The sequence below is a fragment of the Sciurus vulgaris genome (genome assembly GCF_902686455.1).
Source record: "Sciurus vulgaris genome assembly, chromosome: 14".
NCBI lineage: Eukaryota > Metazoa > Chordata > Mammalia > Rodentia > Sciuridae > Sciurus > Sciurus vulgaris.
The window spans coordinates 91,913,307-92,044,834 of NC_136475.1; the positions used below are offsets into that span (position 1 = coordinate 91,913,307).

Below are 131,528 nucleotides of genomic sequence, written 5' to 3' on the forward strand. Positions count from 1 at the left end.
GCACTACACTTTCTGAGAGCCATGTATTCCTAACGTGCAGAAACGCCGGAGAAAGGCAAGAGGAACCAAAAACCCACGCCCACTCGGAATCCGCCCGGTGGGCGTCGTCGCTGACCCCACCCGCCCCTGCCCCGGAACGCGACACCTAGGCCTGGGCAGCGGCAGCGACCAGAAGACCACTGCCTGCCGCCCCCGGAGTTGAGAGGAGGAAGAACAGGGTCCGCCATGCCAGCCCCTACCTCCCCCCAGGCCTCGCCCGTTCTACCAGCCGCACCCCCAAGGAGATTCACACCACCCTCTTCCGGGAAGTGTGCGGCCCGGCCCCCGGAAGTGCGTCATCACCCGGCGCCAGCCGCCGCATGTCCTGCTCCGCGCCGCGCGGTGCCCGGGATTCCCTTGCTGTGTGTCTCAGGTGCCACAGGAACGGGGGCTGCAGCTGGCGGCGCCGCTTCTCGGTGCCAGCATGCAGGTTTCCAGCCTCAACGAGGTGAAGATTTACAGTCTCAGCTGCGGCAAGTCCCTTCCTGAGGTGAGTCCGCCCACGCCCCCTCACTGGCACTCTCGGGAGCGAGCGCTCCTCGCCCGGCAGCCGCCGCTCTCCTTAGTTCTGGGCCTGGCCTTGGCCTGATTTAGTCGGGCCTTTACGGTCCCGGATTCGTGGAGGCCCAGAGGTGGGTGGCTGTGAGCTGGGGGTCTGGTCGATCCTGGTAAAGAAGGACGCTACTGTCACCGCGCCAGAAACTGGACCGAGAGGTGATCAGGGTCGATGAACTTTGCTGGAATTTTTGTGAAGTTCTCCAAACAGACGACGCGTCCCTTTGGGCTTCTGTGCGTGTCCACAGTCATGGCCACGCCGAGCAGGAAAACGTGGATAGATCGGTTGACAGACATCTCTTCCCTCATTTTAACGTCCTCCCGGTTTTCATACCCGTTCATCAGCTGTTTGTTGAGCTCCTATTAAATGCGAGGTCCTAGGGTCACAGCACTGGACAAAGGGGATCCAGACTTTACACTCTCAGCATTTATGGTGTAGAGGACAGTGTCTTCGAATCTTGCTGAACTTGATTCCATAGTGTTATTAGAACATCAGAGACAGAAGGGGCTTGGACAAATGGGTAATACTCCTCCAGTCATTTCATGTTTGAAGTGTGCAGCTGAGATCTAGCCAGGGGAAAGATGACTTATCCATGGTCACACACTAGACTTTGAAGCTTGGTTTTTAGTTCTTTTAAGTGATGGTCAAGCCTCTGTTCAAGCACTTCCAAAGGGAAACTTTTTGTGGAAGCTCATTTCCATTTGCAGGTCTCCAGCCTCAGGGAGTTGAAAATTTATAATCTCATCTCAAAATTCTCAAGCCTCTGCACTTGTCAGAAAGTGGTTTCCAAATGTACTGCTTGATAGCATGCCACTGTAATGCTAGTAATTCCTCATCTTCCAGTTGTTCTTCACACAGGTGATCTTTCTCATTTTGTATTTTCATCGTGCTTATTTATTGAGAGTTAGTATGTGCAGAGAATTCCATTTTTGTTTTTTTTGCTATCCTGGGGATTGAACTTAGGACCCTATGCATGCTGGGCAAGTGGCAAGCCCTCTACCATTGGGCCATTTCTCCAGCCAAGGCAGCTCTACGTGTTACGGTACATGGTGAATGTGTTAGATAAAGATCCCTGTTGGGGAAAAGGATAATAAATGAATGAGCAAATGAGAAGACAATTTCAGATGATACAAAGTGCTTTCAGTGATGAATGGTTGGGAGTGGGAAAGGAATGAGCAAAAACAAAAAAAGTTTTATTTTTGATACTGAAAGTTTAAAGCTCTAATAAACCTTGAAAACCTTGAGTAGTAAATAGTTGTATATATTTTAGCATTACCTCCTTCAAATGTAAAGGCAAATCGGGTCTTTTTTTTTCTTTTCAGCAAGAGAGAGGTCCCTATGCAGTGAGAGACAAGGTCACCAGCATCCCCAGAATTTGCTTGCTTTTGCTTTCGTGTGTGTGTGGGGGTGCTAGGTTTCTGATTAAATTATTTGGTAAGGTATGGTTATTTTCTGTTTTATACTGAGGATGCTTTACCAGCCTCTCATTTTTTATTTTGAGACAGGGTCTTTCTAAGTCACCCACACTGCCCTGGAACTTGTAATCCTCTTTCCTGAGTCTCCTGAGTACTTGGGATGACAGCATGCACCACCACATGTAGTGTGATTCTTTATTAGCTAAATTTTATAGAATATTGAGAGGATGACTTAATTTAGTGAAAATTTTTGGTTCTTTAATGAACTTTAAAAACACTTTTGGCCTTTTTTTCCCTTGTCCCATGCTGACTTCTTTTCCTGTGTGCTGTCAGTGTTTATAGAAACTCCTGTATGAACTTTCCTTTCTTCTCATCTTCACTGCGTTAAAGAATTCCTGACCTTCCAGGTCCCAGGCCCCCAGATAGAAGGAATCCCCCTTTGCCCCACACTCATTAGCTCAGGAAGGATGAGATCTATGATTGTATGAAATTTCTCCTTTGTGATCAAAACTTCTAAGAATTGTGAGCAAACTTCTAAGAATTGTATTCTGGTATTTGGTGGGGGGCATCTTGGTAATGTACCTTTGGTAATGTTCTGCTTGTGTTAAATTGATGTGAAAGAACACATTGAATGCCCCAAAATATATTCAACATAACATTTAATTAAAATGTTACTGCCTAAAGTAAAATCAGAGCAATACAATCACTGGCATAAATCTGCTTCAGTCCACTAAACACAAAGGCAGGAGGAAGCTCTGGTTCAAACCCAGGTTCTTCAAAGTATTATTCTGTTCTGCATGTAGACACTGCCTCAGATGTCCCATTTAGGGGCCTGAGTGGTGAGTCTGCATAACCAGAGAGGCCTAAAGATTATGCTGTCATGTCTAATAAGGGGTATACATTGACTTGTGCTTTTAGAGGAGACACATGGTCATTTTTCTTTTGCTTTTCTTTTACTCCTTTAGGGCAGAGTTTCTTCACCATTATTGACATATTGACATTTTGAACGGGTCAGTTCTTTGTTGCTGGGGCCTGTCTTATGCATTTATCATAGGATGTTTGGCATTGTTCCTGGCCTCTACCTGCTACATGTCAGGAGGATAACCCCCCACCCCCCGCCAGTTGTGACAACTGTATTTTCAGGAATTGCCAAATGCCCTTTGGGGAGCAAAATTGCCCTGGTTAGGAACCATTGGTGTAGGATAATCATAATTTGACAAGTGCTTCCTTATTGTCACTTGATCAGGCAGCAGAATTGTGCTGCTTGCTAGGTTGGGGTATAGAACAAAACCTGATATCAGTGAGTATGACTGTAAAGCATAACATTTATTTATTAGCCAGCGTCAACTATTTAGCCAGTTATTTATCAGTTTTATTCTTTATGAAAAAGAGGTATTTCAGATTTTCTTTTTTTATGTAATATTCTCACTTACTAGATGTAGTTATTACATATATGAGTTATAACACATATTTGAGGCTTACTACTTTTCCTTAGGTTGGTTAGATGAGTTAGTTTTCTTTCATGTGAAACATAGAAGTTTGAAAAACTCATTGTCTAATATATGTAAGCATATACAAGAAAAAATCCAGAATATCTCTTTAACAGTAGTAGTATTAGGATCACAGAATATTTCCATCTTCTGTGTTGCATATTCCTGTCAGGCTTGAATTTTCTAGTATGAGTAAGTATTACTTTTGTAAGCAGAAAACAATTTAGGTAAATGTGTCTTAAAATATAATCTCTTCATTCTCTTTAAGTGGCTGTCTGACAGGAAAAAGAGAGCACTGCAGAAGAAAGATGTTGGTGAGTATTGTCTCTTCCTGCTTCAGTGACATTAGTGATCCGGTATATATTACAGGGCCCTCACTCGTCCACTGTTGTCATATAGAAGTGAGGAGTTACAAAATGCAAAGGGATTAATATAGTGGAAAATGAACACTTTTGCCTTTTTCTTTTTAAGAAACTTTTTTGTTGCAGTTGATGTGGTCCTGGGAGGTTTGGGATTTGATTTTATTCTACTTCAAAACTTATAAATTAGCCTCTTACTTCCTGGGTCAGAGGTAGGGAGTTTATTACTCACAGCACAACAAATGTAATGAGTGTCAGCATACTTGTGCCAATTTCCACTTGAGTCCCATGGGGATATTCAGCACCATGCAGATGGATGCTCCCTACATGGTGGATTTGGGTTGCAACAGACAACCTGAGCTGGGATTGCTACTGCTTTTATAGCAGGCAGTAAGGAAGTCTGCTCTGTCCAGAGGGGCATATGACTGCATCTGTTAGGTAACCCTGAGAAATGTCTAGATAAAATAGTGGCAGTGCCAAGTAGTCTTGCCACAAGCAGCAAGATGTGTTAGAACACAGGCCCAAGGAGGACCAGCTCTCCCAGTGTTCCAACAGTTGAATAATTTCTTTGTTCTCCAGTGCATCAAGATCTTTTTCTGTTAAATCCATTTGTCTGTTTTTGAGATAACAAGCATTTTTCTTTCTGAACAAAAGAGAATTGTACACAGAGAATGGACGAACATAAATAGCAAAAGATCATTGCAGAAGATTTTTATTCTTTTGTAATATAATTTTTTCCCCACGTTTTTTATTGGTGCATTATAGTTGTAATGCACTGATGGGAAGATTTTGAATCTTTAACTTAATGGCAGCAGGGAAAATCAGAATGTAAGATTAATTCAATATTCATTTTGGTGGACAAATTTTCTTTAAATTTTCTCTATTACAACTTATCATAGATGAAGGATTTATCTTTTTTTTTTTTTTTTTTTTTTTTTTTGGTACCAGGGATTGAACCCAGAGGTGCTTAACCACTGAGACACATCCACAGCCCGTTTTATTTTTTATTTTGAGACAGGGTCTCTCTAAGTTGCTAGGGCCTTGCTAAGTTGCTGAGGCTGGCTTTGAACTTGTGATAACTCCTACCTCAGCCTCCTTAGCCTCTGGGATTACAGGTGTGTGCTACTATGCCTGACTTTCCCTTATATTTTATTTAAAACTAAGTGTATAAAAATCAAAGATTGAAGGGTTTCTGGATGTAGAGTAAAGATCACAAGGTAAGGATAGATTTTATATAGTACTAAGGTTAGAAAATTAGATTTTTAAGTCAAAAGAAAACAAAAATTACTGCTTTAATACTTACAGATTTTGATTTTATCTGATTAGTCCATGCCCTCGTTCTCATGTGTAACAAAATGGATTCATGGGGCTGGGGTTGTGGCTCAGTGGTAGAGCACTTGCCTAGCACATGTGAAGCACTGGGTTTGATTCTCAGCACTATATAACAAAATAAATAAATAAATAAAATAAAATTATTTTAAAAAATCCTTTAAAAAGCAAACAAATAGAAAACTGGATTTACATTATTTAGGGGAGAATTTTTTAAAAATTATTTTAAATGGACACAATACCTTTATTTTATTTATTTATTTATTTTTATGTGGTGCTGAGGATCAAACCCAGTGCCTCACACATTTGAGATAAGCGCTCTACCACTGAGCCACATCCCCAGCCCGAGAAAATTATTAATGGACTATTTCTTCCAACCCATTGCAGAACTAATATGTAGTTTTGTTTTGTTTTGTTTTTCGTGTAAGGAATTGAACCCAGGACCTTATGCTGCTAAGTTAGCATGGACTCTACATTGAGTTATACCCCAAAATCCTCCTTGTCTCTCTCCTTTTTTTTTAAGGTACCAGGGATGGAACTCAGGGGTACTTGACCATTAAGCCACATCCCCAGCCCTATTTTGTATTTTATTTAGACACAGGGTCTCACTGAGTTGCGTAGGGCCTCGCTGTTGCTGGGGCTGTCTTTGAAACTTGAAAACCTTCTGCCTCAACCTCCCAAGCTGCTGGGATTACAGGTGTGTGCCTCTGCACTGGCCCTCCTTGACTCTTATGTTTGAGTGTAATAAGACAGCAGTGTGTTGTAGAGTGATAAATAGTGTTTGCAGCAGGCATACTGTTAGCATAGCAACCAGCCAGAATCCATACTTTTTTGTGAGAAGAAATGGGTTTTTGTGAGAGTTGGTGTTGTTTTAATGCAGAAGGTCACACTCAGTCTTTCTCTAATGCAGCTCCTCCTGGCCACAGAGTGGTGCCGGCAGAGCCACAAGCTAACTTGATTCTCTTTCTTATCAAGAAAGATTTTGGGGGCTAAACCTATTATTTAGGAAAAAACAATTTAAGTTGTTTTACACCTATGTTTGAGTAATGACTGTGGTTTAATGTTTATTCTCTTCCCCTTAATTCAGGTCTTAGAACTGAGTGCTTGATACATTATTATGATTTTTTTTTTTCCAGTTAATGATGACACTCTTCCTTTTTGAAAAGTAAAAATAAGTTACATAGTATGTGAGTCAGCTTCTTGTTACAAAACAAACTTTACAAAGGAAAGGTTTATTTGGAGGAGGTTTCAATCCCTGTTTGATTGGCCCAGCTGCTTTTGGACCTGTGGCAAGGCAGCCATCATTGCAGTGAGTAGGAGGCAGAAGAAGCTGCTTACCTCATAGGAAGGAGATGAGAAGGGGAGAGGAAGAGTGTCCCACAGTCCCCTGTGGTCATACCTCCAGTGACCTAAGAGGTCCCACGAGGCCCCACCTCCCTGTAGCGCCATGGGCTGAGATCCAGGCCTTTAACAGGTGGGCCTTTGGGAGATGTTCAAGATCCAAACAGTAGCATGTAGCTTAGAAAGCCTAATGTCTGAGCTAAGAAGAACTTGCATCTTAATGGGTGGGCTGTGCTAGTGTCCTTTCCCAAGGCCTGGAAATGTGTGGGATGTAAATTGCCTGTTTGTAGTTGCTGTGACTGTTGAGCATGCTTTGTTCTCCTGTGATAGATATTAGTTAAACCGGTTACTTTTTCTCTCTCTGTAGATGTTCGTAGGAGAATTGAACTTATTCAGGATTTTGAAATGCCTACTGTGTGTACCACTATTAAGGTGTCAAAAGATGGACAGTATATTTTAGCAACTGGTAAGCATCCTTTTGGTTCTGATTCACATACATTTCATAGCGTGAAATGCTGTGGTGGGAAAGGTCACATTTTTTTACCCTAACATTTTATTGTAAAAAATTTCAAACAAAGAAATATTGAAAAAATTGTATGTTGAGCACCCATTTACCTAATACCAAGATTCTGCAATAAATAGCTTATTCTTTATAATAATAAATAAATAAGTAGTTTACTGTTTGCTTTCTCACATATCTATTTCTCTTTCTGTCCATCCATCAATCTGTCTTGGTTTTTTGTTGTTGTTGTATTGGGGATTTACCTAGGGGTTCTGTACTCTGCCCCTCTTGCCCTTTTTTTGAGATAAGGTCTTGCTAAGTTACCCAGGTGGACCTTGAACTTGTGATCCTCCTGTCAGCCTCCCAAATAACAGGTTACAGGTATGTGCCACTGTCCCTTCTTCCATCTTATTTTTTGTCGCATTTTAGAACAAGTTGTATGTATCAGCTTACTTCACCTGTAAGTACCTTAGTATGTGTGTCATTAACTAGAAATGAGTTTGTGTGTATGTGTGTGTGTGTGTGTGTGTGTGTGTGTGTGTTATAGTGCAGGAAATTGGGCTCAAGACCTTGTGCTTGGCAGGTGCTCTAACGCCAAGCTACATCTCCAGCCTCACATAGGTCTTAGGATTACAATTTGTTGAGTTTTGACAAATGCACACACCTGTGTAACCTAAACCCCTGTCACAATGCAGAACATTCCTTCCACCTAGAATATTCCTTCATGCCTCTTGCAGTCAGTTCCTGTGCCCAGCCAGGCCAAGGTACCCACTGCCCTTATTTTTTTTTCATTGCAAACAAGTTTAGCCTGTTTTAGAACTATATAGATGCAATCATGCATTGTGTATTTTGTTTTAAGATTTATTTTACTTAGGATCTTGTATTTGAGATTCAGATATGTTGTTACATGTATCAATAGCTCGTTCTTTTAAAATCAATTACCAGATAGTTTTTCATTATAATGCAAATACTCTATCCATTTTCCATTTGATGGATACCTAGACTATTTTTCATTTTTAGCTACTGTTAATAAAGAACTGTGAACAATTTTAAATACATCTCTATTGGGATACATGCTCTTATTTGTCTTTGGTAAACCTAGGAGTGGACTTGCTGGTTACTTTTTTTAGAAAACCTTCAGACTATTTCTCAAAATGGTCATATCATTTAGACTTAACACCAGCAAGGAAGAAGGACTCCAGGAAGGGTCACATGACTTTGTATCATGCAGTAAAAAAAATTATATAAGATTTTACATTAACATTTTTTATGCTAAAAAACATGAAATATAGGGGACTTTTAATGCGTTATAATGTAGAACAGTATTGTGAATGGTTTTTTGGTTGTGATTTTGGTGCAAATGTGTGTGTTGTCCACACCTTTTCTTAGTTTAATACTATCTATATCCCTTTTCCAACCATTTTCTGTGTGTGTGTGTGTGTGTGTGTGTGTGTGTGTTTGGTACTGGGGATTGAGCCAGGGGTTCTTTACCATTGAGCTACATCCTCAGTCCTATTTTTTATTTTTAGTTTTGAGAGAGGAGTCTTGATAAGTTGCTTAGTGCCTTGCTAAGTTACAGAGGCTGACCTCCAATGTATGAACCTCCTGCCTGCGCCTCCTGAATCTTTGGGATTGCAGGTGTGCACTACTGCACCTGGTTCCAATCACTTTGTTTTCACATCTTTGTGCACACCTAGGCTAATCTTTTTTGTTCTTTGTTAATGGTTGTCTCAGTATTATCACAGTCCACATCTCTTGCCTCCAGGTTTATTTTCAGAAACTGGTAAGGAGGATTTAGGAAACGCATGCTATGTGGACATAGTGGTTGAGAATTAGAAGGAACTTAGAAACTTAATTCATTTTGTTCATCTTCTATAGCCAGAGATATTAAGTTCCTGTCTAGGTTCACAGTTTTATTATCTAAGAGGGCTAGGATATAGATTAAGAAGTTAAATATGTTAAACTATACTTTTTAAAATTTCAGTTTTAATTAATTAATTAATCAACTGTAGTAATTTTTTTACCCCAGGCAAAAATTAGTAGCATTTTTCCTTATTTAGAATGCTTTAAAAATTTTGTTTTGATTTTTTAAATTTTTTATGGATTGAATTCAGATTGAGCTATGTTCCCAACCCTTTTTATTTTTTATTTGGAGACAGGGTCTTCCTAAGTTGTCCAGTTCAGTCTCGAACTTGGGATTATCTTGCCTCAGCCTCCAGATACCTTTTTATTTCATTTTTATCTTAATATTTCATCAAGAATGTGTAAAACATGGCTGGTTGGTCTGAGGAACTGAATTTGCATTTTCATTTGATTTAATTAATTATTTTTTACCCTGCTGGGGATTGCATTCAGGGCCTCTTGAAGGCTAGACAAATGCTCTACCTTTTGAGCTACATCCCAGTCCAGTTTTAATTAATTTAAATAGCCACCCGTGGCTATACAGTTGTTTCTGTGGTCCAGAGTCCCTCTGGTTTGCCTTTCTCGAGGTCTTTCTCTGGTATTGGTAGAGGGTGTGTACTTGGCATCACCATTTTATTCAACAAAGTCTTGATTTCTTTTTTCTTTTTTCAGTACTGGGGATTGAATCCGGGGGTGCTCTATCATGGAGTTACATACCCAGCCCTTTTTATTTTTATTATTTTTTCAATTTTGAGACAGGATCTTGCTAAGTTGCCAGGCTAGTCTTGAACTTGTGATCCTCCCGCCTTAGCCTCCTGAGGCACTGGGATTACAGGTGCAGGCCACCATGCCCTGCCCATCTTGATTTTGATCTTGATCTCTGTCTCTGCCTCTTTCTTGGATTGCCTTTAGTGTTGTAGGACTGTGGCTAAAACAAGTTGAATAAGATTGTTCCCTGGGGTATTTCAGTTTAGTTGAAGAAATAGACTCTTCCAGGGAATGAACCCAGGGGATATACTAAATATTGATCTGCTACAAAACTAATCATCCTTTTGTTTCCTTTTGAAAGCATTTGGGTTATGATCATGACAGATTTGAATCTATTCTTAGTTGCATTATTAGCCTTGGGAATGAGAAAAATAAAACAGGAAACAGAAGGACTCCTTTTATTTATATTTATCTTTTTTGTCCCTTTTTTTTTGTGATGGCCAGAGTAAAACATGTAAACCTTGTAAATGATATGAAGATAAAAGGCAAAAACAAAACCCAAAACAAACAAAGTGGAAGGAAGGCCCTGCATATATTCAGCCTCACATACGGCCTTTCAGACACTCATATGTACAAATGGTCATCATACAACAGTGGGCTCCAAGTATATTCACTGTTTTAAAAAAAAAAAAATTTAATTTATTCTTATTGGTTATACCTGACAGTAGAATGCATTTGACGCATCGAACACAAATGGAGCATAACTCCTCATTCCTCTGGCTGTACACCAGTAGTGTAATCGTATATGTACAGAGGGTAATAATGGCTGTCTCATTCTAACGTCCTTCCCATCCCTGCTGCCCCCAGCCTCCCCTCACTCCCTCTGCATAACCAAAGTTCCTTCATTCTTCCCTAACCACCCCTCACTATGGACCAGCTTATCAGAGAACACATTTGACCTTTGATTTTTTGGGGGATTGTCTTATTTCACTTAGCATCATATTCTCTAGTTCTATCTGTTTACCTGCAACTGCCATAATTTCATTCTTCTTTAAGGCTGAGTAATGTTCCATTGTGGTCTATGGACTGCATTTTCTTTATCCATTCATCTGTTGAAGGGCATCTAGGTTGGTTCCATAGTTTAGCTATTGTGAATTGAGCTGCTATACATTTTACTGGTTTTTTTTTTTTTTTTTTTTTTTTTTTTTTTGCGGTGCTGGGGATTGAACCCAGGGCCTTTTGCTTGCAAGGCAGTCACTCTACCAACTGAGCTATCTCCCCAGCCCCATTTACTGGTTTTTAAACTTCTGTTTACTTACTGTTTTGATGGTGCTGAGGATGGAACCTAGGTCCTTGCACATGCTAGGCAAGTGCTTTGCCAGCTGAGCAACATCCTCAGCCCTGAACTTTTCACTTTTAGAGAAAATCTTAGGCTTTGATCCATGCCAAAACCAGAAATTATCTCACTTTCTTTTTTAAAAAATTTTTTTGTTTTAAAAAACAATCTTTTTCCCGCATTACAAATGTGAAAAACTTATACAGAATGCACATTTACAGAAATAACATAAAACGTTTTGTAGTATAAAATGCGGAAGTCTTCAGAATTGCCCTTCCCAGAGCTAGGCAGTTGCTGTGAAGTCGGTACTTGTTCCTCCACCTTTTCTACACAGAGTGCTGACATCAGCAGTGTTTGGTTCTACAGACTTGAGACCAGAGTGCACCCTCTTCTGTGGCTCTTGCTTCTGTTTTCTTCCTCTGCAGTACATCTCGCATCTCTCCGCACCAGGAGTCACAGGTCTGCTCCTCCTCTTTATGAGGTGCATAATGTTCCCTTGAATAGATTTACCACAGTTTATTTAAGCATTTTCCTGTCAGGGGACATTTTATTTGCTTTCGGTTTCTGGCCATTGTAAACAATGCAGCAGCAAACATTCTTCCTGTCTTTGGTACGCTTGTGGGGATGTTTCTTTAGATTCAGTTTGTGTAAGTTGAAATGTAGTTTCAAGGTGTATAAACAAGACATATCCTACAGGTGTTGCTGGATTGTCCTCTGAAGAGATTGTATCCATCACACTAATCAGCAGCAGTATGTGAGAACACTGTTCGGCCCTCCTAGCGGCACAGATCTTCATCTTTGCCATTCTGATGGACAAAATGCCTTCATTGTTCAGTCTACTTTCATTAGAGTCTTCGTGAGGCTTATTATTTGTATTTCATTTTCCATGACTTGCTTGTTTGTCCTTTGCTCATTTCCCTCTTGGACTGCTTTTAAGTTCCTTTTGTTTGATTTGCCTACAACAGATCCTGCCTACCTCTGAACAAAAAGTGTCCTCAACAGTTCTACAGGATATTGACTATGAAGAGTCTATCTTTAGGTTTTACATTGCTTTAATTTTTTTATAGGAACATATAAACCCCGGGTTCGATGTTATGACACCTATCAGTTATCCTTGAAGTTTGAAAGGTGTTTAGATTCTGAAGGTAAGACACTAACTTTGAGTTTGTAAAAATAGCTTTTGATATTTGTCTACTTTTCTGCTTTTCAAAATGGGAATGGGGTGTTGTGCTAGTCAGATTTGTCACCGTGACCAAAATACTTGAGAACAACAGCTTAGAGGAGGGAAAGTTTATTTTGGTTCCTGCTTCAGTGGTTGGCCATTGTTCTGGGCCCAAGCATGGTGGAGAAGTGCTGCCCGCCTCATGGTGGCCAGAAAGCAGAGAGAAAGTGAGGAGGGGCCTCAGGGAAGATGCACCCTTCCAGGTCATGCCCTCAGTGACTTACCTCCTCCAGCCAACCCCCACCTGCCTCTGTGGCCACCCAGTCAGTCCACTAGAACTAGGACGGGCTGATCAGCTTACCATTCATAATCCAATCATGTCGCCTCTGAAATAGCTCTGCATTACTGCAGGAACTTTTGGGTGACACCTCATATCTACACCATAACAGTTGTGTATGAGTTTTTTATTGTTATGTAGCAGATTATTACAAACATGGTGGCTTAAAGCATACATTTAACATTTTACTCTTCTGTAAGCCCTTAAGTCCTTCCAGGCTCTGCTGAGTTCTGTGCTCAGGACTGAATCAGGGTGTCAGCAGGTGTGCTCTTATCTGTAGGACTGAGCATAAGACTGTGCTTCCAAACTCGCTCAGGTTGTTGGCAGAATTCAGTTAGTTGTGGTTGTGGGACTGGGGATCCCATTTCTTGTGTCAGCTGGCCGTGCTTGGCTTGTTGAGGCTGCCTGCATGCCTTGTCACATGGTCACTTCCACATTCAAGCAACAGCTCATTAGATCCTTCTAGTCCTTTCACATCTTTCTGACTTTCCCTTCACTGCCAGCAAAAGGAAACTACTTTTACAGTGCTTATGTGATTATAAATCTGCTGTTTGATATATAATGTAACGTATCACAGTAGTGGTATCTCAGCAAGTCACAAGTTTCACATTGGCAGAGGAGGGAGGATTGTATTCAAGTGAAGGTCACGGAGGGTAATTCTCATTTTTTGCCTTGCATAGAAGTCACATTAAAATGGAGAAGTTCAACTTTTATTAGTTGGCCCAGTGTTGGGGATCGAGGGAAAAAGAAGTTAATGGGAGGTTGCTAAGGGCCTCACTAAGTTGCTGAAGCTGACCTTGAACATGTGATTCTCCTACCTCAGCCTCCCCAGTCACTGGGACTACAGGTGTGTGCCACCACGCCCAGGGGGAGTGTTCCTTAGAATTATAAGCACATTCTAACTTGTCTCACCCTTTGCCTTTTAAAACTAGGAATTCTGTGTGCCACGGGTAACTGGTTTCATTCTTTATTTTAATTTAGCAGGTAAACTATGAATAGGTAAAGAGTTACACCATTACCCTTTTTTAATCAACATTTTAAAATGTTTTTTAATATGTATTTGAAAGTCTTAAAAATTATTTTGAACATCTTGGTAAAATAGTGACAAAATTTAGAAGTCATATTTGTGCATTTATTTCAGTTCTATAAAAAAATCTAGATGGTGTATCTTTAAAAACTATAAACCTTTGAATTTTCCATTTGTCATTTTGGGGGCAATATGACAATTTCATTCTTGTATGGGTTAAATAGTATTTCTGCGTAATTTTCGTGTTGGATTAGAATCTTTGCCTCAGGTTTGTATTTTTATTTTAGGAATGTTGGTTGATAATTGCATTTTTTTCCCCATTTCTTGTTTTCCAGTTGTCACCTTTGAAATTTTATCTGATGACTATTCAAAGGTATGTTTGATAGCATTTGTTTGTGCTGGCTATATTAAAGGATTGAGCAAGTGGAATTTATTTTTATAAATATAAAGATTTTCAATTTTCAGTTGTTAGAAATGGTTGTGTATTAGATAACCTCTTTTTTCTCTTAATATACTTGCAGTTTGGCACATGTATGATGTGTAGTATTTTTTAGGATAATTGTGGTAGGGATGACCTTTGGCCTATCCTATTTAGCTTTCTGTATCATGGATGAGACCTAATCTCCATTTTTAAGAATTGGTAGCAGTCATCTTTTTAAGACTATCTTATGTTCTAGATTTGCAGTTCTGATTTTTGAACTTAACTCAAGTTTGTTGCCAGGTTGGCTTTGCTCTCTTATTTGTAAGTGAAGAGTAAACTTACATTCTTATACATTTCATTTTCTTGACCCAACAAGTGGTTGTGGTGTCTTCTCATACAGTTCAGAACACAGCTAAATAGATTTATTTCTTTGCTTTTCTTGGTGCCATTGGTCCATCCTTCAGTTCTTATGGTCATTTTCAACAATTAGAAAATCATCAATGAAGTCTTTATTCAATTTAAAATGAAAACTTTTTATGAAACATCTTGGTATTCCATTAATATGTACAATTTTTATGTACCAGCTAGAATAAATTTAATAAAATAAAAACATTATTTGGTGATGTTGAATGTCATTGTGAGGGCTGGCAGTGTAGCTCAGTGGTAGAGTGCTTTCCTTCCTCTTGCAAGGCCCTGAGTACAATCCCCAGCACCACCAAAAAAAGTCATCTTGAAGGAAAATTGAACTTTCTTAGCTGACATGCTTCATGTATTGTCTTCAGTTCTGGAAACTGTAAGTTCAGTTTATCCTTTTAACTGTGGTAGCATTTATCATGTATTTTTGGGACATAATTTTATAACATTTTCTCTAATATTGATAAATTTGCATTTAAATACCATCTGTAGATTTTTCAAACACTTTTGTAGTATATTAAAAATAAATAAGGAGTTTCTCAAACCCTGTGTGATAGCTGTGGGGTTATTAGAATGTGTTCTTTGGTGAAACAGGAAGTTGCTCATTGTGGCTAGAACATGCTGGAGCCACGTCAGTGGAAGGTGTTTGTTTTAGCTCTGTCAGTTAGCAGGAGAGGCTTGCAGAGATGCTGTCAGGTGCAGGAAGGCATCAGGCACCAGAGAAGAGTTGTGATTCTTAATCGCGCTGGAGTGTATGGGAAGGCCTGGGTGTTCAGAGAAAGCAAGTGTGAGCAATCAGTTTGTTTTGCTTTGCTTGTTTTAGTGATGATGAAATAAAAACTTTGTGTAGAAACTGAAGTAAACTGATTTTCTTTTATTTTCAGATTGTCTTCTTACATAATGATAGATATATTGAATTTCATTCACAATCAGGTTTTTACTACAAAACCAGAATACCAAAGTTCGGGAGAGATTTCTCTTATCACTATCCATCCTGTGACTTGTACTTTGTTGGTGCAAGGTATTGGATCCACTCACTCTTTGCTTTCTCCTTCTCACTTCATGAACAATCAACTTCTTATTAAATCTCCTGTATATTTTGTCTATTTAAATAGCCTTAATAGATAAGTGATGCCTGGTTATTATTTTTTAAAAAAATCTTGGTGGGATGTGGTGGGCACATGCACTAGCTGCTTAGGAGGTTGAGGCAGGAGGATCACAAGTTCAAAGTCAGCCTTAGCAGATTAATGAGACCCTAAGCACCTTAGTAAGACATTGTCTCAGAATAAAAAAGATGGGGATGTGGCTCAGTGGTTAAGAGCCCTGGGTTCAATCCGCAGTACAAAAAAAATTGGAAACCAAGGAATAAGCTAAAAATAAGTCCAATAGTCTACATACTGGTGCATTTTATGGATAAGAGGTATCATAATGTTTTAATACCTGTTATTCTGCTTAATAAAACATTCTAACAGTAAAAGTATTTATGATAGTTTTTATGTCACAGTGGGTCAAGCTGGAAATGTTGGTAGGAAACATAAGCCTGTTCAGTATAGCCCAGTTGCCACAATGTATAAGATACAATATTGTTTATTTTACTCTGTTTCCCATATTTCTCTTTATTTCCCCAAACTTGTAGTCCTGCTTTAAATTTATTCAGTATCAGTAATGAATTTCTCTCTGGACCTTTTGTAATTAAGGTCATATGTGGTTATGGACTCTAGTAAAAAAACGTTGGGGAGCAACTTTAAACAAAAATAATATATGATCCCTGCTTTTAAGTTGCTTTAATTCCAAGGTGACTAAATCATTTAGGATGCCACCCTTGACTTCTATTGCCTAGTGCTCTAAATCCAGAGCTACGTGTGCATCCTACTAGGATAATTTTGTTGGTGAGAGCCGTTTCTTAGCCCTGTTGTGCAGTATTCTAAGACTTTTTATCCTTTTGTGTCACCTTTTCTATGAATATAAAAGAATTCGTATCCTTTTTTGAAAATGTAGAAAAGTACAAAAAAGTTCATAATTATGCCACCCAGAGGAAACTATTGTTTCTATTGTATTTCCTTCTAATTTTTTATTTTTATATTAGATGCATTATATTTCTTTTGGATCCTGCATTCTCCATGTTATTTGTAAATAGTCTAATTCATAATATTTCCTCAGCAAGTAGTTTAACTCACCTTTATACATGACAGGTTTATAAATAAGGTGAATATATTTTAGATCTGAAATAAGTCTTTATCAGTTTTACAAAGGGTAGTGATGAATTATGAGTGGTATATATGTATATAGGTCTGAAATTTATATTTATTTAAAGAAAAGTTTATTGTAGTTTTCCAGATTTTTAGCTTTCTTTATTACTTTGCAGCTCTGAAGTTTATAGATTAAACTTAGAACAAGGACGATACCTGAATCCTCTACAAACTAATGCCGCGTGAGTACTGTTTGAGGTGATGCTGTATTTATTTTGACCAGGAGATGGTGCTAGGTGCTCAAGTCGTTATCAGATAATCTGTATTGTGTTTAAGTAGAATCTAGGACTACTTAGTTTAAAATTTTTTTCTTAAAAAAAATTCACCCCGAGACCTGTTGATTTCTTTAAAAAATTTCAATTCTCACTTTAAAACTTCTAAAAATTCCTTTGAAAGGACTCAGCTTAGGTCTGGGATGTGGCTCAGTGCTTCATACTTGCCTCACATGCATGAGTCCCTGAATTGATTCCCAGAGCTGCAGCAACAACAAAACAAACACTCACCTTAATATTTTTATTTGCAGTGTTGTTTTCTTTTATGATTTTGCTTTATTTGTTCCAGATTTTCTCATTTGGAAAATTTTGAGTTCGTGTGTGATTTAAAAAAAATTTATTTTTATGTTATTAGCATACATTTAAGGTTTAAAAATTTTCCTTTTATCATACACTACAAACTGCATTTATATTTTATTCAAAGAGAAATTCTTTAGGAATGAATTTATCATTATCATCTTATAGAATAATAAATAGCCATGAGAATGAAAACACCACATGCCAGGCATTATTCTATTTTACTTACATCAGCTTATTCTAAACTGAAGTCAGATTTTGTGGTAGTTTCCACATCTCCAGTTCAGAGAGAGAGCAGCCTAGTGTCAGGGGTTAGTGGTTTGCCCAAGGCCAGACAGTGAGTCCAGGGTGGGAGCTGGATTGTTTCTCATCTGTCTGCAGGAAGAGCTTGTTGAATTTGTCTTATTGCTTTGAGAGTATTTTTAAAGGTTAGAAGAACATAGTGATTTATAAAACAAGTAAACTTGTTTCACATTGATCTGAAGTGCTTTGCTTTTCTTTCTTTCTTTTTTTTTTTTTTTTTGTTGGTTTATAGGATTGAGCCCAGGGGCTCTCTTGAGCTACATATCCAGCCCTTTTTGTTTTTTATTTTGAGACAGTCTTGCTACATTGCCCAGGCTGTCCTTGAACCAGCTATCCTGCTGCTTCAACCTCCCAAGTTGCTGGGATTACAGGCCTGCGCCACCATGCCTGTAATGCTTTTCTTTCTTTTTTTTAAAAAGCTCGTAGCTTCACGGTACATTATTGCATAACAAAAGTTACCCACTCTTTAGCTTCACGATTTCCTGCTTATAATAAAAGCTGCTATTTATTATGAACCTTTTTTTTTTGTGGTGCTGGGGATTGAACCCAGGGCCTTGTGCTTGCGAGGCCAAGCACTCTACCAACTGAGCTATATCCCCAACCCTTATTATGTATCTTCATACTGTGCATACTGCTCTACACTTTGCAGTCACTTTCATTTAATCCTCACAACAACCCAATGAAAGAGGTGAAATATCTACTTGATAGAGAAAGAAAACGAGGCTCAGATCAGTGTACTCGGGTCTCAAGATTACCATAGTGATAGCCTGTGTTCCTGAGACTGCAACCTTGTCTTGGAAGAAAGTAGAATGACCCTCTCGTCTCTAGATGGTGGAATAGTGTTTCAGAAGGAAAGCCTGTCTTGTCTGTCTCCTGGCAGGCAAGGTGTTACCTGTTACCTTGGGGATTAGAAGCTCTTGTGGCTGCGAGCCCAGACTTAACTCCTTCATGCCTTGCTGTTTTTCACTTGCAGGTAACGAGAGAATATGCACATTCTGTCTCCTTGGAATTTGGATTGACTGTTTATTTAGAAAGTTAATTGAATACCTCTTCTCTCAAAAGTAGATGCTAACTAGTATTTCCTTCCTGTTGCTTTACTGTTTTAGGGAGAATAATGTTTGTGACATAAATTCAGTGCATGGCTTGTTTGCCACAGGAACAATTGAGGTATGCATATGCTGACTTTATTCCTTTAAATATTTGTTTCATGTTTGATTGTGAATGGGTTTTTTAATTTAAATACCATTGCTTGATTACTCAGAGCAGAATGGTAATGAGGTGATTGATGACCTTGGTTTTCTGTTTGCATGTAACATTGACCTTTGTACACAGACATGTACTCCACAACTGCTGGCTGACTGGGCAGGCACAGAGGTTGAGCTGGGGTACTTGTAGATAGCTAAGGACAGCCTGCCACCGCCCTTGGATTGTTGACCCACGAGGAGCACTGCACACAGCCACCCTGGTTCTTATGGGCGGCAATATTTCTTGGAGTTTCGACTCTCATTTATTAGATGGCTTCACATCTGTGAATTAGTAATTTTTCCTAAGTCTGAGTTTCTTCATTGCTGAGACAGTAATACAATCACAAGCTGCTTAATGACATTTCTGTCAGTGATGAGCCATATGGGCTATGGCCCAGCAATGCTGTAGCCATCTTTGTGTTAGTACACACTGTAATGTTTATACAAGGATAAAATTGCCCAGTGCTGTGGTCATATCCCCATCATTAAGCAACATGTAACTGTACTTACCTTATCAACTCTTCAGAAGTGTGGGTGACATTTACATGAAATAACCTGTGTAAAAACAGCATAAACTAGAAAGGTATATAGGATAGTGTCTTGTACATGTCATATAGTAGCATTCAGTAAAAATCAAACACACACAGTGCTTTTCTTTTAAACTACAGTAACTTTGAACCAGTGTGCTTCATGTTTGTCAGGAGTTTTTCTAGATAGTTGGGCATGGTTGGTACACACCTGTAATTCCAGGGAGACTGAGGCAGGAGGATTGCAAGTTTGAGGCAGCCTGGGCAACTTAGCAATAAATAGGACTTAGATGTAATTCAGTGGCAGAGTGCTCCTAGTTTCAGTCCCCTGTTCTGCAAAAAAATATTTATTTTTTTCCCTGAGATTTGCATTTTTCCTTTGGGATAATGATAAATATTCAGTTTTAAAAGATGCACATATGCCAGAAGTATATAATAAAAAATGTATTGCCCTATACCTTCCAGATACTAAATCCTATAACCCACAGATAACTCATGACCAGTTTTTTTCCTTAATTATAAAAGGAAATCAGCTCCTGGAACAATATGTAAATAGTATTAAAAAGGGCATAAGGTAAAAAGTTAAATTTTTACTTCCCATGAGATATTCAATATTAGTAAATCTTATTTTCAAATGTGTTTTAAATTTTTCTGCTAGTAACTTTCATTTAAAATCGATTTTCATTTGTTTAGGGTCGAGTGGAGTGCTGGGACCCAAGAACTCGAAACAGAGTTGGCCTGTTAGACTGTGCGTTAAATAGTGTCACAGCAGATTCGGAGTAAGTGGGAGTTAATTTGTAGTATGTTATCAACTTTCTGATTGAAGCAAATGTATCAATATGAAATTATAATAAATTGCTATAGGATTAAACGCTTTAGGGAAAAGTTGTACTGTCTGTGACTATTTTACATAAAAATGCTCTCATGTAAAAGCTGACTAGGTGGGTGAGCCAGACAGAATTGCTTTCTTCCTCTTTTCCTTTTTTTTTTTTTTGCAGTGTTAGGCATTGAACCCAGAGCCTTGAACGTAGTAGGCCAGTGTCCTGCAATGGCGCTATATCCTCAGGCCTTTAAAATTTTTTTGAGACAGGGTGTTGCTACGTTGCCCACGCTGGCCCCAACCTTGTGCTCCTCAGCTTTGGAGTAGTGGGGATTCCAGGCATGCGCCACTGTGCCCAGCCAAATAAAATTCCTTTCTCAGCTACTACCCAGAATGCCTTAGTTCTTTGGTTGTTGTGGAATTTGTTAGTATATTATAGGAATTTATATTCTGATTCTGTAGGATCCAGTGATAGGACCAGGGATGTACCACTCCAGCTAACAGGCAAAAAGATGTGCTTCAGATGCTAAGGGGAAGGAAAGCAAGAGCTTTCAGTGTTTTCTTGCTCTTATTTGTCTAATTCCTACACTAAACACATTTGGAAGAGGAGTACATACTTCAGGTTGAAAACCTCTAACACAAAAAAGCAGAGTTAAGTAAGAAGGAAAAGCCCTTGCCTCTCCCCACTCAGCAGTGGCATGGTGTCACAGTCGTCCTATGTTCATAGAAACACATGTAGATGACACTCTCGGGCCGATCCTTAACGTGGGGTTTGTTGCCTCAGTCAGTTCAGAAATGCCTTTCTCTGGGCTCTAGTGCTTTTACCAGTTCCTCCTCATTTCAGTTCAGTGAGAGTTTAGATCCTTACTGTAGTTGTATACTATGGACGTGGCGTGTCCGATGGCTCCAGGATACAGACTGAACTCTGAATTATTACAAAATTTTCTGCAATTTCCTTGTTTGGGGTGGAGAGGGAGAGAGGAATTTAATAGTTCTTAAAAAAAAAAAAAAATCAGTTTGTGTGAAACACCTTTGACCTAGAAAAAAAATTAAGAATCACTAAATTAGGAAGATATGTCTTTCTAATATGTATTTTTTTCTTTATGTGGTAAATAAAGAATAAGTAGTTTTTTTCACCTTTTAATTATGACATTTAAAGTGAACATAGGAATATTTTTGTCCTGATTTTTATTGTTTTATTAAAGCAAACAACTTCATTAATTGTAGAATGGTATACAGAATAGTAAACAATTTTTTTCTTTTTTTTTTTCTTTTTTTTTTTTTTTTTTTGCGGTACCAGGGATCGAACTCAGGGCCTTGTGCTTTCAAGGCAAGCACTCTACCAGCTGAGCTATCTCCCCAGCCCAGTAAACAATTTTAAATTGGACAATTCATTCCTACATTTGCTAATAGAATAAATTAATGTAAAATGCATATTAATATTTTATTATATAGGCATGAAGTTAAAGAGCTTTACCCACTAGGAAGCAGAGGGTAATTGTCTCTCACTCTTAAACATTGACTATTCCTTGAAGTAGAATAGGAGACTTGGGTTCTGGAATAGGTTCTATTGTCAATTGTTACATTTTGGAAAAGTCATGTAGAAAGACAGGTCAGCAGAAGTTACTTGCAGACTGTCTTAAGGCTATTCCTACTCTCAATTTGTGACCACAATGGAGGTAACATTGTAGAAAACCTAAGTAAGAGATGTGAAAAAGATATTCTTGTTGGACAGGCATGGTGGCACACATCTGTAATCCCAGTGAATCAGGAGGCTGAGGCAGGAGGATTACAAGTTTGGCCAGCCTGGGCAATTTGGCAAGACCCTGCCTCAAAACAAAATTTAAAAGGGTTGGGGTTGAGGTTGTGGATATAGCTTCAGGGTAGACCACTTGCCTAACATGTGCAAGACCCTTGGGCTCGATCCCCATTATTGCCAAAAAACTTTAGAAATGAGAGAGTATTTATTCTGTTTATTTAAAAAAATAGAATATTGATTCACAAACTTTTTTTACTGACTTCTTTTGTTCTTAGAGGTAGGGCATTTTAGCTGTTGTGGTGGAGTTTTTAAAAAAATAAACATTTTAAAATTTATTCTTAGTGAAAAAAGATGTTTAAAAGTTCTAGAAATACAAAAAAGAAAGTAAAAATGGCCTGTGTATATGTAAGTAAAAACCACTGATGCTATAAGATGGGTGTGTACAATTTGGTGATTATTTTCTGAGGGGAAATATCTAGAATCTGAAAAGTATGCTGAGTTTAACAGCATATTTTTAAGGCATTTGCTGTCTTGCTGAATTGTTTTACAGAAAACCTAACATCAGTTTAAATGTCTGCCTAGCTGCTCATAGTGTACACTCTCCCATTTCCTCTGCCCAGGGCATTCACCGTAGCACAATTGCTAACATCCCTCTCTTTTTTTTGAGATGGATTTTGATGTGTTGCCCAGGTCGGCCTCAAATTCCTAGACTCTAGCAATCCTGTTTCCTCAGTCTCTTTCGTAGCTGGGACTGCAGGTGTGGCTGCCACAGCTGGCTTCCTTATTACTAATCTTAAAGTGTTAGAAAGAGCCAGAGGATATCAATTAGATAAAACTTGGTAGAAATAATAGCAAACACGTAGCACTGGGCACTATTCTAAGTTCTTTACATGTAGAATAATAGCCTTTTGCTCTAGTTGCTGTTACTGTATTTACTTTACAGATGAAAAGCATCCATTATTAACATATTTACTATTAAGCCTTTAAGAATTGGTTCAGAAGCATACTTATTACCAAGGAAGGATGCTCCAAATATACATTACAGTAGGAAAGTAAATCACAGAATTTTATCACATTCTTGAAAGAAGAACAGTGAACGTGTATGTGTATAGTCAGATGAAAAAAATCTGGAGATAAAACAAAATGTTAAAAGAATATTTCTTTCTGTTTCAGTTTCAGGTTTTTTTTTTTTTTTTTTTTAATGCTTGACTTTATTTTTTCCCCACAAACCTTGTAAGCTGTCACTTCTGTTACTTAACAAGTTCTGGAGAGTGGAGTCCATACAGAAAGAAAGAAAAAAGTGTAAATATGCATAGGGGAGGCAGGAGATCATTCTTTGCAGGAGAAATTGTTTGCCTGAGAAACCCCATAGAATCAACTGAAAACCTGTAAGAACTAATATGAAAGTTAAATAAATTGGTTACAAAGTAGATGTACGCAGATCAATGACTGGTGTTTATCAGCACTGTCCTGTGTTATGTAGAGGCCCAAAGTTCTCATTCACCACGAAAATTGCAAAATACTGTAGTACTTTTTCTGAAGAAATGACAAAATTTTATTAAGAAACAAAGTTTGCATAAGTGGGAAAAAAATGTATCAGCATACTAAAGAATCTTTCCAAGGTCCAGTTTTAAGAGGAGGCGAAGCCTGGGGCTTCCTTCTGACAGCCGCTTCATTGGTGCTTCCAGCTGAGGCTCTGGGTGGCAGAGAGGCAAATTGCTGCTCAGCACCAGCAGCCTGGCCTGGACCCGGGCCAAGGACTTGTGGCCCAGTACTGGAAGCACTTCTGAGTCGTGTGTCACTCCTTCCATTGTGCATCATTGCTCTTGTGCTGAAACTCCTCTTTAACGGGTAAGAAGCATATTCTAGAGATGTCTTTGGTATTCTTAGAGATCCTACGGTCCTCATTTGGAGGTTAGTCTTTTGTTTTACCTGGATGCAGCTAATCATGAAATGGAAATGTGTACATCCATGTACAAAAATAAAATTGTTTTAAGTAAAAAACAGATTTTTCTGAGTATACCTTATCCTTTTTTAATTAAAATGTAAGATGAATGTAGATCACATTCTGTATGTAAAATGTATTTTAAATTTTGATTATGAAAGTGTAGATGCTAGAAATGTGATTTTTCTCCATTAGATTTTTTTTTTTTTGGTACTGGGATTGAACCTGAGGGTACTCTTTTTTTTTTCTTTTTTTTTTTTTTTTTTTAATTAAAATCTTTTTTATGTTTACAGACTGCATTTTGATTCATTGTACACAAATGGGGTACAACTTTTCATTTCTGTGGTTGTACACAATGTAAATTCACACCATTCATGTCATCATACATATACATAGGGTAATACTGTTTTATTCTATCTTTCTGTTCCCCATCCCCTCCTACCCCATTTTCCTCTATACCATCCAAAGTTCCTTCATTCTTCTCTTCCTCCTGCCTACCCTACCTTGTTATATATTGTCATGCACTTATCAGAGAAAACATTTGGCCTTTGGTTTTTTGGGCTTGGCCTATTTCATTTAGCGTATTTTCCAACTTCATCCATCTACCAGCAAATGCCATGATTTTATTCTTCTTTATGGCCGAGTAATATTCCATTGTGTATATATACCACAGTTTCTTTATTAATTTGTCAATTAAAGGGCATCTAGGTTGGTTCCACAATCTAGCTATTGTGAATTGAGCTGCTATGAACATTGATGTGGCTGCATCACTGTGGTATGCTGATTTTAAGTCCTTTGGGTATAGGCAAAGGCGTGGGATAGCTGGGTCAAATGGTGGGTCCCTTCCAAGTTTTCTGAGGAATTTCTGTACTGCTTTCCAGAGTGGCTGCACCAATTTGCAACTCCACCAGCAATGTATGAATGTGTCTTTTTCCCCACATCCATGCCAACACTTATTATTGCTTGTTTTCTTGTTAATAGCCATTCTAATTGGAGTGAGATGAAATCTTAGGGTGGTTTTTAATTTGCATTTCTCTAATTACTAGGGATGATGAGCACTTTTTCATATATTTGTTGATCACCTGTATATCTTCTTCTGTGACGTATCCGCCTAGTTCCTTAGCCCATTTATTGATTAGGTTCTGTATATTTTGGGTGTAAAGTGTTTTAAGTTCCTTATAAACTTTGGAAATGAGTGCTCTGTCTGAAGTGTGTGTGGAAAAGATTTTCCTCCACTCTGTGGGCTCTCTTTTCACATTATTGTTTCCTGTGTTGAGAAAAAACTTTTTGGTTTGAATCTATCCCATTTATTGATTCTTGCTTTTATTTCTTGCGCTATGGGAGTCTTGTTAAGTAAGTCTGGTCCTAAGCCAACATGATGGAGATTCAGGCCTCCTTTTTCTTCTGTTTGGTGAAGAGTCTTGGGCCTAATTCCTAGATCCTTGATCCATTTTGAGTTGAGTTTTGTACAGGATGAGAGATAGGGGCTTAATTTCACTTTACTGCATGTGGATTTCCAGTTTTGCTAGCACCATTTGTTGAAGAGGCAATCTTTTCTCCATTGTAAGTTTTTGGCACCTTTGCCTAGTATGAGATAACTGTACTTATGTGGGTATGTGTCTGTGTTTCTATCCTGTATCATTGGTCTACCTATCTATTTTGGTGCCAGTACCATGCTGTTTTTGTTACTGTTGCTCTATAGTAGAGTTTAAGGTCTGGTATTATAATACCTGAGGGTACTCTTAGCACTGAACTCCACCTCATCCCTTTTAATTTTTTGAGACAGGGTCTGGCTAAGTTGCTGAGGCTAGCCTCTAACTTGCCATCCTCTGCCCCAGCCTCTTGAGTTGCTGGAGTTATAGGTATGCACCACTATGCTCAACTCCCTATTAGATTTGAAGTGAAGTTTAGCAGCAACCTTGTTACTTAGAATGAGGTTTGAAAATATATTCATGGAAAATGAATATTTTGCCTTTCAGGATAAACAGCTTACCAACCATCTCTGCTCTGAAGTTTAATGGTGCCTTGACCATGGCAGTTGGAACATCTACAGGGCAGGTAAATAATGTTTAAGTTGAAAGTGTTGCATGGAGGTTGGTATTTCAGAGGCAAGTGTTGGGAGAATCATTCTGTGGGAACAGAGAATGAGACGTTACTCTTGTAATCCCAGCTCCTCAGGATCACAAGTTCTAGGCCAGCCTGAGTAACTTAGTGTGTGTGGAACAGAGGTCAAGAAAGTTTGAAATTTGCTAGGCTCCTACTCTTGGAAATTCACAGTAGTTTTAAATACATGTTGAAGGATCTGAAAATTCCTGCAGACAAGAAGTGTGGTCAGTAGAGACTTTAAAGGTCTGTGTGTCTTCACCAGCACCTTGGCCTTATCACTTCCAGTGAGGTCATCAGTGGGCCCATCAGCAGGACTGCTCTGAGGAGTAGGTCTGTCTTTCCATAAAGACAGAGCCCACATATTTGGAAGTTTTCTCCAAGCCCACAAGAGGCCTGAAAGCCACCTCTATTAGGTGCACTGCCTCTATCATCCTGTGCTAGAGGGCCCTGTCACCTAGGCCTCAGACCTACTTCCCTAGGCCCCCTTGCCTCTAAAGACAGGGGTTTGAAGAGATTTCCCTACTCCTAAAGTGCCATGTGGCCAGTGTTGACCTTAATCTAGGAGGACTGTTTTCATTCTCATATCAGTTGCTATAGCAGCGGTTGGTATGTAGTAGGCCCTCAGTATATATTTGTTGAATTAACAAATGAAAAAAATTGCCATGTTAAAAAAATTAACAAATGAAAAAAAAAAAAAAGACCTAATAATAGAACTTTCCTATCATTCCTTTCTTAGTATAGATCAGGAGTTCTCCAGCTTAGTGTACCTAAAAATGACTCTCAGTTTTGAATACGTAAACTGTACATTCTAAAGGTAATTTGGAAGTCTTTACCAGAGTATTGCTGGTAGAATGTTAGCACGCTGAGTAAGGGTGTTGATAGTGTTCATGTAAAGGTAATGAAGCAAATGATGGCCTTTTTTCTAACTTTCATGTGTTTCGTTTTAAGGTAAACAGTTTATTTTGTTTCAACAGAAGTAACTTGTTTTTTTCTTTCAGGTCTTATTATATGATCTTCGCTCTGATAAGCCACTGCTGGTTAAGGATCACCAGTATGGTCTGCCCATTAAGTCAGTTCATTTCCAGGAGTCATTAGATCTGATTTTGTCTTCTGACTCTCGAATTATCAAAATGTGGAATAAGAACTCAGTATGTATTTTTGGGTTGGAGTCACTTCCGTTTCCATTTGTGTGGGTTCCCAGTGCTCTTTTGCTTCCCACTGCCTCTTTCGAAGGGGATTCTGAAGATCCACATGGTAGCCTAGGAGGAGGCCAGGTGCTTAGGTGAGGTCTGTGCTTTCGTGAGGTGGTCATGCTCGCTTTCTTCCCCTGAAGTCTTCCAGGTTCTAGCCCTGGTGTGCATTTTTGATGTTGAGTTAGGTGGAGAGAAAACCATTGTTTAGAAAAGTCTGTCCCTGACAACCCCTGAGATCTCAGCCTTCATCATCACCCAAGGAAGGTTTCCCATGGACCCTGAGTTATCTTTCCATGTCAGTGTTATTGTAAATCCCAGTTTATACCTTTCCTACCTTAAACAGGTGGGTTTTTGGAGATGACACCTTTATAATAATTTCTCATAATATTTTCTTAAAAACAATATTTTCAGGGCTGGGGAGATGGCTCAGTCGGTAGAGTGCTTGCAACACAAGTCCCTGAGTTCGATCCCCAGCACCGGGAGGAAAAAAAAAAAAAAAAAACCAATATTTTCTCTTGAATATTTTGATATCCCTTCCCTCAATTCTGAGTCTTATTTTAAAAAATAATAAAATTCAGTACTACTGTTTTTAACCCATCTTCTATTTTTTCATTTAAATAGAAGGTAAGTTTATCAGATAAATCAGGAAAAATATATTCAGTCTAGCAGTTGCTTTTAAGAGTTCTTTGCATTTAATTAATTAGAATTTAGAATCTTTTTCAATTTTGTTTTTTAAAATAACATAATAATTGCAAAACAGCATGCATAGTTTTAAAAAAAGGTCACTTTTACAAATTTCATGTCTGAGATGAGTTTGAGTAGAAGGCCCAAGACTTCCACATTCATCTCCCAAAGGCAGCTGCTGGTCTCATGGGAAGTTGCAGAGCTCAGCCCTGTCACCTTGTTTCCTGTCTCTGGCTTTCAGTCCATTGCTTTTGGTTTTTTAAGTTCCACTTTTTGACTCCTGAAGTATTGAACTTACCTTTTCCAACCTCTGCATCTGCTCTGGAGGTTTAGAACTGTCCTTGGGAGTTTTACCTCTCAAGCCCTAGTTCTGTGAGTTCCTCTTGACTGTTTAAGTATTGCAGGGACAGTTAGTTAAGCTGTGTGCTTTGCGGGCTTTGAGTTTGCAGCGTTTGGACGGCTTTCTCAGGAAGATTCAGAGAGTCTTAGATCAGGATTTTCTCTGCTCTTTTGCTGGCAATCCAAACTTCAATGTTAAAACACTATTTTTGTCAGGTAGGGTGGTACATGCCTATAATCCCAGGGACTCAGGAGGCGAAGGCAGAAGGTTTGCAAGTTCAAGGTCAGCCTCAGCAACTTAGTGAGACCCTGTTTCAAAATTTAAAAAAACAAAAAGGGCTGAGACTATAGCTCAGTGGTAAAGAGACCCGGTATTCAATCTCCAGTGCCAAAATAAATATAACACTTCTTAATACTACAAATGCATGTGTTTTTATCTTTAAAAATCCATACATACTGGTACTGAGGACGTTACCTTGTCCTGGCTTCTGTCCTAAAAGCAGCAATTTATCAGTTTGGATGTTTGCGTGCATTCCCCAGACTCTTCAGCTGCGTCAAGTTTTCTTGGATTTCTATAATGTGTAGCACCCTTTCTTTCTTTGTTGTTCCCTACTGTTCTAGTTCCCTTTCCCTTCCTTCCTTTCCTCCTCTTTTCCGTCTCCTTTCGTGTCTCTGTGGCACATTGGCTGCTGCTGTTGATGGAGCTTGTCTGGCTGCAGGCCACTCCCTTCAGCAGCCTCCCTGTGGCCAGGTGTTTTTTCTTCTAGTGAAGATTCAGCTGCAAGAGCCAGCAGACCTCTTCAGCATTGCAACGTAAAACCATCACACTGTAATTGCTACAGTAAATTTTATTTTGGCGTTTTCATTTCTTATGACTAAATACTTCCTCTTGACTAACTCCCAGGTTGCTCGGCTTTGCGTGACTTGCCTGCCTTGTTTATCTTTCTCATCTCCTTTCTCCACACCCATCTTCTGTCATTTTTTCTTTTACTTTCCTTCTTTCATTTTTTTAAAATAGAGCATACTACCCCACATTATATACATCATAACTTATCTACATATTTTATCTACATCATAACTGAGACCTTGTGTATTTGTAGACTTCCATTTGTATTTCACGTTCATTGTCTTGGCCCTCTTGTCCTATATTTGTGGTGCAGGAATGGCAGCTGTCCTCATTACCATGGTGACCATTTCTCTGGTTTCTTTGAGTACAAATTAAGTTGGGAATATGTCACAGATTATGCAGATTTTTAAAAAAATTGATGTACAACTTATTTTAAACTTTGCCCTTTTCCACCATGTGGGCATCATCTTTAAAACCGTGGGGCTTTTTTGGACAAGTTACTGCTCCAACTTTGGCCTTAATTTCTTCATCTCTAAAATGAGAGTATTTGATAAATTGATATACAAATTCTTTAAGATATTTTAAGTAAAATTTCTTCAGTTAGGTTATTTCATATATTTATGTAGCAGCGGGTGGTTGAGTTATGTCTCCATTTTCTTTATGTAACATTGCCAGAAGTTATCTTTAACTATTTAAATAATTCATTTTTGCTTACTGTTTTAGGGAAAAATATTTACTTCCTTGGAACCAGAACATGACCTTAATGATGTTTGTCTCTATCCCAACTCAGGTATGTACAATGTAGCACACAATGTTCAGTGAGACAAATGTTGGCTATACATTTTTGAGTTTTAAACTATTTTTACTTTCTTAAGATAGTAAGAAAGTACTTGGTATTGGGTATTTTACTTGGAAGAATAAAGAACAGGAAGTGGTATGGATGATTCAGAAAAAGGTACTCTTAATGACTCAGTCCTCATCCCGCCTAGCTATTAGTAGAAACTGGTAACAATATTTAGGTAGGCGGCAGGTGAAATGCTATTTTGGTGTGCTCTTTAACTCTTTTATGCGATTAGTAATAGTGGGTGGAAATTGAGGTTAGGGATTGAAGGAGGCCGAGGTTGCCTGAGAACACACAAATGGCTCAGGAAGCAATGGGCTTTGGTGTGTTCTCTGTTGTATGCTGTTCAGCAAATTACACAATAGATTTCCATATTAACAGTACATTCAAGACAAATGTGAAGACTTCCGGGGCACGAGAGAAGAATGAGAACAGTTTCAACTCTCAAACAGTATATTCTGTGTATGGGCACACACAGATACGCCTAATGCAGGGATACACAGCAGAGCTCGCAGAGTCCTGGCATGTGTATGGACACATGTTAGAGGAGGACTTTTACCCAGAGTACTGAGAGAAGAGCCTTAGAGGAGATTTTGTTTGGCATTGAGTTCGGTGCAGTGAGTAAGGTTGGATTAGATGGAGACAGGGTCGGTGATCCACTGAGAGATTCTTACACAGTTCTTGTCCCTAGGGCTTGACTAGAGACGGGGAGCCTCACATCTGAGTTGTGGAAACTCTGGGAGGACTTGAGGTGGGAACAGGTGGTGAAGGTCCAGAAGTGACATGCTAAATGACTTGGAATCTGTCTGTTGTCAGAGCACCTGTTCTGGTAAAGGGTGGATTGGTTTGGAACTAAAATGCCAGGACATGGTGCTTGGAGTTGAGATAGGGAAGACAGGTGAGCCAACAAGTGGAGAAAAGTCGTGGGTTCTAACATTTGAGTGTTAGGAGGTATTGGGCCAATGGGAGTGCCCATGAGTCTCACACCTGCTAGCCCATCAAAGTCACTTGGAGAGCTTTTCACTGCAGAGCCCTTGCATCTTCTAGTTGTACTGACTCAGAGTGTCCATGGATAGGGCCCAGAAATGTGTTCTTAACATACTTCCCAGGTGTCTCATGCACCAGCCACAGACCACCTGAGAGCTGTGTCTGGTGCACCGTAGCAACTATCCAGAGGTGAGCAGGTATGCAGAGAGAAAGTTTTGAGACATATAAGTAGAGATTATCTTGGAAGAAGCAGGAGTGAGTGAGATCACCAAAGAGGAACGTTTGAAGTGAGATAGGAGGATTGTTTAGAGGGAGGAGGAGCCAGCAGAGAAAGTTCACAGGAGTGGACAAGTGACCCTGAAAGAACTAAAGTTTTTGAAGTGCAGAAGAAGACTTAGGTATGAGAGTTTCAGTGAGCATCGATCAGCAAGTATAGGTATCACAGAGGTTGGGACAGGAAGGGAAGAACCGAGAATTATTGAATGCTGTGATGTTATCAACCTGGGTACTGGATGCTCTAACATAAGTTTATTATTTTTATAATCCTGCATGAGCCACAATTTTTCTTTCTTTTTTTTTTTTTTTTTTTTTTGTACTGGGGATTGAACCCAAGGGCACTTTACCACTAAACTACATCCCCAGTCCTTTTTAGTTTTTTAATTTTGAGACAGGATCTCACTAAGTTTAGGGCCTTGCTAAGTTGCTGAGGCTGGCCTCAAACTTGTGATCCTCCTGTTTCAGCCTCCCAAGTTTTGGGATTATAGGCATGTGCCACTGCACCTGGCTTTTTCTTTTTGTCTGTTTTGTTACCTCTTAGGTCAAAGCTATTGGATAAGGGCTGGTTACCTGGCTGTTGTGTTGTGTTGGCAGGGCCTTGGTTAGACTTTTTCTGAAATGGGCTCATTCTAGTTACACATGGAGAAGCAGCGGGGAATCTTGTCATTTGCATTTCACATGTGAGAGTCTGGAAGCTCTTGTAACAGTGGTATGTAGTTGCATCCTGGAGAATTCAGGAATACGTTGCAGGTGAAAATGCTGCAGCTCCAGTTGGGTTATTGAAATGATGGGGGCTGTGGGTCAGGGAGGTAGCTTGGTGGTAAAGCACTTGCCTGGCCGGTGCAAGGCCCTGGATTCAGTTCCACGCTGCAAAATAAGAGGATCTGGGCTCAGTGTGAAGGTAAATGAAACAGGTCAGTTGTGGTCAGCACAGGGGCGAGGAGTGGGATTGGCTGGCGAGGGAATGACAGTCTAAAGGGTGGCAGAGAGGGGTGAGAGAACCTCACTCCAGAGTAGACCCCTCTCTTTTTCCCTTCTCCATGACATTGACCTTTCTAAGCTCAGGCCAGCGGTCTTGTAGGGTGTCCCTCTCCTGGATATGTATGATTGATTCTTATGGTATTGTTTAGCTAGTTCCTCCAGCTCTGTTTATCTAAACAGCAGTGAGGTCTAAAGGCTTAAGTCCAGGTTAAATATTTTGGATGAGAATAATGCAGGCTGAGGTCAGTCTTTAGCCAGCTGACCACCCCAGAATTGGCACGCATGAGGCTGGTTTGCTTGTTAAGGGGATCTCTCGATTACAAAGTATGATTTTCTTAAAAGAAGGATTTTTAGGAGCGACATTTTGGACAGAGGAACAATCGTATTGTCAGGTAACTTGTAAGAGTCATCAGACATCGACCAGCTGCCCCATCATCACTGGACTGTGTGAGACAGCAGGCAAGGGCAGGCGAGTCCCTCATCTCTTGGTGGCTTGGGCCGAGTGCAGTTGATTCATGGGCTTTGCTTTTTCTTGCTTTGCCACACCTTTTCCCCTCCGCTCCACTCCATGTTTTATGCTTAATCACTGTGAGCTTAATCATATTTTTAAAAAGCTAAAACCTCCTTCTTTCTTTATCTGCTCACTTACTCATTTTGGAGTAATTAAAGCCTAATCATGATGATTGTTTTGAAATGTTTTTCTAATAGCAAGACTGCTCAGAATATTGAGAAATGATTCTGCCTTTCTGGTTCCTTTTACGGCCAGGCTCTTGTTGCTCATTCAACCCTCTGTGCGGCTCTCGTGTTAAGCAGCTACTCTGTGCAGGTCAGGGCATTTACAGAGGCAGTGTGACTCTGTGACATTGATGTGCATCAGATTGACGATACTTAGTGTATCTGAGTTTCATCTCAACCTGTGGAAGCAGGATCATTGGTTTGAGAAACCATTGGCAAAGATAAAAGATGGACTTTGGGCTCAAGAAAGAGGGCCTGGGGCTATTTCAGGTTTAATAGTTATGTCAATATCCCAGCCTCAGCTTTCTTACTTTCCTTACAGGGCTGTCCGAGACCGCTGATAGTGTTAAACGTAAAGTAGCTTTTTATTCTACACCAGCATCCTCTGAATACATGGAAACCACCATTGGGGGCATCTCTAAAATATCCTTGGTGTCTTGCAAAGTAAACTCACGTTCCATACTTCAGTCAGAAGTTAACACAGGGGAGGCACATCCCTGCGGTCCCCTGTGGTAAAGTTATGTTATCACAGCCTGAGCTGTTCAAAGCCAGTGCTTCTCCAGTGTATCTGGTGAAGGACTAGATGATATTTCTTTTTTTAGAGAGTTGTGTGTTTGCTAAGATGCTATTTGCAGAAGTGCTCAGTATATTATCCAGGACAAGCCAAATGCTTGCTGAGTTCAGTTTTAGGGTGTAGCAATTTGGAACCGAGGCTAGGAGGAGGCTTAGCAGGTGCGTTTCACCACATTGGGCAGCTGCTTCAGAAAACTTGGGGGAGCAATATGTTGCAAAAGTGGAAGAGAAAAGATAACAAAACTGAGACATCTGAATACTCGAGTACCAAATAGTCTAGTGCTGGAGAATAATGACTCTTTAGGTTGTCATTGCTATTAGGGTTATGGGGAGTACAGTGCTGATCCCACAGAGACTAAATTAACTACTGTCTTGGTCCATTCTGTCACATCTCCCTTGGGAGGGAAATGGTCACAGTATCATGAGGGCTGTGATTCCGCGTGGTTCTTTCTGGTGCAGTGCCACATGGCATGCCCCTTAGTCATTTTATTTCAGCCAGGTGTGAAGTTTAATGCAAAAACTAGGAATTGACTATGACATTTTGTGGGAAACACTTTACCTGGATTCTTCCATTCCTAATCAACAGAAAGAAGTTCTTAATTCCTTATTATTACTCTAACAAAATAGTACACTGAAACTACATTTAATTCATCTGTTTGAAACTGAAGACTTTGCCAGACTTGGGGTGGATCTGAGCACCTCATGGTGAGAACTGGTCATTAATTTAGCTTGAATAGCCTGGTGTTTCACAAATGGGGAAGTTGGCCCTTCTGAAGATTGAGGTCCTTTATCTAGGAAAGGCAGGAACTGAAGCCCAGGACCTGGCTCCAAGGGTGCCACTACACAATGTGCACCTCAGGCATTTCAAAATGTAAAATGAATAGAGAAGGGTACTTTCCCCCATGCGTTTACTTTTCCCCTTGTGTTTATTTTTAGGAATGCTTTTCACTGCCAATGAAACTCCCAAGATGGGCATCTATTACATTCCGGTAAGAAATACAAGTCAGAGTTATAATATTAATAAGGCAAGTGAAGGTGGTTCAGTTTTGAACAGGTGTATAGAGGGACCGGGCTTTGCGTGGCTGTATAAGTGATGCAGAACGGACTCACTTCATGGATTGAGTTTGCTTCCTGGAACCAGTGAAGTGATGTCCAAACACTTATGGGAGATTGTTTTATATCATGTTAAAGTAGACATTTGGAATAAGGATTTATCCTTCAGAATTATTCTTATTTTCAGGCATTTCAGAATCTTAAACTTTCAGCTGTCAATCGAAAGGCCTAAATCTAAAAGTCTGAACTTGTTCAGTCATTTCAGTGTAGTTTGTTTCTAAAAGAAACAGGTTCCATCCAAGGTCAGCATGGCGTGTGGTGATGTGTAGTTTATAATTGACCCTCTTCTTTCCTCTTTAAAGCATTCTTCTTTTATGCCAGAACCTTCCCCACCTTAACCTCTTAGTTTATAGTGAGAAAGAAACATGAGAGATGTCATCTCCTAAGCAAAAGGATGCAGAATATAAAGTTGAGATTAGATTACTTTCCTGAGATTTGGAGGGAAGAGAAATGGGAGAGCTGCGGATCAGGACTTGAGGGAGGTGAGCTCTCCGTGACCTCTGTCAGGCTCCAGTGATGAAATTACTCTGAATTTATAATGGTTCTTTTGGAGTAGCTGAACTATGTGAAGTATTCTGCCTGACACTGAGTTGCTGTGGTTTCAGGAAGCTGATGTTGAAAGTACTTTGTGGTATTTCTTTTGATTGGTGGTGAAATGAAGGCCACTCATATTGGAGCCTTTGGATTTTCCTCAGTTTTCCTGTGTTCCTTTCCCTGGGCTCATTGGCTTCCATATTCCCATCAGTTGACCTGTCTTTCCTGGTGTTCGTGTTGAGCAAGTGTTTCTGGTTGCATCAGCTGCATGCCAGGCACAGTGCTGTGTGCTGGCAGTGTGACAGTGCACAAGAGAGACCTGGAGAGACTCAAGGTGGGCTGTGTGGGCCAGATGGAGGGGCAGGTGGAGTAGAGTGCAGAACAGGAGAGGATCTTGGCAGGAGGGTGAGTGGTGAGTGCAGAGCTCAGGGAGTAGAGCCAGGTAGGAAGGGTCTCATGGCCAGTGCAGGAACAAGATCCTGGAGTGCTGGCAGTGTTGTAACAGGGAGCAATAGGATCAGAGCTGTGTTTTGGAAAGGTTACTTTGGCTGCCACGAGGAGAATGGATTAGACAGGATCTGATCCACCAGCAGCAAGAGTAGGCCAGGGTGGTCTACAAGAGGATGGGAGTGTCTGCCTGACTGTGCCAGACCTCCCTTTTAGTTGTGACTTTGGGTGCTAGGATAATTTGGGAAAAGAAGTCCAACCTGGCGGCAGTCATTTCAGAGGGTTTGTAATCCTTGAACTGTCCAGTGGTGTGTCTCAGAGGTGTTCAGTGATTAAGACTTGCGTGGACCACAGGAAACGCCTCCCCTAAGTCCAGCGTTGTGTTGTCCTCCCCATTTCTACCCCTTCGGGGAGCAGTCGAGAGGCAAAACAGATCAGCTTAACATAAGTCAGCTGTCTGCATCCTCCTCCATGGCGGGCTTACCATGTTCTCGTCTTCAGCAACTGCCTGTTGGTGCCTTGGGTCTTAGATCTCTTCCCTGTATTAGAAATGGGCTAGCAGGAAGGTGAAGGAAGGCTGTCCGCCTCACAGAGGGGCCATGCAGGCCCAGAGTCTCACTACGTGGTGTGGAGATGGCCGTTTGGAGACTGCAATGAACCCTCCGTGCTGGCTCCTGGGAAGCTGGTGATGGTGGGGTGGAAACGGAAGGGCCGTTGAGGTCGTAGATAGACTTGGCGATCATTAGGACGTGGGGCATGAGGAAGAGGAAGAATCGGGTGACACCTGATGGGCACATGTGTGATGCCGATGTCATCCCCAGGCCAGGAGGAGGTGGGGGAATATTAGGAATTATTTTTATTTGCTAGTTTTGCATTTTATAAAATGACCTTTTGTAGAAATAGACACAGCTTTTGGTTTGCAAATAATATAAACATTTTCCTGTTTATTCTTAGTGCTTTAAAAGTCTAAAGAGATAATCACCCTCATACTGTTAAAGCTACTATTAATATTTGGATGTTATACTACTATTAATATTTGGATGTATTGTCTTTCCGTTTATATTTATAATGTTATACATGTGAAATTGTATTTAATATACAAATTTATATCCAGGTTCCTTAAGTTAACCTTAGAGATATAGTACCAAGGCATTAAAATTGCCAAAAATCTGACAATACGACAATATTATATTAGAACTTTAGGAGACTCTAATTTTCTGGATCTATTTCTTTGGTTTTTTTTTTTTTTTTTTTTTTTTTTTTTTAAACCAAGTAATAAAAACTTGAAGCAGCAGGAGCAAGAAGAGCCGATAACAGCCATTTGGTGAGAAACTGCTCTCTAGATAACTGCCTGGGACCCCTTGAGTTCAGCCTTGTGACTGAGGTTTAACAGGAAGCTGTGCACAGGTCCAGAGCCCTCGCCCGCCGCCTTAAGCCCCGTGCTATGTGCAGCTTGCACTGCAGCGCTCCCTCCCAACAAGGCCTCTGTCCCGCAGCCCCTGTACCACCGGTGTTTTATAGCGACTCTTGTCTTTACTTGAACCTGCTCCTTGTAGTACTCCTTCAAAGTTCAGAGAGCCCAGGGGTCTGAAAGGCTGTCGTTTTTCATAAGATTCTATCACACACTTCCAGAGCTGGTATTTGGCTTGAAGTTTCATTTGAGGCCTGTGGAACCAGAGAAGTGGTTTATAAGACATGATTTGTGCCAAGTGTAGGCAATCTGGACTGATTTGTATTAACATCTTATAAATTAGGCATGAAATACTCCCACCCCACTTTGGGGCTGTGTAAAAATGAAGACAGCTCAGCGTTCTTTCAGCTTGTTCAGTTTTGCCTTTCTGATACCATCTTTCTTGAATACTTGAAGCCTGTAGAAAAAGGCAGTTTCTGATTTATACTACCTGCTGCCAAATCAGTATCTAAGTAGCTAACTAGTCCTTGGTGACCAAATGGGTTTTCTTTCTTTTTTTTTTTTTTTTTAATTTATTTTTATTGTAAACAAATGGGATGCATGTTGTTTCTGTTTGTACATGGAGTAACAGCATACCATTTGCGTAATCATACATTCACATAGGGTAATGATGTTTGATTCGTTCTGTTATTGTTTCCTTCCCTCCACCCCTCCCACCCCTCTTTTCCCTCTATATAGTCCCTCCTTCCTCCATTCTTGCCCCCCTCCCACCTCCCATTATGTGTCATCATCCACTTATCAGTGAGATCATTCGTCCTTTGAATTTTTGAGATTGGCTTATCTCACTTAGCATGATATTCTCCAATTTCATCCATTTGCCTGCAAATGCCATAATTTTATTATTCTTTGTAGCTGAGTAATATTCCATTGTATATATATATGTGTGTGTATATATATATATATATATATATATATATATATATATACACCACAGTTTCTTTATCCATTCATCAGTTGAAGGACATCTAGGTTGGTTCCACAGTCTGGCTATTGTGAATTGAGTAGCTATGAACATTGATGTGGCTGCATCACTGTAGTATGCTGATTTTAAGTCCTTTGGGTATAGGCCGAGGAGTGGGATAGCTGGGTCAAATGGTGGGTCCATTCCAAGTTTTCTAAGGAATCTCCACACTGCTTTCCAGAGTGGCTGCACTAATTTGCAACCCTACAAGCAATGTATGAGTGTACCTTTTTCCCCACATCCTCTCCAACACCTGTTGTTGCTTGTAATCTTGATAATCGCCATTCTAATTGGGGTGAGATGGAATCTTAGTGTAGTTTTGATTTGCATTTCTCTTATTACTAAAGATGGGGAACATTTTTTTCATATGTTTGTGGATTGCTTATAGATCTTCCTCTGTGAAGCATCTGTTCATATCCTTAGTCCATTTGTTGATTGGGTTATTTGTATTCTTCGTGTAGAGTTTTTTGAGTTCTTTATATATTCTGGAAATTAGTGCTCTGTCTGAAGTATGAGTGGCAAAAATATTCTCCCACTCTGTAGGCTCTCTCTTTGCATTGCTGATAGTTTCCTTTGCTGAGAGAAAATTATTTAGTTTGACTCTATCCCAGTTATTGATTCTTGCTTTTATTTCTTGTGCTATGCGAGTCCTGTTAAGGAAGTCTGATCCTAAGCCAACAAGTTGAAGATTTGCACCTACTTTTTCTTCTATAAAATGCAGGGTCTCTGGTCTGATTTCAAGGTCCTTGATCCATTGTGAGTTGATTTTTGTGCAGGGTGAGAGATAGGGGTTTAGTTTCATTCTGTTGCAAATGGATTTCCAGTTTTCCCAGCACCATTTGTTGAAGAGGCTATCTTTTCTCCATTGCATATTTTTGGCACCTTTGTCTAGTATTAGAAAATTGTATTTATTTGGGTTTGTGTCCGTGTCCTCTATTCTGTACCATTGATCTACCAGTCTATTTTGGTGCCAATACCATGCTGTTTTTGTTTCTCTTGCTTTGTAGTATAGTTGAAGTACTGGTATTGCGATACCCCCTGTTTCATTCTTCCTGCTAAGGATTGCTTTAGCTATTCTGGGTTTCTTATTCTTCCAGATGAATTTCATGATTGCTTGCTCTATTTCTGTAGGGCACATCATTGGGATTTTAATTGGAATTGCATTGAATCTGTATAGCACTTTTGGTAGTATGGCCATTTTGACAATATTAATTCTGCCTATCCAAGAACATGGGAGATCTTTCCATCTTCTCAGGTCTTCCTCAATTTCTTTCTTCAATGTTTTGTAGTTTTCATTGTAGAGATTTTTTACCTCTTTGATTAGATTGATTCCCAAGTTGTTTTTTTTTTTTTTTTTTTTTTTGAGGCTGTTGCAAATGGAGTTGTTTTCCTCATTTCCTTTTAAGCTGTTTAGTCGCTTGCGTATAAAAATGCTTTAGATTTATGCGTGTTCATTTTATAGCCTGCTAATTTGCTGAATTCATTGATGAGGTCTAGAAGTTTTCTGGAGGAGGTTTTTGGATCCTCTAAATATAGAATCATGTCATCCGCAAATAGTGACAGCTTAAGTTCCTCTTTTCCTATTCGTATCCCTTTAATTTCTTTGGTCTGTCTAATTGCTCTGGCTAGAGTTTCAAGGACAATGTTGAATAGAAGTGGTAAGAGAGGACATCCCTGTCTTGTTCCCGTTTTTAAAGGGAATGGTTTCAGTTTTTCTCCATTAAGAATGATGTTGGCCATGGGCTTAGCATAAATAGCCTTTACAATGTTCAAGTATGTTCCTACTATCCCTATTTTTTCTAGTGTTTTGAGCATAAAGGGGTGTTGTATTTTGTCGAATGCTTTTTCTGTGTCAATTGAAATAACCATATGATTCTTATCCTTAAGTCTATTGACATGATGGATTACGTTTATTGATTTACGTAATCCTTGAATTCTAGGAATGAACCCCACTTGATTGTGGTGCATGATTTTCTTAATATGTTTTTGGATCCGGTTTGCCAATATTTTGTTAAGGATCTTCGCATCTATATTCATCAAGAATATTGGTCTAAAATTTTCTTTCCTTGATGTGTCTTTTCCTGGTTTGGGTATGAGGGTGATATTAGCTTCATAGAATGAGTTTGGTAGGATACCCTCCTTTTCTATTTCCTGGAATACTTTGAGAAGTATTGGAATGAGTTCTTCTTTGAAGGTCTTGTAGAACTCGGCTGAGAATCTGTCTGGTCCTGGGCTTTTCTTGGATGGTAGATTTTTAACGGCTTCTTCTATTTCATTGCTTGATATTGATCTGTTTAAATTGTGTATGTCCTCCTGGTTCAGTTTGGGAGGAGCATTTGTCTCTAGAAATTTGTCAGTGTCTTCGGTAGTTTCTATTTTGTTGGAATTCAGATTTTCGAAGTAGCTTCTCATTATGTTATGTATCTCAGTGGTGTCCGACATGATGTTTCCTTTTTCATCACGAATTTTAGTAATTTGAGTTTTCTCTCTCCTTCTCTTTGTTAGTGTGGCTAAGGGTTTGTCTATTTTGCTTACTTTCTCAAAGAACCAATTTTTTGTTTTGTCAATTTTTTGAAGTGTTTCTTTTGTTTCAATTTCATTGATTTCAGCTCTGATTTTAATTATTTCCTGTCTTCTACTATTTTCCAAATGGATTTTCTTTAACCCTGCCCCATTTTCTGAGTGTCCTCCTTTTTCCATCAGTTATGGAACTCTGGGGTTCTGTTTCTTGCCTACTTCAGGGTCTAACTCATTTTCAGCTTCAAGACTAATGCCAGGAATATTTTTTCCAAGCTTGTTTTTCCTCTGAAACTTAATTTAATCTCTGGTTGGTTGGTCATAATGGACACCTTTGGCAGCTTGTAGACTCCAGAGGGAACCTAGTCCTCTGTGGCACCAACCTCAAACCCAGTGCTGTGGTTGATAACTGTTGCTGTAGAAATGTGTGCAAGTTCCAAGCCTTTGATGCAGTTATAGCTCCTGCAACTCCTGGGTGCTGGGTCCTTGGGTATCTGCTTGCTTGATAACGTGGATATGTAAGAGGAAAATTATTATTAATTGTTTTGGAAGCTCTTTGATTTAGAACAAAAAGAATTGAGTTAGTTAAGGGTGTATGCTTTTGGTTTTGTTCTAAACATATAAATTTAAGCTGCTATAAAGATTGTGTGCAGCATCACTGCACCCATCTCTTACAATGGCATTTAGGTATTTTATTTTAAAACTTTGTCTTAGGAAAAACTTCTATATGATATCTATTAAAACATTTTATTTATAATGAATCAACAAAACATACTAATTGATTATTTTAGCATTTACTATTTAATTTAAAACTTGGAAAGTATTTTTGGGAACAAAGTCCCTGCAGATGGGGCAGAATTAGAAACAGGAAGGATGATAACTAACCTATACTAGTGCTTCTGTTTCTAGTATGAAATGGTCCTTGAACTTCTCCAGCATAATTCATAAAACACCTCAAATTCTGTCTTGCAAATAGAGGATACTGGGTGTTGAGAAGGAAGAAACCTTGAGAATACTTGCTTTGCTTAATTTTTAACTACACAGAGGTTTGCGGTAGAGTGCTCGCCTTGCACGCGTGAGGCCCTGGGTTGAATTGCCAGAACTTCAGAATACACACATACGCCACAACACACCCCTTCTAGAGACACGCAGAGTCAAAGGCAATGCACAGATTTTGTGGAATGTAGTAAAAGGGTGTGTCTGGGGAGTATCTTTGTCTCTCTTGCAGTGGTTTATTGCACTCTCCCTGAAAGGTTTGTGGCAGAGCAGGGGTTTTCTGAGACCATCAGGCTCCTTTGCTTCTGTCTCTGTAGGGACTTAGTTCCTCACTCAGGACAGACATCTGTGTGCAGTACCTATGGGGACCACAGGGCAGTAAGTGCTGCACAGGTTGGAGGTGGTCAGAGAAGCAGTAACTTAGAGCATTTGGAAGCTGTTTGTAGACAGGTGGCATGGGAAATTTTGTAGGAAATATATGGATAATTCTAGTCTAGCACATTTTTTATTGTTGCTTAACAAGAACAAAACTAGGTGTAGAGGTGGTTTCTGTTGTTGTTTTAAATCAGTATTTTTTCTCTATGTGCTTTTGTGCCAAAACCAAGTTTGGGTGCAAATGATTTTAACTGCCCTGTGTGTAGTGAATTGAATTTGTTTGGTTATAAACTCAGTCACTATACAGATGTTCTTATTTGTGGATAGTTTTGGGTCATATCTATGGGGCCTTCATAGATGACGTCTTTTTCAAGTCCAGCATTTAAAATATTACGTTCTGGTGTGCTTTCCTTGAAGGCTTAAGAACATAGCCTCACTCCAACTCATTTTTTCTTAGTCATCAATGGACCTGTATTTTATTTATTTATATGTGGTGCTGAGAAATTAAACCAGTGCCTCACACATGCTAGGCAGGTGCTCTGTCGCTGAGCTACAACCCCAGCCCAACTCTTTAACTCTTAAAGCAGATGTTACATTTTACCAGCCATCCAAATTAAATGTTGGTTTAGTTCGATATTACATTTGACAGTATCTTGAAATGAAGTGTCTAAAAATCCTATGTGGATAACTTCTTTGGTTTTTTGCCTATTAATATTTTTATTTTGACTTTTCCTGTATTGTAAAGTAAACGGGGGAGGCCAGTGTTTCAGCAAGGATGGAATGTGCTGGCGAGTTAGTCTACCCGCTGCCCTGTGAGTTCACAGTGTGGGAGGGGCTGACAGACATAGAGTAGGTGCTAAGAAGGAGGGTGCTGGGGCTCAGTGGCCAAGGAAAATGCTTAGGGCAGTTGAGGGTCAAGTACTTAATACTAGTCTTTTTTTTAGGTAGATATTTTTCATTCTCCCTCTTATATAGCTGTTGTATATAGGTGTCCCCCCAACCTCCTTTTAAAGTTTAAGGCCAGAGACTTGATCTTATATCTAATGATTACAGCACACACTTGGTAAGAAAATGGGAAGTGATGATATTTGTCCCAGTCTGTGGGAATTTGGAGAACAGCAGAGTGAGTGTTGGCCAACAGTGCGGTTTTGCTTTTCCAAGGCAGTCAGTTGATCAGTTAAATAGCCAGTCAGTCTCTGCACTGACGTACAGCTCACGTGCATATTGCTCTACTTTATGTTTATGGCTGACCAGGCCTCTGTGCAACTCTGTGCCGAACTTCCAGAACACCCTGTTCTCCTGGTTTTCCTCCCATCCAGTAGGCCTTCTCAGTCTGTTGGCTTCTCCTGTTGGTGTGGTCCAGGCCTGGGCCCAGCCTTGCTTTCCTTCAGCGCTATGTTAGTGAACCTGGGACTTAGTGCCTTTCTTTTCTTTGCTCTCTTTCCTTAGAGGGCTCATTTATCCCTGGGCTTTATATACAGCTGTGTGTTGATGACTCCCAAGGGTCTCTCTAGCCCTCCTGTCACCTCTGAGCTGGAGTGTGTATCCATCAGTCCTCTAGGCTTCTCCACTTGGATTTCTGCTCACACATCATTTTCATGTATTCACAGCAAAATTCTGAGTCCCCCTTCCATACCCGTAGGTGCTGAGGCACCATTCCAGCATGTGTCAGCTGCTGCCACCACGTGCCTGGATTACCCTCATGGCTCTTAACCCAGGTTTCTTCTTTAGTTTTGTCCCTCTAATAGTCTGTTTTCCATATAACAGCCAGATTGACTTAAAATATAAAAATTTAAACAAAAGAAACAAATCAAAACGTATTACTCTACTGCTTAAAACCTAGTGCCTGATCAGTTTGATAAGAGTAACATCCTAACTCCTCATAACTTCAAATATTCCATATGGTAGGCAAATAGGAAAAGACAAAAACAGACAAAAACACAGATTCTCTCTTTTCTTTCACCACACAGAGAGTAGATCTCTGTAAACTATCCATTATAGAGATCACCAAATTGTCAGACCAGAAAGCCAAATCTCAGCTATATTGGCCAAATCCCAGCCAAATCAGCCATTTATTAACCAAAACTGATACACGAAATTATTTGACAAGAAAATTAAAATTAGAAAGAGTCAGCCCAGGTCCACTGTCCCCTTGGATTCATCTCTGTGAGTCAAGGAAACAGGCTGGTTTGACCTAAGTGAGGTCTTTTCAGGTGGACAGTTTTACCTGGCTCTGTGAGGCATCATGGTGAGACCTCCGAACTGTTGAAGAATAACTTTCAAAAAAATGTGAAGAAATGACTCTTGTGTAGATACAAAATTAACATAGAACTTTAACCTATTAATTAAAGGAGGGAACCAGGTATATATTATAATGGGATCAAAAGAGAAGTCTAGAAAGACCCAAATTTGCATAGAATAAAGTTGTATTGAATTAGGAATGTGCAAAACAGTATTTTCCAAAGTCATGAAGGACTGACCACAGACATCATTCATTTGCTTGTCTTTTGTGAATTATTTTGCATCGTCTCTGGTTCCCTACAGTCTCCAGAGCTGTGAAATAGATTCCATTGAATCAGAATCTGATAATGTTGAAGAGTATGCTCTAGACCAGGTGTTGGACAAACTAAACATCAGCTGCCTGCTTATAAAAATAAAGTTTTATTGGAACACAGTAAGCTCAGTCATTTGCATATTGTCCGTGACAGCATTCTGACTAATGGCACAGTTGTGTAGCTGTGGCAGAGCCCAGGAGCCTCAAAATATCTTACCTATGCTTATCCATCTGTGTCTTTATGTGTGTCTTTCCCCATCATGTATAAAGCATGGACCCAGGAACATCATTATGTCCCTTTCCCTGTTTTCACTTTTCCTAAAGTGTACCTGTCACTCTATATACTTCTTATGTGTTGAAAAATTAATAAATAGACATGAGTAGCTTATTTACTGACATTTGGGGAATCTTACATAAGAGTTGTACATTTTGACAGTAGGTGGTTTATAATGCTTTTTAACTGTCTTTATACTAGTTTGGAATTTTGCATTTGTTTTTTTCTGCTGTCATTATTGAAATACAAAAGTGGAGAACATGGCTTATAAGTGCTAGAACATTCTTTATACAGCGTGATCAGCATCAATTCCTTTGCTTTGACCATGCACTCATCAGACAAATAAAAGGATCTTGGTGTGATGCAATAGTTGTGTTCAGGCGTGCTGATAGATTTCTACAAGTAATGTCTTGTCCAGAAGATTTAATAGTGATTCTCTTAGCATACGTTTAACCAGACTCTTTTCTAGAAAAATGGGAAAGGAGAATGTGGAAGCAAGGGCTTTTGTTGTAGCTTTTTTGGAATTTGTACAAAAGTTGGCTTTACTTGCAGGGCACAATAGGCTTCCCTGTTTAAAGACTGGGAACAATACCTGTTGCTGTTCTTCTTGCGCTTCCCATGGAGTGGTGGAAGTGCAGTGTGTGATCCTTAAGACTTGGATCTAAGATTGTGGCTCTTGCCTATAATCCCAGCAACTCAGGAGGCTGAGGCAGGATGATCCCAAATTCAAGGCTGCCTCAGAAACTTAGTGACACCTTGTCTTAAAAAATAAAAAGAATTGGGGATGTGATTCAGAGGTAAAGTGTCCCTGAGTTTCCCAGTACACACCAAAAAAATAGATTTAAGTTCAAATCTGACCACTGACCACGATGGGTTCTGTTTGACCCAAGCCCACTCCAAGCCAACCTTGGAGGCTCATGCACGTTTGCTCATATTATATTGTGGAGAGCACCCAGGTGAGAGGTCTCATTGGCCCATTAGTATGTTGAAATGACTCTGAGTTTATAGGTGTCAAAGTAAAATCCTAAAAATGATTGGTGATGTTTTACCCAGAATGCTCATTCAAACCAATAGATGTTAAGACATGGTAACAGAAGTAATTTTGTTAGAAATTGCAATTTTATAGTACTACTAAAAACATATTTTCTTGAAGTTGTTCCAGATGCAGAGAAACTGTTGACCAGTATACAAGGATGTCCCAGACAGAATGTAAACTAGACACATAGTTGCTGAAATGTTTTCCACACAGAAGAAGTTTGCAGTGCCCTCTAAAGGAAGGAGAAGCTTTTGAAGCATGGAACATTAGAGTTGGAAAGAATCTTTGAGGTTGCCTAAGCCAGCCCCTTAATCTTATAGTTGAGGATTCAAGTTATTTATTCAGGGTCACATGACAAGATGGTGGCAGAACTGTATCTAGGAGGCATTCCCTCATCCCACATCACATGACAAAACTTAGATTTTGTAATTATTTGGACCAGAGTTTGAATACCACCTTTGCCACTTAGAAATTTTGTGACATTAAATGAGTTCTTCATCCTCTCTGAGCCCTCGTTTCTTGGACAGGGAGAGAGAGGAGGGAGCGGAGCATACACTTACACTCTCTAGCAGTTTGAATGATGTGGCCATTTGTGCCCCTCCGTGGGCGTATGTCTTCAACTAACCTTGAGAGGGGAGCCTTTCTCAACTGAGAGCATCAGCCTCAATTCCCTAAAGCGTCTGCTGTGTGCAGCGCAGACGTCTCCTGCGCCTCCTGCGTGGTGGTGCTGGTTACGAGTTGTGTCGGGAGCACTGAGAAGCGGTTCTTTCATTCTTTTTTGTGTCTGTGCTGAGGTGAGGAGGGCTGTTTGAAAATTCTGTTGTTTCCCAGTACCTCTCATAGTGATGCCACCCGGAGTGTGTTCCTGGTCATTTACCACCTGGGATCTTTTGGTGTGACCTGGTCACAGGATACAAGTCATCCACTGTATCTGTCACTCCAACTCCAGTGGAAACTATTCCAAAGGGATTCTCAAGTTTATTTTAATTATACTGCATTCGGGCCTGTCTGCTTGATTTTATCTCTGTATAAGAGGTTAAACCAATGAAATTGAACTTCAGCAACATTATACAGTAGGTAGAGGAGACGGGGAAAGATTTATAACATAAGTTAGCAAGTTCAGAACTGGTGAGATGGGCCTTAGCAGCAAAATACTAAAAAAAAAAAAAAAAAAAAAAAAAAAAAGACGTAGGGTTTGGTCTTAAGCCCAAGGTATAACTATTAGTAGATTGTTGGCAGTCATCCCTCCTGTGAATGGGGTGGAAAAGGACAAAGTGGTACCCAGGCTGCCCTGGGCCTTCAGTGTGCTGAATGTTCATATGTTCGTTGAGAAATATTCCTGGTTGTTGTGAGTTGGAGAAAGCTCAGAAAAGAGTTCAGGAGTTGTGTTATCACAGGATGTGGGGAAAAAGTAAAATCCTGAAAGAAAGGCACCATAGTGAGGTGGAGCAAATGCTGGGACATTGGACCGAAGTAGTTTTTTATTACTGAGTCTTTACAAAGAACTGCTGGACCAGGGCTGCCAGGGAGACACTCGCCTTTCAGAGCTGCACGATTCACTTTATATTGAGTTCAAAGATGCATGTTTTTTAGATGTCTTGATTCATAATAATGCAAGGGGGACATATGCTTAATTTTATGTTCCAAGAAAGGCACATTAAAGATAAAGCCAAACCTGTAGGAAAGATCTGGAAGGACAAGACATCTTATGGAAGGTAAAAGATCTAATTTTATGGAGAAAAAATGTGGGGCACTTACAAGCAAACCCAGCAGGTTAGAGTCCAAACTGTGCATTTTAATTCACTTTTCCTGATTAACAGAAAGGGAAATATATTTCTTTTTAGTGTTTTTCCTTACTAACACAAGGTTACAGTAAATCTGTCATAATGGAATTTTATGTATGAAATTGCTATATAAGGCAGTGGTACGCTGTGATTTTCATTTACATATTCATAATTATGGAATGAGAAATAAGGCACAAATGCCAGGTGGCTGATACACATGCTCTTGCAATGCAGACAAGTTGTTTGCGACTTTACAGAGGGGAAATGGCGCTTCCTATTTTAATCTAAACACTCTGAGCCAGTAACCGTATCTATGGCATTTTTTTCAACAAAGGAAATCCTTCTCATTTCCCATCACAATTATTAGAGCACAAGAATAGTAAATATACAGAGAGCATTAATGTGTGAAAATGAGGAAGTAATCTTCTGAGCATCCTGTCACATATTCCAAAGTTTATTTCAGTTCCAAGTGGGCAAAAATTCATGTAATTTCCATATGGAAATATTTGATGTACATATGGCACATTGTATCATGTTACTTTAATATATCAAATGATAATTGTTTTTGCTTTATTAAACAGGTAAATGTCTAGCTGCCTATTATCTTGAAAATAAATGACGACCTGTTCAGACACTGTTTTAATCCATTGATAGCAGAGGCCTGGCTCCTGGCCTCTGGCTCTTCCTCTGCCTCTGTGTTCCCCAGGCTGATAGTGTTAACATTCTTGTTTTGGACAAGAGAGAGTGGGAAATAAACCCTGGATTCCATTGTCCTGTGGGTGTGGCCACTCAGGTGGCAAAGATAGAATATACAGCTCCCATAGTGATTGGTTTTTGCATATGGTACTCTCTCTGATTAATATGCCCATTACCTATTTTTTATTTTGTTTTGTTTTATTGCCCTAAAAATAGAAAGCAGATAGCTGATGGTGGCACACTTCTGTAATTCTAGCTACTTGGGAGACTGAGGCAGAAGAATCACATTTGAAGCCCCGCTTTGCCAGCTTAGGCTGTGTCTCAGGATGGAAGTATTAATAATAATAATAATAATAATAAAGGACTGGGAATATAGATCAGCAGCAGACCACTGGGTTCAATTCCCGGTACCACAAAAAAAAAAAAAAAATGCAGGGGTTAGGGCGTGAGGCAGATTACACAGATAGGCAAGACATTTGGTCTCCTTTCTTTCTAAAATCCAGCGTGTAGAGAAAATATAAAAACTGAGGACTTGCATTGCATTTGCTTTGATTTAGTGTTCTCAAATTCCAAGAAAGGGGCTGGGGAGATAGCTCAGTTGGTAGAGTGCTTGCCTTGCAAGCACAAGGCCCTGGGTTTGATCCCCAGCACCCCCCCCCCCAAAAAAAAAAAAAAAATTCCAAGAAAGTTTGTCTTCTGAGACCACTGCTGGGATGTAAACCCCTCCTGGTGCCCAGACTGCTAAAAGAGCTCAGTAAGTTCATGGTTTAAAGGAGTGAATATTATTAACACTTTATTTTTATAAATTTCTTAAGAAAAAGTTTTAAATATACATAAAAGTGGGAGGAAATAGGTTGAACCCTTCCTCTGCTCATCCCGTTGCCTCTCTGTTCAGCTTTCCTACATGCTTGTTTTGGGATTGAAAGTGGACTTGACTTATATTACTATCACTTCTAGGAGGAAGTTGTTAAAATTGATAAAATGGGAATAAATGCTTGATCTTTACATGGGTACAGATCTTCAGATAGGTTTATGTATTTACCTTCTTGAGAAACAGAACAGTATTCTTGGGTGTACAAAAATTATATATGAATGTTTACAGTATGGCATATTGAAAGGGAGGTTAGATCTGTCTACCAATGCTTCTTGCATGCCTGCAAATGACGACATCATCAGTTCATTAGTCAGCGGTCAAACCTCTGCTCACAGCGAAATTGGGTGGATTGTGGAGTTCTCATGCCCCACCCCGCACCCCATCAGCATTCTGCAACAGAGTGCTATCTATGTGTGTTAGGCTTAATGAACCTAGGTTGGGACAGTTAATATCACTTCAAGTCCACAGCCTGTACATTCTGTGATTTTGACACTGTGTAGATATGCATCCGCCATTACAGTGTCATTCGGTGTCTCTGCCCTAAAAATCTCCTGCATCCACCTGGTCATCCCTGCTCTCTCAGCCCTGCACACCCCAGTGATCCCTGACCTTTTACTGTCTCCCTGGTTGTGTTTTTTCTAGAATGTCGTAGAGTTGAAATCGTAGTAGGTAGTCTTCTCAGATGGGCTTCTTTTACTCTGTATCATGGAGAAGCCTGCTCCCTGAATTTTGGTAACTTAATGGCTCACTTTGTATTACCTAACCTGTTGTATGGATGCTCCACCGTTTGTGCACCACTCACCTGTCAAAGGCCCTCTTGCTTGCTTCCAGTTTGGGCAGTTAGGCATAAAGCTGCTCTAAACATTCATGTGCAGATTTTTGTGTTCACATAAGTTTTCACCTCATTGGGGTAAATGGTCAAGGAACCTGGTTGCTGGAGCATATGGTAGCAGTACGTTTCTTGTGAGCTCCCCAACTGGCTTCCAAAATGTCCGTATCATTTTGTATTCCTTGTGGCAGCAAATGTGAGTTACTATTGCTCCATTTCCTTGCTGGCATTCAACATCCTCAGTATTTTGCATTTTGGCCATTCTGATAGGTGTATAGTGGTATTTCATTGTTTTAATCCGCAAGTGTCATTTATTTTTATATTAGCCACTCAAAAAAATACTGTGTGTTTTTTCTCTGTGGGCTTGATGATAGCAAATGTTAATGGGTTAACAACTCTGGTCTTTGGAGGGACTGGGTCATTCATCGCACAGACAGTTTAGTTTGGTGGGCATCTTTTATATGCCTGCATTAAGGCCTGGAGTATCAAAGACATTTTAAGATTTGCATCTCGCTGCCTGGGAGCTTATAATCTAGTAAAGGAGCAGACGGTACAGGTGGTAGGGACTTGAATATACACGATCTTATGAGAGCACATAAAAAAAGTCACCTTCCCTTAAGCAGCGGGGGCTGGAAGAGATAGTATGGTTTGAATTGAATTTTGAAGGACATTTTGGAATTGGCCGATAAAGAAGGGAAGAAATGTGGTAGAATTGGAGAGACCATTCTCTATACTGGGAATTAAAATAAGACAGACCAACCTTAATCAGTTCAGTCTGTTTGCAGGGAGCTTGGGTCTTTCAGTGAGTGGTGAGGGGCAAGAGATAGGACTGGAGAAGTATAGAGCCTGAATCTCCACCTTTTGTGCCATGTTGAAATTTTTACTTTTGATTTTAAGTAGAGCAGCATACTTTTGAAAGGTTTTATTCAAGGGTGTGTATTCATTAGATTATTCACCTGTAGGCTGGAAGATGGCTTTGGAAGCAGGGATAGAAGGACACATCAGAATTGATTAGGACAAATAGAGAGAAAACAGACATTAAGGACCTTGTTAGAGTTTGGCAATTCACTGGTAATAGTGAATGAAAGGGAGGGGAACTTAATGAATATAGTGGTACCATTCACAGAGATAAGGTAGAGTAGATGCTAAATTTGGTTTAGAAATGTTGAATTGTCTTGAAGTTCTCTCTCCTATTGAGAGAGTTAACCTGCTTTCTGGGAGGGAATTTTCCTCATTTTTCTGATTCATCTACATGGAAAGAATGAAAGGTTATGGATTAGGTTCTTGACTTCTCTGGAGGAAGAAAATCATCTTTATTTTCTGTACTCTGAAGGTCTCATCTCAGTTAATAGTGTTAAGTACCGATACCATTGTTCACTGATGGCCTCAGTCCCAAATCTTGGGCTGTGTCTCTGCTTCTTCAACAGGAATATTTGAAAGGATAAATGTTTCAGACTGACAGCGCAGGCAGTTGTCAACTACTAGTTATCTCTATCTGTACCTGTGCCTGAATCCTTTTAGGATGTTATTAGTTGTGTTTTAGAAGAAAATGCTCTAATAAAAAAAATTACAAAACCATATTCTAGGAAGGAAGAGTCCTTCATCACCGCTCCTCCCTGTGCCATTAGGAAGAAGTCATTGGTCCACACTCTTTGCAGAGGCAAGTCTCTTCCAACACGCACACTCCTGCATGCATAATGAATCCAGCTCTCATCATGATATTCTTCTGAAAGGCTTTTTTTGGCCGTTTTACAAGATACTGTTCTGGTCATCAAGCTTATTCTTTTTAATAGTTGCATAGTGTTTTGTTGTATAGATGTATCATAATTTATTTGCATAGTTTCCTAGTAAGGATACAGAACACCTTCATTTTTCAATTCTCTGAACCAAAGCAGATAGATCCCCAATGTTTCTTTTCTTTCTTCTTCTTTTTTTTTTTTTTTTTTTAAATTTTTTAGTTGTAGGTGGACACTGTATCTTTATTTGATTTTTATGTGGGGCTGAAGTTCGAACCTAGGGCCTCACACATGCTATGCAATTAATCTACCACTGAGCTACAACTCCAGCCCTCACCAGTGTTCCTGAGCTGATTCGCCACCTTCCCTGTCCTGTGGTAGCTGCTAGCCATGGGTGACTGTTGAGTGCTCAAAGTATGGTTAGTGTGCCTATGGGGCTAGATTTAAATTTTTATTTCATTTTAATTTTAATAATTTTAATGTGAATAGCCACACGTGGCTACTAACTACCATGTAGGAGTGTTGGACAGCGTAACTCTAGGCTCTTCCAGAGTCACGTCCAGTCTTTAGGCTACTTGCTTGGACCACATTGCCATGGCCTTCATAAATTACATCTAAGTTTCTTTGGTATTGAAAAGTCATGAAGTTTCTTTTGTAAACCTCACCTAAAGAGTGCTGTTCATTATTGGAGCCCCTTTCCAGGTCAGTGATGTGCTGCTTTGAGATTAGCTCCAAGACTGAATTTTTCTTTCCAGACCTGTCAGTGTACCCCTTATCAAGTCAGCAGTCTCTCTTCCTTATTGCACATCTCCTTCTATCAGAGAGCCCAAAGTCAGATCTTTGGTCCAGCTCCAGCATTTGGTCTTTTTCCTCTAATCATCGTCCCTACCGATCTACATGGCTTTCCTTTCATTCTGAGCCTACAGTTTGTTATATGTATGGTTTTTCTTATAAAGCTCTTCAAAATCTTCATGAAAATCGTTAAATTTTACATGAAGCCCTTAGGATCTATCCTGAGACTTCACTAAAAAAAGATGAATAATATATGCACACCGCTTCCCTCCCCACAGGCCTGCACACACTTCTCATATCTTAACGAGGTCCTTGATATTGTCACGAGGTGGATTCCTCAGAGCAGCGTGCCCATTTCACACTGAAGTAGACTTGCAGCCGGGGTTGCACACAGTCACTTAAGGACTCTAGTGGTGGTCACATTTTATATGATTGAGACCAAATTGGGTTCTTTTCAGGCTCTCCTTTGCCTTTATTTAGGGAACATATGGGAAATCTTACTTTGTTTGAATTTAAAGTGTGTTCTTCAGGATTTCCTAGTTCCGTACCTGACTCTTGGAGATAACAAGTTCTTGCTAACTGGTGGCAGCATGTTTTTTGACCTTAGAATAGCACCATGAAGATGTGGAGCCTTGAGAAAGTGTTCATAGAACCTTTTTAAAGTTTTAGTCTTCCTTTGTTTCTGCCCAGTTTCCGTCCCTGGGTATTTTTAAATATTATGATAGCCTTAGTTTTTACATAGCCTTCAGAATTAAAATTTGGAAGGCAATAAGAATACACTGAAAATTTATTAATCAACACCTTTGCCTGCAAGGAAGTAGGGTTGAACCGGAAATTGCTGATGTGCTACCCAATGGTAATGCACTACGCCATCTGTGGCTCTTGGCAGGAGTAAAGTAACTAAATAAGATCTTGGGGAGGGCTCATTGCCAGGTGTGTGATCAGAAAGATAAGTGTATTCTTGTGTGATAAAATCGGCCCAGTGCCTTTGGTACCCAGTGTGTGTGTGTGCACATGCGTGTGTGCATGCACAAGGTTAACATTTCAGTGTAATTAGGAAATTGGGAGAGGAAGAAGCTGGAAGCAGAGGACCTTAAGATTGCTTAGAGTCATTGTTATTGCAGACTCTGGATGTGAACTCTAAGAAATTGCTCTGGAATTTAAACTGTTATATGACGATAAACATCAAATGGTGGTTGGTACTGAGGTGTAAGGTCAGGCTCTTCAGGAAAGAATGCATGAGAAGGCTTGAAAGAAACATCTTTCTTATTCAGCTAATAGTGGACTTTGAAGAAGATTGGGACCGTGTTAAGATTGACTTTTTTTCTTCAGCATTGAAGGAAAATGGAAGCTGAGAATTTTTCCATGTTATTTAATGTATTGTTTATGCATTTTTAGTACTGAATATTGAACCTAGTGGTGCTCTACCACTGAGCTACATTCCCAGTCATATATATATAACTGTATATACATATAACTGTATATATGACTGTATGACTGTATATATAACTATATGACTACATTAATTAGCATATGTATGACTATATGTATGTATATATGACATGTGTATACATGTCATATATATTACTATAGTACATATGTATGTGTGTATATACATATGTATTTCATATATACATACGCATACATAGTCATATATGCTATTTAACGTATTACATATAGTCTATTTATTTATTTACTTACTTACTTTTAGTTTTGAGACAAGGCTTGAGGCTTGCCTCAAACCTGGTGCTCCTCCTGCCCCAAGCCTTCCCAGTTGCTAGGATTATAGGTGTGTGCCTCTGTGCCTGGCTTGTTTATACATTTCTACCTCAAATTAGAATAACTTAGACTGAATAAATCTAGTTTGGAATACTTGAGAGAACTTTAAGAGATTTATTTTTTGAAGGAATTTCATGGTTTTAAATAGAATGTTTGCTCACATAAACTGCAGTGGTTCATTTGAGATTAATTTTGTTTTCCCCATTCCTAAATTTAGCAGTAGTATCTGGTTTTCACTAAGCATGCCTGTTCTGAATGCAGTGAAGGTCAAAGTTTGTAAATCTCCAGTGGACATGAGTTTAGTTTTCAATAAATTGCTACTTTGATTTCCCCAAATCTTCCTTGATAAATCCTATCTCTTTAAGTAAATGTTAAAAAGGAAAGGGAGTAAATTGTTTTTATGTCTTTTCGTTTGGTGAAATAAGGAAACAAGATTATTTATACATATAGTCAATCTTTTCAGTTAAGTTTGCTGAAAGGTCATTTCTTATCATCTTCTTTTGAAAAGAAGCCAAGCATGCCACCTCTGGCCTTCCTGTCTTTGCAGTTTGTTTATGTGTGAGCAGGTATTTCCTCCATCTTTCTGGCCTCTCCTCTGTAGCCCAGGGTAGCTTTGTTAGGAACGTAAGCCTAACGGGCTCTTGGGAGATGGTCCCCAAACAAACCCTTGTTGGGTTCCCCTTCCTGGAACCTCATTTTACATTAGAAATTCAAAAACTAATGAAAAAATACAAAAAGTATAAAGATTTATTAAAATGATAAACACACAACTTCACAAATATTAATCATAAGCCACTTACTAAAGAAGCAGTTTCAAGTGTTCTTTTGGAGTAGCATCCTCCATGAGATTCTTGACAAAAACTCTTAACTGACTTTAGTTATGAGGAGCAATCAGTATAATCTTATTGTGAGAAAAAATCCACAAGACAGTGGGGATCTGGCAAGTCAGCTGTCCTGACTCCTAGACAGTGTAGGCAGGAAGCTAGAGGGGTCCTTCTAGATTAGAGGGAGCTAAAGAGACATGATAAAGTAGTACAGTGTGATCCTTAACTACATTTTTTAAAACAACAGCTTTATTAAAATACAATTTATTTACCCTTTTAAACTTGAACCCTGCAAATCCAGTGGGTTTAGTATATTCAGAGTTGCACAGTGGGCACCAGTTTCTATTTCTAGTCATTTCATTACACCAAAAAAGAAAAAGCCTCTACGGTTACTCCCTGTTCTCCTCCTACACCCCTGCAACCTCCAGCAACCCCTGATCTCCTTTAGGTCTCCATAGGTTTGCATTTTCTGACATCTTATTTAAATGGAATCATAAAACATTAGATCTGTTTTTCACTTAGCATAATGTTTTCGTGGTTCATGGTTGTATGTCAGTCTTCCATTGCTTTTTTATTGCTGCATGATGCTCTATTGTGTGGCAACAACACATCTTGTCCATCCATTCATCAGTAGCCAAATGTCTTTCTGACTTGCTAATGGAATCTGGCTCTTAAAGACAGTCTGTTGGCTCTTCCCCAGCTCCTGCACATGGCTATGTTTTTCTTGATTTTTTGTGTACCTTGTACTTTTGTTGAAAACTAGATTTTTTAAATAAGGTAATTTGGAAATTGTGGAACTCCATCTCTTCCCTACCCAGGATTTGTCATTGTTTAGTGACCCTGCTGGACTAATTCTCTAAACTCTAATTTCTTTGCTCTCTGTAGCCACCAAAGTCTGTACTGGGTTTGCTTGCTTGTCAGCTAATGATTGGGCAGAGCTTTCCGTAAATGACTGGAACAAGCAAGTCCCCAGCCTTTACCACAGTGATCCTTGTAAATACAAGTCAGATCATGTCAGTCTTGTGTCCAGAGCCCTCTGGTGGTGTCCATCTCCCCCAGAGTTAAAAGGTGAAGGCCTGCAGTGGCCTGAGGGACTACATGTGATCCAACCCCTACTCTCCTTTGTCCCGGTGGAAGCCATGCTGGGCCTGGCATCTTGGTGGACCAACACCAATAGTTGGAAATTTCTATTGGCAGCAGTTTACACTTTAATGTAAGCTTCAGTGAACATGGTTAAAAACTCTTTTAACCATTTTTTTTCAGATTTGACTATAAAACATTTGATCAGGATGTTCAGGCTGCCCAAAGACAATTTGGTGGTCCCCTTTGGGGGCCATCTGACCTCGAAAGTTGGTCATTCTTTCTCACAGAATTTAGAGAGAGAAAAGATATTGCAGCCGGTTCCGTAATCACTGGCTCTCTTCTGAAATTCCTGGAAATCAGTTAACATGCACCGGAGGGGAGCACATTGTAAGGAAATCCCAGGAAACCACGCCGGACATGGGAAATCACATAAGGGAATTTATTAAGCAGAGCGTCTCCCTTCAGGGTAAGAGAGAAAATGAGAGGAAAAGAGAAAGGAAAGAGAAAGGGCGCGCGCTAGAGAGAGTGGAAAGCAAGGAGGAGGAAAAGCAAGTGAGAAAAGATGGCGGTGAAGCTATCTTTAAGAGTCCCGCCGGGCTAACGGGACCAATAACGGAGAAGGAGACTTGCAAGCTGACGGATGAACCAATAGCTCGCTAGGGTGTTCACAGACTGACAGTAGCTGGGAGGCGGAGAAATGGCCACAACGGAAAGGGTGACTGACGTGAGGGAGACTGACCCACGCTTACACTTAAAGGCAACAAAGAAACAGAAAAGGACAAACACAGAACAGGTAAAACACCAAAGACACAGACAAGTGGCCAGACCAGAGGGACTGAGTGACATCTTGCCAGTCCCGGACTCAGGAAGTAATGCTGCGTCCAGCCTTCCTCAGAGTCCCCAGATGCGGATCCGCCAGAAACAGACTTACCGGTCCCCCAGGGGTGCAGAAACAGGTGACTCTCTTGGAGAATTTAGTTCAGTCCTGGGGCAGGGCCCCACAGACCGTGCAGCCTGGGGCTGAGGAACGTCTCTCAGAGGCCTTCCCCTAGGAGCAACGCTGTGGCCTCTCCTGTCCACAGGAGTTCCCAGGTCAGTGGTGAGCGGTGATTGCCCACCAGGCAGCAAGGGTCTCGCTGGGGTCTCCAAATGTTATGGGGCGCAACTTAAGAACAGACCAATCACCACTGAGAAGTCCAAATTTGAGAGTCTTTATTAAGCTGGCCAGCTGACTGTCTCACACAATGCCCCAAAAATTGGCTGTTGGGAGAACAGCCCTGACCACAGGGTTGTAGGGATTCTTACACCAAAAATCACATTAATCATAAGTGTCTGTTGCTGTGATTCGAAATTACACATTAACATCATGAGATCATCGACAGAGGGGGAAGTGGGTCAGAATGACCCTTACCTAGGTACAAACTAAAGAATGGCTACTAACATCCACCCAATCACTGTTTACATGGTACATTGATTAGGAGCAATAGGAATCAAAAGAGAGCAATTCTTTACTACATAGGAGTTGCCATTGTATATCATTAAACATGTCACACCAAGTAACTGATGATGGGCACAGAGGCGGGGTGTTCCCATGGGAGAAGCTTATTTCCTACATAACAAGGAGTCTCAGGGCAAAATGGAGTCTGTTCAGTCATTTCCCTTAGAGTCTGGCCTATGACGTTCCCATGGAGCCAGATCTGTCAGCCCATCACAGTCCCCTAAGTTTTTTTGTGAGGCGTTAAGGGTTCAGTGCGTGGAGTGGAAGTACAGCAACATAGGCGTGACTTCCGGCATTCTAGGAGCTGGGAAAGGAACCGCGGGTCAGACTGGCAGACACTTGTGCACAGGTCAGCCCTGCTGCTCAGGTCACTGTGCCTGTGGTCACCGTCTCCCCACCACGTGGGCAGCTTTATCATTCTGGGTCTCCACCGGGGTGGTGGGAACAAGGTGCTTGTCAGTTCTGTCACCTGCTTAGTTTGGGCCCAGACTTCCTCCCATCTGCCCAGCCTGCTGGCCCCACAGCCTGAGGGCGCCTGCTCTCCTGCCCTCAGGGTGGCTCTCTGACCCACTGTGCAATACCTTTTCATAATCATTTACAGCACTTTCAACAAGCTGGGGGGAGGCAGGGTGCAGGTGCTAATGGAAAGCTCTTTAGTCGGGTTAGATTTTATGCTAAAGCGTCTGCCCATCTTGTCGCCATCCCTCCACCCCATCAGTCTAGGCACATTGTGCCCGTTTTTTGCTCACAGAGCCTCGTGATGACCTGTCCTCCGTATGTCAACCGGGAGACAGTGTCATAAGCAATTTTACTGTTTTAAAAAAATTAATTCAGTCTTATTTTTCTTATTTCACTTCACTATCTGTTTTTGCAAAAGCTAAATCAAAATCAAATTAGAACATAAAATATTTTTCTCCTTTTTAAAAATAAATATTTAAAAGTGTTGACTATTAAATTGTTCTTTTGCTAATCTGATTTTTAGGAACCGAAGACAACACTACAAGCAGAGTACCTTTAAATGACTCATAATTACGTAAATGCATGTAGACTTGGATGTGCAATTAGGCAGCTCATTATGCTGCAAATGCAACTACTTGCCTGAAGACATGGGCACTCCCTCTGGCTCTCTGTAGTTTCTGTGGTCCTAGGATTAGGATCCTTTATAATAAAGCCTTGGCTTTCAGAATTTGAAAATATATGCTAGTGCTAGTGGGTCTTTCAACCAATAATAGAGGAAATGTTGGAAAAAGAACCTTTCTTGTAATTTGTGTTATAGAGTTGATCATCTTATTTTGCAAAATCCCATTCTCCCCCTGGAGATGCAAACTGTACAATTAGAAAAATTATCATTAATCATAATAGTGCTCCTTTACTTATAGGATAACTAAATTTAGTATGTATTTACTGTATATAGCTAATTTTACTACATATATTTATATTACAGTATAGCTTCATCATCTCTTATCTATAATTCTCAAATAAAAAACCCTGAAATTTATTTTTTTTATTTATTTCGCCACTCATTGGTAGCGAAACCTGATCTGACTGTACCTGAACCTGAATTATCAGGACTGAAATATGAAACAAAATGATGAGGCTCTTTCTAGCCTTTCTTTCTCCCAAACCCAGTGGTGCAAATATATGGATTCTGCTGCAGACATGGTGGTGGGTTTGACTGTGGGCCACTGTCCCAGGTTTCACCCAAGATTTTTGTATGTGGCACTGGGAATTGAACCTAGACCTTGAACTTGCTAGGCAAGAGCTCTACCACTGAGCTGCATTCCCAGTTTTGAAATCTTGTCAACTCCCTAGGAATTTTAACATTCATAATTTTTCTACTCTACTCCTCATCAGTCTTCCCATTACCAGAATTTGTGAGAATTTTGAGTTTTAAGATTAAGTGTTGTATAATTCACATCTTAAAGGCAGATGATAGTCTTGGCCTGGTGGCATCTACTTCAGAATTGGTTCTTCTCCCTGAACGGGTTGGGACAGGCAGACATGAGGCTTCATTATAGCAGAGACCTTCCCAAAGTCACCTTCTTTAGGTGTAGATTCTTTTCATGTTTGGGAATCAAGCACTTCCATTTAGATTGTTGATAGAATTATCATCGTCCCCTTCTAGCAATCTGATGAATCACTTTTCAGTTTTTTACTTTTACTCTCATGTGACTTTAGGAAGTTCTTATAAATTAAAAGTGGAAGGCCATTAACAGATGACAAATTTAAAATAGAACAGTCTCCCAGTTTTCTGAAACAAAATTCTTAAGATACATTAAAATATAGATAAATAAGCAATAATCAATTTTAGCTAAAGGATAGAATATAACAATTTGATGACATATAGGAAATACAGATTGATTGATTGATTGATTGGTTGATTTGGTATGCTGGGGATCAAACCCAGGACCTGGTACATGCCTGTACCACTCAACTGCATCCCAGCCCAGAGCTCCTGGAACATTTAATGTGGTAGTAATAGTCCATCAGTGGTTAAAAGGATGTTTTCCTCGAATTGTAAAACCCCAAATTTAAGAAGTAAATTAATGTATTTCCAAGGATTAGTTGAGGTTTAATATGTTATGACTTTGTCAACAGCACAGAATTTTTGCACATTAATATGTGGTCAGTGTAAGCACATCAGCGTTAAGCCCTCCTTACTGGCTAAGGTGACCACTGTTTTTGCAGCTTTCTGGCAGGCCTCTGAGGAAAACTCTGGGGTAGATAAAACCTGCAGTTAATGCCAGTCTGAATCAGTAATTTCCACTTTGATATGGTGGTTCTGGTGTTTTTCACTCTGTAAAGGAATTAGGGAAGTGTGATTAATAAAGCCAACTACTAGTTTTCATTTTTTTTTTTTGATGGAAATATTTCCTCCCATAAAATTTAATGGCTACGAATCTGATTTCAAAGATTAGTTATCATCACTAGACCTGTCTCCTGAGAGGCAATTTAGAATAGTTCTATTAAAATCAGATAGCTAATCAAAAAGAATGGAACATTATAAAAGAAGACCATATAAAAATAAATTCAGATCTGGTCTGATATTTTGTTATTCCTACTCCTCACCCTCAAAAGAAGTCAGTACACACTTCATTTTCTTTGAAGTCCAAGTTTATGACAGCTTTAAATGTAAAGCTACAGTTGCCCTTCATATTTGTGGGTTCTGCATCTGCAGATCCCCCAAACCACAGATTGAAAATATTCTAAATATAATTATATATCTGTACTGAACATGTACAGGTATTTGGGGAGTTTATTAATCTAGACATGACTTTAAGTCCACAGGAGAATTTGCATAGGTTATAAGCAAATATTTTGTCATTTTGTATGAGGGACTTGAGTTTCTGCACATTCTGGCATCTATTGGAGTTCTGGTCAATACCCTGAGAATATTGAGGGACACCTGTATTATATTGTGAAGTATTGTGGATAGCTGGTGTCCCCTTGCGTTTAGGAGTCAGAATAGATCTAACTTCCACCAGAAAGTGTTCTTATATCCAAGAGTTTTATGATGGGGTATGTCAGTGTTTTTATCTGAGTAAGAAACTTTAAGACCACTTGAAAAATACTTTTGTCAAAGAAGACTTTCTACATCTTAGAATCCTTGTACATGAAATCCATGTGTTCCCTGTGTTTGAATGGGTTTATTTATCCAATATTTACCCTGCTCTACAGCTTGGCAGGTGCTGTTGTAAGTGCTGGAAATCCAGCACTTAGCAAAGCAGACGTAGTTCTCACTTCCTAAGACAGTGTCTTGGGGTCTAGAAAAGTGGTAATAGTATACTTTCATACTGAGAGAGAATCCTGCTTTCTTGGCTAGTATTCCGTCATCTGGTGGAGCTTGGCTCTTGCAGATTAATGACTGGCTGACAGCCCCCATGGTTGCAGGAGCATGCATGCACTCGTTCTCGGGCTGCCCAGAGACGTGTCCAGCTTGCCTGTGTGTTCACTCAGACCTGAAGTCCTTCCAGGCACACCTGCCTCTGCCTAAGTGCAGTCTCAGTTCATTGCTGCACATGACTCTGTGACACACACGTGTCACATACACACAGGCACACACTTTTCTGCTGCAGCTAGATTTTGCACTCCTCTAGAGAGCTTGTGGTCACATGGTCAGTGTCTCTGGTTTAGCACGTGCTTTATATGTGGTAACACTGGGTGTAAATATTTGTTGACTTCAAGCTACTGTCCTAAAATTACTTAACATGTAGCAATTCCTTTAAAAAGTGTTGTGCATTGAATTTTTTAAAATGCTTTGTATTTCTTGAAGTTTTGTCTTTTATTGAGTCAAACCACTTTGTGTATCAAAACTTTTGTTTTTAAAAAATGGTACAAATTGCACTAATATGAAACTTTTCATATAAGACTCCTTTTGTGCTCATTAAGACTTAGTATTCATGTTCATGGGCCCTATACCCTTTGTGGTGGAGACAGGGAACCACCCTTTCTACTCAGGCAAAATAACATAATTGAAATGAGTATGGCCATATCTAATATCTGCCTTGTTAAACTGAAGAGAATGTTATCAGGGGCTGTTTTCCTTTAACTCTTCCTCCTGTTTTCCCTTCTTCAAAAAGGTTAAGCTAGATATATAACTTCCATGATGAGCTGGGTTTTTTCCTGTGTGGGTGATTGCCACTGGAATGGGGCAGGTGAATCATCTCTGGAAGTCCCTCTTGTCTGTGCCCAGGGTTCTCTTGGCAGCAGTGTGTCTGCCCCATTGACCGAGCAGACTTGCCTTGGAGTAAGCATTGATCTTGGGGGTGCAGCATTGCTCTGGGAAGATTCGTTGCAACAAAAAGTACTCAACAATCACAGAGTGTCATGGAAATAGTGGGATTACAAGGTTAACTATTCACATTTTGTTAGTTGGTTATAAATTCTGTTTAGGCTTTAGTTCTTCAACCTTTCATTGGGACAACTCGTGGGTCCTAACCACCTAAGTTACATCTAAAGAATTCCATGTATGGAAATTTTTTAAATTAATTTTTAATTGACAAATAAAAATAGTATTTAATGTATTAATCATGTACAGCATGTTTGGAAACATGGGTACTGTGGATTATATAATGGCTATATTAAGCTAGTTAACATGTGCTATCTCACACGTTTTTTTGTGATGAGAACAATTAAAATCTCTTAAACTCTCAGCAGTTTCAATAATACAATATATTGCTATTAACTGTAGCCTAGAATTTTAGTTTTCTTTTTTCTGGTACTGAAGATTGAACTCAGGTCCTTGGGCATGCTAGACAAGTGCTCTACCACTCATCTATTTTACCAGCCCCCACCTCTTTATTTTATTTTGAGACAGGATCTCAATAAATTGCCCAGACTGGTCTCAAACTTGTGACCCTCCTGCCTCAGCTTCCCAGGTTACTACGATTGCAGGCCACTCCCCATGGCTGTAGAATTTTAATTTTTAATGAATTAAATGAAGCAGACTGTAAGACTGGAATAGAATTAAGTAATGAGTTGAAAAATCTTAGAAGGTAATTCTCATTTTAAACTTTCGTTTATTATAAGTGATAAATTTCTTAAAAAACTGATGTACAAAATATGTTTTGCATAATTCTGGTACTCTGTTGAGTGAGGGAAGTGATGGATGAATGGGTGAAGGTTATAAGTGTCTGAATTATGGAACCATATTTTGATAGTTCCAATGTAAGAATATCCATTAATATCTTTGTATCTCTGGCTGAGATTTTTTCCATTATCTACATGTTCATTATCTGTATTATTTTTCAATTTTTCTGATAGAAATAAGAATTTAAAATTGTATTTAAGGAAATTATTGTAAAATAACTAAGTCTTGATTGACATGGTGAGGATGTGTACTTGCTAACCTTTAATAAACACCAACAGGTTTTGGGTCCCGCTCCTCGGTGGTGTTCCTTCTTAGACAACTTGACAGAAGAATTAGAAGAGAATCCAGAAAGCACAGTTTATGATGATTACAAATTTGTCACCAAGAAAGATCTCGAAAATTTAGGTAAAAAGAATTACAACATCCTTATAAAAATTTTGCCACTTTTAGTTTTGAACATTAAAATTGACTGGGCCATGCTTATTTGATTTTCCAAATGTTCCCTTTCTATCAAACCAGATATTAAATGTGCTATAAATTGTCAAATTTGTAATCTCTGCTTAGACATAAGGTTAGGTAAATCCAATCTCCAGATTTTTTCTGTATCTTAAAGAAGAAATGGTTTCCTTGAGTATACTACCTACGTATAGGAAAAGTACGTCAGCAAAGCAGTGATTTTTTTTTTTTTTTCAAGTGCTAAGTATAATAAGGTTTTGAAAATACCTCAGAGATTGCAAGTAAATGATTTCTGGTTCCCTTTTAGACTTGTTTATAAACTACCTAATCCAAAACTTAGAATCTGTCGAATCTTCAGATATAGAAGACAATACAGATTGAGTATCCTAATCTGAAAATTCAAAATCTGAAATGTCGTAAAATCCAAACTTTTTGAGCACCTCTCAAAAAGTTTCTGAATTGAAGCATTGCATTTTCAGATCAGAGCTGCTCAGCCCATGTGAGAGTCAATTTTCTATCACTGACAAATACCTGAGGTAATCAATGTATGAAGAAAGTTTATTTTGGCTCCCAGATTCAGAGGTTGCGGGCTATGATCAGGCAAACCCATGGCTTTTAGGCCTGTGTTGAGGAGGCAGTGGAGAAGTGCTTGGCCGAGCAAAGGCGCTTACTTACATCACAAAGAAGCAAGAAGGCCAGGGTCCCACAGTCACCTCAGGGACACATCCCAGTGATCTGAAAACCTCTCCACTAGGCCTGCCTCCTATAGTTGCCACCAGCTCCCAGTAGCACCACTCTGAAGACCTCGCCTTATAAACACATGGCCCTGTAGGGTGCACTCAATCCAAATATAGCAACTGGTAAGGTCTTCCAAAATCCAAAAAACTCTGAAATCTAAAACGTCTCTGGTACCAGACATTTCAGATGAGGGATGTTCAATCTGTACTTACTTTATTTTTAAAGCCCTGGGTTCAATCCCCAGCACACCCCGCCCCCGCAAAAAAAAGGAAAAAAAAATCACAAACCAAGAAATGTTTTCTAAGTATAGTAGATACTTAGGCCTCTGAGTTAGTATACTTGAGAGTTGGGACTTAAACCCAGATTCCATCTCTTTACCTCAGCCTTGTCAGTCCCTTGGGAGGGCACATTTATCCTGTTGCCCAGCATTCATTTGTAGGATAAAGATTTTGCTAATCTTTTTCTGTTGTTGGCAGAGAACTATATAGCAAATTATTGAGAGTAGGAAAACTTAGAGGATCCCTTCTCCACAAGTCTGGGCAGCTTAGTTGCCTTTGGAAAAAATAGATGAGAACAGCAGTTGAATATTAAAAGAATAGAGTCATGTAATAATTAGATTAATTGAGCAGTTCTTAAAGCGTTATTTATAACTTGTAGCTCATAGCAGTTAGTCCAGACAGAATTATTTTCTACTAGTTACCACCAGAATAGTTATTTAACTTTTAATGTGTTTTAAAAGAAAGGAACTGCATTCAGCCTTTAGTAAATGACTTACAAAAGAAGCAGGGTGACATAGTATCTTCTATAGAAGTACCTTCTCAAGTACTGCCAACATAACTAATCTTTGTAATGTCCAGTGTCACATTCAGCCACACCCTTAAGTTGGAAGGAAAAAAGTCATTTTATTTTATGGGTTTTTTTTTTTTTTTTTTTTTTTTTTTTTTAACTATCTTCATTACGTTCGGGGTACTTTTTCATTCTCTACTGTGTTTGAGTGAGGAAAGCAGTTAGTTATAAGTTTAGATCTATTTTGTTCAAATGTAACCATACTGCCCGTTTAAGAAAATCTATAGAAATAGAATAGTCAACAAAATCACAGTTGAACTAGAAAGCATGGCAGATAAGTTTGGGAAATGTTAAGTTAAGCTAAGTTCAATCAATTCCTTTAATTATGAAGTTCTTAGACCTGTTAATATGGTACACTGTAAATTCCAGGAGAGGGGGGAGGGACATATGAAACATTTCTCAATTTTTTTTCCTTAGAAGATCTCTTGGGACCAGTACTCTTTTGGAAATGCTGCTGTTGTCAGATTCTGTTTAGAATTGTGAAAAGCTTTCTGGTGGTTTTTTATTTATGACCTTACTTGGTCTATAATAGAAGTTTTATATACTTAATATAAGTAAACAAAAATGATTTTGCTATCACTGATAATAATTTGACAATTAATCAGACCATCATTTTGAGGAAAGATTAGATAATAATCAAAATGGGTACATAAATGTAGGTTGTTGGCATGGTCCATTTTGTCATAGTTCAGCCCTCTTTTTATAGGACTCCACTGTGAAGGTCCAACCCCTGCAGTTTCTCTGCCAAGTCTTGTGATTACTTCATGAAATTACCCTAAATTTAATTTTGCCTTTTTATGTTTCTCTGTACTGTGTGCTGTTTTGTTCTACCAGGCGGTTTTGCCTAGTACCTAATTTTCAGAGCTATGGGTATATATTCCTAAAATTTTGAGATCAGAGTAATGTTTTTGTTATAAATGCAGTCACTTGGTATTATACCAAAGTTACTTTTCTTGTAGGTATATATTGTCTTACTCTGAGATATATAATTTTATAACATTATTCTGTGTGAATATTTGTAATTAATAAATAATACCTGTGACATTGGCAGAAAATCCTATGTACCCACCAGCACCACTAATTCTCAGTAATCTGAAACCTTACAAAAGGTGTTATTTAAGGCAGGTTTCCAGACACTGATTGGCAGTGAACCTTCCATGAGTTCATGATGAAGTGGGTGTGTAAAATAGGTCTTAACAATATAAATACATATATTTATAATATAAATAAATAATGTAGGTCTTAATGTGCATCAGTGTGCTTGATATGTGGGCATAAGTTTGTCTGCTATTCTTTCTTGGGAAGACTTAATGCCCTTTCTTCATTTTTGTTGTGACAGTGTCCTTTGCTTTAGGAAATGATGTTTCTCTTTTGCAGTACAAAGTTGCAACTTAACTCTTGATCCCCTATATTCCTTTTTAAGTTAAATGAGTTAGTAAATTCCTAAAATCTGAGAACCACGAATATAAGGAACCCTGTTTGCCAATTTGTCATAATTCATAAAAACTTTTATGAACTGTGACAATCACTTTTATGCTTAGTAAGATACTTAAAATGATACTAATGAAGTAGACTAAATATTCTCCATAGATGTTGAAAATTAATAATTCTAATCCCTAGTTTTTACTCTGAAGTGAAATCTTATCTTATAATCAAATTGTTTTCTGCTTTTAATCAAGACTTCATAAGGACTTTCCCTCTCCTGATTAACTTTTCCCAGGACTTACACATCTTATTGGATCACCTTTTCTCCGGGCATATATGCATGGATTTTTCATGGATATCAGACTGTATCACAAGGTAAATACAAAGCTATAGTGTTTTAGGGACTGACGAGCAATCTGCAGTTGTTTCTTCTCTACTTTTGCTTTCATAGAACATACTTACTCTGTCCTTAGGCATAACAGTCCCAGCATGTATGAAACTTGCTGCTAATACCATTCTCTCGCCAATTTCTTCTCCTTTTGAAAAGGTGAAATTGATGGTAAATCCATTTGCTTATGAAGAATATAGGAAAGATAAAATTCGACAGAAGATAGAAGAAACACGTGCACAGAGAGTCCAATTAAAGGTAAAGATTATACATTGAATTTATTGGAGAGAAAATTCATCTTGTGTGTTCTTCCAAGGAAGTCTCCCATCCTCTCCATGGTTATTTGTCTTTAATTTATATCTTTTACTCATACTTTGGTATGTTTTGCTCACTGTGGAAGTGGGGACTCTTCTCAGTTTTGCCATCATGAACTCTATGGTAATGGTGAGGTCAGAAATAATATAAAATGCCCAGTTGTGTCACCCCCACTAAGAACATCCCATGGTATTTTCCAAACAACTCCAGCTGGGGATGTGAGAGCTCTGCTGATCTGCATTTCTTCCAGACACACCTGCAGGTTCTCAGCAGTCCGGATCACTGGAATGCTCATTAGACTGTCAGGAAGCAAACTGCACCAGCTATGTTGGTAAAGAGAATTTAATATAAGTATTAATCGGGTGTCAGAGAACTGAAAAGGCAAACACATGGAAGTAAGGATAGGAGAGGTGGTAACTGCAGAGAGTGGCTAACACTTCAGAGCTGTGCAGCAGGAAAGAGGAGAGGCCCCTGGAAGGGAGACCCAGACTTCTGAGGAAGGGCTGCAGGCTGGTGCCCTTTAGGTATAATGAGGATGGACTTGGGCATGTTGGAAACTGCAAATGGGCATCCCCTGCTGCCGCCGGAGCCACCTGCTGCTTCCATGTTGCTATGTGATGCCGGCCCAGACAGCAGACGGGGAGGAGCTTCCTGTCTGACTGCTCCTGCCTACCAGTGTCTCTGGCGTCACCATCGATTAAGTTCAAATATCAAGTGATACAAATATTTATAACTGAACATTGGTAAAAATACCTATGTGTGTATGCATGTATATATTTTATATACATGTACCCTTTCAGGGCAAGACTCATGACTGTTTTCTGAAATTCCCTCAATGTTTTTTCCTTTTCCTGTACAGTTTAAAATATGGGTATTTTTGTGTGGTGCTGGAGATCTCATCAAGGACTTTGCACATAGTAGGCAGGTGCTCTACCTCTGAGCTACATCCCCCACCCTCAAAAGTTTAAGAGGGGGACTGGGGATATAGCTCATGGTAGAGTGCTTACCTTGCAAGCACAGGCCCTGGGTTCTAATCCCCAGCACCACAAAAAAAAGTTTAAGAGGGGTTCTTTTGCCCCGGCTCTTTGCACTACTTGTCAGAGTTGTATTTTACTTAATATGCTGTGGAACAGAAAACACTAAGTGGAAGAGGACAGTAGATATCCTGTAACTACCTGAGAGTTGTCCGACTAACATCTAGAATGCCTTTTAGAAATTTGTCATGTCAGAACAGGAAAATGCAGTGAGTATTATTAGCAGTATTCGCATTTGAGCTCAAGGCTTCAGTGCAAGACCTGTGGCCTCCTGTTGATCAGGAAGAGTCCTAGGCCCTTTGTGGCTAATGTAGGTCAAATGCAGCATCTCCCAGTTTATTCTCCGCATATTGGGAAGAGACATAGGGAGGGCGCATGCTCCCTGCAGCAGGTGGAGGCTACCATTTTTGTACCACATGGCCTACCTATAACATCCCTGTGTCTATGTTATTTCTTCTCTGGGTGTAATTAATTTTAGAAATGGGAATTAGCTATCTCCTGCTTGTGAAATTATACTCCTTAAAGAACTGTTAACTTTTTTAAAGCCAAAATGTAGACGTCTTAACTTTTTTTTCCCCTTCATAGAAATTACCAAAAGTTAACAAAGAACTCGCTCTTAAATTAATAGAGGAAGAAGAGGAGAAGCAAAAATCTACATGGAAAAAGAAAGTTAAGGTAAGATTTTATAAGGCAGAGAAAATATTGATAGATTTTTTTTCCTACACTTTTTTGATAGTAAGTTGTATCTTTTTTGTTTCTTTTTACTTTAAAAATGCATGAAGGTGTTTTGTTTTTTTTCTTTTTTTGCCTTTAACATGGTATATGATCAATATGGGAAACTTGGGAGTTGGAAAATAATACTCAGAAGAAAGCCACCCATGGTCTTCTATCCAGGGAAAGGCATCATTAATATTTTAGTGAACTTCCTTTTTGTCCTCATAAAATTATAAACTGTAATAGCAAGCATTATAATCAAATAGATAATGCATATTGTCTTATGAATGTCTTATAATTTACTTATTCCTTTTATTGCTAAATATCCTGATAAGTTTGTTTTTCTTTGTGCTAACTAAACTTGTTTATGATTCTGGAGGTAACCAACTCTTACTTAACCTGAGTAAATTAACCTTGGGGTGTGCGGGCTGGCATGTGCCTGTTGCCTGCCTACCCTTTCCTGGTGTGAAGATAGACACATATCAGTTCTGCAGTGAATAAGGTTGGCACTCTTCCTAGCTGATATTGTGCAGAGGTGAGGAACTTTTCTAGTTTTTCCTGAGACAGGAAGTCCTGTTTTCTCCTGCATGTAGAGCAGGCAGGCAGGGCACAGGTGAGGTGTGGGAGCCTGGCCCTGACCTTGTAGCCCTGGGCCAGCCGTGAGGAGCCCTCAGGTGTTTGTTTATTCTGTCCTCTGGTTTTTAACCAGGCAAGTGAATGCAAGATAATGGACTCTTGTGCTTATTTTTGTTCACTCTCTTCTTCCCCAGTACCCAGGGACTTCAATGACTGGGTCTTGTTTCTGGGCATCTCACTCGCTGGTTGTGTGATATTGGGAAGCTTCTGCAGTGTCACTGGGCCAGATTTTTCATCTGTAACGTGCAGGGACAGATGGGGCGTTCTGGGTGCTGGCTTTCTGCATGGATCGGGCTCACTGCGTCCTTGCTGCCCTCTCTTCCTTACTCTCCTAACACATCCCTTCAGTTTGCTTCATTCTTTTAATGTATCGTTTGAATCTTAACTTTTAGAATTCTGCCTTAAGTAAACAGGTGACTTTTATGCTTACTTTTTCACTGCATAAATACTATATCAGTATTGAAACAAAAACTAAAAATTTCTTAGTATTTAAATTTATGTCTATGTACTGTGGCTGGCACTTTCCCCCTGGATGTGTGTGCCTTGAAATGTCTAAAACATGAATGCTTCCTGTTTGGTCACTTTCTTCCTGAAGCATCCACCTTGCTGCTCTTCTTACCTGAGCCTGAGGAAGACTAGGCAGGATCTTTCCAGCTTCCTTGTGTCCTTTCACAAGCTGAGTGGAAGTAGTCTTTGTATTTATAGGTCCTGGGGCTTCTTTTTATAAATACGTGTGTGTGTGTGTGTGTGTGTGTGTGTGTGTGTGTATTTAGTTGTTGATGGACCTTTATTTTATTTACTTACTTACTTATATATGGTGCTGAGAATCAAACCCAGTGCTTCACACATGCCAGGCAGATGCTCTTCCACTGAGCCACAACCCCAGCCCCTGTCCTGGAGCTTCTTCAGGGACAGTGCAGAGCAGCTTCAGCTTGGATGTATGCCCTCCGAGTGTGTTCTTGTGCTTAGGAGTCCTCACCCAGATTTAATAGTGCAGAGGGTTCAAAGGGATGGGGTCATCGTGCTATATTGTGGAGCAATGGCATGCAAGAGCTTTTTCATGTGACCCTGCGATGATAAAGGTGAGGAAGAAATCACCTCTCTTACCCCCATTTCCTTTGGGAGGTTTTTGTTGAGGTTGGGAGCCCCTGGGAAAGACTGAGAATTCACAGTAGCTAGCATGTAGAAATGACCTTGAAAGCCTGAAGCACACAAAGTGATCTTCATGCTGGGAAAATTACCATAAAGTGAAGACATTAAAGATCACTCATGAACTGAGGAAAGAATCCTTTCTTGTAAAGAGTACTTGAAAGAATGGTTTACTCTCTCAGCAGATCATTAGTCTTGCCTTTGAACTGTGTGCTCTTCAAAACCTCCAAGAACTTCATCAGCTCTGATATCTCCTGATTGAAAGTCATCTTGCAGGGATGGTCTGCTTTGTCTACACCTGAAATTTAATGGAGGCAGACAGTGAAGTGTGTTCCTGAATATCACCAACCCTGATAACACGATAAAGGTCTAGTAAGATGGTTACTGTACAACTGATGTTGATGTGAAGTGACCCACTGCATAGTGTCAATAAGCATTGTCTGGACTTTGTCCAAACCTCAAAACTTGGAGGTGTGAATTCTATTTAAAAATTCATTCGTTTTTCAACAAATGCACATTGAGTTCTAGGTATGCGTGGCAGCTTTGAGAAGTGGGGGTGTCTGTGATCCATTTTGTTTGTTTTGGGGTTTGCGTTTTGGGTCAAGCTGTTTTTCCAACAATTGTCTCCTTCTGCAGAACTTGCCTTTTGGGCCAGTTTTTCCACTGTTGCTGCAAAGTCTTGTGCAACTGCACCTTTTCTTGGATCTGCAGCAGCTCAGTCAAGGCAGTGTGTCAGGTCCCAGGCCACGTGTGCTGTGGCTAGGAAATTGTGGAAGAGGTGTCTAAGCCTTAGGAATTACTCAATACCATTGAGAGTTCTTATTAAAGTAGTAATCCATCTCTAGGAAAAAGACATGATTATGTATAGACATTTGTTAACATTAGATCAGGTAGTTTTAATGTCCTGAATATTATTTTTAAAGCCTTTTTGGTACCAGTTAAAAAATTGGTGTGTGTGTGTGTGTGTGTGTGTGTGTGTGTGTGTGTGTGTGTGTAATTATATTCATACATAATAGTTTTTAAAGCAGAACGTTTCTCTGGGTCTGTTAAGATCACTGATTACGCTGGGAGCTGTGATGCAGGCCTGTAATCCCAGTGGCTCAGGAGGCTGAGGCAGGAGGATCCACAAGTTTAAAGCCAGCCTCAGCAACTGAGTGAGACCCAGTCTCTAAATAAAATGTAAAAAAAGGCCGGGCGTGTGGCTCAGTAGTTAAACACCCCAGGTTCAAGCCCCAGTACCAAAAAAAAAGAAAAGAAAAAAAGAAAGACCATTGGCTGCCCATTGCCCTCTTCCGCTCTCCCCTCCCTCCTGTCACCTCTGAGACAACCACTTTTGCCTTTTTATTCCAACATAAAACTGTCTAATGTTGTCTGTAGTGCTACTTCTCGACTTTTTAGTGTTGGGTTTTTTTTTAAACCTTTCCTCCCAGTAAAGATGCGTTGTAATAGTTATGTCAGTGTTCAGCAGGTACCTGTTAACCCTGTGTAAATACCACTTACAGCCAGGTGGCAGCTTTGTTTCTCACACCTCTTTACCCTGGAGTTAGCATTTGTTTGTCTGGCATGCTGGGTAGTTACTGCTGACCAACCCCAAGTTCTTTACCAGGCGTCTATGTCTCGTCTCAAGACATCTCCAAAGGTCAGATATTGTGTTGATTTTGCTTTCCTAAAGAAGTTGCTTCTAGATCTTTCTGGACTGATCACCTCATCCTGGCATCTCCCTTTGCCGTTTTTCTAGGGATTCATACCACCTCACTCCCATGCTGGACAAAGAATTAGACGAAATTTGTTTCCTCGAGTGTAGTTTCCAGCCTGGCCTTTTATGTCCCATACAAGTAAGTGGCCAGTCCTTGTGAGAGCACAGTGAAGGTGAGGTTAGACCTGCAGCACTCAGCCCCAGCAGCACAGCACCCTTCTGTGCTGCTGCTCCCCAGGAGGTGACCAGAGAAGGAAGCCGGGATAGGGGAAGCAGCCAGGAAACCTGCAGGAGGTGGGCGTGCTGGGCTGTGTGCTTTTTCCAGGCTAGACTCAGGCCTAGAATGCTGGCTGCTTGGAGAGCCCTTCAGACTGGAAACTGGGGTTTGTAGTCCTGGGGAATTTTCCTGAAGAAAAAAAAAAACGAATAATTTTTCCTTGGCAATCGTGGGTTACTTGTTCATAGTGAAGAGTGAGGGAGTTAGCTGTGTGAAAACTCAGAAGTGGGGATAGGCCACATGTCTGGGGAAGGTCCGGCATCAGTCAGTATCTCAGGTCTTCTCTCAGCTGCTCAGGTCTTCCCACTGTGGGGTGAACACTAGTCCCATCCTGCTGGCAGCTGGCGTTCTGAGAATCTGTAGCTGCACATTCTGAGCAGTTGAGGGGTGCTGTGGTGGACCTGTCCACTGGGACAGGGATGAGGCTGAAGAGCCGGTGTGCTGTGGCAGGCATTCCTCCTGTGTTACTACAGTGAGGCAGAGTGTTGATGGTAGCCATCCTGCTCAGACCTGCAGATGCACTTCTTGGGCTCTGGTCTGAACACTGCTTTCAGATGGTTTCCAAATGTTGCTGGTAGGTGTTGAACATGTGTATATGTTAGTGTATGGGGCAGATCACTAGCCAGACACTTGCCTACTGCTACAGAACATCACTTACTATGCCTTATCCTGCACACCCCCCTTTTTAAAAGACAGCTGTGAAAACAATTAGACCAAGAAAAGTCCCTGGGGGAACTATTTTTACAGCTGGGTCAGAAGCGTTTTCATTTTACAATGGTTGATCTAAAGCATGCCTGTCTTAGGCAGTGCAATTTATTTTAAATTAAGAAAAGCATCTTAACACCAGCAACAGGGCCTGGGGTTGTAGCTCAGTGGTAGAGCACTTATCTTGCATGTGTGAGGCACTGGGTTTGATCCTCAGCACCACATAAAAATAAATTAATAAAGATATTGTATCCATCTACAACTAAAAAACTTACCTAAAAAAAGAACATCAGCAACATATTCTTTTTAACGTTTTTCTCTCTCATTTATTAAATGTGATTATTTAGTTAATACAGTAAGATGCAAAGAAAAATTTTCCCATTGCTGTTTTTTTAACCTAAAAATAGGCACGTGGCTATTGACTTGAGAGTATCTGGATCTTCGGCAGTGTCCCCTGTCCGCTGCCTGAGACCCTGTTCCTGACACCTGATGACGTCCTGCATAGCCAGATGACTCTCTTGTCCCACACTCTTGTCCCAGTCTTAAAGGGAGTGTCGTTCCCCTGTCCCACGCTCTTGTCCCAGTCTTAAAGGGAGTGTCGTTCCCCACCTTCACTCACCACGCCTTTTTCCCAGTGCTCCAGTGGTGGGTCCCGATGCAGGTAACCCAGATGTCTAGTCTAGTGTAGTCGAGAGATGCTAGAGAGCCATTTCTAACCCTGCCTTTTGTGTGTGTGCGTGTGTGTGTGTACACATGCGAGCACGCCAGGGATTGAACCCAGGGGTGCTTAAGTTGTTGAGGCTGGCTTTGAGCTTGTGATCCTCCTGCCTCAGCCTCCAGGTTGCTGAGATTACAGGCATGCGCCCCGGCACCCAGCTTCTAACCCTCCTTTGACCCCTTAACTCTCCCATGTTGCCCATGGCTGCATCTCTCACTTTGCACCTTAGAAATGTACCTCAGTAAGTCTTTCCTGAACCTTTTCTTCCCATCACCCTTGTTCAGGCCCTGCCTTTTTCCTGTCTCCTAGCCTCTTGGTCGTCCTCAGTAGCCCACCTTACATCCTTAGAGCACAGTTAGTTCTGCTTGTCGGCATGGACCCCTGAAGCGCTCCTCTTCCTCTACAGTGGCTCCCCCAGACCTTCAGATTAACGGTGGTAGTATTCAGAATCCCTCACAGTCTGGCCTGATCAGAAATGCCTGTTTGAATTACCAGCTTCTGTGTCATCAGAGGCCTTGCCACTCCTCTGTATTTCTTCACCTTTCTGCCTGTTGAAATCCACTTGTCCCTCTAGCCTTCTCCCTGACGCCATGTCCCCTGGAGCCTTCCTGGGTGTCTCGTGGATCACGGCACCTCTCTGAGCACCTTCAGCTCTGTTGCACTTCCTTCATGTGGGGCCTTGTAGCAAGCTTTTTGCAGATTTTTTTCTTCCTCAGGAGACTGGGATCAGGAACTAGATCTTTCTTGTCGTTGTTTCTTTCTTGGCCCTAAGTTGGCTTTAGAAGCAGTTTGTGATCAGGGAAGACTTGTTGAAATCTCCATCTCATGCATTTTAGGTAAGAGCTTATCAGTTTTTAGGTACATAAAAGTAATAAGCCACATTCCTTAATATCTGAATCATTTCAAGATATTTTTGTAGATCTGTCACCAATAGTGTTCAGAACTCAGCTACTTATATAACCTTATTTATTCTCAATCTGAAAAATAGTCAGTAAAAAAAAGCATACACAGTTGAGCTGGAGTCCATCACAGGCTGGCTTTGAGCAGCTCTGTTCATGGCTGTTTGCTCTGGTTCGCAGTCCATCCTGAGCAGGTGGGTTTACCTGACTTCCAGGCCTGTAGCTTACAAGTGAAGTGTAATAAGAGCTGTCAAGTGAAATTGCTGTCATCTGTTTTAATGTACAGCTAAGTCTATAATACATTTTAGGAAACTTTCTGTTTAAAATGATACAAATAGAAAGGAAGTTACTATCAGCCCTGAGGTATCCATGTAAGTCTTAGTAGCCAAAGTTATTATGCGGAAAATACCCTGTGTCCTTTTAGAACAATTCAGTGGCCTAGGGAAGTGATCCAGTGAAGTCATCCCGTAAGGGTGGAAACATCCCTGCATTTCCAAGTAACTTATTGGAGTTGAGAATTTACATTGCCCACTCTCCTCACCTGCTGTGTCAACCAACTCTAAGAAGAAGTACTTCTAAGAAGTTGCAGGTGTTGGAGGACTTGCTTATTTCAGTTCAGTGTTGTAGCTATGCTTTAAAAGCCATGTCCCCCCACCACTATATATATATATATATATATATATATATTTTTTTTTTTTTTTTTTTTTTTTCTTTGTAAGGTTTTTCATTTTGTTTTGTGGTGCTAGGGACTGAACTCAGGGCCTGGTGTGTGTTAAGTAAACACTCCATCACAGAACTCTTTCCCCAGGCCCTTTATATTTTGAAACAGGGTCTTAATGGAGGTTGGCCTCAAACTTGTGATCCTCTTGCCTCAACTGCTGCCTGGAATTACAGGCATGCACCCACAGCACCCAGCTCAAAAGTGTTTCTTGACACTAAAAATAGTAATTGAAGAAAATTCTTTCTGATGTATTGAGCATAAAGTTAACCAAAAAAGTTTACTCTTAGCTCATTATGTATAATCGCCAGTACCATAGATCAGCTGCCAAATAGATCAGTAGAATTCATTTTGTTGGTAGGAGATAAAACCCAGAGTCAATTAGAAAGTTCTGGAAACTAGTTCTAAAGAAATTACATGAGATTATAATTTTTGCCTCATGCAGCTTATTAACTTTACAACTGAGTGGATGTTCGTAAGCTGTCTTTCTGGTCAGATTTTATTCAGATTTTAGCTTAAATTTTTATATACTTTTTCCTGTTTTTCTTATAGAACCTTCCTAGTATTCTCACTGATGATCGATTTAAAGTTATGTTTGAGAACCCTGACTTCCAAGTAGATGAAGAAAGTGAAGAATTTAGGCTTTTGAACCCACTTGTTTCAAAAATTAGTGAGAAAAGGAAGAAGAAACTAAGGCTCTTAGAGGAACAAGAACTTCGTGAAAAGGTAAAGTACTCTTTGCTCCTATTTCTTTAATATAAAGTTTTCCATGTAAATTAGGAATACTTGAGGTGTGGTCGGTTCCGTCCTAGTGGCTTGGCTTTCGGCCTAGGAGTGTAGCTTGTTTAAGTAAAGGCCTTTGTTCCTGTGTGTGTGATGGAGTGGTGTCTTGAACTCGAATGGACTGATGCTATTTAAAAGAATAGTGGGACAGTATTTGGTTGGGGGAACGGAGCTCTCCGCTTACCATCTTTAATTTCAGGAAGAGGAGGAAGAACCAGAAGGAAAACCAAGCGATGCAGAGAGCTCGGAGAGTTCAGACGATGAGAAAGACTGGGTGGAAGAGGTCAGGAGACAGCGCAGGCTGCTGCGGCAGGAGGGAAAGACGACGCGGCAGCAAGTCCAGGAGGACCAGCAGACGGTCCTGCAGCCCCAATTCTACGAGATCAAAGCAGGGGAGGAGTTCAGAAGCTTCAAGGACTCTGCCACAAAGCAGAAGCTGATGAAGTGAGTAGTGCCCCTGAGTGGCAGCCGGCCTTGGCACCCTTGCCTCCCTCAGGCTCACAGCCCTGGAGAAGGTGCATCCCCTTGGCTAATGGGACTGCGGGACAGGGGCAAGGATGAAGGCAGGGTGGCCTGCGAGGAGGTGATGCCAGGGAAGCCGCAGGTGGGCCGGAGGGAGTGCCCTGGTTCCTAGCTAGTTTGTTCACTTACCTTTTTGAAGTGTAGTTTACCTGCAGGAAAGCACAGGGTGAACCCCTCTGAGTGTGGATACATATATGTTAGGACACTTTTAAGCTACAAAAGGCACACTCTTCTGTTGTCCTTATTTTTTCCCATCAGTGTCTCTAACCCACAGGTATTTGTCTTTCTTATTTATTTGTTTATTTATTTTGATTCATTGTACACCTATGGGGTACAACTGTTGTTTCTCTGGTAGTGCACAAAGTAGAGTCATACCATTTGTGTAATCATACATACACATAGGGTAATGGTGTTTGTCTCATTCTGTTATTTTTCCTTCCCCACCCCTCTTTTTCCTCTATACAATCCATTCTTCCTCCATTCTTGCCTCCCTCCCACCCCCATTATGTATCATCATCTGCTTATCAGAGAGATCATTTGGCCTTTGGTTTTTTGGGATTGGCTTATCTCACTTAGCATGATATTCTCCAACTGCATCTATTTACCTGCAAATGCCATAATTTTATTCTTCTTTATGGCTGAGTAATATTCCATTGTGTATATATACCACCATTTCTTTATCCATTCATCAATTGAAGGGCATCTAGGTTGGTTCCACAATCTAGCTATCGTGAATTGAGCAACTATGAACATTGATGTGGCTGCATCACTGTAGTATACTGATCTTAAGTCCTTTGGGTATAGGCAAAGGTGTGGGATAGCTGGGTCAAATGGTGGTTCCCAGGTATTGGTCTTGTTCCAGGTTCTACAGATCAGAGGTTTGAAACCTTTTGAAAGTAGTAAATTATAGGTAACTAATTAGTTGCCTCTTAACAAAGTTATTTTTTTTTTTTTAAATTAGAATCACGGTTATGTTTACCCTATCTCAGTTTTTTTGGTTACGAAAAGTTCACTTGGAAAATTTGCCAGATATTTTAAGTTTTTATCAGGAAAATGGATTTTCATAAAAACCAGTATTCTAAAATGGTTGAATATATAGTGGTGGAGAGTGGCTGCCCAGGGCTGGAGGAGAGGGGTGTGGGGCGGCACTCAGGTGTCAGGAACTCCGTGTTGCAGTCTGGGCTGGTGGAGGTGTTCTGGAGGCAGGCGGAGGCAGTGGGCGCACAGCCGTAGGAATGTGGCTAACGCTACCAAACTGTCCCTTCGAGGTGGTTAAAACAGCATGTTTTATGTTATAAATATTTGTCATCATGAAGACAGTCAAACTTCAAAAAGGAAGTGGATTGTTTGGCGATTTTCAGTTGTCAGTTGCCTCAGCAGGAGCAAGGTAGGTCCTCGAGTCCATCTGAGAATCCCTAGGCAGAGTGCGAATAGTCAGAATGTGGGTGTGCTCGATGGTCACAAGAGACGTCTGGAAAGGAGAGCTGGGACGTGACAGGAGCAGCCGTAGAGAGGGTGAGAGGGGTGGGCAGGGCTGCGTCTGTACCTCGTGCTCGTCCAGGGCCAGCTTCCCATTCAGGAGGAGGAGCAGCGTGGGAAGGGTGGCAGTGAACAGGCTGAGCTGTTCCTGGATCCGTCGTGCCCGTCTCGTTACTTCACCAGCTTCCAGCACAAGCGGGGACACCAGATGTTAGAGTCCATCCACGTAGAATCCAGAGCCTCCCAAAGTCTGGTTCTGATTAACAGAAGATATGTTGGTGAATGAAGAGCTAGTAATATCCTGATATCTCTCAAAGAGGTTTTCTTTGCCTACCAGCCTATCTGTTTTTGAAGTGACTTTCTTGAGATGTGATTTATATAACACACAGTTCACCCACTTAAGGCATGTGGCTCATGGGTTTTTAGTATAAAGTTGTGTAACTGTCACCGTCATCGTAGAACAGTGTCATTACCCCAAAAAGAAACCCCATACCTCACTAGTGATCAATCCTTGTTGACCCCACCCTTCCATCTCCCAGATCTAGGGAACCGCTAATCTACTTTCCTGTTCTCATAGATCACCTGTCCAACATCTCAAAGAAATGGAATTGTATAAATATGCATTTCGTGTCTGACTTCTTCCCCTTAGCACAGCGTTTTTATGTTCATCATGTTATACCATGTATTGGTACTTTTATCAAATAATATTCTAGTGTATGGATAATTCACATTTTATTCATCCATTTATCAATTTATGGGCATCTGGCTTGTGCCCACTTTTTGACTGTGAACACGTGGATACACTTTTGCCTGGACACATGTTCCTGTTTACCCTGGGTGTATATCTAGAATGGGATTGCAGGTCATATAGCAGTAGTTCACCCTTCTGAGAAATCACCAAGTGGTTTTTCAAAGAGCTGTGCCATTGTGTATTGTCACCAGCAGTGTGTGCAACCCCACTTGGTATGACTGTTATTCTTAGGTGTTTTATATAGAATCCTGCTCAGAAGCAGGGGGGGTCTTCTGTTTCAGGTGGGTCTGTGGAATGAGTTTATTTTTTAGATTATCTGATATTTTTGTCTTGCTTCATTTACTACCTAGAATAGACACTTGATAAATACTCATTGAAAGGGTGACTCTTCTGTGCCCCAACTACACATCAGGCAACTCAGGAATTCTCCCAGTCAAGATCTGCTGAAAAACGGCTCATTTCTCCAATAGCTCACAGAGCAGGAAAGATGAGGAGCCATTGTTTGGAGCATAATCATGGTACTGGGAGGCTGTGATTTGGGATGGGGCCATGACTAACGACACTAACCCTCTTCCTTCTGCCTGTGGGTTGCAGCAGGATATTAATGTAAAAAATAAACAAGATAAAAGTGTCATGTTTAAGAATAAACAATAGGTGAGTGAACCTTCTGCAGTTAACCACTCTTACTAAGTTAAGCATTCTTCTCTAGAAGACGACCTGAATAAGAAATAAGACTTCCGTGAGCCAAAAAGAAAAATCCTGTTGTTTGAAGTAATAACCCTCTGATATGAATAGCCTGCCATTTGCTAGCCTTTGGCACAAACTGCTTATTGAATTCTAGTCATGACTGGATTATTGTGGCAGATCCTGAACTTGCAGTATCTTAATATTATTTAATGAAACATTGAACCATTATTCTTCAGAGAACTGAAGTGACTCCTTATGTTTATTCTACGAGTTTCTGCAAGGTGATCAACAAAAGACAGCATCAAAATTGAATGCCTTGTATTTGAATGTTCACCTGGACTTGCCCATCTTGAAAATTATTTCTGTAAAGGAGAAAGCAAATAGCACACAGTAGCTCAAGTGAGTTGTCCTCTTTGCTTGGCACTGTCACATGCTTGTGGATAAACACACGTGTCTGTCAACATAGGTTTTTGTGCCTTGCAGTTAGCCAACTTTATTTGTGGAGTGGTTCATCCACTTGTCCGCCTCCCCTCCCTCCATCTGATTGTGAAATGTTCATCAGGGGCCTGTGTGAGCCCATTGCCACCCTAGACCCCAGGGAGGGGAGGAAAGGCCTGCACCTAGGGCCCCATGTCATAGCAGATGTGCTCTGAGCTGTGAAGAGTCCTCGTTGAGGGGCAGAGGGCAAACAGGGCTTGGTTTGGGGGAAATTAAGGAAGTCTTTGTGAGAGGTCACATTGGAATGGTCTTTTGAAAGGTGCAGACTCGAGCACTTAGCACAGGGTGGGAGTTGGGAGGAACTTTCCAAGGGGAGAGCAGGAGCCATGGGCAACAGTGGGCCTGGCCAGTCCTGGGAAGCCAGGAGACTGTTCAAGAGTAACATGATCAGACCTACTCCAAGCCCTCTGCCAGTAATGTAAATACTTTTATAGTAAACACAGTATGTTTTTGTTGTAAAAAAAAAAAAATAAAGTGAAAACATAGAGGCACAAAAGGTCCCTATTTCCAAGAAACTTGTAGCAAAATATCTTAGTTTTTGAAAAATTAAAGAGGAGAACCTGGACACAGAGATCAGTGGTCCTGGACAGAGAGGGGCCTGACTGTGGGGTGGGGAAGTGGAACCACAGTGATCACGGAACTGTGCGAGAGTGGGAGGCGAACGGGCACTACCTAAACACGGTTGGGCTACTCATGTGAACACGGAGGAAGAAAGGAGCAGCCAGGAATGACATTAAAGTGTCCAGCATGTCGCCACCGATGTGAAAGATGGAGAAGGAGAACCGGCTTGAGGCTGGGAGAACCTGACGACCGTGTTCTTGAGTCTGACGAGCCGTTCGCTCGTGCCGAGACAGCACAGGTGTGTGCAGCAGTGGCTTGACTCCTAGAGCTGGCACACATCTATTGGTTGTCCGGGGCTGAGTTCAGATTCAGAGCCAGATGAGGAGACGGGCACTGAACACTGCGGAGCTGTCAGAGAGGCGGGGGAAACGTGGAGTGTGCAGAGAGCTGGGGGCAAGGAGGCCAGGAAGCGCCGCAGGGAGGATCACTCCGCACGACTTTCTCAGGCAGACCACAGGTCTGATGACGGATGGGAGATTTAAAAATATTGTGAACAATTAGTGTACACGATTGTTCCAAGAAGTCTGGGAGTGAAAGAAAGGAGTCAACCCAATAACTTGAAGAAGGTGATTTGTCAGTGGTCTGAGTAGAATCACCATGGGAAAGTGGAGAAAGGACAGAGTGGAGTCCACTGTCGGAGCGGGGTTTGGTAAGGAGTCAGAAATAGGACCAGAGCCCTAACCCAGGCGATAGCCGTGAAGAGAAAGACAGATGCACCTCTTCAGAGCCACCGGGGAGAGAAGCAGCATGCGTGGCAAGAATTGTTTTGAGGTGGGACGGTTGGCAAGTCCGTGCTTGCTGACTGCAGTTAGGGTCTGGGCACTTGGGCCTTTTCTGGTGTCTGCAGCAGCCGAGGCCTGCAGTAGCATTGCTGATGCCCACGTTGGTGAACAAAAGAAGCGTCCTTAGAATCCCCAGCATTCCAGTCGATGAGCATGTCTCCTCTTCCTGGGTAGTAAATACTAGCTGCTGGGTGGCCCCTTCAGTTCTCTTATGAAAGCAGGCTTTGAAGTGTCTACCCTGTGGTAGGTCCTGGAAATTCAAAGATTTTTAAGACAGCTCCTGCCCTTGAGGACCTGTCTTCCCTGGGGAGCTCAGCAGCTCCTGGTGAATTTCTTGTCCTGACTGCATGGTCCACTTGAGTTAACAGTGGCACGTTTTGCACCTCAGCTAACTTTCCACACTGACAATGTCTGGAGCTGAAGTTATATGTAAAGCATTTTAAACGTCTTATTTTGAAAATAGTTTCATACCAAACTTTAAATGTTTAAAAAAAGAGATTACTATTAAGTAACATGTACGGTGATCTACCAGCGGTCAGCCTGTGTCGCTGAAGGGTGAGCTCTCCTGAGTCCTTGCCACATGCGACTGTCCTCCCCGCCCGCCAGCTGCATGCACTGCCATGCTGGTCCACACCACCTACGTGTAGTTGTGGCTTCTCTTCCTTATCGTGAATGCATCAGGTTTATCACATTGTTTAACTTGCCCTTTCATTTTAACAGTAAGACTTAGACATTTTCTTGATGAGCATAGTGGTTACCATGAGTAGTTACACATGAGTTACGACTTCATCAGGCGCGGAACTTCATCAGGTGGTTGTGCTGTGATCACGTGACTGTAGTGGGTAGGTCGTTTCTCCTTTTTCTCTTACCTTTTCACAGTTGTGAATTCACAAAGCATTTCTTTGCAGTATATTCTAGTGTTGGACTTAGCCGGATCAAAAAAGGGGCATGAAGCTGCCAGTTACCCTCTGAAGTGCTCCAGCACTGTGCCCTCCCAGCAGGGTGCCAGGCCCCTCCTCTCAGCAGCGGGCAATAGCGATCCTGGCAGATTGTAGTTGTGCTCAGACCGGGGCTCAGATTTCATGGTCGCTCGAATCTACATCCCTTCAGTAGGGCCTTTGAAGCAACCTGTGCAGACTGAAGGCATTGAAACGATTTTTAACAACCTTTACAGTGTAGGGGAAGATTTTTCAAAGTTATAAACAAACTACTTACAGTTGAATTTTAAAAACACTTAAAACCTCATTTCTCTGTGGGCTCTGTTTCTCCACTTAACTCTCCTGAATTCTGAGGAATGTACCTTTATGTTGTCCCCTGCTCCTCTGCTTCCTCTTCCTGCCGAGTGATTAAAAATTTAGTTGAGGAGCATTATTTTTAATTAAATATTCCTACTTAAAGAAATTGTAGAGTATGTATTTTAAAACCTCAAAGAAGTCAGTCACTCAGCTTTCCTGGGCGTCTCCTGTAAGGCTTGGCTTTTCCCCTGTAGCTGATGCCCATTTGTTATACCAAGACCGCCTTAGGGACAAGTTAGCTTCTCCCCAGGAGCCCTCTCCATTCAGCACTGAGTAATGCCACTTCACCTGCAGCCTTTTGAAGCCTGGATCTGGTTTCTTAGCAGTCACCATCAATTTGAAGGGATTTTGTTGTTATCATTCACCTTGTCCCAATTTCATTTTTTCCTAAAATACTTTACTGTCAATTAGAAAGTCCCACAGTGCCTGCAGACTAGCAGCCTGGGCTAGAGGAGACAAGGGGCTGGAAGGCAGTGGTCCTCCTCACGCGTGCTCCTCCGGGGGTTTCTGCAGAGGTGTCTGGCTCTCTCTTAAGTCCTCTCTCACCAGAGCCACTTAAGTGGAAAGCGCTGAACCACTGTGTAGCAGCCACGTTCAGCAAGCCGAATTTCAAAGGGAGGGAAGTAGGACTCGCCTGTGTAGAAATCTCCACACAGTCCCCGTCTGTGTCTGATCTCCTGCCATGGCTCATTCTAAAACTTAGCTTGTCTCTCCAAGCAGCCGAGACAGAACAAGTTTCTACAAGTGCACGTCTAAAGCACATCGAGAGAATACCAGAATTTATGTGCCCTATCACGGAGGAAGTAAGGTCATTCTTGAAAGAGTAGTAATTTCCCACAATTTACTTGAAAAGTCTTTTTCTTCGCAAATTAGTGTTCTCTGTGTCCCACTTTGTCTCCATGACTCCACAGCTGTTCAGAATCCCTGTTAACTTTGAAGCTTGGAGTTTATAGCTGTGAAAGGAAAGAACAAAAATGAGATGAACGGGTGAGGAATTTGCTGGGGCCGACAGTGCACATGCGTGCTGGAGGCAGCTGACGCTTCACTTTTGAATTCTTATTTAAAAAAGAGCTACGCTAAATCTTAATTTTGTTCTGTTTGTCACGTGGAAACTTGTCGTTTGGAACACTTAATGGACTTGTTTCCTGAACAGAACTTTATGAATCAAGTGTGGTCTGACAGTACCTGGAAGGAGAAATCCTGTCATTGGAACTGGGTATCGTGATCAGATCCCCGCATAGCCTGGGGCGAGTCATCTCCCATTTTACCTTCTTTTTCCATCTGTAAAGGATGAATACTTCCGTCTCAGGGATGTTGAAAGGATTAATTAGCTCGTCTATAAAGAACTTTGAAGATGAAGAGTGCTTTAAAAGTGCTTCTTAATAACATTATTGCTTAGAAAAGAGTGCCATTTTTCTGCTAACCACTTTATGTCTCAAATTACATAAAGAAGGTATGTTTAGTACATTACTCGTAGTCATAAACTAGGTATAAATTTCTCATGGTGTGAACATCAAACATCAGTTTCAGAATTTCGAAAGGAGCATTGCTTTGTCCTATGGATCCTCTAGAAAGTTACATTCTGCTCAGTTACGAGTTGTGAAAGCCATATTGCAGGGAAAAGAACCATTTCACACAAATCCATCTTTTTAAAATTCCGTCAAGTTTTTAGTGTTTATTCCCAACACTGACAGGGTTCATTCATCTTGGGCTGGTGCAATGAGAGTAGGTAGGAAGGGGAAGTGTGTGCTTGTTCACAAAGGTGATAGAAAAGGAAGTTGCATCTTCCCTCTTTCCTTTCCTCTCCTGTCCTCTCCCAGTCTCATCACAGCTATTTCTAGAAGAATCAGCTGTCTAATCTTTAGGCTTCATTCAGGTTTCTTGTCCTCTCAAGTAAGTTAAAAAGGACCAAAGTTCTGATTCATAATTAAACATTCTTATAGCAGCATGCAATGGAATATTGTATAACTTGTTAGACATTCAAATTTAACATTGGAAAGTACTGGAGGAATTCTCAGTTATACTAATGATCATGAACTGCAGGGCACAACAGTTACAGGCATGGATTGTTGAAAGTGATCCAGAAAAGTCTGGAAAACATGATCAAGAAATGAAATGGGATTTAACTCTGGGATAAAGTGTGTCAGAATGAACAATTCAAGTTACAGCAACTGAAAGGATAGACTAGAGATCCAGCAGTGAGTGCAATGGAATCAGATAGTGTTGATCCAAAGTATGATTGCTTTTGTTTTCTCTGTGTTGTCAGACGTGTCCATGTTCTGAGCTGCTCTTGCTATACGGTGGTGACATATAGGACTGAGTGAAGGAGAAATCAGAATGATCATAGCTCTTCTCTGTGGCTTGACCTGGAGGCCTTCGTTTACATTCATTCCTTTGTAGAAAATAGGCAAGTTGCCAAATACTCACATACATTCCTCAGTTGTGCATGGCTTAGGTAAAAATGCTTAGAATCAGCATGCCACCAACCATTACAGTAAGTTAGAGGCTTCAGAAATAGATTGCTCCTTGGATTTATGTGGCCTCACAAATATGATTTAGTAAGATAAGTAGCAATCATCGAAATTTTTGGTGCTACCCCTAAAAATTTTTTGGAATCTGGGCTGGAGAAGCAGGAGACAGAAGGAGAGCGGTCCTCCTCACATGTGCTCCTCCAGGGGTTTCTGAAGAGGTGTCTGTCTCCCTCTTAAGTCCTCTCTCACCAGAGCCACTCAAGCAGAAAGTGCTGAACCACTGGGTAGCAGCCACATTCGGCAAACTAGCTTTCTAAGTAGAACTTCCTAGTGGGTGTTTGTGTCAGTCACAAAAAGTCTTTCCTCATGAGATCACTCTTAATTACACTGGTTTCAAATGACAAATCAGAACATAATGCTAATTAATGTCATTCCTTTCAACTTCCTACAGCAAAACCCTTGAAGATCGTTTGAAACTTGAAGCTAAAAATGGGACATTGAATGTATCAGATACCACTGTTGGCAGCAAACAATTGACGTTCACGTTGAAGAGGGTGAGTTTTGTAATGTTGTTTTTTTAATTTACAAAGGAAAAACAGCCTCTAATAGTTTCCTGTGTCCTCTACCCTCAGGCCTGCCTTCCTAAGCTTCCCCAATGGAGGAAGCTGTTTTGCCTTTTCTAGAATTTTCCCTGCAACCAGAGCCCCTGCTGGTTGACAGCCAGGAGAAGCAGTGCTAGGAAATTACTGGTGACCTCAGGGAGGCAGGTCTTCGTGACCCAGAGTTGGCTGTGTTGGTACTAAGCCAGCCTTCTGGGTTTCTGGGTCCCTGTGGGGCCTGAGGTGCATCCTTATAAAGCAGAAGCCCTAACCATCTAAGGATATAAAAGAGTATAAAAGACCAGGAAGCGTCGAGTTCTAAACCTCCATGGCAGCCCCATCCGGCTCACTTAGATGCTGTAGTTTCCCAAGATGAATCATTTGCCACTGGTTTTTATTTAACCAACTGTAGTAAGGCCTGTTACATATTGTAAAGGAGGAATAAGCTGCTCAAATATTTTGCTATTAACTGATGGGTGAAATGACAGGGTTTCACTTCTCTAAAAATTTTTATCATTCATCGCCTGTCCTAAATATAGACACCAAGTAGACAAGAATGACAAAGATTCCACCTCTCTTTGCTTTTTAAAGTACAATTTACATACCAGAAGACTCTTTTTTAAAATATATATAGCTCTCTGATTTTTAGTAGATTTGCTGCATTTCGTGACCATCACACTGATTAAAACCACGCAAGTGTGTTCATCACCTGAACAAGAAACCCTGTGCCCTTTAACAGCACCTCCATACTCTCGTCCCATCAACCCCTGGTGACCACTGATCTACTTGTCTCTGTAGATTTGTCTATTCAGGACACTGCACATAAAAGGAATCATACAGTGTTTTCTTTTGCATTTGGCTTCTTAGCACAGTGTTATCAAGATCTATTCGTGGTGTGCCATGGATCAGAACTTCTTTCCTTTTGCGACTGAGTAATACTTCATTATGTGTTTATACCACATTTTGCTTTTCTATTCATCTGTTGACAGCCACTTGGGACACTTGGGATGTTTCCCTTTTTTTTGCTATTATGAATAATGCTGCTATGAAAATTCTGTGTAAGTTTTTAGATGAACATATTTTTCATTCTCTTGGATATATTCCTGAGAGTGAAATGGCTGGTTCACGTGGTTACTGTTTAACTTTTTGACAAACTGTCAGACTTTTCCCTACACCCTCACCAGTACTTGTCATTGTCTTTTTAAAATAGCCGTTCATGGGCAAAGCGGCATCCCATTGTGATTTTGGTTTGTAGTTCCCTAATGACTCAAGATTTTGGGTATCTTGTCATGTGCTCAGCGGCCATTTGTATGTCTCCTTTGAAGAAGCCTCTGTTCCTGTCCTTCATCCATTCATTTCTGATACTCCTCGAGTTTTCCCTGACTGCAGTCAGAAGGCTGGCTGAGTGGTAGAAGCTTTTTCTTCTCAGTGCAAGAAGCTCTTCAGTTTCCTCTGTGTGGAGCAAAGTCACACTTGTGTGTTTATCACTGCAGCTAGAACTGCGTTCAGAATGGCTCTGTGCCCGTGCCTCGTTTCGCATAAACTCTGTACTGTTTGGCATTTCTTGATTCCCGTGTCTAACGTTCGATGAAGTCAAGTGGGGAGGGCGCAGCCTCGCTAGGCTGTGCTGAGTGGAGTGATAGCTGCTTTCAATAGCGAGGAGACTCGGCCTTTCCTCCTGTTTTTTAAATTGGAAGGTACTGAGATGATTGTCACTTTGAAAATAAGATGGCTCTGAAATTATATAGAAGAAATACTCAGAGTTGCTTCAGATGACCTCCAGGTTGGATTGGGATTGCTCTGGACTGCACAGTAGGAAGGTGGCCAGGGACAGGGACAGGAGGAAGAGAGGGAGCTAGGTAGGTGTGCAGGTTTCACGTGTCTGCAGGGTGGCCTCTTGCCCCTGCACCCTCAGCGCGGCAGGCTGCTCAGGCAGACACGCGTGCGCACTTCCACCAGCTGCCCGGGTTGGCGGGAGCTCCCACACTGGGTCTGCGTCATCTCAGCCGTCAAACGTGGTGCAGCTCTGGGGCTGAGCACAGGGCCGCAAGCATGCAAGCTACGTCCTCTGCTCCTGATCTGCATTCCCAGCCCCATCAAATGAGGGGCTCCTTTTGTTTTGGATTCTGCATTGGTTCTAACAATTTCTGCTCAGAGTAGTGACTAGTCACAGTGAGGAGTTCCAGTTCTTTCGGGAACACACGAGGACTGAGAACATGTGGGTGCTCCCACAGCCATCGGCCCGAGGCTCCCTGTGTTCCTGTAGCTATGAACCCGTGGAGTCTGCCAAGCTCCTGTCCTGTGTAATGGTAGCAAACCTCTACTGTCAGCGGGTTGGTTTGGTTTTTTTTTTTTTTTTTTTTTTTTTTGAAACACCCGAAAATTCCTCTGGTGAATGAGTGTTTAGTCAAGGTTCCATACAAGTATTTCCTGATTTAAGATGATGTGGATGAGCTCTTGGTTCTGACTTCCTAGCAGAAGGCTTCTGAGAGAGGAAGCATCTGATAAGCGATGGCACCTTCTTCCGGTGGCTCTTGGGGGCCCTTATAAAGCACACCAAGAGTGTTTGTGGGTTCATCAGAGTGGTATGTTGGGGTACTTCTCCTCTTGCCTGGCATTTAGAATTTCCGCTTTCAAAGCAACACTGGAAGGTGCTTGACTGGAATGTGCAAGGCCCTGGGTTCATTCCCTAGCACATGCCCCCCCTCCTACCCCCACCAACAAAAGTGAGAACTTGGACTTGATCCTGGCACTCCTGCCAGCAGAGTCAACTCCAGTGCTTGTTGGAACCAGGTCAGGTAGCCACGCCATGTGCCTCAGCCAGGCAGCCTTTGTCAGGAGGCAGGCCCTTGGGGGCGGGGCGGGGGTGGGAGTGGTTCTCCTCTTGCATTCTGAGGTCACCAGAAGGGGCACTGCCTTTTCTTTTTCTCTGCTTATTTTATTTTCTCTATTTAGTCAGAACAACAGAAGCAGCAACAGGAGGCTGAGAAATTGCATCGACAAGAAAGGAAGAAGCTCCGTCGTTCAGCTGGTCACTTGAGGTCCAGACCCCAAAGAGGCCGGCCATGGCATTGAGTGTAGAACTGACCGGATGTGACTAGGAGGGACTGCATCTTCCTAACTGGTCCTCATGAGGACATCACACCAGACGAGGGGGTGCGTGTGTTCAAGCAGCTCGTCAGGGCTGGTGCACGCAGGTCAAGGTTTGGCGCCTGGGCCCCAACGACTGCCCACTCAGTAGCCCCTAGGGTGCTTTTTCTGTCATTGCTCCTTATAATACTGTCCTTTTCACTCTTAATCAAGTAAACCAGGTTGTTGTTTTTTAATGTTTTAAAAAGTGTACCATGAAGTGAACTGTTTATCCTGTTCAGAAAAAAAGATTTATCATGTTCTAGGGATCTTTTCCTAGACATTCTCCAGTAAGCCCCTGGAAAAACCACTCCTGTGTTACCTGGTGCCTGGGTATTGACCCTGTTTGAGTTAATAAGCTGGTATTGATAGGTTGTTTTGCTTGCTTATATTATTAGTTTGGGATATTTTAAAACTATTTTTATACCAACAGCATCAATTAATTGTAATAGCAATAAAAAAGAAATGGAAGCTACTGGTTATTCTTTCAACTTGGTATAAGATTAAATAGGTTTTTTCTTTTCCCCATCTTTTTAAGTATAACCAGAGATAAACTTACTATAGGAAATATTTAGAAAAATAAACACACCTGAAATCCCAGCAAGTTGGGAAACTGAGGCAAGAGGATTACAGGTTTGAAGCCAACCTGGGAGATTTAGAAAGACCCATTCTCAAAATAAAAAATAAAAAGGAGATTGGAACAAAGCTCAGTGGTAAAGCACTTGCCCAGCATGTATGAGGTCCTGGGTTCCATCCCCAGCACTGCAAAAGTAAACAAATTTAAAAGGACCAAGGCTGTCTCTTGGTGGTAGAGTATCCCTGGGGTCAATCCTCAGTACCAGAACAAAACAAATAAAATATTTTCATTCAAATAGCCTCTTTGAGTCAAAGCCCCGTCCCTTAAGTTAATTTGAAATTAACTTGGGTTTCTGTAGTTCTTCACATACTGTGATTTTTAAAGATGACTTTATGGAGGTTTTTAGTTTTGTTTTTTATGTACAAGCAAAATGGCCTTTGGGCTATCGTCAATAGAGTTCTGCTTGAAGTGGCGCCGGCCAGAGGGGAGGCACGCTTACAGCACCGGGCTCAGGAGCACCTGAGGCAGGCGTAGAACTCGGTGTGCTCCTCTTCCCTTCCTCCTGGTGCACTGCGGTTCTGTTCTCTTTCGATATCCCCCTTCTCTTTCCTCCCCATCATCTCTGCTGCTCTGTGCAGGCTCCCCAGGCAGAGGACAGTGTAGGTCACTCATCCACTTCTGTGGTCTGTGAGGTGAAGTCTTTCCAGGAAAAAAGTGTGTGCTCTGTGGTGGGGGGCGGGGCGTGGACAGGCACAGTCACTAGACCACCCTCCTGACCTGCAGGTCTAAAATCCTCTGGCCATTTCAGTCCCTGTAGCCACTACTTTCCTGGCTGGCTGCTTGCCCCAGAACTCCTGTCCATGATCCAGCCCTAGAGGACAGGACCTCAGCTTCCAGTTCTCTCCCAGTTTCCCATACTGAGATGGAGCTTCAGAAGACGTTGGGGAGGGAGTCCCCAGGAATTGGGGATAGTGCTCTAATCTTAGTTCTTGAGGCCAGACTCTTCCACATCTGTCCTGGCTTTCCTGGCCCCTCTTTGCTGCTTTGGGGACCTCCTTGTTCTCTGGTATCAAGTCCATGTGCTGTGCTGCAGGTTACCAGAGGGTGTGCATCTGCTCTGTTAAAGAGGCTCTTACAAATCAGGGAGGACAGACCACTGGCAGGAGGAGGTGTAGGGACCAATTCTGGACCTGGAGGCTGGTGACATGGGGAAGGCTGGGGTTTGGCACAACTGACCCAGGGTCGAGTCCCAGCTCCCATGCTTTGTTTACTTAGGTTCTCTGAGTCACAGCCACACCTGGAAAGGCAGCCTGACCTGAGAGTGGATGGGCAAAGGGATGCCTCACACAGCCCATGGTGCTCCAGCCCCAGAAGCACCTCCCACACCCTCTGCTCAGCTCAGGGCCACACGTGTACCTCTAAGCCCAGCACAGTCTTTAAAAGCCAGGTTTTCGAGAACAGAGGTGCCTCTCTGTTTTGCTTCTGGGGAATCCCTGAAGGATAGCTGGAGGGTCTGAGCCAGGTCTGTGGTGGACATTTGAGAACTTGCTGACCAATAGTCATGTGAATACTCCTTCTAAGCCCTACTGTTCCAGCTTATTGCCCTGATTTTCTACCTGTTGAACCCTTAAAATAGACCCGTCTCCTCAGGGCTGAGTCCTATAGTACCCGTGGTAACACCTACGTGCCTTTGAAGTTTCCTGTTTTAAAATTATTATGCATATTTTGTACCATGCTCCATCATTTTTCTGTGTCTGTGATGTATTAGTTGCCAGCCTAGGAAATGCCCTTGTTTCTCCTGGGCCTCTCCCAGTGAGGTGCTCCCCAGGGGTATTCATGAACCCGTAGGAGAAGCTTGGCCTTAGAGCTGGGGTAGCAGGGCTTGGTTCCCCCGTCAGCAGTATGCTGACAGTATACACATCTGTTTGGTAATGTATGTGGTGTCAACCACGTGTGCTGTCCCTCAACTTGATTTTATAACTAATATGTGCATTTTCCCAAGTTGGAACATGCATTGGGAAACCTGCCTCAATCTTTTCTGAGAGCTTCAGGGTTATTTCATTATATGACTGGGCTGTAATGTATCTAACTCTGCCTACTTAAGATTCCCCCTAAAAATGTACAGAAAGGATCTTTTAAAAATCCCTTATATAATGAATATAACCTAAGTTATTTTTTAACATGAACATAGTAGCTTTAGAAAACTGTGTATGTGACAAAACAGTGGAAGTATTTCAGTTTTCATTTTCTTTCCCCTTTGTGAGACTTTAGAGAGATTTCCGTTATTAGTATAGTGTTTTGGCTTCCTGTTTATCCATCATTTGTTATAAGAGCAGAAACAAATATTTTGTAACATACTGGTACTAATCTTAACAGTACCTTAGCACCATTTAATGGGGTGTTTTGTTTTGCCTGCAGTAAAAATTATTGAGGTTCCTAAGACAGTTGTCTGGGTTCTCCATCTCTTGTGAATGGCCCATAGCATTATTTCTCACTTCCCTGAGAAGAATGGGCCATGCAGGTTGAGGGTGACAGTGCAGGAAGCCCAGTGGAGTGGAGGCGGCCTGACTAGGGAGCTGGCACAGGCCCCACGGGGGTGAAGGTGGGGTTGCAGAATTTGCTGTGGTGTGAATGTGGAGGATGCAGGGATGAAGAAGAGTAGGTGTGAGTGAGTGGCCCTAACAGTGACAGGGAGGGAGTTGCCCTCCATAGCCCTGGGAAGCCCCAGCAGAAGCAGGCTTAGGGTTGGGGGTAAGGAGGAATTCTCTAGAGATTGAGTTAGATCATGTCTCTCCTTCCAGAATCCCCTAGGGTGTGGCTTAATCCAGCCCCTTCCCTTGGGCTCCCCTCTGCCTGCTGATGCAGTCAGGACACTGACCTTGCTATTTCTAGAACATTTGGGCATTAAGCCAGAGCCTTTGCGGTTACAATTCCCTTTGCTGGAGTCCTCTTCCTCCCAGCTGTCTCATGTGGCTCTCTGACCTGCCTCAGGCCAGGAGCACCCTATTTTAGTGGCCACACCACACTGCCAACATGCCCCACCACCTGGATTGCACATAGTACCCAACATAACAATGCTTTAGAAAATCTCACTGTGGAGACCATCAGACACATACCACGGTAGAGCAGATAATGGCCTCCCTGGAGCCGGCATCAGCAGTCCACAGTGGATCCCGTTTTCCCTTTGCTCCTCCCCACCGCCCTGTCACTTCGACTCATTTAGTCTCAGATGTCATACAGTCTCACCATGAATATTTGCAGAGGTTTCCTGTTTCTTGTTGTCTCCTGTGACCAGAATGTAAACTCTGCAAGGGTGGGGAGGGATTTGGTGTCTGTTCTGTTCAGTGTTGAGTATCTGGTGTCTACAACAATGCCAGGCACCTAGTAGCCACTTAGTGAGTAATAACTAGGTGAATAACTCAGGTGAGTTAAAAGAGGACTAAGGATTGAAACCTCTTTTAAATTTGGAATTTAATACCAGAAGGGTATTAAATTTTATTCCAAAGGGGCAATTCTTATTTGAGATCTGTTCCAGAGGGGCCTGGATTCTGAAAAACCTAAATTGGAGTAGTTAAGGAATGGGGGAAAAGGAATCAGAAATGATCAACATTAGTTTTTGATACAGGGGGACAGAAAACAGGACACTTGAGGTCCAGAGAGCATTTTAAGATGAGAGAAATTCCAGCATGTCCGTATGCCACTAGGAATGATCCAGGAAAGGGAAAAAGTGAAGACCAAAGAGTAAATGAGTATAATTCCTTTAGTGACATCCCAAAACACGTGTAGTGGTTGTATATTGCTGCATAACAAATTAACCCAAAGTGTGGTGGCTTCAGATGGCAGTTGTCTGAACAATTTCAATGGGTCAGGAGTTCAGGAGCTGCTTAGCTGGATGGTTCTGACTCAAGGTATTTTCTATTCTTTCCTATTCTGTTTCCTTTACCTCCCCACCCCCAAAACAAGTTCACCCGTTAAATTGATTTTACATCCCACAAATGACTCCAAGGGCTAGGATGTAGCTGAGTTGCAAAGTGCTTGCCTTGCATACCTGAAGCCCTAGGTTTGATCCCCAGTTCCAAAAAAGAAGACAAAAAAAAAAAAAAAAAAAAAAAACCCAACCACAAAAGGCTCCAAACCCAAGTTGAGGGTCATTGCTTACTACCTAAATAGATTAATTGTAACTCTTGCACTCCAAGGGTACATTGACGACGCCCACTGATATTTGTCCCAAATGTGTAATTATTGCTGTTTCTTGTCATGTGATCAATTGTGTAGTACAACATTTTGCTGGAACTTCATGAGGATTTAAGTATTTTTTAGCTGTAGATGGACATAATACCTTTATTTTATTTATTTATTTTTATGTGGTGCTGAGGATTGAACGCAGTGCCTCACGCGCGCCAGGCAAGTGCTCTGCCACTGAACTGTAGCCCCAGCCCATGATGAGGATTTTTTAAAATCTTTCAACGTTCTATCCTCAGCATAAGTTGAATGCAGAATAGACTTTATGGGAGAACATTTATGGTTTCATGCAAATGTTAAAAGATTTTGTGGTCCTTAGGTAAACTTGCAGTGCACACAAAAAATCCGTCTGGGTTTTTTGGTTAATTTGGTTTGAAGTGATTTTCAAACCTAGCTTTACCTGCATGGCCATGGAGTTGAAAAGTCCAAAGTAAATTAATGCATGTGCCTGGGGTGACTGAATTCTCAGAAGTTTTAGAAAAAGATAGCCAGTATCTGTATAAGTACTACAAGTAAATATTTAATAATTTCTTTGACATCCCTAAAAAGTTTATATACGAGTTGATGTAATGTTTTTTTCTTGCCTTTGGGAAATGGCTTTATATTTGGAGTTTCCTTATATTTAGGCATCTATAGTAACTTTAGTTAGGGTACTACACATCTCTTTGAACATGAGGGGAAAATTTCAGCCCTAATTTCTATCCTTTAAGTTAATTTTTCATTCTTGTCAATTTCCCAAATTAATTAATGCAACAGAAATCTGGCAGTTAATATTTAAATGAACTATTTTGAGGACATACGTGACTTCCTATTCAAAACACCCCACATTCATCATGAACCCACAATTGGTGAAGCACAACTAGTTAGAAAACATGAAGTCCTTACCTCACAGGTACAATGGCCTGAAGCAGGACCCCCAGGCAGGACAGGATGGCAGTGTTGTGGCCTCCGAGCCTTGGAGTCCGTGCTCACCGGACTTCCTGCCTAGTGAGAGTTCCCATTACTTAGGAGGAAGTCCTAAGTGCTGGTCAGTCAGTTCCAGACCCTGTTGGTGATTTTCTAAGCCCAGATGTAACTTTGAAGCTGAGGGTGGGAGGGAAGCCAACTATATTTTTTAGTAGCCTTGGGTTTCTTTTAGATGCAGTACAAAATGAGTCCTAGACTCGGTATTTGAAGGGTCAGGGACGCTGGCCTGAGCGCCTGCCTGATTGGTTTTCCATCTGTCCCTCGCAGCTCCCTGCCCATTTCTGCTTATGCTCCCCAGGCGACCAGAGAGAGACCTTCACAGGAACTCTCCTCGTGCCTCCACTCCCTCCCTCCTGCCCTCTAGAGCTCCACAGAACAAGTTTGCTCCTGGCGGCCACTCTGTCCCTGTTGGGTGCCAGGGCGTCCACTCTAGCTCTAGGGACGGGACTGCCTGGCCTCTGTCTGCTTCGCTCCTCTGCCCTCCGTTCCTTGGTCGGTGTTTCTGTGGTGCCTCGCCTCCCCCCACAGAGAAACGCATTCTGGGATTTCTTCCTTAAGCCTTTCATTCCTCCTCCTTTCACAGTCACCTCTCTCCGGTGTTCCAGGGTCACCTACCAAGTGTGGCCTGCTGGCCTCTCGAGCTCAGCATACTCAGAACAAGTCTTCCTGCCTAGACCTTTGTTCCTCTTCATGGCCAGTCCAACGACCTGAGGTAAGAGGCCTGATCATCTGAGCGCTGTGGCCACTCTGCAGGCGGCTGGACAGAGGGCCTTGCTCTCCTGGCGCTTCCATTTGCACAGGGAGACAGACATGTCCTGTCAGCACAGTGAGATGAGTGCTCAGCAGGTGAGGGGAGCTGTGGCAGGGCCTGAGCGGAGTGCACTGGCCATGCGTTGGCCAGAAGGCCAAGGAGAATGTTCTAGGCAGAGGTTCTAGAGCTACTCTCAAGCCTCTGAAGGGCTTGTAAAACAGGGTTCTGCCTCAGCAGGTCTGAGGCGGGTCTAGAAAATGTGCATTCTAATGTCACGCACAGTGCTGCTGGCCACGAGGCTCAGCAGAGACCCAGGGTAAGGTTTGGTGATGCTCAAGGAACAGGCCTTGGCCACTGCGGGGAGGGGGGCAGGTGCCGCTTGGTGTCAGCTGCTTGTCCCTTGAGACCTGAGGGTGAGTGTTGGCTGCCCGGGTCTCTGTGGCAGCTCTGCTGTCTTGGTTCCTGCCACCTTGCACTGCTGGCTTCTCTGCAGATCCACCTCAGCGCTTCCCACGGCCGCCACCTCTGTTCCCTCCACAGCTCCTGACCCAGCAACCTTTGCACACAGATGACAGCAAAGTCTGGGATCCCCAGACTAGGTTGTGGGAAACTCTAATCCTTTAATGATGGAGGACTAAAAATTCAGGATGGAGTCTGATTCTTAAAAACAGAAGGAAACAGGAGACCTGGGTCTGGCCCAGACTTGCTTATGGCTGATCTGCCAGTTAGTGGCGAAGTCGCTTAACTCACCCGTTCCTTGGTGTCTGCATCTGTAAAATGGGTTTAATAGTATCTGTCCCCTAAAGACTTCAGAGGATGTTTGTGGAGCTTAATGAGTGAGGTCCATTAATCTCCTCAGAAGAAAGGTGTAGCTAAATACAAAGCACTATTGTAATTAGCTCGCAGGTTCTCCAAGCCAGGTCGAATCTTGTTTTAAGAGGGTACCATGACAACAGGTTTGCTTGAAAAACACATGTTTAAAGGCATGGCCATAAATCTCGCCATAATGAGTGAATTTTATTTTGCTGGTTTCTGTCTTAATTGGGAGCCACATAGTCCCTTACCAGTTGTCACGTGGCAACAGCCAGCCATTCCGCTGGTGCTGACTTCTGCCTCTGTACTCTGCACACACTCCCGAGCACACACTGAGCACTTCATCAGCATTGTTGAGTCAGTAAATTCATAGTGCCTGGCACTCAGTAGGCTCAGGTTGACTCTGGGCTGTGTGGAATAAAGATGGTGCTAGTATTGATGCTGCTCATGCTCCAGACAACCAGTGGGAGACATATGTATAGAAAGAAGTGTATTGTAAGGAATTGACTCAAAATTATGGAGGCCGAGAAGTTCCAGGACATGGGGTTGGCGAGCTGGAGGCCCAGCAGAGCCAACAGGGTAAGTTCTGGCCCTACCATCCCAGGCTCAAGACCCACATTTCAGACTAATCTGAAGGTAGGAAAGTCCAACGTCCCAGCTTCAGTGTCAGACAGAGATGGCAGATTGTCCCTCATTCCACCTTGCCTTCTATCCAGGCCTGCCTCGGTGAGTTGGGTGAGACCTTCATGTACTGTGACGGGCACTCTGCTTGCTCAGTCTGTGGACACCACCTGGTCAGGGTGGCACAGAATCAACCATCACACCAATATGAACCACACCCTGGTGATGTGACCTGAGAGGCTGGTCCTCAGTGCTGGACATGTGTCGTCTCATCTGATTCTTAGGTTTGGATTGACCTCCTCTGACTGCTTGCCCTTTGACTCAAGGCAAAGTTCTCCCTCATCTAGGCCTCGCTCTTGTCATCTGTACGATGGGAATAATAAGGGCACCTGCCCCACAGGTAACGTCAACAGCTGCACTGTGGCACGGGCATCAAAGTCTGGTGGACCTCATTATCCTCATTTCACAGGTGGGATTCAGAGCCCTGCCCAAAGTTCATGGCTCCTTCACAAACCATGATCCATTTGTCCTGCCACCAGGTGGCTGATACCCTGGATCCAGAGGTGCTCGACTCATTGCCTGACCTTCTCAGGTACTTGGGGCAGGCATCCCTGTCCAGTCCCTGTGACTGCTCACAGACACCCCGGCAGAGGGAGGAGCTTGAGCACACATAGCTTGCAGGGGGTGATGCTCTGGAGCCCCACATTTAATAGTGTTCATGGAATCATTGACACAAGGAAGTCAGAGAAAATTAATTCAGTGGAAAGGCAGCTGCTGTAGGCTTTCCTAGCAAGGGAATTCTTCAGCCACCTTCATGGCAGTAATTAGGAGTTGTCTCTTCTATCAGTTTGAGAAAGCTGGGTTGGAGCACATTTAGGAGATCAGCTTTGCACCAACTAAGGAGGAAGGTCCCAGGAGCTCAAATCTGGTCATACAGAGCCCTGACACCCATCTGTGATGGTGGCCATGCCAAGGAAGCCTGGGGCCGAGGGGTCAGGATCTGCCTGGAGTGAGGCAGAGCCAGAATTTGAAGGCAGTGAGGCCAAACATCAAGCCCTCGGAGATTGGGGCCCACAGTAGCAGCCAGGGACCAACAGGATTGAGCCACCTTGTTAAGACTCGAGCTGAACTGGAAGGAGAGCAGGAAGGGAGACAACGGACTGTGACCGACATGGAGTCCTGGGATCTCCCACCAGTCTTCCTGCAGATGAGAAGAAGCCTGCAGCAGGGTGAGATGAGTGGCCCTGGCCAGCCCACCAGCCTGCGGAGCAGCAGAGGCTGGGAGCCACCGCCTCCCTCCTCCTCGTCAATTAGGGTGCCTGCTGGCAGGTCTGCTGCAGGGCATCTCCCGTTAATGGTGGATCATTCCAGACCTGTGGGCCTCTCTTCACCCATGAGGGGTGTTCTCCTGCCAGAGAACGACCAGGAAAAGCTTTGAAGAGTCACTTAAGACATTTCTGCTGGAAAATAATTCTTTTCCCTGGGGGCTTGGCCTAGCAAGCAGGGTCATCGCCTTTCATGTAACCAAGCAAAGCTGTGCTCAGGGAAGGAGTGTCTGCTGTCCTCAGACGGCGGCAGACCCAGGGCGCGGCTTGAGAACAGAGGTGGAGCCCTCCCATCTCGCCCTCCAGCTGGGGTCATCGGGTGGCCCTGCAAAGCGGCCAACATTCCCAGGGTCTGTCCTATCTCCTCACTCCACTCTTCTTCAGCTTTTATCATTACTTTTCAATCTGAGCTCCTTCGTTCCTGGCCTTGTTTGACCCTTAACCCTCAAATTAGCCACCACTGCCCTGGCAGGTCCAGGAGGTTCAGAGTGCCAGCCCCAGCTGCCTCTTCTGCAAGACGCAGGGGAGGCACAGTCTGGCTCTTGGTCAGCACCCTCTGTTGACAGCAGTGACAAGGAGCAAGTCCAGAAACAGGTCTTACTCTTGGAAAACTGAGAATCCTTAAAAAAGGCCCTGACCTGCAGGTCCTAGTGAATGTCTGCACATGTGGAAGAGGGCTCCAGTCTGGTTCCCAGCAACCACAGAAACCCTGTGGTCCACGGACCTCTGCCCACCACCAGCCTCCCCACCTGCAGACTTCCAGGGAGCCTGGTGAGCACAGAGGCCAGATGCCGCACAGCTCAGGCGAGATGAACGGGTCTGAAGCCACATTTGCCACTAAGAGTATCTGAAAACTTACAGATATTACCATTCCGGTTTCTTTATCAAGTGGACATTACTGTTGCTACCTTCAAATGGAAACAGTGTCGGGGAATCGGATGGAATAATGTAGGTGAAGAGCCTCATGGTGCTGCCACAGGGCTGCTCTGGCTGGGTCTTCTCCTGCTCTGCCTGGCCTTGCCAATGCTTTGGTCCAGTGCACACCCAGCTTAACTTGCTGTGAGGGCCACAGGAACGTTGTTCTAATGGATTCTGTCCACAAGTCATCAAACTGTGATAAGACGTTGCCTCAATGGAGAGTCTGCTTCCATTGAGGTCCCAGGCCCCACATCAGGAAGCAGGCTCCACACCCGATTGGCACAGCTCTGCTACTGTGAAGCCAAGTGGTTGGGAGCTTCCTCCTCCAACTCTCCCATGTTGTCCACGTTAGATCAAAATAGCCGCTGGCCTCACTGTGTCCTCCTTCTGGACAAAGCCTGCCCACAGACCTGGCTAACAGAGCCCAGGAACTCTTTCGTCTGATCAAGTTGTCAACATTAAAAAGTTAGGGTATGTCACACACAAGTTCAGCCAGGCATGGTGAGGCACAGAGGATGGGAGACTTATATCACCCCTAAGAAGCTTCCAGAGAGAAATGGATACACTCAAGAAACCACCACAGCTCTGAAGAGCCTAAGAGGAGTCAGTAGGATATAGTACCCTGCAGGGGACCCTGGGACAGAAAAAGGACTGGGTTAAAAATTACGGAAATCGGGCTGGGGAGATAGTTCAGTTGGTAGAGTGCTTGCCTTGCAAGTACGAGACCCTGGGTTCGATCCCCAGTACCGCAAAAAAAAAAAAAAAAAAAAAAAAAAAAAAAAAAAATTAAGGAAATCTGAGCCAACTATGGACTTAACGCACTGCACAGACACTGGTTCATTAATGGTAACAAATGTTCCATACTAACGTGTGATGTTAAAAACAGGGGAAGCTGGGTGTGGGGTGTACATGGAAACTATGTGCCATCATCTCAGTTTTTTTCTGTAAATCTAAAACTGCTGGAGCAAATTAAAGTCCATTTAAAAAAAATAAAGACCCAAGATAGGACCAACAGTGAGTAGTTTGTTGTGGTGAAAGGAGCCCCAGCTTGTTCTGAGCACTCGCCTGGGCTTCTCAAGTCTAGACCCTGGTGTGCACACCCCGAACCCCAGAGGGAAGGCACAGCTGGCCCTCTCAGACCCCATGGGGGCAAAGGAAGTAAGTGGCTATTTCAGGAGAGAAGAATCTGATGTTCCATTTGGAAATGGGCCTCATCCTTCCCATCAGTGAACTCCATGACTTCTGTGGCCTTGGAAATGCTACAAAGAAAGGGGACAAGAGAGAATGGGGTCATGAGAAGGGTCAGTGGGCTCAGAGGGGCAGAAACTGGGCCTCCCAAGGGGGCCAGGTTGGGAGGGCTGTTATGTTCTGGGCTGTGCCAGAAGAGATGCACCAGGCCAGAGCCAGGACCAGCGCAGGCAGAGCGCCCGTGGGCTAGCCCTTCGTGGCCTCCTCAGTCTCCTGTTTGACTGCTGTTCAACCATGAGGTCAGTACCAGACAGCAGCTCCGAGATCCCGCTCCTGCTTCCTGTCATCCACAGCCTTTTCCTGTGAAAGCACTTGAGGCCGCTGGGGCCCAGGACTCGGGGCAGCCTGTTCCTTCCCGGACGTGCGTGTGTGAGGTGCCCAGGAGCATGGCTACTTGGAAACGTCTTAAGATAGGAAGCAGAGTCGTCCCAGCTGAGCACCTAGTGACAGCGGGGCTAAAAATCAAATCATTTCCTCCCAGACTGCCAAGTTTGGAGGTCCTGCTGGGGCCCCACATCCTGCAAATGACTCAACTTGAATCTCCCTCCCTATCCTGATGTGGATTCCATGTGTGAAGCCAACCTCGGGTAGAGACGGTGACCACAGGCGTGGGGGACCACAGTGAGTCCTGGTCTGCTCCGGTGCGTGGAGGGTGGCCTCATGCCCCATGCCTCACGTTGCCACTGTATGCGCTTGATGAAAAGTCCCCTCCTTCAACAAGAAAAACAGCCTGTCCTTTCCTGGGGGCGGGGGTGACCCTGCTCTTCCAGCCACTTTTAAGTGTAGCCTGGCAGCATTAAGATCATCCATACTGTGGTGCCACCATTACCATAGTCACCCACAGAAGGTTTCCAGCTTCCCTGGTTGAAACGGCACCCATTAAACCAATCTCCTATGCCTTCCTCCCAGTCTGGCGACCTCTGCTCCACCACCACCTCTGTCTGCCTGGTGTGAGCACCTCAAGAAGTGCCACTGGGATTCACCTACCCTTGGCTTCAGGATCCACCTCTGTGGTAGCTTGGACTAGAATTTCACTCCTTCCTGTGGCTGAACAGTACTGGGCGTGTGGCGTGGTATGCGTGACCATTGCTGCTGGACACCTGGGCTGCTTCCCCTTTGGCTGTCATGAGTAATGCTGCTGTGGACAAGGTGGACAGAACCTTGGGCCTCCTGCTTTCAGGTCCTTCACAGACACCTTGGAGTGGTTGTCGGGGCACGTGGGGACTGCTCGGCTTCCTGAGGAACGCTGAACCTGTGTCTACAATAGCTGCACCATTTTACATTCCCTCCAGCGACACGCCAGGGTTCCAACTTCTCCAATCGCCCCTCATTCTGTTTTTCTTAATTATCACTAATATCTTCATCGTTGTGATGGTGGCCATCCTGGTGGGCGTGAGGTGCTTTCTGCTTGGGGTTTTTGGTTTACATTTCCTTAACTTGCGTTGCCATTGTTCATGTGTGTATTGACCACTTGTTTATCCTCCTTGAACAAATATCTCTTCAAGTCCTTTGTCCATTAAAAATTTTTTGGGCTGGGGATATAGCTCGGTTGAGTGCTTGCCTCGCAAGCACAAGGCCCTGGGTTCAAATCCCAAGTACCGCAAAAAAAAAAAAAAAAAAAAAAAAAAAAAATTTTTTAATTGTCATTGTCATTGTGTTATAGGAGTTACTTATATATTCAGGACATCAGTCTCTTATTCTGCTGTTTGATTTGTACTGTCCATACTTATACAGCTGGGAGCAGAAATTCACATGCCTGGGGAATGGGCTGGAAGGGGGTCTTGGCCACTTCATGCTCCAGGAAGGGCATCTGTTAACTGGGTGGCCCAAAGACTGGCTGGGAATGGGGGAGAATGAAGTCAGAGGCCAGACAGGTGGGAAACCACCAGCCAGGGTCTCCCATCTCTGACCTTGAAGGGCTGATCTCTGCAAAGCAGTATCTGGAGGTATCTTCAGGGACAGGTCAGCCTCCATGGCCAGAACCTTCTGGGGAGCCAAGCCTCCTTCAGAGTCTCCAGTGATGGGCTCCCCAGTATTGCCAAAGGAAACAGCACATGTGCTCAGACTCGCAGACCCCTGGGCTGTCTGACCCAGCCGCCCTTCACAGCCAAGGAAAGCCTGCTCAAGGGTCTTCAGAATCCAGTGTTGGACTTGGTGCCAGGAAAGGCTCCCTTTGGGCACGAGGCCCCCTCCCCACTTGCTTTCTCTGCCCCTGGCTGCTGCAAGCAGAGTCGCTTTCCTCCACCGTGCCCTCCCACCACCATCTGCCTTACCTCAGGATTTGCCAGATTCGGGTGTGGGTTTAGGGGTCAGCAGACAGTGGAGTGGAGGCAGAGGACTGGGCATGGGACAGGAGTCAGATCAGCTCTCCAGCCCGGGACAGGTCACAACCTATGGAGCCTCTTTCTGTGTGTCTAAGAAGAGGTACAGCTTGGCGGATGAGACTTCGTGTGGACGAGTGTGGGCACGCTGCAGCCGTGGTGGTCTCTCGAGCTCGGGCAGCCGGCCAGCGGACTTCCCGCCCTGGGCCTTCGTGCTCGTGTGTCACCGGGCAGCCACCTTCGTTCTTCTGGCCTGACGGAACCCTCTGGGTGATCACGAGGCCGGGTAACAGGCTGTATGACCCTCCTCGGCCCTGTGGGAGCCTAGACTATTCCAGGCAGTGAGCGCTTTCCCTCACCTGGGACACCCCAGAGACTCGAGGCAGACACCAGCATGCCATTTTGCAAAAGTGGAAGCTTACCAGCTACCTGTCCAGGTTGTCAGTGGAGTTAGGGCCAGGCCAGTGGTCAGTGGGATCCACTGGCACTCAGCTCCGCCCTGGAGTGTGACGGCTAACTGTCCAGGGCCCTTTCTCTCCTTATTCCATGGATATAAGAATTCCCCATTTTAGTTTGGCATGCAACATGACCCAGGCTGCATTTTGGAGCCCCCAGAAGTTAGGGACTGTGAAGTGTCCCCCAAAGCTCCTTTGTTAGTACAGGAATATGCAGAGGTGAAATGACTGAACTGTGAGAGCCGTAACCGCATCAGCCCATCCTAGTTTGAATAGACTGACGGGGTGGGACTGCAGGCAGGTGGCAGGCGGATGGAGGAAGGGTGCACTGCCTGCAGCCCCTTCCCCCTCCTCTCCCTCTCCCTCTCCTTCTCCCTCTCTCCTTTTCTCTCTCCCTCTTCCCTCCTGGCTGCTTTCCTCCTCCATGCCCTTCCGCCATGATGTTCTGCCTCATCGCAGGCCCAGAGGAATGGAGTCGACCCACCATGGACTGAACCTTTGAAACTATGAGTCAAAACAAATTTGTCCTCCTCTAGCTTGTTCCTGTTGGGTATTTTGGTCACAGTGGTGAAAAGCTGACTAACTCAGGTGCCAATATAATGTGGCAGAGACTATGCACCTAGATTGATGGACGATACCTTCTTCACTCTCCCTCTCTCCAGGTCTCCCTCTGAGACCTGGACCAAACGTGGAGTGATCCAGTTTGGGCCCTGCAGACTAGGACATCTATAGGACAAGGAAGAGCCACAGGATGAGAGGAATGTGGGTCCCCAGGCGGCTTCCTGGAGCCACCCTGCACTCAGACCATTATGTGAGAGAATCAAAAGGCTCTTTCTTCAGGTCTCTGTATTTCCAGTCCTCTGGCTCCTCACTTGGCTGCTAGCCTCAGTAGCAAGTGTAACACAGAGCTGACATTCTTGTAGGGTCACCAGTAAGGACCCGCTGTGCCCCACCGAGGAGCACTGTAATGTGGTTCTTGTCTGCAGCAGAGCACTAGCTGGTGTGGGGGAAAGCTTGCCCTTTCTCATTCCAGCAAAATCTAACAAGTTGTGAGTTCCTTTGCTCACTGTGACAAGTACTATCTGGGATAAGATGGTCTGGGTGTGGCTGGCACCCTGGGCTCTTGCTCTGGACCATGAGCCATTGAACATGAATCCCAGTGGATACTGAGGACAGCTTCCTGCCTCGGTGCCCAGAGCTGCTCTTCCACGTTGGCAGAGGCCACAGTGGGGAGTTGTCTCCTCAGGCTCCTTAAGGAGGATGGGCTGAGTCCCCGAGTCCAGGACCTACTTGCTCAGCAGGGAATCTCCAGGGGTCCCCTTGCCCAGGGCCTAGTGGCAGGGCATGCAGGAAGTTGCTAAGAACTGGGGCACTGGGGCCCCTGCTGCAAAGCCTTGCTGCTTTGACTTCCCGAGGCTGCCTTTTTGAACATGCGCTTTCCTGGTTGCCGCCATTTTTTCCTGAGTACTGGGCACAGATGTCAACTCCCTATGAGGCAGGAGCTGATTCCCTGTGCTATGTGGAGTGCTGCTTGCATAAAGTTGCTTGCAGTGCCTTTGAACAACATGAGACCTTCTTTGCAGCACAAAGCTTTTTTTCTAAAAGCTTAGAAATAAAAACATATAAAACCAGTATCGGAAGAGACTACTTCTTCCTTCCATTCCCAAGGGAACATTCCAGAAGACCCTAGATACTCCCATCATTTGACTGGGCTTCTCAGTTTTTTCTCTGTGACTTGAAAGCCCATGAGCCCTGAACCCCGGCCTGTGTGGTGGTCCAGCAGCCTGGGGAGGAAGGGAAGACACAGCCCCACCTCTCTGGAGACCTCGCTCGGCTGAGGGGCTCATGCATCCGGCTCCCACCAAGGCCACCCTGGTAAACAGCCCAGCCCCACGCTGCCTGCTGCCGCCTCCTGCCCACCTGGGTCAGCTCCTTCCTGAATGCTCATTGCATATCTGCACCTCTCACCTCTAGGAGCAGGGATTTTGTCTGCCATGGCTCTGGATTGCTTCATCAAGGAAGCAATGAGTGTGGATGCCAGATGATCCGAAAAGGAGGCCCTATCCACAGGAGCATTGGTACACGGGTGCGACGTATTTGGAGGACACCCAGGCTCACCTGTGCCAGCCACACCCGACCCCAAGTGCCTAAACATCCAATTTCTCATGGAATGGATGTTTGCCACCAGAGTCGGGTTCCAGGGATTTTGACCTTGGTTGTCATCGTTGGGGTTCGAGCTCTTCTTGGGTGCAGTGAACGCCTGAGACCCGCGGCAGCTTGGAGAGAGTGAGCCATCTCTGCAAGGATGACGCAAGCCAGACGTGCTAGCCCTGCTCCTGGACTGAACCGTGGGCCTGGCCCAGCTCATGGGTGGCACAGGGCCTCTGTGGCTGCATGGTGGGAACAGTCTTGAGTCTCTCTGGTCAGCCCGCAGTGCTGAGCAGGACGGGACTGAGGTGGCCCAGCAGCCGGCACAGGTGCCAGACCCTGTTCTCCATAAGCGTCTGCTTGGTCCTGCTAATTGGCCCTTGTCTAATTGCTGCCGAGTCACACTGCAGAGGGCCCATTAGGCACCGCAGGCTAATCCCTCAGCTGTGGGCGAATTCTAACCGCATCTGATGCTATCGCTCTGAGTCACTGGCTTGCCATTATTCCCAGTGGGATGTGGGCCACAGTGGTTTCTGGAGTCGAAGAATATGGAACAAGGTCTTCATGGACGTGTCCTATGCCGTCTCCGGCTCTCTCCTGGACAAAGCTCCATCGCCCAGCTGTGGGCGCCCCTCACCTTCTGCCCAGAGTGAAGCCTGGGCTTGTGCAGCCCCTGGACTGCCAGCCTTGTATCCCATGGATCCAGGTCCTCAACCTCCATCTTTAAGAGGGAGGGGACATGAGCTCTCTCCAGCAGCCGCCCCTTCTCCTCCCGCCGCACTGGCCTGTCTGCAGCCCCAGGGCCTCCCTCTGTTACCTTGCTTCTGACAGACTCAGAGTCCCTCTTGCTCTAACTCTGGGATGTCATATGCCCTGGCTCTGAAACTCAGGACCTGGAAGCTGCCACCCTGCCGCATGTGGTGGAATACCGAGGAGGGACTTTGGCACACGTGACACTGCCACAGAGACTCGAGGAACCAGAGACCCCAACCTGGGCTGAGGAAACCAACACTCAGGGAGGGTGGGTGGGCCTGTCTCCCAGAAAGCACAGGCTGGACTTGGAGCGCCAGGCTCATCCCTGACCCAGAGCCACATATCCCAAGCCTGTGAGCGGAGGGGTCCTATGCTGATCCTCTGCAAACTGACCCTCCACAGCCGTCCTAAGTTTAGAACACACATGGGCTTTCCGCCTGTGTCAGTGTAGACTGGGCCTAACTTGTTGCTTTGATGCTTCTAGAGGAATTTGCTATTTAAGGACATCCTCTGATTAATCACTTCATGAAGCAAAAGCCATCTCCGCTGTTCTGTTGGGAATAGCTGTTTTCACAGGTGGGATTTGCTCAGAGTGGGACTGCCAGTTTAAAAGAAATACAGATGCCTAGTTAAGTCTGAATTTCAGACAAACGATAAATCATTTTTTATTGAAAGTATGTCCCAATTATTGGGTGGGATTCCCACATGTGGTGGACTGAGTTGTGTTTCCCCCCAAATTCTTATGTTGAGTTCTTTCTTGGGGGCAGGGATTGAACTCAGGGCGCTTAACCACTGAGCCACATCCCCAGCCCTAGTTTATATTTATTTAGAGACAGGGTCTCAGTGAGTTGCTTAGGGCCTCACTAAATTGCTGAGGCTGGGATTATAATCCCCAGTACTTCCGAATGTGACTTTACTGGGAGACGGGGTCTTTAGAGAGGTAATCCAATCAAAATCTGGTCAACAGAGTGTGGGTGACAAAATAACATGATTATGTCCTCATTTATAAAAAGGGGAATTTGGACACAGGGAAAACACCACGTGGACATGAAAGTGGAGACCCAGGGTAAGTCTACAAGCCAAGGGCGTCCAAGATGCCAGCAGAACACCCCAAGTTGAGGAGAGGCCTGGGACGGATTTGCCCTCTGAAACTTAGGAGCCAGCCCACTGCTCCTGGTACCTGACTTCCAGAGCCAGGAGCTGACGCCTTGCTGTGGTCCTAGCCACCTTTGTAGTGCCATGTTACAGCACATCTGGTGACCCTCTTCGGGGACAGCTTGGGAACCCAGAGGGGGAGTTTCTGCCCTGCCCAGCCCTGCTCTGGGTAGGGGTCTCCACAGTGGTGACCTGCAGGTCTCTGTAGCATTTTGCGCCCCTATTTGAGGTGATGGAAGGAGCGATCCTGTGAAGCCGATGGAGTCTGGTCCTTTAAGTCAGACTGGAAGGAAGGGTCCCGCAAGGGGAGTCCAGAGCCACCCAGGTTAGGGAGTGAGGGAGCCCATGCATGGCCCAGGGACACCCATGGGCTTCAGCAGCAACTTCATGGGGCTTGTTTGCTGGTGCATGGAGAGGGGCAGCCCGGGGACTTGCAGAGGGTGGCCTCCCAGCCTGGCACGGCCTGAAGGGTGACCGCCTGCAGCCAGCCGTGCGGGTGCTGGATTATTGCTTCCTGTATGGCGCGGGTTGGGCTTCCTTCCCGGGGAAGAACCTCCCTGCGAGAGCCGCAGACATGTGTATCCTGGCCAGCTGGGGTTGAGAGTATTTCCTCTTAATTGTTTGAAGGAAAGTTCAGGGGCAAATATGGAAAAAGCCAGCAGAGTGTGGGCCAGCTGCCCACACCCCAAGAGGGGTGGCCATGCCCTGGAACGTGGCCTACCCTGTCAGGCCAGGGGCAGCCCCCAGCTCCCCATCCCCGGGGCCTCTCTCAGCATCCTGGCCCCACCTTCGAGGCAGGAGAACCCGGGGAGCCGTGGGGTCCATGGGTACAAAGTGCAGCCTCACTCAGGGTGCAGGGGACTCCCCACTGCCTGTAGCAGTGTGCACCTCGGGGAGCTCCACAGGCGGCTGCCCCTCACCACACAAGCCCGCCCCTTCCCCAGGACCTACTTGCCGTCTGTCATCCTGCCTCTGCCACTGGATTTAGAAAGTGCCAGGACAGAATCTGTTGTAATCGTCCCCGTTCGGCCTGGTACAGAACAGGCCTGCGACGGTCACGTTTAATTTTTACAGGTGGAGGTTGAGAACCATTGGCATCCAAGACAGGCAGGGAATGAGCCCCTCTGGATGGGTCTGTTTGAAAACAGGAGTGGGACTCATAGCCTGGGACCCCAGCCAGCCCACCTCTCCCCATGCCAGCTGCTCCTCCAGTGGCACCGTAGGCTGCCCCTAGGACTCACCACGCCCTGCACCTCTCCCTCCTCTCTGACACACACCCCAGCCTGAGCACACGCATCTCTGGAATAAAGACAGCGTCCCCAGCCTCCTCCAGCTGGATGCAGCCATGTTTCTCCCTCTGGACGAGGAGAGGTAAGCAGAAGTAACGTGCGCCACTTCTGGGAGTCTTGTTCCTTTAAGGAGGGAGTGTGCCTTCTAGTCTCCTGCCTCCTCCCCAGTGGTTGGAATGCAATGTAATGACCCAAGTTCCAGCAGCCTTCTTGGGCCATGAGAACAAGGACTGCACCCCAAGGGGGGAGGCACTCGGGCCAGGAGGGGCCAGTCTGGGAGGCTAAAGTCTGAACTTTTCCTTGGTAGCGGGTACTCTACCATTGAGCTACTTCTGCAGCACTTTTATTTTTATTTTGAGACAAGGCCTCTCAAAGTCGCCCGCCTGGCTTTGTTTGAACTTGCAATCCTCCTGCCTCAGTCTTCCAAGTAGCTGGCATTACACAGGTGAGCCACTGCACTTGGCTGGATGTACACAGACACTAGAGGACACCACTTTGGATTTTTCTGCCTTGTGAATGGCAAATCTAATAACTAATGTATCCAAACGTCCACAATAGTCATGATTTTCCTTGAAGGGAGATACTGTATTTTACTTTTCTTTGTATTCTTTTCAGGATGTAGCACATAGTAAGCATTTTGATTTGATTATTTAAGCTTGTAAAATCTTGCTACCCAGGAAGTAACAAAATCTACACAGTGACCAACCTGCTGTCTCACACAGTCCTGGCCTCTCTTTATCCTGAGAACGACCTCTTTTATGTCCCAGACAGGACTTTTTTTGAGGGAGGCTAGGCTCAGTTTTGGCTGTTTCTGCTGATCTTGGTCTGGATTACAGCACTTCTTAGGTCAAACCTTTGCAAATGAGGAGTCGCCCCAGAGGCCGCTGTGGGCGGCTCCTTGCACGTCAACAGTGTCTGAGCCAGGCCACGTGTGGGGTCAGAGTCACAGAGAGGAAGGGCTTCCAGGAAGGAAGGGCCAGGGTCAGCCAGCAGCCGCAGCCCCAGGTGGGGAGGCAGGCCTTCCGGTACTGGGATCCAGGACAGGTTCCTCTGGTAGACAGCAGAGAGTGAGGCTGCCAGAGCCCAGGACAGGTGGGCCAAGGAAGCAAGCAGCAAAAAGCAGCCCTTGCTGAGGAGAGTCGCGGGGCAGGAACAGAAAGGGCAGCGGCTCCGGGAGCTGTGGCAACTTTCATATGGAGAATTTTCAAGGGAAGGGTAGTGTCTCCTTTTCTACCTTCAGCAATAATTCCAACCTGGCCTGGGTTTCTTCTCCAGTGTTGCTGGGGAGAAGGCAGGGAAAAGGGGATATTTTATACTTTTCTTTAAACATAGCTATATTATCTGTATTGTTTATTTTTTTTTCAAAAGTTATTTTATTACTCCTGTCATTTAAATGGAGGCAAAAATTTTGAAAAAGAAATTAAGAGCTGGGCGTGGTGACATACTTGGCAATCCCAGCAACATGGGAGGCTGGGACTGGAGGATCACAGCTTTGAGGCCAGTCTGGGCAACTTAGTAAAAAATAAAAAGGGTTGTGAATGTAGCTCAGTGGAAGAGCATCCTTGGGTTCAAACCCCTCAGTACCAAAAAAGGAAAAAAGAAGAAAGGAGACGAAAGAAAGAGAGAGGGAGGCAGGAAAGAAAGAAATGAATCTCTAATGAATAAAAATAAAACCCCAGGTTCCTTTGCCTTTCTCTGAGAAAGGGGCCACTGGAGAGAAAACCCTGGGAATTCCAGTTGCTACAAGGACTTGGCTTTTGATGAAAATGTCAGAATCAAAACAGGGTGGGCAGGAAGCATGCCCTCCACCAGGTGAGGCACCTGGGGACCTAACTTCAGTAGTCAGGGTTCCCCAGAGAAGCAGGACCAACAGAATATACGAAGAATACAGAAAGAGATTGATGGCATGGAATTGGTTTGTAATCACAGCGACAGAGAAGTCCCAAGTGCTGCTGTCTGTAAGCTGAAGACCCCAGGACCAGGACCTCTGTTGTCATGGGACAGGGGAAGACAGTGTCCCAGCTGGAGCAGAGAGCCACTTCGCCCTTCTGCCCTCCTTCTCCTCAGGCACATTGGTTGGGATGGGACCCCCACGCTGGGGACCGAGGCTCCCGTAGTCTGTCTACTGATTCAGATGCTCACTTCTGGACACTTCCTCAAAGTCACACCAGCAGCTGCATTTTGCCAACTGAGTGTCCCTTTGCCCAGTCAGGTTGACACATATAATTGACTATGGCACCTGCTTGCATGTGCACCACGCAGCGCCAAGAGCCACATTCTGTGGGAAACACATCCTTCCTGGCCTCTCCAGCTGCTTGGCTCACTCTGGAACACTCGCAGTGTCTGTCCATTCCGAAGGGACAAAACCAAGGCTGACCAAGGTCCCGTAGCCTCAGAGTGGCCCGTTGGAATTTGAATGTAGGCCTATCAGTCCTCTGATCTGAACTGTGCCTACCCTGAGCTGGTGCAGCCTGGCCCGCTGAATTGGCTGGCAGCACAGTGTGTGTCCGCCCAACTGACTCCAAGGCTCAGGGTTACTTGAGATGGATTGTACTGTTTTCCTACATTTGCATTTATTTATCAGGCATCTGCCCACCAAAGCTGGCATTGAGCTCATCAGAGGCACAGGAGGAGACAATGCCAGGTTGCCCGCCCCAGGGCTGCCGGGGGACTGGCAGGCAGGTGCACGGGAGCTTTGCTGGGTGCACATGGTGAGTGTGCGGGGGCCCCCACAGAGAGAAGGGAATAGTCCTGCGGGAAGTGGGTTCGGGTGAGGTCTGAGGCATGAAGGGGACCTGAGAGGGCCAGAACAAAGGGGGCTGTCTCCCAAGGGAAAAACGGAAGAGCAGAGGCAGGCATGCGTAAGGCGCCTGGGGACAGCATATGAGTTTGCCGGGGACAGCAGAGGTCACGATGGGAGCTGGAGGGAGGCGAGTCTGGGAAGTACTAATAGAATGCGATTCTGGCGGTGCGGACCCTTGCCACACCCTGAGCACACCCTGAGGACACTACGCTAAGCGAACTGAGCCAGGCACAAAGGAAGCTCTGCAGACTCCCCTACACACCGTCCAGAGGAGTCAGGTTCTCAGGTGGAAAGCAGAATGGTGGTTATCAGGGTCTGGCGGTGGGGTGGGGCAGCGGGTGCTCAGTTTGGGATGAGGAAGTTCTGGATATGGGCTGGTGGCCGTGGCTGCACCACAAAGTACTAAGGCCACTGAACTGTGCACCTGGAATGGTTAAAATGGTAGGTTTTCTGTTATGTGTATTTTATCACGATTAAAAAAAAAAAAAAAAAAAAGCTTTTTAGAAGATTGGAAGGAACAGACAACTTTTGAAGGGCTAAATGTGCAAGCTAAGGAGTTTGGACTTCACCCTGGAGGGTGATGATCTGCTACCAGCAGCCACCAGCTCCTCTGCTCACTGTTCTGTAGGCAGGGACCTGGGCGGGGTCCACTGAGGAATCTTTAGCTCCATATGGCACTGGCCTGGGTCTCTCATGTCATGCTGGCAGGTGGCAGCGAGGGCTGGGACATTCAAGGTGGGAATTGCAGAGATGCAGGGGGGTGAGGACCTCTTTTTTTCTCTCTACATCAATAACGGGGTGGATCCATCCCAAGCAGCCTCCCAGGCAATCACGATGGAAACTGCATAACTCTTACAGCCAAGCTCAGAAACCACAGAGCATTAGTGCCACCAAATACTAGTGGTCCAAACCAGCCCAAGTTCAGAGGGAGGGAAAAAACCTTCCCTCTTAAGAGGCTGGGCCGCTTTGCAAAGACCAGTGGTGTCCTATCTCTGTTGTTGAGATAGAGGGTATTGTTGGCCAGAAAGTCTCGGAGCAACTTTTTTTTAAAAGTTTAAAAGTTTGGTTTTTTGGTGCTCAAATCAAACTGGGGCCCTTGCACCTGCTAGGCAACCACTCTGCCACCGAGCTAGAAACTAGTTCCCTGGAGCAACGTTTATATGTACATATGCTGGCTGCCCAGCAGGGACTAACCTCAGGCCTCACGTCTACTAGCCAAGCACTCCACCCAAGCCACAACCCCAGCTTTTTTAAGTTTCATTTTGAACAGGTCCCACTAAATCACCCAGGCTGGGCTTGAATTTGCAATTCTCCTGCCTCAGCCTCAGCTTCTGGAGCGGCTGGGGTTATACTCTGCACCACTATGCCCACCATGTTACTTTATTTGTAAATTATACTCATGCATTATTGTTCTGATCCATTATGCATTTATAAAACTGACACAAAATGGAATGGACAGACTTATTATGAAGTCAAATTAGCAATATTGTGAAATGATTTTATTTCTATTCTCAATACTGGTACAAAACTTTTTGTCTAAGCATGTGAATAATCAAGTTTTGTTGGTAAAAATAATGCAGTTAGGTATGGTTCATTCTTTTTAAATAATCCTGCTTTAATAATAGGTTTAGTGACATGAGGATCTTGCTCTAAGTTGTTTATTTTAATATTTGGATTTGATAGGCATCGTAGCTGAAGAACACACAGCCTAATATGGGAGCCAGAAGGAAGGAGGGCTTTCTTGTCCACCCAGAGAAAATTAGCTTTCTCTTTTAAATTCACCAGTTACAAAAAATAAATAAATAAATTCACCAATTATGCAAAGATTTTTGTTTGTTTTCAAAATATGATGAATAACTTTCCATCATTCCTGCTGTCAACCTGCTGCTTTTGCAAAGTATTTTTAATAATGTGTTCAAATTTGTTTTAGTCAGCTTTTCACTGCTGTGACTAAAAGGATCTGACCAGCACAATTATAAAAGAGGAAAAGTTTATTTGAGGGCTCACGGTTTCAGAAGTCCTAGTCCATAGAAGGCTCCATTCCTCAGGGCCTGAGGTGAGGCTGAGCATCCTGGCGGGAGAGTGTGGCCAAGGGAAGCAGCTCAGGTCATCAGGAAGGAGGGAGAGAGAGAGAAGAGAGAGAGAGGAGAGGAAAGAGAGATAGGAGAGGAGAGAGAGGAGAGGAGAGGAGAGGAGAGGAGAGGAGAGGAAAGGAGAGGAGAGGAGAGGAGAGGAGAGGAAAGGAGAGGAGAGAGAGAAGAGGGAGAGAGAGAGAGGAGAGGAGGGGGGGAGAGAGAGAGAGAGAGAGAAGAAGAAGGAGGAGGAAGAGGAGGAGGAGGAGGAGGGGAGGGAGGAGAGAGGGAAGGAGGAGAGAGGGAAGGAGGAGAGAGGGAAGGAGGGAGAGAGAGATTCCACTTGCCAGATACAAAATATATACCCAAAGCCACACCGATTCCCACCTCCTCCAGCCACTCCCATGACTTCAGTTACCACTCAGTTAATCCCTATCAGGAGATTAACTCACTGATCGGGTTAAGACTCTCAAAACCCAATCATTTCTCCTTCAAACCCTCTTGCATTGTCTCGCCTGTGAGTTTCTGGGGGACACCACATCTGTACTATAACAAAAACCTACCACTTCTCACTGGCATGGTTTCTTAGTTAGAGAATATATTTCCAAGTTTGTTGTTGTTGTTGTGCCCAAATTTTAAAGTGTGAAAATATGAAAGCGTTTTTTAAATTAATTTAAAATTTTTGTTTTAATTAATTATATATGGCAGTAGGATGCATTTATGTATTTTGATAAATCATACCTAAATGGAGTATAACTTCTCGTTTTTCTGATTGTACGTATTGCAGGATCACAATGGTTATGCAGTCACACATGTACATGAGGTGATAGTGTCTGTTTCACTCTACCATCATTCCTTCCCCCATGCCCCCTTCCCTCCCTTCACTCCCCTCTACCCAATCTAAAGCAAAACTATTCTTCCCTCTCCACCCTCCTACACACTTATTGTGGAATTAGCTTCCGCATATCAGAGAAAACATTCGGCCTTTGGTTTCTTTGGTTTGGCTTATTTCACTTAGCATGATATTCTCCAACTCCATCCATTTACCAGCAAATGCCAGAATTTGATTCTTCCTTAAAGCTGAGTAATATTTCATCATATATACATACATATATATATATATATATATATATATATATATATATATATATTCCACATTTTCTTTATCCTTTCATCTGTTGAAGGACGCCTAGGTTGGTTCCATAGTTTAGCTATTGTGAGTTGAGCTGCTGTAAATATTGATGTGGCTGCATCACTGTAGTATGCTAATTTGAAGTCCTTTGGGTATAAACCGAGGAGTGGGATAGCTGGGTCAAATGGTGGTTCCATTCCAAGTTTTCTAAGGAATCTCCATACTGCTTTCCATAATGGTTGCATCAATTTGCAGTCCCACCAGCAATGTATGAGTGTACCTTTTTCCCACACCCTCGACAACATTTATCGTTGCTTGTATTCTTGATAATTCTGATTGTAGTGATATGAAATCTGAGAGTAGTTTTGATGTGCATTTTTCTAATTGCTAGAGAGGATGAACATTTTTTCATATATTTGTTAATCTATTGTATATCTTCTGTGAAGTATCTGTTCGGTGTCTTAATTGACACGTTATTAGCTGCTCACTCCCTAAAAATGTCGCATAGCAATGTAATATTTCCTAATAGATTTTTCAAAATGGTCAATTGCGTAAGACAAAGCAATTTCTTTCTTTTTTAAAAATGTTTTTATTTGGTTATCATGACAGCAGAATGCATTTCAATTCACCGTACCCAAATGGGGCACAACTGCTCATTCTCTGTACACGATGTAGAGTCCTACCGTTCGTGCAATCACACATGTATCTGGGGAATGATGTCCAGCTCATTCCAGCATCTTTCTCACCACTCCCCTCCCCTCACTCCCCTCTGCCCAATCCAAAGTTTCTCCATTCTTCCCTTGCCCACCCCCCATTATTGATCAGCATCTGCATATCAGAGAAAACATTTGGCCTTTGGTTTTTTGGGATTAGCTTATTTCACTTAGCAGGATATTCTCCAACTCCATCCATTTACCTCCAAATGCCATGATTCTATTCTCCTTTAAAGCTGAGTAATATTCCATTGTGCATATACACCAGAGTTTCTTTATCCAGTCATCTATTGAAGGACATCTAGGTTTAGCTGTTGTGAGTTGAGCTGCTATGAACATTGATGTGGCTGAGTCCCTGTAGTATGCTGATTTTTAGGTCCCTGGGGTATAGGCCAAGGAGGGGATAACTGGGTCAAATGTGGTTCCATTCCAGGTGTTCTAAGGAATCCCACACTGCTTTCCAGAGTGATCACATTAATGAGACCAGTTACTTTCTTGGGATGATCAGCATGTCGCTTTTTCCCTGAAGGGTCAGAATGTGCGTGAGTGCACGCACACTTTAAGAATTTGCTGTGGAGCCACCACCTGCGCCAAGAGCCGCTTGCCGTGGACAAAGTGCCAGCAGATCTGGAACACTTGTTTCAGGTCTATTTGCTTAAGCTCAATGGGTCCTTTAAACGTCTGTCACATGATCAGTGAATCCCTGGAACAAAAGACTTTGTTCGTTCCTGCACTCATTGAAAAACATTGAAAAGATCCTTGTCTGTTTAAAGGTTCAGCTTTTTGTTCTGTTGTTTGCTTTTTAATCAAACCAACAATTTCCTGTGTGCTGCACTTCCGGCTCATCCTTTCCCTGCTTTGGGGATGCAGGTAATGAACTCCCAGTCTTTACCTTTGTAGCCTGATCCTGAATTCCCCCCCACCTATTTTTTTTTTTTTAATTCCAAGTCACATGTAGCTCCAGCAGCTTTGAGTTTTTCAATAACACATTGTTTTACCTGAAGAGATCATTTACAGTTGAGAAAATACCTTCTCTGACTGTCATTCCTTAGTGGCTCACAAAAAAAGCAGTTCTTTATGAACTTCAACATTGAAACCTAACCTTTTTGGATACAGTAACAGCATCTGTAGTTTTATCCAATCAAGCAAACTTCCCACTGAAGAATTTTTTCTAATGATTGTTCAAATGTTCACACGTGTTTTCTAGGCGTTTTCCAGCAGTATTTATTGACAAACGGATGCGTTTTGGTTTCTTACCAACTTGTATTCCATTATTTACTCCATATAAGCATCTACCCACTGATACTGCCTCTTAGACACTTTTTGTTGTTTAAAAAAAACTCAAAAGAATTCTCTAGACATTTTCCATTAAGTTGTTAAGAATTTGTAAAGACTGGAGGCTGGGGTGTGGCTCCTTGGTACAGCGCTTACCCTGCATGCTCAAGGTATTGATTTGATTCTCAGCAAAGGAAAAAAAAGAAAAAATCTTGTCAAGAACTGAATTGACAGGGTGGTATGTGTGATCACCACCTGTTATGGTTTAGATGTGGGATGTCCCCAAAAGCTTATGTGTCTGATAATGCAAGAAAGTTTAAAGGTGAAATGATTATTGGCTTATGAGACCCTTAACCCAATCAGTGCACTAATCCAGTCAAATGGATTAATGGGGTGGTAACTATAGGCAGGTGGGATGTGGCCAGAGGAGGTGGGTTATGGGGGACTTTGCAGTATACATTTTGTCCTTGTTGAATGCAGTTTCGTCTCCCTCTGCTGCCTAGTGCCATGTGCTGATTGCTTTCATCCATCACATCCTTCCGCCATGATGTTCTGCCTCAACTTGGGCTCCACAAATGGAGTTGGCTGTCCATGAACTGAGACCTCTGAAACCATGAGAGCCAAATAAACTTTCCTCCTCTAAAATTATTCCTCTCAGATCCTTTGGTTATAGAAACAAACAATAAACAACAACAACAACAAAAAGCAAAGCTGAATAATATACCACCCCAAGAAAATGGCAGAGGTTAAGGAGAAGAGGGTGAGAGAAGGGAACATGTAAAGGGCAGAGGGACACTAAATGAGGTTTTTTGACCATCAGGGGTCACTGTGAGGGCACAAGACAATGAGTGTTTATTGAACACCTCCTATGTCCAGATAGTATGCTGACTCTGGGGACAAACCTATGAAATAAAAGCTGCCCCTCATTCAGGGGCACTTCAAACATTACAGACTGTGCTGAGTTGTCCTGGGTTCTACATGCTTAGCTTTTACCAGTGTTGCTAGCTGAAGTGGCCTTGTGCAGTCTGGACCTGTCGCCCCACGCAGAGCATGGAGGGAGCTGCTCGGGAGCAACTGCCTACACACAAACCCAGCCGGCACTGGAGATGCCTGCCTGTCCTACCTGAGGAGATCTCCATTCTGCTTTCCTGGTGTTGGTCAGCTTCATTATTGTGCGTGGTGTTTTTCCTCACCAACGACCGATTCTCCAACACCAACTTGATGATCAACAATTGATTCAATTCTGATACTATCTGCCTGGAGTTGGGAACAGACTCAATCCCACAAGACTTCTCCCAATTTAGATGCCAGCCACACATAGGGGTCCCAGGCTACCCACATTTCTGCCCACTGACTGCAACTTCAGGAGCTCACACCCGTCCGTCCCTCTGGTTTGGGGGTAAAGTTTTAAAAAAAGAAAAGTTTTTTTAAAAACCACACCTCTTGTTCACAAGGGCTTCTACATTAGGATTCTTTGCAGTTTGGGGAATTTTTTTTTTTTTTTCCTGGATTGTTTTCTCTTGTCTGTGGGGCAAGAGATCCAAGCCCAGGCCTTGCACATGTTGGCAAGTGCTTACCCTTGAGTCACACGCCCCTGCTGGATTGCTTTAAAGTCACTTCATTTTAAAATAACTACTTAGGTTAAAATCAAGTAGTGTAATCCATCTATCCATAATGAATCCTCTTAAATGGGTACAAGTGATTCGTAAATGTCACAGGACAGTAAGAAGGGACAGACGTGGGTGACAGCCAGCTCCCCAGGGTTCTTCGTGTGGGAGTAACTTGGCTCAATGGGGACTGGTGTCGATCTGAGCGATAAATATTTGTAAATCTTCCTTTCTTAAGAGACGAGGTACGGAGAATCCCTGAGGTGGACTGACGTGTAGGTCCTTCATCCCACACAAGCACCGGGAGCTGACTGCGTTCCAGAGCTGATGCGAGAGCTTCTAAAGCCACAGGGCAGATGTGAGCCACAGTCCTCAACCTTGAGAAGCCACAGTCCAGTCGCCAGTCCAGAGGGCAAACTAAACACCCATTATAGCTGGTCAGTAGCAAGGGGTGGTGGGCGCTGACGCAGGGCAGGGGCTCTAGCTGGGTCGTGAGTCATGGAAAAAGGTCACAGATAAACTTCCGGGGGGAAGTGATGCTGCTTGCTGAGCTTTGAAGTCAGAGTGAAGTTGTGACCTCTGTTACGCCCACAAGTTCAGGAAGCCACCAGGACAGCCACGAAGCCAGAGGGAAGGTCCCTATGTTGGGTTGAGAGGAAGAGAGGTCAGCGAGAGGCCAAGTCGCAGGTCTGTGTTCGCATGGCTGGGGAGTTTTGATGTCACTCAGGGGCAGGTGGCTGAGAAAGGGCTGAAGAAGGGAGGTGATGTCATACCTGAGTTTCGGGGAGATCTTTTTTTTTTTTATTTTTTTTTTTGCGGTGCTGGGGATTGAACCCAGGGCCTTGTGCTTGTGAGGCAGGCACTCTACCAGCTGAGCTATCTCCAGCCCTCTCGGGGAGATTGTTCTCACTGCTGGTTGGAGGAGACAGAAGGCATGAAGCCAGTGAGAGGGGTCAGTGTCCCTGTGAGGTGGGCAGAGGATGAGACCTTGAGGAGGGGAGCTCCCTGGAGCAGCCAAACACAAGGCTACGGGCTTGTCCCCACACAGGGAGCTCACTTCCACACAGACGCCAGTTCAGGGGTCCCCGGCCACACTCACTTTAGACCAGCTGGCTACAACTTCAGGGGTCCCCAGAGACTCCCTCACTTCTAGTGGTTCCTTAGAATGACTCAGAGCTCAGGAAAGTGCTAGACTTAAGGGTCATAGTTTTTTGTTGTTTGTTTGTTGTTTTGTTTTGTTTTTAATAGCAAAGGACACAAATCAGAACTGGGCAAAGAAGAGGGAAGTGGACGAAGCCAGGGAGGTTCCAGCGTGAAGCTGCTGTGTTCCCTCAGGTCTCACCACTTCCCTGAATTGAAGTGTGACAATACGGAGGCTTTGTGGGGTTTCCTTATATATTCGCAAATGATGGATCACTGGCCATGCAGTCGAACTCGATAGCTCGTCCCTCCAAGTAGGATAGGACATTGTGGCCAAAGCCCCAAACAACCTCCAGTGACCTGATGGGTCTTTCTGGTGTGGCAAGCTCAGCCTGAGTTACCATCTTGTCAGGTCAGCATAACTATCAGGGACCTCCATGAGTTGTAACCCAGGTGTGGTCCGAGAGCCACATGAATGACAACAACTTCTCTATTGCCGAGGAGTTTCCAAAGGTCTAAAGGCCCCTCCCCAGTGGACACAGGCCAGCCAGACGGCCTGTGTGTGGAGTTGTTGCTGGCGGTGGTCTTAAGGTTGAGTGTGTCCTTTGGCTCTTGTGTTCTCCCAGGAGAAAATGTCAGGCAAGACGTTAAATGTAGTAGAAGTATAGCAAAGTGTATTAGAGGAGAAAGGAAAGACCCTCAAGGGAGAGGGATGTGATGTCCCTTTGTTACCCAGCTTTGCAGGGGTCTTAGGGAAGTTTCTAGAGAGTTTTGCCCAGGTACCACCTCAACAACTTGAATGACAACAGGATTGCCTCAGGTTTTTAAGTCCCTTCTGCCCGAGGTTTTACCCACGGGTACCCAGGTGAAGCCCATGTGTAGGGTGGCTTTTACTGTCACAATGAGAGTAAAATGATCTGAAGCTGAAGATCGAAAGGCAACTCTCAGTCTCCTTGACTTGTGCTGACTAGTTCAAACTGGACCTTGTTTTTACAGGTTTTATGGTTGGTGGGCTTTGCTTTTCATTATCCTGTGTTCCTGAGTCTTGGAATCTTTGTATAAAGGTCACCAGAGTGTCCCCTTTCAGGGCAATCTGTGCTCCGATCAGGAAGAAGGAGTCTTATATTCCTCACCCTGCAAGTAGCTCAAGGGTACCGGTTGTTTGTGCAGGAATGTAACCTGTTGATTTAAGGCAGAGCAGGGCCACAATAACCTTGCTCAGGTAAATTGCTTCTTAAAAGAAAGTGTGCGGAGGGCAGCCCAGGCCCAGTCTGTGGAATGACCCCTTCAATTTCATATACCTACTGCTCAGAGTGAGGGGCCTGGAGCAGGGGTGTTGTGCTGGGTGGGACCGAGGCGCCTGGGAGGTGGAGCCTGTTGCCATGTGCCACCATTGGTTGTGGCTCTTGCCAGAGGTGCAGCCAGCTGTTCAAACCAGGTTCAAACAAGACTGACAGGCCGTGACCAGCCGCGCTGTCTCCTAACACACTTCCTTTTTCCTCTGAATCGCTTCTTTTCTCAGCTCTGACAACCTGCCCAGGTGGCGGGCGGGCAGAACATCCTGAGTTGTTCAGTCAGGGCGGCTGCCCGATTTCAGAATCTCAAATAAAGGAAAGGAAGATCTACAAACTAGATCTGTAGATTCGCCTTTTAACCCAGCTCGGAGGCAAATGCTGTTGCAGTGCATTTGCACATGGAGCTAGGCTAGAGCGCAGTCACGGAGGCCGCCTCAGGCCAGACTTCACTGCCTTAGCAACCGGCCTTGCTTGGAGGCCTGGAAGTGCTGCTGGTGGCAAAGGGGGATCAGCAGCCCCCATCTCGGGATGAGCCCTCCCTCCCCTAGAACCCCACGCCCTTTCCGGGCCTCAGACCCAGGCAATGGGAAGGTTTTCAGTGTGGGACTTGCAGTGCTAAATCCAAGCTGGGGATTGAACTCAGGGCCTTGTGCTTACAAGGCAAGCACTCTACCGACTGAGCTATCTCCCCAGCCCCGGAAGGGTATCACTCTTCATCCCAAAATCCACCTCTCCCCTCTCCAGCCTTTGGCTTTCTCCTGAGTCCTCTCTGTTCCAAGTACACTAAATGAGTTAGAGTGGCCGGCAGCCGCTAGCTACTTCAAGAAAGGTTTTCTAGATGCAAGGAAAGTCAAAAGAATATGAGGCTCCAAGGAAGTCCCAGACAACCAGGCTCCGTTGTTTTTGAATCCCTTTTGAAGCTTCTGGACTGCCAGCAAGCATCTATTTGTTACAGAGCCCACCTGGGGAGAGCCCCCCCTCGCTTTTAATAGCCATGGAGTCAGACAGGAGGCTCCCTCCTAGCTGAGTCCCAGGGCGTCGCAATGCTGCACATAAAACACCAGCCCACAGCTGGTGACAGGGCCAGAGGCCACGGGCTGAGGCCTCTGGTCAGCTCAGCAAGTGCTTGGGCTGGGAGCCTGCCAGCTTCCCACGTGGGAAGGGTGCGTGAGGAAGATGTCAATCCTGAAAACCAGGAGGCGGCTGGTCAGGCATCTGTTTATGGAGTCAGGCACTGGGTGGGTGGCTCTGAACAGCTCAGGAGACCTGGCGTGTCCTGCCAGCTCTGGGTGCTCAGGTAGCCATCTCTCACCAGATGGCTTGCGGGGATGTCCCGGGTGTCGAGTCCTCGTCGTTACAATTGGCATCTGTCACCAGGGATCCTCAGTCTCTAGTTGCACAGCCCAGTGGTGGGGAGCCAGGTGCCTTGTGTCAGTGAGTTGCTCTGGTGTCCCGTCAGCCCTGCTCTCCATGTCACCAGGCCACCAGCCTTGGTTCTGCCCTCTAGGGCTGCTCTGAAGAACCAGGATTCTTTCTCCTGAGGGCACTTCAGTGTTTGAAAACGACGCTGTAGGGCAGGAGGAATCCTCTTCCTCTGCCTATCTTAGGTTCTCCATCTGCGGCCCTGCAAACTACACGGGCAAAGAGTCTGATCAGAGAAAAACAAATGGACATTTAGGAGAACGGACGCGTGGGCGCCCAAGATAGCAGCTGCAAGGGGCGGGCAGATTTGGGTTTCCTACCACCTTAGGCTAAACAGAGGGAAGGCGGCCTGGATCATGGGAAGGTGACAGGAAAGTACAGTAAACAGGGTGTCTCGTGAGGGCTGTTCTGCAGATTGAGGCCCGTGCCTTCTCCATTGTGAGGAGACCTCTTGGGTTGTGCACTGGTGCGGCTCAGTGGGAGAGCTCAAGCTGAGCTTGGCCTGGGCCCTGGGCTCCATCCCCAGTGCTAGAGTAAAGCCAATCAATCGATCAATCAATCAGACTTCATAAAAGGTGGGAGAGAGACGCCTTTTATAAATGAAAATTTCCTTTACAAAAGGAAATCTTGTGCCCTAATTTTTTGTTATGTGTGCCTTTATTTTCTTAGTGCCTTAAAAACATACTCGTTTTAAAGATCCTAGAATAAAGAAGGGTCACCCTCTCGGTGTGTTATGTTTTTTAAAAAGCGGTATTAGAGGAATCTTATTCATCACACAGTAGTTACAAGAAGCTCAGCTATACTGATGTAGACAATCCGAACCACAGGTGGACTGAGAATTTACACAATGTAAAAAGAGACATGCTGAGAGTTAGCCCTGTGGGCAGATGCCGCAGCAGGGAGAGCCCTGGGGCTCCGGGTGACCAGCGGGTGGGGGACAGGGGTGACCATGTTGCTGACCCCTCTCGCTGAGTCACTCCATGGATGCACACAAGGACTACCTGAGCCCTGAGAGTATGAAATGGTATCACAGATCTTTCTGTGACACTTCCAAGAAGAGAAAGTCAACAGTGAGCCCCAGGCAGGCAGCAGGAGACCCGGGGGCTCATTCCAGTTTGGACCCGGAGTGTCTGTAAGGCAGGTGCAAGTGTTTGTCAGGAGCAGAGGACTCCTGCTCTCTTCCTCAGGGTGGATGTAGAGATGGGGGACCCTAATGGGTGTCTAACTGAACTACTCTTAAGAATGAGAGAAATTTCTAAAAACTTACTTAGTCACACACTTACTATTTAAAAAAAAAAAATTATCTATATCTTTAAGCCAAAATGCAAAGGGGGAGCATCTGAATGCCAGTGGCCTGTGGCTCTACCATTCTAAGGACACATGGGCACACTGCTGGGCCACTTACCAAAGCAGGCCCCATCTGAAGTCTGAGACCAGAGAAAATCCAAAACAGAAGAAACAGCACTTTTCTCTGAAGACTTTTAAGAAGCTAGACCTAAAGTACTCGTAATTCAAGGTTCCTACTCCTACTGAGCCGTGGAACTTTCCTGTGTTAATTGTCTAGAGAAGAAAGCAAGGGAGAACTTTCTAGCACTGTGGAGCGTCGTCCCTTGGCATGCTGCGGCGAGGGGTCAGGAACCTGGAGCTGCAGGCATGGCTGCTTTCCCTGGTGCCCGTTTTTAAGCGCTTCGTGCTGGCTCTCAGTGGCCTTTAGCGTGAGGTAACCCACAGGCCCAGCAAACCCATTTTGAGATGGGATATTCTTGGTCCCCTCAACTTGGTTCTCCAGGAGACGTCCATGTTGTCCAGGTTGGCACACTGGGCTCTGCTGAAGGTTCCAGATTTGATGAGGCCTCCAAATCGCCACCTCAATTAGGATCAGCTACAGAATTTGTAAAGCCCATTGCAAAATAAAATGGTGGGGACCTTGTTTAAAATGTTTATAAGTTCAAGAGCCCTGACCCCACACAGGCCTGTGTGTGTAGAGTCCATCCTGCTCCCTCTTCCTGGGTTCTTTCTGGTTTGTCAGCATCTTACTTATAGAAGTGTGATTCAAAACAAGGTGTGTCCTGCTGGTCATAGGCTGGGAGGGGGACCCAGGAGGCTGTCCCTTCTGATTCTTCTTGACCTCTCCGTGCACCGTTCCTTCCTCCGTGGTAAGGGACAGTTCCCTTCTGAAATGAAGGTCTTATGGTCTATTATCAGAAAAGGTAGGTGAGAGAATTTCCTTATGGCCATCTCCTACACAGAAAGGTAGTGTTGTGGAAACGACAAGACGGCACTGGAAAGCAGGAGAAACCAAACTTCATTTTACGCCGTCGGGTTCAGAGATTAGCACTCCAAAATTCTGAGCACCTCTGACTAAATTTTCATAATATTTATAGGCTGTCCTGGTGTCATAAATTTTCTAGTCTAAAACAGTACATAATTGGGCACAGGGGTTCCAAAAACCACATATGATTGTGTTGGAGTGGGAACTGTTTACAGAAGTAGCCGGTGATAAGGAAGCTGGCTCACAAGGTCTTCTGTCTCTCCAGCCTTGAACCCGAGCTTCCACAGGGACGTTTACACTTCAAAGGGACGTGGTTAGGTCCCAGGGAAAGTCCTTTACATTCTAAAAGGAAGGAATAAATGGCGCTAATTAGTTCTCCAGAAGCCCAGCTGGCAGGGACGGGGGAGGGGATCTCTCACTTTCCCCGCAATGTCCTCAGTTTACGTCATGTCCAGCCTGGGTCAGTTACCCACTGCAGTAGAAGTTCAGAGTAATATTCCTAGCTAGCTCTGGGGAGAGGGGTTCGGGTTTCTATGACCCACTTGGGCTCTTTCATTCTTTCTTTGATGTTGGGGCTTGAGCTCAGGGACTTCCTACCCCTGAACCACATCCCAGCCCTTTTTATTTTTTTATTTTGAGACAGGGGTCTCACTAAGTTGCTAACGCTGGCCTCGAACCTGCCATCTTCCTTCCTCAGCCTCTTGTGTCGCTGAGATTACAGGCGTGTGCCACCTGGTCAGCAAACCATGGCAGACTCTAAGGCCTGCCTTGGGGTAGAATGAGGGAGGAGAGACAGGAGGGCAGGGGAAGGTGGGGGAAGGCCGGAGCACAGAGACCTTGGTTCTGAGGCCTTTCAAGCTCAAAGCTCCAGGCAAGCCAAGGTGCCATACTCTGGGTGTCCTGTCCTGAGCCCCGACACATTGATATCAAATGTTGTTTTAAAAAACTTCAAGAATATACAAAAGTGAAGAACCGCACCCATGACCTGGTTAAGGCGATTATCAGCTCAAAGTCGTCCTCTTCTGTCCTCGCACGGCATTCCCATTCCACAGCCACCACGCACGCCCTCAACCGTTTGGGAGCAAATTCCAGCTGTCATGTTGTTTTATTTGTGAACATTCCAATGTGCATCTCCAGGAGATAAGTCTTCTGTTTTAAAATAGAACCACCATTATCACACCCAGAACAAATTAGCCCTAAGGAAATGCGATTTTCTATAAAGATGATGTTATTAGATATCACGTCGAGTGCCTGCTGTGGACTGATGTCTTACATACATAACGCACGACGTTTCACATACGTTTTGCAGTTGTGCGTTTGTTGATGCTATGGTTCAGACATGGGCGTCCCCCCAAAGTGGATGTGTGAGTCATCACAAGGTTTGGAGGTGAAATGATTATAGATCATGTGCACTTTAATCTAATCGCTGGATTCATGCACTAATATGGATTAGCTGGGTGCTGTCTGTAGGCAGGTAGGGTGTGGTTGGAGGAGGGGGTCACTGGGGTCATGCCTTGGAGCTTACATTTTCTTTCTGGTAAGCAGAGTGCTCTCGCTCTCCTTCTCTCTGCTTCCTGTTGCCATGTTCCGAGCTGCCTCCCTTCGTTCCCTTCTGCCACCATGTTCTACCTCCCCTCAGGCCAGAGCTGTGGAGTCAGCTGACCGTGGACCGAACCTTTGAAACCTGAGCCAAAATAAACTTTTTTTCTGCTCTAAATTGTTCTTGTCAGGTCTTTTGGTCACAGCCATGAAAAGCTGACTAAAGCAACAGATGAGAAAACCGAGTCTCAGAGAAATAAAGTACGTGTCCAGGAGTAGGTAACTAATATAGAGGCACGGGGGTCTGGTCCCGGAGGGCTGGTGAGAATGTGCCTTTTTCCCATGTCCACATCCTCACTTCTGTATTCACTTGAAATTCTGATTACACAAATAATACCAAATATCATGACAGGCTCAACCACTGTGGAATCTGTAATTGAGATTGGAAGAATCCCTCATTATCTAGAGATAATCATTAATTATTTTGGATATTTTATAGAGTGCCCTTATTCATGACTTCTTATTTTCACATTATTAGAGACTCTCTGGACGTTTTAAGAGCAGCACACAGCCTTTCTTCAGCTCACCTGATGGCAACATCTCTTGTCACCAGGGACAGTGTCACCCCTGAGCTGATGTTGAGAGGACGCTGGTGAGCAGAGCCCCCGAGGCACTTAGTAGGCTCCGTTGTTTGGCGGCAAGCTCTCCCCTGCCTGGCTGCACTTCCAGACTCTACCTTTGCTTTTTGGAAATGCTTGGTGTATAAGAAAATTCTTAACTTTGCATTTGAGCAGTGATGCTGGAAACCCAAAGGAACAAATCACAGCTTTTCTAAGGGAAAGCAGCCTGAAGAAGTGTCACAGGAGCAAAGGTCAAATCAAATCATCTCTATTTTTCATGTGAATTTTATATCCCCAGATCTAAGTTCGAACTTGTGGCAGGTAAATGAACGAATGCCTGCCCGATCCAGCCAGCTCTCCTTTCCTGGAGGCTGCTGTGGACTGGGGTCAATGACTGTAAGCAGTAGTGGACCCTACCTGCTGCTGGCTGCACCCCGGGCTCTGTGGCAGCTCCAGTTTCAATCTCCCTCTCTCGGCAGGGGTGAGTGAGCAGGGAAAGGGGTGCTTGGGCAAAGTACAGCTTGGTACCAGTGCCACCCACATGGTGACCACAGTTCCTGGTTGTAGTGGAAGAAAGTGGCTTTACTGTGCTGTGCTCTTTTAAAAAGCAGCCCTGTGTAGACATAGCTCAGGTGTCGCCCCGTTCAGTGGTTTTTAGTATATTCATGGAGCTGTCCATCCATCGCCACCATCCAATTTCAGAATATTTTTATCTTTATCTAATTCCAGGAAAACACCCTCATCCCTAGCCAGGCATGGCGGTGCACGCCTGTAATCCCAGTGACTCAGGAGGATGAGGCAGGAGGATCCTGACTTCAAGGGTGGCCTCAGTAACTTAGTAACTCAGGGAGACCCTGTCTCTAAATAAAATACAAAAAGGGCTAGGGATATGGTTCATTGGGTTCAATTCCTAGTATCAAAAAGAAAAAGAAGGAAAGGAAAGAAAAGGAAGGAAGGAAGGGAGGAGGGAAGAAAGGAAGGAAGGAAAGAAGGAAGGAAGGAAGGAAGGAAGGAAAAGATAGAAACCCTCATCCCTTAGCAGACAAGGCTGCACTCTCTGCATCAGCCCCAGGTGACCCCTAACCTACTTCCTGTCTACAGATTTGCCTGCCCTGAACACATCGTATAAATGGAATGACAGGCTGTGGCCCTGCGTTTGAGCCCCTTGGCTGGGCGTAACGTTCCAAGGTGCATCCTCGTGGTATTAGGCCTCAGGCTTTGTTCCTCGCCTGGCTGAGTGCTATTTTGTGGATCCACACACCACGCCTTGTTTTTCCAGTTGGCATTTTAGTTGTTCCCACCGTTTCTGTTATTGTGAAGATGCTGCTGGGGACATGCGGGCACAAGTGTCTGTGTGGCTGTGTTCAGGTATGCGGGTGCATACCAATGGGTGGCTCCCTGTGCTTTGCAGAGGCTTGGCCCAGCTGCCCTGGGAGCAGATCAAGTGTCCTTCCACTCAGAGTCTCCCACCTCCAGTAACAGGGGACAGTCTCTATCCACTGCCTACCCCACATTGGGTTCCTTATGCACCAATAAAACTGAGCAAATGCAGGGAGTTGACTGACTACGGGGTCCTTGAAGTTCACTGGTGGTTCATGGCTCTGCTCTCTCACTCAGCAAGCATCCCGGAGGAAACACAGAAGGAGGCCAGGAGAGAGGCAGGCCTGTCCTGATGAGGCTCTCACTGTGCTGGTGGGGAGGCAACTCTCCTCCTTGGGCCCAGGTGGCTGATCCTGGGCACACGGGTCATGCTGCTTGAAATAGCTACCTCTTCAGTGGTCCCTGTGGAGGCTGCTCTGCAGAGAATCACCCCCAGAGCTGGGCCCTGGATGGGATTGCCTATGCCATTCTTCAGACTCATTCTGGATATTCCCATAAGTTCAAAGTGTCTTTAAGAAAGGGCAGAGAGTGCCAGGGCTGAAGATATTCAGGCATCCCTGGAAACGGATCCAACACAAGCCAGCAGGAGCGCGGGCATCCTCAGAGTCATGAGCAGCTCTCATGGGCCACTTTAAGGGACTGGTCCTCATTTTGATATTTCAGCGATGGTGTGTTTATTTTTACCTGCAACAATCTATGGAGGTAGAGATGTTGTCCTGGTTTTATGGTCAAGGGAGTTGAAGATCAGGGGGTGGCAAGACATTCTATGGAGATAAAAATGTCTGTCTTAGGCCAAAATGAGGAGTCAGGGGAAATCAGAACCTTGTGTCACCCAAAATGCTGACTTGGGCCTGCCATCTGGTCTTGCTGGGAGCGGAGGTGCTGAGCCGAGGCTGGCAGCCCATCCTCAGCCCTGTCATCTCCTGCCTTTGTGAGATGTCTTCACACCCAGATCCGGGGTTGCCCTCCTACCTAGCAGACATCGCCATTTTTCAGCAGCAGGAGTGGAGAGAAGCTCCACGTACTGGCCATGGGAAATAGATGCATTTATGATACAAGTGGGAGTGGCCAGATCTCTGGGATCCACCTGGGAGGATAAGGTGCCCAGGTTCCATGCTTTGAAGAGCTGCAAAGCAAACCTTTGGGGACAAAAGTCTGAGAGGGAAGTGACCTTGAGGACCAAGCCAGACAGCCTGGCAGCTGTGTGGCCCAACCTGCAGAGGAAGCCTGCAGATGCCAGCTCCAGCCTCGCTGACTCTCCAGGGCACGTCCGGCGCAGGCTGTGCTTGGAGGTGGCTTTGCAGCGGGGAACTGCTGTTCAGGGTCCTCGGGGCCCTCAGAAGCTTAGGCAGAGCACCAACATGAGTCTTTCCTTCAGGAGGCTGGGGCAGGTGGAGGGAGCTTGTCCATTGCAGAGGGGCAAGAGGTTGGGGCGGAAGAAGGGAATTCCAGGGCAGTGACCTTGGCAGAGGTGGCCAGCTGGGAGCAGCTCCAGGACTCAGGGCAACCCATCAACTCAGCCTCCGATTTCTCCAGGCAAACAGCTATGGCCTGGGTGCTGTCAGGACAACACTGGGGGCTCCGGCTGCTGGCCCCGGGAGAGGCTGCTGGTAACAACAGCCTTTCCCATGTCCCTGTCCAGGGCCTGGGCAGGCAGCTTGGACCCCCTGGATCCACCACTGGGTTTGGCCAATATTCACAGACCAGAGCACCACTGCACAGCACGGGCCCAGGAGGCCTGCCTCCGGAACATTCCCACTGAAAGTCAGCAATAGCACACTGACAGCAGAGGCACTCAGAAGGAACGGAAGGAAGAATCTCCCAAGACTGGCGTTGAAGCCAAAGCACAGCGTCTCCATGACATTCTTTTTTTTTTTTTTTGGCGGGGAGGAGGGGCGTTTTTCTTGTGTAAATATTTCATTTCTTCGGTTTTTGTCAAAAGTCCCTGACTACACACGTGCCTGGTCTTGCTCAGCTCTTCCTGAGTTGATCTGACCTGTATCCCAGGTGCACTTGGGATTTCCGTGTGATCCTGGCCCTCAGGTGTCCTCCATGAGCAAACTGGTTCTTGAATCGTCACATTTGTGGGTGATTCTAGTTGAAACCTAACTTACCCTCTTCCTCCCGCTGTGAGAATGACGTGGCCTGAGCCGTGGCTGTGCCCAGAACCACCTGGGGAGCTTTGAAGAAAAATGCTATGTGCAAGGCCTGGCCTAGGGCTGCTCACACACTCTGCAGTACCTATGCCACACCTGAGGCCACACCCCATAGGGGCTCTGTACCTACCAGCCCAGACCTTGACAGAGCCCTGGAGCCCTCTGGGCCTTGCATCGAGCTCTGCCTTCAGTGTCTCCCTGGACTTCCAGAACATCCGATGACTTAAAGGGTGGGGCTAATTCAAACCAGCAACCAGGAAATGCTCTACCCTCAAGGCAGCCCACGGGACCAGGCCACACATGCAGCGTGGCATGGAGCCCGTTCACTCTGTTGTTTCATGTTTTCAGGACCCAACCTGACTGGGGCCCATGCCTGGAACGACCCAAGCAGAGGAGGCAGGCACCCGCTCCAGGCATCTGGGCCAGGGGACCTGGGGTGTGTTTGTAGGCGTTAATGGCACAAAGGCACGTGGGACCAAAAAGAAAGTGATTTTCTAAGTGGAAGGTTCACCTGAACGTGGAACGAGAAGGCTGTCATGTGGTGGCCATGAACAGAGGGCCTGGGCTGCCCGCCATGAACCCAGCCTCCACTGGAGGAGCCGCTCCCTCTCAGTGTCTTCACCTGCGCAACGGGCGAGAGTTGCTCAGAGCACTAAATCAGAGTCCTGGGCAGGCGCTCACCTTATAACCGTCGTCACTACTGGGTTCAGGGTTGAGACTAGCACTCTGAGGGTGCAGTTGCTGTTCTTCACGACAGTCCTTACCATCAGGTGTCATCTTTTACAGATGAGGACCTGAAGGCCAGAGGGATTAAGTAGCCAGCTGCCCGAGGAGGCAAAGCCAGCGGAGACAGAACCCAAGATGGAACCCAGGTCTGCTTACCTCCAAGACTGCTCCAGCCTCCGCTCTTCTGAGCTGTTTGAAAAGAGGAGGGAACAAGCACCCCAGGTGGGGCAGGAGGGCTTGCAGGAGGGCGGGGGATGGCGTTTGTCGGGTCCGAATGGGGAGGGCAGCAGGCGGCAGGTGGCCAGCAGCAGGGCCAAGGGTCTGGGACCTGGAAGGGTGTCCATGTTGTCTGGGCACCTAGTGCTTGCCAGGCTCCAGTTGGTA

The 131,528-nt window shown here is 43.6% G+C and overlaps 1 protein-coding gene across 1 annotated transcript; it reads left to right on the forward strand.

Moving 5' to 3' along the window:
* Positions 1 to 355: 355 nt before the first annotated feature.
* Positions 356 to 90,284, forward strand: NOL10 (nucleolar protein 10). The gene is made up of 21 exons (XM_079110791.1): positions 356 to 529; positions 3,769 to 3,814; positions 6,897 to 6,995; positions 12,045 to 12,122; positions 13,839 to 13,876; positions 15,223 to 15,359; positions 16,704 to 16,769; positions 18,566 to 18,626; positions 19,924 to 20,009; positions 25,734 to 25,812; positions 26,859 to 27,008; positions 29,647 to 29,713; positions 34,253 to 34,305; positions 63,358 to 63,484; positions 66,840 to 66,919; positions 67,092 to 67,190; positions 68,867 to 68,956; positions 76,346 to 76,519; positions 76,776 to 77,020; positions 86,134 to 86,236; positions 89,237 to 90,284. The coding sequence occupies exons 1-21, from the start codon at positions 464 to 466 to the stop codon at positions 89,354 to 89,356; spliced, it is 2,064 nt and encodes a 687-aa protein (XP_078966917.1). The 5' UTR covers positions 356 to 463; the 3' UTR covers positions 89,357 to 90,284.
* The last annotated feature ends 41,244 nt before the right edge of the window (positions 90,285 to 131,528 follow it).

Coding starts and splice junctions, on each gene's coding strand:
- NOL10 (XM_079110791.1), top strand. CDS start 464: ATGCAGGTTTCCAGCCTCAACGAGGTGAAGATTTACAGTCTCAGCTGC. Junction 20,010..25,733: donor AGTGTCACAGCAGATTCGGA/GTAAGTGGGAGT, acceptor TTTGCCTTTCAG/GATAAACAGCTTACCAACCA. Junction 63,485..66,839: donor GAAAGATCTCGAAAATTTAG/GTAAAAAGAATT, acceptor AACTTTTCCCAG/GACTTACACATCTTATTGGA.